Raw genomic sequence first — 130,895 nt, 5'->3', positions numbered from 1 at the left:
ACGCTGGTTGAATATCACCCTTAACTACCCCCACCTCCACCTGTTCCAAACTTCTCTCTCCCCATCCCTGAGGGTAGTTCTACATTTGCTTCCAGGTCTGGGGGAAAGTGAAGGGTGTGTGTGTGTGTGTGTGTTGTTGAGAGAACAGAGTGACACTAGGCAGACATTCTTTGTGCTGTGGACATCCCCAAATGCCATGGCTCTTTGCTTCCTCCAACCTGCATTTCCTAGGTACCTGCTCTGAACCACTCAGCTGGATGCAAAGAACAGAGATATTCTCCCTGCCTTCAGAATGGGGGCATGCACAGGAGTCACTCAGCTCCTCCTAGGGAAGAGGATCTTGGACATCTTTCCCAAAGAATAGCACAGCACATGTGAATTGTGAAGCAGTGCAATGGTACATGGTACCTTTGAAGAACTGCAAAATGTTCTATGAGGCCAGGGGAAAAGAAGGGCAAGGTGGGTGGCAAGAAATGAGTCTGCAGAGGTGGGCAGGGGCCAAATCACAAAAGATATTGGGTACCACTCTAGGGTATTAGAACTTTACTCTGAAAGCTATGGGTAGGAGGATAACCAGAAGTGTAGCCAGGACACTGGGGGTGGGGGGTGGGGCAGGTGGCAGGGAGGGGTCAGCGAAGTCAGGGAGAAGATAAGTGGCGTTTGGATTTGTCAGTGTGCCAGTCACTAGCCATTGATGGGCGGCACTGGAGGCCCACTAGAGGGGACGCATAAACCCATAGTGACCCCACAGGACATGGTTTTCTCTGGGCAGGCTCAGCTCTTGCATAGGAGGGGTGAATTCAGGATTGGGATTCTGTAGGGGGGCTGCAGGGGGAGGAGATGGGGACAAGAAATACCAAGTAAATAATGGTGAGTGAGTGAGTGAGTGATGAAGTGATGGACGTGGGTTTAGACTTGGCACCGGCTTAGATAGAGTTTGGTGGCCAAGAATGGGATAATCATTAAAAAATATACTTTTATGTCCACAGAGCCAGAAGAGCTGGCTATTTACAGCATGGCCAGAGATCTGTATTCTTTGCTCAGGGTTCCAAACTCGGATACTGGTGAAAAATCCCTTCTCACTGTGCCTATTTCCCAATCTGTAAAATGAGAGGATTAGATGATCCCTAAAATCCTTCCAGGCCTACCACGTAATGATTCCCTTATAAGGGAACCACTGTTGCCTTATTTTTATCCTCTTCACACCTACTTAAGTGTCATGGCTACCCATACACTCTCAATACATATTCGTGGAGTTCCTGATGATCTCTCTCACAGACACCTGGCAGTGTGCTGGCACATCATCACTGCCCAACCTGTTGGCTGAGTGATGGTGATTACATGGGGAAGTCTCTCCCTCTGCCTCCTCAGCAACCCTTCATGTCAGGTGTTTGGGGACCAGATGCAAATTCATTCACCACCTCCCTGACTTCAGTTTCTGCTTGCTCTGGTCCATCTTACCCTCTAAAGTGACCAGGAGAGAATACCTCTAAGTGGGTGAGAAGGCAGGTTCTGGAGTCAGACCCCTTGGGTTTGACTACAGTTCTTCCATTTCTTACCTGTGTGACCTTGGATGTATTACTTAACTTCTGCATTTTCTTCTAAAAGCTTTATGACTCATTTTACACATTTGCGAGTTTATTTTCATTGTATGGTGTGAGGTAGGGATCTAAATTTATTTTTTTCCATTTGTCTAGCCAATTGTTCCAACACCATTTACTGAAGGACCAATCCTTTCCCCACTCGGGTGCATGTCTCCTCTGGCTCTTACCATATTCCCACATATGCATAGGTCTGTTTCTTGGTCCCCTGTTCTATTCAATTTCCTAATTCACTTCTCTATCTAGCTATTCCCATTTATCACATTGCTTCAGTTACTTTATCTTTAAAGTCTTGATACTGATAGAACACAGGACTTCCCTATAGTCCTGTGTTTTTCCTTGTAGTTTTTCAAAACTGTCTTAGATATCCTTGGCACTCTACCTTGTGATTTTTAGAATTAGTTTCTCCAATTCTTTTAAAAAGTAGTTTGCTTCCCTAGGCTGCCATTTCCTTTACCATCACGAAGGTGATGACCAAAGGTCCTATGTGTCACAAGGATGGCAAAGATGAAATTGTAAAGCAGTGAACATACCACCTGGCATAAAGGCCTGGAACAACAACCCAGGAGCGCTCAGTAGAGAGTAGTATCATCTTCCCCAGATGCCCAACCCGATGTAGTCACTGCTGTTTTAAAACCTTTGTTGGCTTCCCAGTCATGCGGAGTAAAGTTCAAACAGCCAGCCAAGCCACCTGACCCCAGCTGACCTTTCCCGTGGCACCTCCTGGCTCTCCCTCTTCTCTCCCCATCACGGCTATCACGTTCCAGCCCCCACAAACTCGCTGTTACCCGAGCACAGCGCCCTTGCACATGCGGTCCCCTTGGTCGAGAATTCCTTCACCCTTCATGAATCCTCTCAGATGGTGGCTCCACTGGGATGGAGTTAGTCACTCTCTCTGCCTTCTTTTTATTGCATTTGTCACTCTGCATTGTGATTGTGTCTGTTGTGACTTATTTAGTGAACTCAGCACAGTCCTTGGCATTTCCCAAACAGGTGTTCACTCACAGCCACTATTTAATGATCACACACCAACTCTGGCATCACATACACTCCTTCACTTATTTAACGCTCACGACGACCCCACAAAGTAGACTTCTCCCCCAATGAATAGGAAGGAACACAGACGGTAACTTGCCCAAGATCACAGAGCTTGTCAATGGCTGAGTGGAGACCTGAACCCTGGTCTAATTCCAATGCTCACACCTTCTATTATAGCAGGCAGCCTGCCCTATCCTCCCTCCCTTTTCTGAATCCCTTACTCATTCCACCCTTCCATGGTCCCCCTGCCCAAGCTCTCTCCATTGGCCCCTCTCACCCCACCCCCAATGGCTTACCTACCCAGGCTGTCGTATCTTCCACTGCATGCCATCTGTCACCCAAGCAGGTGCCTCTGTGAGGACTGCATGTCCTGGGTTGAGCACATTGCTGGAATTCAGGTCATAGAACATGGAGCCTCATGGCTGCATCGCAGATGCTGAGATGTTAGCTGGGTGTCACAAGACCAAGGAGATAAAAGAAACCTTTCACACCTCAAATGTGTCTGAAACCACAAAGCAAACAAGTCCATGGTTTATAACAACAGGGTTTCTTCAGCACGGTTATCAGGTCTCCAGAGAGGATGGGAGCCAGCCTGACTGGGGTTTGGGCAGGAATTCTGCCAACTCAATCTGGCTTGAGTTGGTCAAAGCTGCCACCTCAGAATAACAAAGGGCGTAGGAAGTGCAATGCATGTCACAGCACTGTCCCCGGTGCTGGTTTCAGCAATGTCAGAGTGGCATTCGTGTTCTTTGGACTGATTTCCTCTGGTCACTCATGCTCAAAGTTTTGGGGCCTTTTGAGATTTCTCTCCCACTCGCCCTCCCTCCTGCCACAAGTTCTGCAGACTATTAGGAGACTGGGCTGCAGCAAGGTAATCCCAAAGTTTGCATTTACCCTGAGAATGAAGAACAATCAACATGTAGTGAATGTGATGGGGATGGGTCACCTTTAGAATGGCCCATAATGATCTGATGTGGGCGAGTGAAGAGTTTCCGGAACCCCAGATCCCAATTAGAGGTGGCCATTTGGTGGTTTCCTGCATGTATCATTTGCATCGGCGTTCATAAGCTCACAGCCTCATTACACACGCTAAATCTGGCAAAAGAATCCTTTCACAGAGGAAGGGACGGTGATCATCATGGGATAAAGGAGGCCTGCAGAATCAGAATTTTAGGAGCAAAGGGTGCTCTGACCAGTTGATTGGGAATTTGCCCTGGGGCTGAATGAAGTGGTGATGCCACCAGAGTCCCAGAGAGGCCAGGGGCCCTCAGTGGATGAACGTGTTTATCTGATTGTGATACACTCTTTATTCTTGCTTCTCCAGCCCTCTCTCCATCCCCAGGTCCACTCCTTGAGTCCGTTAAGGCCTGGCATCACAAGTTTCCAGGTGGCTCCTTTCCAACCTCTCCTGCCTCCTCTTCAAACATGGCTGATTCTACATGACTGCCCTGCTCAAGAGCACTTCACATGTATGCAGCCAAACTCCTTGGCCTGGCTTTTGGGGCTTTCCCTAAATTGGCCTCATCATGCTTTATTTTTCAGCCCATAATGCTTGTCATCTGTCTTCGGCCGGAGGGGCACAGCTCACTTGATGTTGCTCTCCCCCTGGAGATGCCCTGCCTGTTCTCTGCCTGCAAGTCCTACCAGCATGCATCTTCAAAACGCCGCTCCAGCCCTTCCTGACTCCACCATGCCCAACTTCTGCTTCCACACAGGAGAGCACCCCTTGTGCTCCCTTGTTGTCCTGGATGTGGCTCACCTCTGTCCCCTCACGCCCCTCTGGGCTCCTAGTGAAGCACTGGGTGTCTGCCGGGGGCTCCCTGGCACTGACTCTCACTACCTGCCTGGGCTTCACTTCATTCCTTACTTGAATTCCCTGAACAGCAAATCTTCCATGCGGCCACCTCTGACCTCTGGGGCAACTCTCAAGAGTCCAGCAGAGGGTGGTGGTAAAATCAAAAGAAGACTGATGAGAAGGACTCGAGGAAAACTTTTAGAAAGAAACCAGACACTAAGCAGGGATGTGTGTGAAATACTGGTTTTTATTGGTTGGCACAATATTACAACCTACAGTTCCAATGCCCTTCCCTCCCACACAGTTCAAGTGGAAAGAAACTGATTAACACATAGAAAGGAACAGCACACTCACAGGTTTAAGCATGTGTTTTTATAAAAAGGAGTCGGATATAGGGGTGCTGGGATTTTAGGGGTAGTACCAGAGCTCCAGCTAGACTATGGGGGAGGGCTTTGCTGTCCTCTGCTGCCGGCACACATGAGGGGATGCTTTAGTAAGGGGATGGTTATACACGGCTGGCTGGCTATTAAAGGGGGGAAAGGGGGACTTGCATCTGCTGTGCACCTGTCTCAGACCCAAACCTGGACTTTCTTTTCAGCCCTCCTCCACGACCCGCCTGCCCCCACAGGAAAGAGAGGTATGAAGGAAGCCTAAGAACAGCCTCCTAGAGAAAGGGATGCAGGAAAACTCAGTTTCCTTCCACCTCCTCTGGACCCATTCTGCTCCCCTCAGCTCCTAAGAGCACTGAGAGACTGGGGAAGAAGCCAGGCCTGGGCAGGCGGCTCCAAGTGGGCAGGGAGGAAAACTCGCTTTTCCATACAATACCAAGCAAGGTTGTTTTGCAAACGAAAAAATGGAAAACAAGACCATGCTCCCCTGGGTCAGGAGCTCCTACGTCCTGGAGCACATTTGGATAGGGGTAAGGGTGACGTTATTCCAAACCCCAGTTGTGAAAGGTCCCAAGAGGTTAAGGGACCATAACCAACCCCTCCTCCCACACGAGCGCCTTTCCTTGGATTCCCTGGGGTTTTGTTGAGCTCATCTGGGGTTATTCTGCTACCCTCTCCAAGGATGAGTACTCAGCCCATTGGCCACTCCACTTTCTAACCTTTCTACAAATATACAGCACACTGCCTAAACAGGTGATCCATTCTCACTCTGCAGAATGGTCACCAAGGAACCAGGTGACCTAGGGGTGGAAAGGCTAAGTTGTTTGCTTTTCTGGGTGGTCCTGATGGAAGGGGACAGCAGCGGAGTTCCGGTGGAATCAGAATAGTCTGGTTTGAGTCTGTGTGATCCCCAGGGGACTGGTCCCTGGGTACAGGGACCCCTGGCTCTCTGTCTCAGTTCTGGAGACTTGATCATTTAGGCCTCAGCTAAAACATGAGGGAAGAGGGACAAAGACTTTGTCCTTCAGAAAAAGTTAAACTCAATACATCTTGGCTACTTTACCTCCATCCAAAGGGTTCCCTGGAAACACCTGTTGAACTTGGCCAAAGGGAGACTGCACCTGCGTGATACACTTGCGAAGACAGGGTTCAGAAGCACCTCTAGTTCATCTGTTTCAGAACTGGAATGGTCCCAGGGAGTTTAACCCTTCTGGTGCTGATGGTAGATGAGTGGAGTGGAGGTGAGCAGAGTTAGGAAACCCCTCAAATACGCCTTATGCTGTTTGGAGATCATACCCCGTAGCTCAGCAAATAGAGCTGGGGCCTCACTGCTTCTTCCTTAAGAGCCCATCCCCTACCAACGTGATTGGGTAGGATGGGAAAAAGGTCCTTGAAATAAAGACTGGACTCTTTATACAAAATCAAGTATCAAGATGCTACTAATGGGCTTCCATGTCCTCCCTCTGAAACACTTGGGTAGGCCAGAGATACCTGCTTTACTTTTACAACATCCTCAAATGCTCCTACTTCCTTAAACACATGGTATACACTGGTAGTTATCTTTAAGATAGATGCACTAACTGACATTTTATTTATTTTAACCACCAACTTTTTCTTCAATTATAAATCAGTTTGAATGTTTTCAGACCATGAGACAATAAAAACAGACCTGACATTTATAAAACTGCACCCCCACACTGTGTCTCTTTTATAATAGAGTGGACCAACTGTTTTTCTAACTACAAAATGCAACACTATGCAACTGCTGGGCCCTGGACTCCCTTGTGAATCTGTGCCCTGAGCAGCACATCTACGTCCATGAATGGGTGAGTGAAAGGGTGACGTTCTCAGAGGCGAAACAAAACACCTGAAGCAAACTGGATTTTGGAGGAGAGAATCCCTTTGGATTCTGAGCAAAAAATGCTCTCAGTCACGTGGGAGGAGGCAAAAGGGCAGGTTTGTGTCTGCGGTGCGCAGGCTCATATCAGTATTACTTCCTGTAGGGAGTTGCAGTCAACCTCACTGGAGAAATGACTTCCTGAAGGTGAGCCACTCCACCCCACTCTACAGACAGGGGAGTCCAGTCTCAAGGCCTAGCATCGGGAATGGGTATCTTGCTTTCTTCCTGAGAAGTTCCAAAGACTTAAGATTTTGATCTTAACGCCTGACTGGGGCCTCAAGCCCAGAAGAGTGATTTTACTGTATTGTTGAAATGTTCCCTGAAAGGCGCATCCCATGGATAATGTCCACAGATGGTGAGCAATTTAGTAGGTAATTGTTCCAGAACCAGAATTTATGTTCCCCAACTCAAATATTAATACAATCTTCACATCTGGCCTGGCTGCAGTGGGGGTGGAAGGACAGGTAGCACATCAAAATGGTGATGAACCTGGAAAATGACAAGGCTGCTGCTTTTGTATCTTTTAAAGCCTATCTCCAGGGGGTTAAATGCCTTTTTTTTGCTGTTCTAGTGGCCCCTGTTTGGGGTTAAGAACTGGGAATGTAAACTGAAGGAAACCTATTTAATTAAACAACCTAATTGCTGGAGGAACAGAAGCAATGACTCGCCACCTTCTAGATATTAATCTTGCTTTTTCAGCCAAAAGCACTTCCTTCTTCCGCAGAGGCCCTCCTGCTGTGCTCAATTCTGAGTTAAGGAGGCTTTCCTTCGTGCTCCCCTTGCCAGGTGGACAGTCTCATTTTCTAGGACAAGCTCAGGCTCACAGATCATCACTATCAACAAAGATTTAGGGGTGAGACATGCCCTTTTCACTTCAAAAGCTTCATGTAGCAGACACACAAAATCAAATCACGTGACTGCCAGCCTCAGCTCAAGGAGTCTGTTAGAATCAACACCAAATGGGATTCTTTATTTCTCTTTTTATTTATTAATTTTTAAGGGGATTAGGAGAACAAACTATTGGATTACTCTGAAGGTGAGAGGTATCATTTTTTAAATGTCTTGATTAGGCTTTACCCATCCCTGAAAGGTTATCAAGCTAATGCAAAAACATTGTCGAAGTGTGAAGCTGCCTTTTCAGAGACAGGAGTGGAAGGCTCCTGGCTTCCAAAGGAGAGTCTGCCTAAAAGCAGGTTCCCAGGGCCTGTGATGACCTCAAGTCAACCTGATGTAGTATATTCTATAGATTGCAGTATTTAGCAATTCACAATTTACTTGAAAATCTCAAATGTCTTACTGCTTTAGGTGACATGTCAGGTGATGTGGAATACACAGCTCTTCTGGATGGTGTGGTCTCTGTTGCAAGCTCACCCCAGAGTGCAGAGGCTGACTCTGGGGTGCTTCCCCACCTACCCCAAGTGATGGGGGGGTGCCCTGATGGAGCAAGGCTGATGCCACTAAGGTCGACAGCTGCAGAGCCTTGGGGAAATGGGTTCCATCCCAGCAGTGCTCAGAAGAAATGACTGCCACCCCAACTGGGCAGTATAAACTGCACAGCCTCAGGTCTGACTTCTTTTAGAGTCTTCAAGAATAAGAACTCAAAGAGCCATCTGCATTATTTAATCACCATTAAACAATCTCCTCTCCCTAGAAATGCTTGAGTTGACTATCCTGCATGTCTCCTATTTTTTGTAAAGATGTGGATGTCAAATGCAGGTGGGACCAGGATGGAGCTATATTATCAAACTCTCATTTCTCTTTAAGCAAAAATTCATCCCACTGTGGAGATTTCTCCAGGTATTTCTTCTAATGCTAAATCCACTCTCAACTAGGATGGGCTTAGAGAACACTTCAGAAATATTAAAAACCATACAGTTGTGGCAAAAATCACACTGTGGTTATTAAATCCTTTTTGTAATGAAAAAAAATATATGGCTCAGGCTAAGCTGTTTAAAAAAAAAGATCACGTGGGGAGATCAACAAAGGTATTAACACAGCACTAGACGGAAATGACAAATATGTTAAGTACAAGGTGTGAAACGCACATCCATGTCCATCAGAAGACCGTTTACTCCCTTCTGCTGAAGAGGTTTAGAAGAAGCCCCCAATGAGCACTGTACGTGGAGAAGAGAAAGGGGAAGCAGAAGGAGGAAGCGTGGTTCTATGGGGAACTTCTTCCTCCTCGAATTCTAAAAACAAAAGGTGACTTTTTTTTTCTTCTAAGCAAGTCTAAGAGACTTTACATGGGCTGACTCCTAACACTGAAACAGAAACTATTTCTCTGCCATGAAGGAACTTGACTATGTAGCAAGAGTGTACAAAAAACTGCAAACACTCTCAGAGGGCAGTGACCCACTCTGCTCCCCAGAGGCTGCAGGAAGCAAGGCCTCCAGTGCCTCGCTTTCCACAGCACTGGCAACGCAATGCAGAGGGCGGAAATCCTGCGGCGAAGCCACCTTCTAGGCCTTGCTCAGCCTTAGCGGGGTGATACTCCCACACTCTCTGATCCCTCCAGATGGCCTCAGCTCAGACTCAGCAGTGAGGGAACCCTCTCCTCACAGGGCAGATGGGGCAGCAGACACTTGTAAAAATAAAACAGTCAATTCAGTAACTTTTCCATCCTGTTATGTTTACCATGAGAAAAAACAAGACTCCTCTTTCACGGGCTGCACTGTTCTGAGAGGCTACCAGAAAACCTAACGTGGCTGACTCCTGGTAGTCCTCTTTCTCTCTTACACACACACACACACACACACACACACACTCACTCACACACAGTCCTGGTCCAAAAAAATGGCATGATCTCACTGTTGTTTTCCCAAGGGCTGCAATTTATAAATCAAAAACAAATTTTAATTTAAAAAAAAGCCATTGCTATCTTTCTCCATCCTGAGTATGGAGGACTCTGATGGGCACTCTGGTAATAACCAGAATCTAAGACATGCCCGTTCACTGTGAGAAAGAGACTTTATATCTGCCCTGAACACAGGAACCTGTTTCTGCCAAGCCTGAATAAGGCAAGGACTTGCAGAATTAATGGCAAATCAGTGTTGTCGAAATATTCTGCAAGTAGGGTAAATTTTGAGCTTTCCTCTGTTTTTCCTTGCTTTCTTTGGGGGAGATAGAAAGGTTACTGCAACCATGCGTTTAAGTAATGTAGCACAAAAGGGCTGTGACTACACGTCAGGAGATAGCCATGGTGTTTATGGTGCCAGGGAGGGAAAAACACCAACCCCTGCTCACCAGAATCCTAGTGCAACAGATAACTGCACCAGTTTCAACAATTCTGGTGTTGGACAAAGCCTCCTTTTGTCAGTTAAGGAAGCATCAGCACAACCTCGCCAGTTAACTGCGTTAATGGGATCCATTCATGTCACTGACAAATACTTCTTGGCACAGTTCACTTTCCTGACCCAAAGACGCCAACAACAATCCAAACAGGACTTTGTAGGGTAGTGTATTATTATACCAGCCCAGTGGAAACATCTTCAGATCACTAAAAACTGCACAAATTACTATTAACAATGCAGTTCCTATTTCAAGAGTACTAATCGTTTTCCTGCAAAGCTCTTTCAATCTATATCATAAAGGTAGAATTTATTTCGAAGATTGTGTTTTGGGGACTCCATTTAGTGCTGAGCTGGACTTATTTTATTGTCCCCTTTATTTATTTGCACAGAACCTCAGAATGCTCTAAATCAGGTAATAAGCAGCAGTGTGTTCGTTTTTAAGTAGGACACATGAACAGTGAGTTGGCATTTAGACTCAAATCCCATGGTGCTTTCTATCCACTGGGACCCTTACTTAGGGACAGGATTCCTTTCCCAGAGGTAGAGCGGTATCCTAAGGAAACTGCTGGCACTGTTTTTTGGCTCTGTGTTTTAAGACTGGGAGATAATATGCAAACCGAGAATAGATAGCAAAAATTTAAGTTCATCAACTGATGTCCCCTAAAACACTGAACATTAAATGACACAGGCCTACCAGATACTACATTTCTTTTAGTGGGAGGGAAGAGCAAAAGCTTTTCAAAGTTTGAGTATTTATTAGAATTTTTAAATAAAGAGAACTACGATTTTAATTTCACATCTTGGCTATGTTTTGACAAAGGAGATGCCACTAAGAGTATAGCAACAAGCTCCTGTCCCAAGCCAGGGATTGATCAGTGCCCCCCACCCCCAGCCCCGGTCTCAAGACCCTTTTCTGCGCACTTCTCGACTAAACAACACAATCGGCAAATGAAGCCAGCATCAAACCTGTATCAAAAACCAACAAGACAGTTTGCAGGGAGCCAATGCATTATGTTGCTGTTCTAATAAATGATTAAGCATTCTCCCATACCACTTCTCAGCGGACGATGGACCTTTCACATCCCAGTGGGAGACATATTTAATATTTCTGAGCATGCTCCATGGTGCAATTACAAGTGCTATAACATTACAAAGACAAGCAAACATCTGAATTTTCCTCCTGTGTACTTTTCAGGAACGTAACATGGTTACCCAGAACGGGGACAGGACTGTACAGCTGCACTTGCCAAGTACAGTTGGATGCTTCAGAGCACAAGGACAATATCCAGTTCTGCACGGTGTAAGGCATGGATGCACAGGGAGAGAGGCCTTTGTCGGCGATAAGTAGCATTACGGAAAAAACTCCAAACCAGCAGGATAGAAACAGTGCTCGACGCTCCAGTTTTTTAGATAGTAATCCCAAGAATCCAGTTCAAATCCCTATTGTCAACATGTAGGGAGGAATTCAATTTCTAGCATTGTTTCTCCAGATCTGAGCTGAGGCCATTTGCTCCTGGCTTGGTAATAAAAAAGAAAATAGGTTTCTTCCTGTTTCTTTCTTGGCATGGAAACACAGCTTCGAGAAGAGAAGGCCATGAGTCCTGGGAGCACTATGAAGGTAGCTAAACTCTTCCCATACCCTACATAACTACAGTCGATGACTGGGGAAAAGAGAGTGGACAGGGAACTTTACCTAGCCACTGGCATCAGAAACAAAAAAGTAAATTAATTGTGAGGCTCTCCACTTCAGAAACACCCTGAATTTAAAAAACAAAACTTTGAAAAATTAAACAGTTAAATCCCTCTTCTAAAAGTCATTTATTTACATATTATATGGGAGATATATAATGTGTAGATAAATGTATCCTGCAGTGAAAGTGACCAACCTACCGGACTTAACAGCACATTACAGGACAAATTCTTGAGAGATTTCATCTCATATTGGTATCTTTTAATAAAAAAAAAAAAAATCTGGCCAGGGCTGGGATGAAACAAACAGGAACACTTCAGAATCCAAGGCAGAGGGAAGGCTGTTTGCCTCTTTAGAGAATTGTAGGGGTGTGAAAAGGGAGAGACAGATCATGCACAAAAGTACTGACAAATTACACACCCACCCCCCACCCCCTCAATAAAAAGAGAAGAAAAAGCCCCATCACTTAACACCAAACAGCAACATTATCAATAAACCCTTTCTCTGCTGCCCATCATGCCTTATTTGAAAGAGGAGGCCTGTGAGGAGAGGTGAAAGAGCAAGGGTGAGAGGGAAGACCTGCACTTCAGTCTAGTTTCCAATTTCCATTTCTCTTACAGGAAATCTTCAGTCATCTGATGCCTGGCATCGAGCTCTGAGCAGAAACTGAGTAAGTGGTGGCCACGAGCGGGGTGCCATTGTTGGCTGAGTAGCCTTGCCTCAACGTTTCAAAATACGATGCTTGCACCGGTTTGTGATACTGCAGCACTTTTATGGCATCTTCTATTTTAAACCATTCCCGCTTCCTTCCTGTCGAGGCAGAGAGAAAAAGAAATTAGTACAAAAGGAAAGCAGCAGGTTTCTGACCCTAAAACTTTTGAGAAAATGTAGAAAAAAACATGGAAGCAATGGTTATCAATGTTTCTCTTTTCTTTTTTAAATTTAAGTATAACTGACCTGCAACACTATGTTAGTTCCAGGCGTACAACATAGTGATTTGATATTTCTACACATTACAAAATGACCACGATGGTTATCAACATTTAAAAAATATGTAAATCTATTTTTCCTTATTTTCTTTTCTTACACGGGTGATGCAAGCACACTTTATATGCTTCAAATATTACACAAATGCCTAATGCAGAAAACAGGTAAGAAACCTGAAAACTGAAGAGCTGAAAGTAATTGTATGAAACCTGCCCTCTAAAGAGAACCACTGCTAGTGGTTTCCTCTTGAGCTCCTGGGCCTCTGAGCCTTCCTCGGCTTGTACATAAGTGCCTGAAGCCCGCCAGCATCCCCATCTCCTGAAAAATAGACATGAGTATCAGCTTCCAGAATTACCAGGATGGCTGACTTGTAATCAGTTATTTATTTTAAAATTTTTGTATAAGAGTGATGTATCTACAAAAAAGAAAATATTTTCTCAAAAAGAGGAAAATATAATCTCAACACAATCATTAACTTTTCAGTGTATTTAAATTTTTTTTTCAAATGCATGTTTTAAAATCCTCCATTATTTTTTCTCTTACAAAAATAACAAAAGATCATTGGTTAAAATTGGGAAAACAGAAGAAAGCATAAATAAGATAATTACCTGTAATCTTATAAACCAGAAGTAACTACTCTTAATACCTTAGTGCATTTGCTTTTCTTTCATCTTATTTGAAAAAGACACAGTTATTTGAGCAACTATAATTGGGATCATGCTTTAAGGTGCTCGGAATCCTCAGAGGCCCTGATGGAGTGCTGTTGTTAGGAACACGGACACTGAAGCTAATATGCTGGGCTCCAATCACATCAATGGCTCTAATGAGCTGCACAGCTTTGGGCAAGTTACTGAACCTCTCTGTGCCCCACTTTCCTCATCTATAAGATAGAGATAATAAATAGTGCCTATCTCTCAAGTCTGTTGTGAGAGCTAATATGTAAAGCATTTGAACAATACCTGGGACAGAGTACATGCTGTAAGAGTTTGCTTTACTATTACTGTTGTTGTTGTTGCTTCTTTTCCGCTTCACATTGTTTCTTAAGCATTCTTCTCTGTTGTAAAAGTATGACATTTAATGGTTGCATTACATCGTTAATATCTAGCATGGATGTAATGTCATTCACTTAACCATTTCCCTATCATTGGACATCAACAGTCTGCAATTTTAGTTATTATAAATAATGCTACACTTTAAAAAAAATCTGAACACTATAGGGCTTGTGATACTGTCAAACAGCTTTCCAGAAGGATGTACCGATCCCCAATCCTGCTTTTGTGTGTTGGAATGTCAGTCTTACCACACTCCTGCCAGCGCTGTTAACTTTTGTTTGTCATTGCCAATTCTTTAGGTGAAAACCAGTACCTCATCTTTGTTTTCACTTCAAATTCATATTTTAATGTAGTTCTAATTAGTGTATATACAATTCTATACCCTGTTTTCAGTCACCAACACGATCTCATAAGCACTTTCCCATGGTGTAGAGCTTTCATAAGTATGCGTTTAACAGCTGCCTAACGTTCCATCAGATGAATGGACCTTAGATCACTTAACATTTGCTGACCTGTACATTTTAAGACCCAATTTTTCATCTGAAAAAGGCTCATCTGAAGGAAGGCTCATAGGCTTATTCCCATATTTCAGACTGTTTCATCAGGGTCAATTCTCAGCAGTGGGAGTACAGGTGAAAGGCTTGTTTGGATATTAATAGAGCAATGGTACCTTAAAAATTAGTATCACAAGTGTGTGACTCCCACCCGACAGAGTACTCTGAGGACAGGGCCAGCCACACCACTCACCTCTGTCTCTTTTTCAGGCCCCAGCACTGGCTGTCAAGGAGTCTATTTTTAATATCCCCCCACTGAATTTATTTATACTTAAGTTTATTGCATTCTTACCAAACACAAAGCAATTAAAAGCTGAAGGGCTATGAAATGCCCAGATCAACAATGTGAGAGGCATGATGGCAAAGCATATACTAACAATAAAGGGAGAGGCTTTGGTAAATGAATTATATCTGTTTGCCAATTTACAACAGAAGTTAAATTAATATTACACTTTTCTAGAATATACTTTCCTTCAGAGCTAAAAGATTAAACCATGAGCCAACCATTAAAATCACCTCAATTTTTAGGTCAAAAGACATATATACAGACTTCCCTGGTGGCGCAGTGGTTAAGAATCCGCCTGCCAATGCGGGGGACATGGATGGGTTCGATCCCTGGTCCGGGAAGATCCCACATGCCGCAGAGTAACTAAGCCCATGCACCACAACTACTGAGCCCGCACACCTAGAGCCTGTGCTCTGCAACAAGAGAAGCCACAGCAATGAGAAGCCCACGCACTGCAACAAAGAGTAGCCTCCACTTGCCTCAGCTAGAGAAAGCCCATGTGCAGCAACAAAGACCCAACACAGCCAAAACAAAAAAAAAGGACATATACATGCAATAGTGATCTGAGATCAAAGAAAATGGCTCCTTAGGAGAAAGTCGTGTGCACCTGAAGGGTAACATGAATATAACTGGAAACTACTCCCATCACTCTACACCTACTATACAGCTCTGGAGGGAGGGGCTCACACAACCAAACCGACAGTTTTCTCTAACAGTATGAATAAGCACTGCAAGGAACAGCCATGGTCCTGCTCCCGCCTGAGGTTCGTGGCCAGCAGCGGGCCTAGCATTGTGGAGGCCTTGATCAATACCTGCTTGAGAGGATCCAATTCGGTTTTAGAATCAACAGGTCTTATTTTTATGGGCCACATTTCTAAATGCTGACTATGTACCCAACTCTGGCTTCCTCTTAAACATTTCAAAATAGTACCTTTCACAAGTTCAAAAATGGACATCCTTCTGTTATTTCTTTTCTTTATCAGGCTCTCATTTGTGGTTCTGGGTAATGACCTACGGCACGGCCAGGGCCGGTTGTGGGGAGCTCTTCGGAGGCCATCTGGGGATAACTTACCAATGTTAACTGAGTCTTCCCAGTCTTCCAGCACTTCTGTGACAATGAGCACATAGACATACGTTCTGTGCTTCCTCTCCTGGTTCTGAAGGGCAAAGAGGGACAAAGAAAGAGTTTTTCCTTAAAGAGCTGAGATTATGTAAATGTCCAGAGAGCTTAGACCCAAGGATTCCTTTCACTTTTTATCATCCTACAATCAGATATGGAATAGCACCAGCTGGCCTATTTAAAACATGCCACACTTGAATCTGAGGGTGAGCTCTTTGCCTGGGCTTCCAAAGCCAAGGCTTTACCCTCTTTTTTCCTTCTCTTTGCCCAAAGTGCAACTTCTCAAGAATACTGAGAAAAGGATTTGGGACCTCTTGAGAAAAAGGCACCAAGTAAATTTAACTAGCTAGAACACCAGAAAGAGAAGAGACTGTGGTGGGCAGGGGTCCCATCAAAGTGAGCAAGCTGATTATCTCACACATCTCCCCTCCTCCTACTAACCCTGCTCATCTTTATTCCCTGATTTCCTACTTTCTCCAAATCTCTACTCCAGCCTATGTCCTTGTTTGTCTCTTGTGCTATATAGCTACTTATCTTCCACTTCTCCTCTGTCTCCTCTACACTTATCTAGCCCTCCTCACATCTTGGGAGGAGAGGAAGAGAGGTAGACATGGGAAAAACAATTCTAACAAATAATTCTAGTTGTTCGGAGGAGATTATGGGATTTTAAAAAGAACGCACATTATTCTCTGCTGGTGCTGCACTGTTTTGAAAACTTGGTGAAACAAAGATGGCATCTTTCCTAAATTAAGACTGCAATGGACAATGTTTATGTCCTCCCCCGCCCCCCAATTCATATGTTGAAATCCTAACCACCAAGGTAATAGTATTAGGAGGTAGGGGACAGTGGGAGGTGATTGGGTTATGACAGAAGACCCTCATGAATCGAATTAGTGCTCTTATAAAAGAGACCCCAGAGATGTTCCCTCTTCTGCCATGTGAGAACACAGAGAGAAACCGCTGTCTATGAACCAGGAAGTGGGTCCTCACCAGACACTGAATCTGCTGGTATCTTGATCTTGGACTTCCTAGCTTCTAAAACTATGAGAAATCAATTTCTATTGTTTATAAGCCACCCAATTTCTGGCATTTTGTTACAGAAGCCTGAATGGCCCATGGTAAAGATATATGTGGTTATTAATATGATACCAATTGCACCAAAGATTTTAACAGACTTACCTCAAAAATTCCGACTAATCTTCCCAATGTCCCTTTTACTCCAGCCTGAAAAATAAAAAAGATTCATACATTGACATTGCTTACATTGCTGTCTCATTCTGAATCTTCTTTTTTTAAAAAATAAATTTATTTATTATTTTTGGCTGCGTTGGGTCTTCGTTGCTGCGCGCGGGCTTTCTCTAGTTGCAGTGAGCGGGGGCTACTCTTCCTTGTGGTGCGTGGGCTTCTCATTGCAGTGGCTTCTCTTGTTGAGGAGCGTGGGCTCTAGGTGCGCAGGCTTCAGTAGTTGTGGCTCGCAGGCTCAGTAGTTGTGGCTTGCGGGCTCTAGAGCGCAGGCTCAGTAGTTGTGGCACACAGGCTTAGCTGCTCCGTGGCATATGGGATCTTCCCGGACCAGGGCTTGAACCCGTGTCCCCTGCATTGGCAGGCGTATTCTTAACCACTGCACCACCAGGGAAGCCCTTCCATGATTTTTTTTTTTTTTTCATGATTTTTGTTGTTGTTGTTCTTTTAAAATAGAAGTTATTCCTTTATTTACGTTTTGAACATTCTGAAAATATTTAAGTTCTTTCTCAGGTCATGCTATAAAATTCATTTTACCTGAAGTAAATTCACGTTCCAACTGGTGAAGGGCTTACTTGTGACGCTGCTTTCACCAGGCTCTCCAGAGCCAGGTCTTAAAGTGAAAATTTAGGGTTCCTGCTTCAAGGTAATATAGGGAATACTGTAGATAGAGCCCCATCCTTTACTGTGCACTGCATCTGCATCCTCTCCCTACCTAGGCCCATATCTTTCTTTTTTTTATACAGCAGGTTCTTATTAGTTACCTATTTTATACATATTAGTGTATATATGTCAATCCCAATCTCCCAATTCATCCCACCACCACCACCCTCACCACCACTTTGCCCCCCTTGGTGTCCATACATTTGTTCTCTACATCTGCGTCTCTATTTCTGCCTTGCAAACCAGTTCATCTGTACCATTTTTCTAGATTCCACATATATGCATTATGATATTTGTTTTTCTCTCTCTTACTTCACTCTGTATGACAGTCTCTATGTCCATCCATGTCTCTGCAAGTGACCCAATTTCGTTCCATTTTATGGCTGAGTACTATTCCATTGTATTACGTACCATATCTTCTTTATCCATTTGTCGATGGGCATTTAGGTTGCTTCCATGTCCTGGCTATTGTAAACAGTGGTGCAGTGAACACTGGGGTGCATGTGTCTTTTTGAATTATGGTTTTCTCAGGGTATATGCCCAGTAGTGGGATTGCTGGGTGATATGGTAATTCTATTTTTAGTTTCTTAAGGAACCTCCATACTGTTCTCCATAGTGGCTGTATCAATTTATATTCCCACCAACAGTGCAAGAGGGTTCCCTTTTCTCCACACCCTCTCCAGCATTAGTGGTTTGTAGATTTTCTGAGTTTGTAGATTTTCTGATGACGCCCATTCTAACCGGTGTGAGGTGATTACCTCATTGTAGTTTTGATTTGTATTTCTCTAATAATTAGTGATGTTGAGCAGCTTTTCATGTGCCTCTTGCTGGCCCATATCTTTCTAAAAGTCTCAGCTCCTGGTGTCCTTTCCATTGGGTACTTGGCCTCCCCCTTACTCCAAGGGCTCCAGCCACCAGCCATGCAAGGCCACGCAGGCTGCAACTTTCCTCTGCTGTTCTGCAATTCTGCTCTGTTACTGATCTATGGAGGTATCCACTTTGCTTTTGAGTCAGGCTATGTCTTTTTAGCTTTTGCCTTTTATATCTGTCTCTGCTAGGAGTAGAGGGGGTGAGAGGTGAGGGAAAGATCTCCCTGGAAATGCCTGGGGGATGCAGTAACTTGTTTTCTATTACAACTGCCATGTTATTTTGTACAATACATTAAAAACTAAGGCAAATATACTTTCTAAAGACAGTAGGTGCTCAAAAAGTTTGTACAGAATGAACAAAAATTTAAAATAAGTACTCCAAAAGTTCTTTAGAGATATTCAATAATAGAAACAACAGAAGCCAATTTAAAGGCCTAGATTCCTAGGTGAGCTATATTTTGAAATTAATTTTTGCTAATTATCTGTCAAGGAATTACTTTCCTTTCTCTTGCCAACATGCCTATTTCTTTTCCTATTCTTTTCCCATCCATTCTTTTCCCCATGTGGCTTTTGGTCTACTTCAGTGGAAGTGTGTACCTTTTCTTATTTAAATTGCTTTTCTACGTTTTTAGAAATAATTGCACTCCACAGCCAGCTAAGACTAGCTAGACTGTACTTCATGAATTAACCAATGAAGCTGCCTGAACAAGTGGGACGAGCTGGCAGGCTGTCCTCATCTGGAAAGCCAATGCTGTACTCTGATCCTAGGCAGCCCAAACATGCTCAGATCAGCTCCTGAGATGTGTCACCTGTGCTCTTGCCACAGGCCTCCACTGACAGGGCCTGGGAGTAGAGCCATCAGGCTTCGGGGGAGGGAGGCCCGCGGTGGGTTGGCGGAGGGGAGGCGGCACAAGGAAAGATTCATAGAGGTTCACAGAAGACATCATTCACATTTCTCTTCTGCAAAGTGGAGAAAGTTCTCTTCAGCAGTTACTGTTCAATTATTTACTTTTCTTAAAAGAAAACAAAAATGCAGAAAAGGAAATAATCTCCAAATTTTAAAGGCATAAATCAACTTAATATTATGACAATACAATATAATTTATTTAAAATTTTTAATTATAGTAATTTCTGCATTCAACACCAACATGTATCTGTGATTTACTCTGTGTCAGAGGCAGTTGGGAAAAGTATAAAAATGTTTTTCTTAATGAAATAGATGCATTTTTATAGTCTAGAGTAAATCAAATAATGCTGTCATACTGAAATACACTGAAATACACTGGCATTTATTTTCACTTCTAATTAATCTAATTAATCACTTCTAATCAACACTAGTTTTGTTTCTTAAATGTTTCTTTCAAGTTTTATTCTTGGAAGATCTACTTGGGAGAATTCTATCTAAGGTGATTCTACCAATGATTATCTATGGTAAAAAGCAAAGAAATATTCCTATATTTACCAGTTTTTAAAACTGGGCTTTAGCAGTTTTCTTAGGAGGAGGCTCCTCTTTTGTAAGAAAATGGATTTCAGTTCTTTAAACCCATAGTGCCGATAAGAGGAAGATTCCTCATAGACAAAGGTTCTCCGAGACAGAGTTCACTGTAACCATTTTACTTTTTCACAATCTTCCACAGTCCAACTTTCATATCCTAGCTCTCTCTCAAATGCTGCCACAAGCAATTGGAGAGAGATATTTTTATCTCTCATATGATTCTTGCACGCAGGTTGGGGTAGGTGTCAGGGTCACATCTGACAGATATTTGGCTCAGACACTTGGGGATAAGATTTGATTCAGGGTATATGTAAGTTTGGTCCCGTCAGGTTACTGGTATAGACCTGTTTTTCTCAAAATCATATGAAAGCAGTTACAATTTCTGTCTGTATTGTCAAAAGCCCCTAATCCAGAGAAGTCTTTATTTAAAAGCCCATCTTAGCTAGTAGTAAGAATTCCAAATAAAATATCTACTGCCCTTCATTATTCAACCACATGCAGGTGAGTGCTTTCTTGAACTTCAAAGTATACAATACCAATTCTAATACTTGAAGTCTAGTTGACAAAAATTACCTGAGTAACTGGCTACTTTTTAAAAGGGAAAAAAAGCACAAATGTCTTTTTTCCTTTTGGGGTGTTTTACTGAGATTGGAAGTATTGGGTAGGCTAAAAAGTTCCTTCGGTTTTTAAGTAAAAATAAAAGACACATTTTTCATTCTCACCAAGAACTTTATTGAATAATGTACTCACCATGTTGTTCCACTACCTTCTGCCATTTTTCAGGCAACTTCGTAATTCCATCTTCCCAAAACGTGTTTTTTTTTAACATCTTTATTGGGGTTTCCCAAAACTTTTTATCTTTTTGAGCAAAGAACTGTTCTACGTGCCTTTTACAGTCTTCCAGGGAATTGAAATTTTTTCCATTAAGAGAATTATGTAAAGACCGAAATAAACAGAAATCTGAACGTGCAATGTCTGGTGAATATGGTGGATGAATCAGAACTTCCCAGCCAAGCTGTAACAGTTTTTGCCTGGTTGTCAAAGAAACATGCAGTCTTGTGTTATCCTGATGGAAGATTATGCGTTTTCTGTTGACTAATTCCGGATGCTTTTCATCGAGTGCCGCTTTCAGTTGGTCTAACTGGGAGCAGTACTTGTTGGAATTAATCGTTTGGTTTTCTGGAAGGAGCTTATAATAGAGGACTCCCTTCCAATCCCACCATATACACATCACCTTCTTTGGATGAAGACTGGCCTTTGGTGTGGTTGGTGGTGGTTCATTTCGCTTGCCCCAAGATCTCTTCCATTCCACATTACTGTACAGTATCCACTTTTCAACGCCCATCACAATTTGTTTTAAAAATGGAATGTTTTCGTTACGTTTAGGTAGAGAACCATGTGGAAATATGGTCAAGAAGGTTTTTTTCGGTTAACTTATGTGGAACCCAAACATCAAAGCAATTAACATAACCAAACTGGTGCAAATGATTTTCAACACTTGATTTGGACATTTTGAGTATGTCGGCTATCTCCCCCGTGGTATAATGTTGATTGTTCTCAGTTAATGTCTCGATTTGATCGCTATCAACTTCAACTGGTCTACCCGACTGTGGAGCACCGTCCAGCGAGAAATCTCCAGCGTAAAACTTCGCAAACCACTTTTGACATGTTCAATCAGTCACAGCACCTTCTCCATACACTGCACAAATCTTTTTTTGTTTCAGTTGTGTTTTTACCTTTCTTGAAATAATAATGCATAATGTGCCAGAAATGTTGCTTTTTTTCTTCCATCTTCAATATTAAAATGGCTACACAAAAATTCACCAACTTTGATAAGTTTTTTTTTTAATGCACGCTGATATGACAGCTGTCACAATACAATCTAACAAATTTTTTTTTTAAACGATTTATTTATTTTTGGCTGTGTCGGGTCTTAGTTGCGGCACATGGGATCTTTGTTGAAGCATGCAGGATCTTCATTGTGGTGCGCGGGCTTCTCTCTAGTTGTGGCGTGCGGGTTTTCTCTTCTCTAGTTGTGGCGTACAGGCTCCAGGGCGTGTGGGCTCTATAGTTGTGGCACACGGGTTCCAGAGCGCATAGGCTCTGTAGTTTGCGGCACGTGGGCTCTAGTTGAGGCACGTGAGCTCAGTAGTTGTGGCACGCGAGCTTAGTTGCCCCACGACATGTGGGATCTTAATTCCCTGACCAGGGATTGAACCTGCATCCCCTGCATTGCAAGGCAGATTCTTTACCACTGGACCACCAGGGAAGTCCCAACAAAATTGTTTTGAATGAAGTTAAAGATAACTAAGCGCTACTACAGCCATCTTACAGAAAAAACCAAACAAACTTTTTGGCCAACCCTATATTTATTTGTAAAGGGCTGGACTGACCAGGGACACTCCAGTACCCCCTCTTTCCCTCTAGCAGTCTCCCGGGGTGTGTAGTTGCGGCCTAGGCAGAGGCACTGATGTGATGGGCCTTTGAACCTGCCCCTAAAATCATCTCCTACCACAAAGATCCCTGGTTTTGTTGCTTAGTTTGGATGGGCATAAAGTGGACCATCACCTTCTGAAAACAATTTTTTCACTCTCAGGTGGATATGGTGGCAGACACAGATGGCTATCTAGCCCACAAGAATTCTCCCTTCCTCCTTGCTACCAGTAAGACCCAGATTCTGTTCAGGTGAGAGCTATGGCACACTTGGAACCGCATAGGGAGTTCTGCTGCCCTCTGCAGTGACAGGTTTAGGGGTGCTCTGTATGACCCAATTCTGGGTCAGTGGTTCCTGAGAGGATGTTTCTTGGAGGCTTCTAAAAAAGATTTCCCATCATGATAAAAAGAGTTGTACAAAAAGAAACCCTATACCTCCTTGCTTGTCAGGTGGGGACCTGAAACCTGGAACTGCAACAGTCATCTTGTGATCATAAGGGTAAGGCCTAGAAAATCAATAAGAAGTGAACCAAAGTCCTGACGGCCGAGCTGCTGAAGCAACAGGGTAATGGCCAACCCCTGGACCTCTTATGTGAGAAAAATAATTAGTGATGTTAAAGCTACTTTTAGTCAGGTATGCTGGCACCTGTATCTGAAAGCTTCCTGCTACTTCCCTTGATTTAAAAGGCAGCTCTCTGAGGAAGACTGCATATCCCAAAAGAAAAATTCTGTACATTCAGGGAGCTATAGTATACAATCTTCCTCTATTAAAGCAATAAGCCCAGGCCCAAAAGGAGCTCAGGGGAACAACTCTAATGCAAGTTGTCTATATGAGGAAACCTATGAACAAAAATATATAGTCTTCAATACACATAACTTTCTGGTATCCACCAAACTTGTCAGTTATGGAAGGAAAGAATCACAGTGAAGACAGATGGAAGTAGATGAGAAGACAGTTTAAGTCCACTGAAATCCCACCTCAAGGTTTTTTGTTTTGCTTTTTAAATAAAATATTTCAAATATCAAAAAAGTAAAGAAAATAATAAAATAAACATTCAGGTAGTCAGGTAGTCACTAACCAGCTTTGTCAAATGGTAATGTATCATTTTGTGTCATTTTTTTTTCTTAAGAAATAAAACTGCTAGTACAACAGAAGCCTCTTGTGTATTCCCCACCTCCTGCCAGAGGTAACTAACTACTACTCACCTAAATTTGGTTTTTATCATTCGATTGTATGTTTTTACACTTCTACTACTTAGGGATATATCCACTAGTAATGGTATATAGTATTTCCTGCATGTTTCTCTACCTGAGTAAAAAAAAGGATTATAAAGTCTGCAACTTTTTCCTCTTCAATATCATGTTTCTGACTTTTAGCTATATTGATACATGTGGTTTTAGTTAATTCATTCTAATTCTTGATCAATAATTTTAAGAATTTATCACAATTTATTAATCTGTTCACTTGTTGGTAGACATTTAGTCATGCTATTATAAAAAACATCGCCAAAAAAAGAACTTCTCTTACAGATATCCTTGTTACTTACCATGTGTGGGAGTTTCTCCAAGATCTATAACTAAATGTCAAATTTCTGAATCACAGGGTAAAAGTACCTCCAATTTTCCCACTTATTATCACGTTACTCTCTGCAGTAGATCAGCTGCAGAAATGGCTGCAATTCTCTACCTCCCCCTGTAACCATGTCCTTTTTTTTCTGGCCGTGCCGTGCAGCTTGTGGGATCTTAGTTTAGTTTCACTGCCCTCAGCAGTGAAAGTGCGGAGTCCTAACCACTGGACCACCAGGGAACTCCCTGTCACCATATCCTTTGAAGTGTAATTTTGCAGTTCTTCCTATCAAGAGATAGAATCTATTTACCCACCCCTGGCCTTGTGACTTGCTTTGGCCAACAAAATGCAGAAGGATGGTGTACCAGTTCCAAGCCTTGGCCTCAAGAGGCCTTACAGTTTCCACTTTTTCTCTTGGAACTCTGCCACTGCCATGTGAGCTAGTCTCCTAAAGGATGAAAGACCAGTCTCAGCTGAGGATATCACAAAGCAGCCTACAGCCAGCTAACCTCCAAAGTGATATAGTCTAGCCAAGATCAGCACAGCTGCCAACTCAACGCAGAGCTGGCTATAGATAACTGAGTAGTCCAGCTGACACGAGAAGCTGACCCATGGGCTTGTGAGCAATAATCAATACTTGCTTTTTTTAAAAAAAATTAATTTATTTTATTTATTTATTTTTGGCTGCATTGGGTCTTCGTTGCTGTGCGCAGGCTTTCTCTAGTTGCGGAGAGTGGGGGCTACTCTTCATTGCGGTGCACGGGCTTCTCACTGCGGTGGCTTCTCTTGTGGCGGAGCACGGGCTCTAGAGCGCAGGCTCAGTAGTTGTGGCACACGGGCTCAGTAGTTGTGGCTCACGGGCTCTAGAGCGCAGTCTCAGTAGTTGTGGCGCATGTTGCTCCGTGGCATGTGGGATCTTCCCGGACCAGGGCTCGAACCTGTGTCCCCTGCATTGGTAGGTGGATTCTTAACCACTGTGCCACCAGGGAAGCCAATACTTACTTTTTAAGCCAATGAATTTTGGGATAGTTTGTTTTACAGCAACAACTAACTGACATATTCTCCAAGTACAGAGGCAGTATACAAGTTCTTGTACCTTGTACCTCTTGTTCCTCTTTAACACTGGTGCTTGTTATCAGCTTTTTTAAAATTGTGGGTCAATATAGTGAGTGTAAAATTATAATGCATAATTTTAAAATTGAAATCGTGCACTTTTCCTGTGTTTAATGAACATTCAGATTTCTTCGTCTGGGAATTCATACTCTTTATCTATTTTTCTTATGTGTTCATTGACCATCTTAATGATCTTCTGAAATTATTTATATCTTATCTTCTGTGGTAAATATTTTCTCCCAATCTGGCATTTGTCTTTTATCTTTACTTTTGATGTCCTTTGCTAAACATGTTTTTACCAGACATTGCTGATTTTACTTCTCTTTTCCTTTGTGTGTGTGTTTAATGTCTTTTTAAGAAACATGTCCCCATCCCCATGGCATAAAGTTAGTCTCCCATACTTTTTCTATGATCCAGCAAAATAAATTTGGGAATTTATTCCCAAGTAGCCAGAAGAGTCCCATGGATATTACTTTGTTTTACTAATATAGTTGTTAATTTATGTACTAATATCACATGGTTTTAACTAATATACCTTTATCTTAATACCTGGAAAGGTAGTGTCTGCCTCTGTTCTTTTTCAAAAACTTCAAAGCCATTTTTGTACCTTTATTCTTCTACACGAATTTCAAAAATCAGTTTTTCAGATCTCTTGAAAAATCCTTCGGGGATGTTTACTTTTATTTTTGAATTTTGGGGTTAATTCGAGAAAAACTCACATCTTTACAATATTTAGTCTTTTCATTCAAGAATAGACTCTCTCCATTTATTCAGGTCTTTTTAAATTCCTTTAATGAAGTTTTATTATTTTTATTGTAAAGATCCTGCACTGTTAGTCTACAGCAAGGTATTTCAGTTTTAGTATAGTTTTTTTAAAAATAAATTTATTTATTTATTTATTTATTTTTGGCTGAGTTGGGTCTTTGTTGCTGCGTGTGGGCTTTCTCTAGTTGCGGCGAGCAGGGGCTACCCTTCGTTGCGGTGTGCAGCTTCTCATTGCAGTGGCTTCTCTTGTTGCGGAGCATGGGCTCTAGGCACGCGGGCTTCAGTAGCTGTGGCACGCGGGCTCAGTAGTTGTGGCTCACGGGCTCTGGAGCGCAGGCTCAGTAGTTGTAGTGCACGGGCTTAGTTGCTCCGCGGCATGTGGGATCTTCCCCGAACAGGGCTCGAACTTGTGTCCCCTGCATTGGTAGGCGGATTCTTAACCACTGCGCCACCAGGGAAGCCCTTTAGTATAGTTTTGTTGCTATTGTGAATAATGTATATTTTTAAAAGTTGCATATTTTCTAGTTGATTATCACTTGTTTAAAGAAACATTGCTGGCTTCTGCATACTGATCCTTTGTCTTGCAACCTTTTTAAATGCTTTTACTAGTTCTGCTAGTTTCTATTGTGTTTCTTTGGTTTTTTATAATTAATGGTCATGCCATCTGCAAATAATGACAATCTGCTTCTTCCTTTTGAATCTTTATTTTTGTCTTACTGCAGTGGCTAGGACCCCAGTTCAATAACAAATGGCAGCATGATAGCAATCATAACTGTCTTATTCCTGTCTGCCATAGGAATGCTTTGAAAATTTCAAAAATATAATGTTTGCTGTAGGTTTTACTACTCTATCAAGTTAAGGAATTTCCTTTTATTTTATGTTTGCTAACAGTTTTTAAGATGAAAGGGTACTGAAGTTTAATAAATAATTTTTCTTCATTTACTGAGATGTTAATTTTATCTGTTTTAAACACTTACCGAAGTAAATTACATAAACGTATTTTCCAAGACTGAACTATCCTTGTACTCTTGGGATAACCCAGTTGTGTGACATTCTGACAAAGCATTAGATTCTATTTGCTGTTATTTTACTTAGGATTTTCATATCCATGTTCATAGGCCAGAATTTGCTGTTCTTTCTACTTTTAAGTATCAAGATCAGGGGTCAGCAAACTATGGCCCACGGGCCAAATCTGCCCTGCCATCGGTTTTTGTAAATAAAGTTTTACTGGAACATAGCCATGGTAATTCATTTAAGTGTTGTCTATGAGGGTGTTTGCATTACAACAGCAGAGTTGAATATTTGTGACAGAGACCATATGGCTTCTGTATCTCAAGTATTTATTATCTGGCCCTTTATAGAAAAAGTATGCTGCTTGCTGAATCAAGATCATACTGGCCTTACAAGAGGTGTGTAGTTATCCTTCTCTGGAATAGTTCTTTAAGGTAAGAATATATATCTTTAGAAATTCTGGTAAAATTCACCTCGTCTGATCTTGGAATCTTTTTGCTGGGGAGAGTGGTGATTACCACTTAATTTCTATAAGGATTAATGATCTACATATAGGCTTTCTAATTTTTCTTAAGTAAATTTGGGTAGTTATTCCTAGAAAATTTTTATAGAAGTTTTCAAATTATTTTGTTTGTAGCTTTTCATAGCATTCTCTTAATTTAAAAATCTCTATTATATCTGTGGTTATTTCCTTTTTTATTGCTTATTTGTTGCCTTCTCTCTTGTTTCCTTTATGGATTCAGTGAGAGGTTTGTCTATTTTATTAAGACAAATAAAAATAACCCACTTTTGGTTTTGTTGATCATTTCTATTTTCCCCCATTAATTCATGCTCTTTTCCTTGTTATTTTCATCCTTTTACTTCCTTTGAGAGTATCCTGTTGTTTTTCTGCTAGTTTCTTGAATTGACTGCTTAGTTTATTTAATGTCTATTCTGCTTTCTAATAAAATCATCTAGGGCTCAAAGTGAATGAGCTGCATCCGTAAGTCATGATATGAAGTTTCATGATACGAACTTTCATAATTGTTCAGCTCTATTTGCTTACTAGTTTTTGTGCTTTAACTCAAGGATTATTTAGAACATTTTTTTCTGTTTCCAAGTATGTTCCTCTGTCAAGCTGGCTCTATTATTGATTTCTAATTTTACTGCACTGTATCACAGTATGTATAGTCTATATTATGGATGCTCTGGGATTTTTAATACCTCTTTTTAATACCTCTTTTATAGTCTATATTATGGATGCTCTGGGATTTTTAATATCTATTTTATGACTTAACACAGGGTTACTTTTTTATAATTCTTTCATGTGTGCTTAAAAATTTACGTATTTTTTCTTGGATGCAAGATTATTCCTCAATATAGCTATTTGATCAACCCTATTAATTGTGTTATTCAATCCTTTTTTTTGCTGCTTTTTCTATCAGTTTCTAAATGAGATGTTTTAAAGTCTTCAATATGGCTGGAGATTTGTCAGCTTTTCCCCATAACTCTGTCAGTTTTGCTTTATGCCGATGAAGAGCTTGCCAGGTGCACACAAGTTCATGACTGCTATCTTGTCTTGGCAGATTGTTCCTTTTATCAATATTAAATGTTCCTCTTGTCCCTTTAATGTTTTTCACCTAAACTCTATTTTGCCTGATATTATAATTACTATCTCAGTTTTCTTATGGTTAGTATTTGCCTGATATATCTTTTTCCAGCCCTTCATTCTTAGTCATTCAGTATTACTGTGTTTGAAAACAACCTATGGCAAGTTTTTTTTTCTTTTTAAATCTAAGTACGTGTCTATTAATTAGTCAGTGTAACTAAATATAATCAAGTTACATTTATTGTGATTTAACCTGGAAACTTAGCTTTAATATTGAGCCACATGGGGTCCCTTGGAGATAAGTTAGAATCAGAATCCTTAAATTTACTTCCTGTGTAGCAAGCTCTGCACTAGGCAGTTTGCGTTTGTAAGTTCACTGAATTAAGAGGAAGCTGTTAAGTGGCACTTTAGCCAGATAAGTTAGACCTGTCCAGGTCCAGTGGCTGTTGGTAGTTTAAAGACTGAGGAGTCTCTAGAGGCAAGGATTGCACTTAGTATTTGCTGAAGCCACTGTGAATTGTATTGGAGTCAATGGAATATACTTCCTAATGACTAAAAATCCTTTCCTGGAATGTGGAGCTGGATGGGAAAGCAAATACATCTGTTTTGGAAGAGTCATCTGGAATCAATTCATTTAGCAGAAGGCAACTGGCTCCTATCCCAGTAATTCAGTCTCTACTCAGGTTTCCAATAGAAACCAGCTCAAATACAGTACTATAGTCTCTAACTGGGCAGATTCTAATCTCCACATTAGACCACTGAATTAACTATTCATCAATGTGTAGCATTCAATTATGTGTGATAATGTAGACAGATAAATTGAGTACAAAGATATCTTTTTTTAATTCCAATGTTTAAAAACAACAGCTGAAAGATAATTTAGGAGTAGTTATTTGCAGTAAGAGAGCTAACCTTTAAATTCAGTTCTCCTAATAAGCTTAAAATAAATAATAAATAAAATATCAATTCCTTGATTTAAAAAGTGATTCTTTTAAAAAGCTGCTAGTGTTTAAGATAAATCATAAATAAAAGCGATTTAATTTATAAACACATGACCTACCTGCATTATTTTTGATGGGGGATATATCTATTGAAAGAAAGATACTCCTATTTAGTATCTTAGATGATTAGCTTAAACAAATAAAAATATTTATAGCATTACTTCAGAGTCAAAGGAAAAGAGGAGATATAATTCTAAAAATAATTTAAAAACTTGTTAACGTACAGGCACACCTTGTTTTATTGTGCTTTGCAGATGTGTTTTCCTTACAAACTGAAGGTTTGTTGGCAACCCTGCGTCAAGCAAGCCTATCAGTACCATTTTTCCAAGAGTATTTGCTCACTTTGTGTCTCTGTGTCACATTTTGGTAATTCTCAAAATATTACAAACGTTTTCATTATTATTATATTTGTTATGGTGATCTGTGATCTTTGATGTTACTTCTGCAACTCGCTGAAGGCTCAGATGGTTAGCATCTTTTAGCAATAAAATATTTAAGGCATGTACATTGTTTTTTTAGGCACAATGCCACTGTACACTTAACAGACTACAGTATAGTATAAATATAACTTTTACATGCACTGGGAAACCAAAAATTTGTGTGACTCGCTTTATTGTGCTATTTGCTTTACTGCATGGTCCAGAACCAAACCCACAACATCTCCGAGGTGTGCCTGTAGTGGTATACTGACTAAGCATAGTATCTCTTCTTTCTCCTAAGACCTCATTAAAATGGAAGTAGAGGAATACGACTGGAAAGGAGGTACTGGAAGAAAGGAGATTTCAAAAAAAATTCCAAGAAGGTGCAAAGTGATGAATGAGGGTTGAAAGATGAAGAAAAGCAAAAGAAGCCAGCTTAGCTTCCAGACTCTGGAGAGATTCAAGGATAGGATATGGCAGGAACACAGAGAATGAGAAGGGGTCTTGAAAGCCAAAGGTCTAAATACCAAACAACTATCCCCATACATGGAGAATGGTCTGGACCCAGGCATCTATCACCCAGACAACTCTGAGGGCTCTAATCGAAGCAGAAAAACAGAAAAACTGGAAAGAACTACTGTAGCTTATATGTCTATACACATCCCCAGAATAAAGCCCTCCTATTGTGGCACTCTTTTAGAAAGGTCCTGGCACAACTGCTCCACTTCCCTCCAGGTCACTCTATATACCCACCCATTTACACAGAGCTCCCACTCAGCGCTGCTACTGTCTCAACCCTAACTGTGATGAGACAACCATGGGTCACGAGACATACAAGGAAAGTTGCCAAAAGAAAGATCAAAATAAGTTAATGAAAATTGGCTCTGGTCAAAAGAAAAATTCAAGAAACAGAAGAAAACTTGGGGAAAATTAGTTATCCTTTAAAGAAATTAGAGAAGCTATGGCATGCTAAACAAGCACAAAATGTATGTAAAAGCAAACAAGAATAAAAATGGTATCTTAGACCTTAAAAGTATGACTGTTGAAATAAAACACTGATTAGAAGAGTTAGAAGATAAGTCAATGAAACTTCCCAAAACATATAAAAGAAAACAAGGAGATGAAAAATATGACCAAAAAAGAATAAGAGTAAAGGCTCAGTCTAGAGGGTCTAATATTTAATTAATAGAAATTACAGACAAATCAATGAGATACTTCAAAACCTCAGGGGTAAAGAGAGAGAAAAAATAGGTTATCTCCAGAGGAATAAGAACCAAACTGGTATCAGACTTATATCTATAATATTGATAATAATACTCTTAATTTTAAGCAACAGTGATTTTCAATAAAAAAATTCTATTCAGCAAAACCTACAGTGAGACAGTGAAAGTGTGAGGCAAGAAATAAGATATTACCTACTGGGTGTTTTTCCTTAGGGAATTACTTAAGGAATGTTTCTTTTCATTCAAAGTCTTCCAGTCCTATTTTATTTTTGAGCCATGTACCATGAACAAATATTATTTTGATACAATTTTAGAACTCAAGGGGGGAAAATATCTTTTAAGACATTCTATCAATAGATGGATAGGTGTATTTATTATGCTTGACTCCCTCAGTCTTAATTTCCCTCTGTAATAACCAACACATAAGGAAACACTGAATCTTAGCAAACTACTGGGCAGATAAGAGTGGAGTGAATGGAAAAGCATCAACAAGAAGTGAAACCTGTGAGGAAAGTAAAGGAATCTCTGCCCAGCCCCCTGACACACTCCCTGTAAACATCCCTGACACACACATACACAGTCCTACTAAACTCTGCATGCTTGAAGCAGAGGTTAAACAGTCAGCAGAACTCTAACCTTGTAGGGTATGGGGAACAGGGGTCCTGCAAGATGAATCAGTTTATAAGGAGCGAGCTTGTCAGGCTGGTGTAGTATGGGTCACTGCTGAGGCAGATGAGCTGGAGAAGCTATTGTCATGAAGAAAAGACCGTTTCTAAGGAGAGGATTCATAATCATCAGAAGCATTTATTTCAGTTATTAACTACCAAACAAACTCAGACTTCACTCTAAGAATGAGCACTCAGAGAAAAGTGAAACATATGGAAAGATACTAGTTCAAAAAAAGGGAACCAATCTGATGATTTAAGAAACAGGGTTATTCCAAGAAAAAACTAATTCTTATTCAGTAAGATTCAAGATGTTACAACTAGAAAAAAAAAAAAAGGCAAGCTGTCACAAATACAGAGCAATGTGAAAACAGAAAACAGTTCTTAAATAACATCACCATTATTATTAACAAACTAATAACCCTAAAAAGGGAATCAATGGTTAACTGGATACAGCAGAAAACTAGAGATATAGAAGGCCAAAATTTGAAGAATTCTCCCAGCACATAGAGTAAAAACGCAGAGATCAAAATTATCACAAAAGATAAGGGGGACTTCCCTGGTGGTGCAGTGGTTAAGAATCCGCCTGCCAGTGCAGAGGAGATGGGTTTGATCCTTAGTCTGGGAAGATCTGACATGCCACAGAGCAACTAAGCCGTGCGCCACAACTACTGAGCCCACATGCCACAACTACTGAAGCCCGCACACCCAGAGGCCATGCTCCACAACGAGAAGCCACTGCAATGAGAAGCCTGCACATTGCAAAGAAAAGTAGCCCCCGCTCGCCACAACTAGAGAAAGCTTGCACTCAGCAATGAAGACCCAATGCAGCCAAAAATAAATAAATAAAAATAAAAAATAAATTAAAAAAAAGATAAGGGAATACAATGTCATAGGAATTTCAGCAGAAAAAAATGAAACTGATGAAGATGGGGTAATAATTGAAGAAGAAAAGATATGAATCTCCATACCAAAAGGGCTTGCCAAATAGGAGGCATACTCCAGTGACATCTCTGTGCCAAGAATAAGAAGAAAAGTTTTCATGTGTTTACATAGGTGAAAATTTTTTTGATACCAGACTTTTCCTCTATAACACCCAATGCCTGAAGTCAAGAGTCCTGAGGAAAAAGATTATTCAAGGAGTCTAATAATTAGGCAAACCATTCATATGTGAAGAAAAAAATTTTTATCAAACATGCAATGACTCTCGTATTTTTCTCATAAATAATTACCAACTGGGCTTCCCTGGTGGCACAGTGGTTGAGAATCCACCTGCTAATGCAGGGGACACAGGTTTGAGCCCTGGTCTGGGAAGATCCCACATGCCGCGGAGCAAATAAGCCCGTGTGCCACAACTACTGAGCTTATGCTCTAGAGCCTGCGAGCCACAACCATTGAGCCCGCGTGCTGCAACTACTGAAGCCCGTGTGCATACAGCCCCTGTTCTGCAACAAGAGAAGCCACCGCAATGAGAAGCCCGCACACTGCAATGAAGAATAGCCCTTGCTATTAACTAGAGAAAGCCCGTGCGCAGCAACGAAGACCCAACACAGCCAAAAATAATAAAATAAATAAATTTATTAAAAAAAAGAATTACCAACTGGTTGACTATAGTCCTCATTATAACTCACCACCAAAGGTAAACAATTGAACTGAACCACCTGGTCGGTGTTATAGTAACAGATAATACTTTTATTATTTTTTTAAAATAAATTTATTTATTTATTTTTGGCTGCGTTGGGTCTTCGTTGCTGTGCGCGGGTTTTCTCTGGTTGTGTCGAGCAGGGGCTACTCTTTGTTGCGGTGCTCGGGCTTCTCATTGCGATGGCTTCTCTTGTTGCGGAGCACGGGCTCTAGGCATGCGGGCTTCAGTAATTGCAGCACACAGGCTCAGTAGTTGTGGCCCGCAGGCTCTCGAGCACAGGCTCAGTTGTGGCGCACGAGCTTAGTTGCTCTGTGGCATGTGGGATCTTCCCGGACCAGGGCTTGGACCCGTGTCCCCTGCATTGGCAGGCGGATTCTTAATCACTGCATCACCAGGGAAGTCCAATACTTTTATTTTTTGAAATTCCAAGTTTGCTCCCTTGATCTATTGCAAGGGCAAAAGCAGACAAGAAACTAGGTCTCAAAGCATGCTCTGGAGCATTATCATTGGCCAATAAGTCATTAGTCAACCAATAATGCATAAGAAAAAAAGCACACAAGAAAGAAGAATATATTGGAGGCAAGGAGGGAAAGCGAGAAAATAGCTGTGATTAATGAAAGCAATAAAAATTATTGGTCTTAAATTTAAATAATTATTGTTGATATGGTTGCTATCAATGTAACAAATAACTTTTTGTATTTTCAAGAATAATATCTTATTAATAATGATAATCTATACCTAAAGTTACAAACTGAAACAAATGAGAGCTGGGCAATAAAAGGATACTAGTTATGTATGTGTGTGAGTAGACTGTTTTATCTGGTTGGAAAAATAAATACCTGTTCAAATGTGTTATTTAAAAGTAAAGGAGACTTCTAGTTTCTGGTCCAGCATGTAAGGCGCTTAGAAGGTCCCACACTGTCACAATAACAAATAAAAAGCTGAACAAACTGAAAAAATAACAACTATTCTTAGATTTATCAGAAAAGTGAAGCCAAAGGGCAAACCACTGCCCTCAAATTGGAGAGACAGCCAAATCAGAGAATCTCAATTTACCAGAGCAGAAACCACCAAGGGAAGGGAGTGAGGGGTGGGGTGGAAGAAAACCTAAACTGTAACTGATCATTCACTGGAGGTTCAAGCACAAGCCTAAAATCTTCAAAGGGGGCCACCATGCTTTTCCTGTGTTTTACCTCCAGGAGCTCTAACCAGGTTTTCATAGTGAATACTGGACAAAAATCCCCTCCTGCTTCTGGAGAGGAGAAAAATAGCCATTTTTAAATACTCCATAACATTTTGCTCTTCTTAACAAAGACTGACTTCAAGAGAAACTAGTTTACCAGAGCCTAATCTATTGGGGTTTTATCAAGAGTCTAGCCAACCTGGGAGAAGGGAAATACCCAATTCCAGCCCCACCATCCATCCTGTCCCATCTTAAGTGGGGGTGGGAGGGCGAGAAGCTGGAACTACGAAGAAGCACTTTTTTGAAGTTCATAGCCCAAGGACACAGGCTCACTGAAAGACAGAGACCTAATCACAGGACTACAGAATGCACAACTTACCACTATACTACTAAAGGCCTATTACCACAGCTCCTTACATCCAGTCATCACGTTCAGCTTTCAACAAAAAATTACTCTTACTAAAAGGAAAAAACACATTTTGAAGACACAGAAAAGCATCAGAAGCAGACTTAGATATGGCAGGGATGCTAAAATTATCAGGCCATGAAAAAACAACCATGATTAATATGCTAAGGATTCTAATGGAAAAAGTAAGAAACAATGGCTAATACAAGCAGAGAGAGAGAAATTCTAAGAATGAATAAAAAAGTAATTCTACAGATCAAACACACACTGTCAACAGAAATGAAGAATATCGTTGATGGGCTCATTAGCAGACTAGACATGGCTGAGAAAAGAAACCTTGAACTTGAGGATACGTCAAGAGAAACTTTCAAAACTGAAATGCAAAGAGAAAAAATACTGGGGAATAAAAGCACACAGAACAGAATGTCCAAGCACTGTGGGACAACTATAAAAAGTATAACACTGTATAATGGCAATATCAGAAGAAGACAAAGGAACAGAAGCAATATCTGAAGCAATAACAACTGAGAATTTCCCCAAGTTAATGTCAGACACAAAACCACAGATCTAGAAAACTCAATCAGGATAAATACACAAAAAGCTATATCTAGCTGGACATACTATATTCAAATTGCAGAAAATCAAACATAAAGAAAAAAAATCTCAAAAGAAGCCAGAGGAGGGTGGGAAACAGCTTACCTATAGAGGAACAAAGTTTATAATTATATCCAACTTCTCCTCAGAAACCATCCAAATGAGAAGAGAATGGAGTGAAATATTTTAACATGTTGAAAAGAAAAAAACATCAACCTAGGTATTCTTTAAAGTGAAGACAAAATAAAGACTTTCTTAGACAAACCAAAGTCGAGAGAATTTGTTGCCAACAGACCTGTCTTGAAAGAAGTGTTAAAAGGAGTTCTTTAGCGAAAAGGAAAATGACAGAGATTACAGACTCAGATCTACACAAAGAAAGGAAAAGCATTAGAGATGGAATAAGAAAGTAAAATAAAATCTTTATTTTTCTTACTCTTAATTGTGCTAACAGACAATAGTTTGTTAAAAATAATAACAGCAGGACTTCTCTGGTGGTCCAGTGGTAAAGAATCCGTCTTGCAATTCAGGGGACGCCAGTTCGATCCCTGGTTGGGGAACTAAGATCCCACATGCCGCAGGGCAACTAAGCCTGCGCGTCACAACTAGAGAGCAAGCGTGCCACAACTAGAGAGCAAACGTGCCACAACTACAGAGCCCACGGGCGTCACAACTAGAGAGAAGCCCGCACACTGCAACGAAGAGCCGGCAATGCTGCAACGAAAGATCCCATGTGCTGCAACTAAGACTTGACACAGCCAAAAAATAAATAAATAAATATTTAAAAAAAAATAACAGCGACACTGTATTCAACTATGTATGCACAGACATATGCATAAGGATAAGTGAAATGAATGACAGCAACGACAGAAGGGAGGGGAGGGAGGCATTAGGACTATTTTGTATTATAAGGTACTTGCATAACCTGTAAAGTGGTATAGTGTTATTTGAAAGTGGACTTGGATCAGTTGTAAATGTATATTGCAAGCTCTAGGGCAATCACTAAAAAAGAAGCATAACTGTTATGTTAAGAAAGGAGAGAAAATGGAATAATTTATTATAAAGTACTCAACTTTATAATACACACAAAAGGCAGAAAAGGGTGGAAGACATAAACAGAAACAAAGAATAAGAGTAACAAATAGAAAACAGTATCAAACATGGTAGGTATTAATTCAAGTATATCAATAATCACTTTAAGCATCAATGACCTAAATATATCAATTAAAAGACAGATTGTCAGGGAGGACCAAAAAATAATATGTTGTCTCCAAGAAACCCACTTTAAATATAAAAACACATATAGATTAAAAGTAAAGGGATGGAGAAAGATATACCATGCTAACACAAATCTAAGGAAAACGTAAGTATCTATATTAATTTCAGAGAGAGCAGATTTCAGAGCAAGGAAAATTATCAAGGATAAAGAGTATTTACATAATGCTTCATAAGAGTGTTACGTAAGGGGTCAATTCTCCAGGAAGAGGGCACAATGATCCTTAAAAGTACATGCATCTAACAACAGAGCATCAAAATATGTGAGGCAAAAATTGATAGAACTGCAAGGAGAAGCAGATGAATCCACTATTACTGTTGGGTGACTTCAACACTCCTCTACCAGAAATGGACAGATCAGGCAGACAGGCAATCAGATATAATTGATATTTACTGACTACTTAATCCAGTAACAGCAGAATACACATTCTTCTCAATTTCACATGGCACAGTCACCAAGATAGACAACATTATGGGCCATAAATGACACCTTAACAAATTAAAAAGTATAGAAATCATACAATATATGTTTTCAGATCACAATGGGATCATGTGAGAAATCTTTAACAGGAAAGGTAGCTGGAAAATCCAAAATACTTGGAAATTAAACAACACAATTCTAAAAAACACATAGGTCGAAGAAGAAATCACAGGGAAATTTTAAAACACTCTGAATTAAATGAACATAAACACACAACTTACCAAAATTTGTGGGAGGCAACAAGTAACAGTGCTTAAAGGTAAATTTATAGCACTGAATGCATATATTAGGTAAAAAAAAAAAAAAAAAAATCTAAAACCAATAATCTAAGCTTCCACTTTAGAAAATGAAGAGCAAATTAAATCCAAAGAAAGCAAAAGAAAATAAGCAATAAAATTTGGTAGAAATCAATGAATTTCAAAACAGAAGATCAATAGAGAAAAAACAAAAAAACTAAAAGCTGATTCTTTGGAAAGATCAATACAACCAAGTTTCTAACAGGGCAAACCAAGGAAAAAAGAAGACACAAATTACTAATATCAGAAATTAAAGAGAGGACATCACTACAAATCCCATGGACATCAAAAGGATAATAAAGGAATAAAATAAATCAAGGAATACTATATCCACAATTCAATAACCTAGATGAAACAGACCAAGCCCTTGAAAGATACAATCTGCCAAAACTCACACAAAGGACAACCTAAATAGGCCTATGTCTATTAAAGAAATTGAATCAATAATTAATAATCTTCCAAAACAGAAAGCATCAGGCCCAGATGGGTACACTGATGAATTCTACCAAACATTTAAGGAAGAAATCATACCAATTCTCTATAATCTCTTCCAGAAGACAGAAGCAGAGAAAATACTTCCAAACTCATTCTATGAAGCCATCTTTACCCTAATACCAAAACCAGACAAAGACATTACAAGAAAAGAAAACTATAGGTAATATCTCTCATGAACACAGATGTAAAAATCCTCAACTAAATGTTAGCAAGTTGAATTCAACAATGTACTGACATTAAAAAAAGTATACACCACAAGCAAGTGGGATTTATCCCATGTATGCAAGGCTGGTTCCATATAAAAATCAATTAATGTAATCCATCACATCAACAGGCTAAGGAAGAAAAATCACATGATCATATGAATAGTTGCAGAAAAACCACATGAAAAAGTTCACCTATTTATGATAAAAAAAACCTCTCAGTAAACGAGGAATAGAACTTGATAAAACTTGGTAAAGAACATCTAAAAAAAAAAAATCTACAGTTAACATCAAAATGAATGGTGAGAAACTAAAAGCTTTCCCACTGAGATCAAGAACAAGGCAAGGATGTCCCCTCCCATCATTCCTCTTCAACATTTTATTGGAAGTACTAGGATAAAGTCTAGAATAATGAAAAATTAGAATCAAACTAAATGCTCAACAAAAAATGATCAAGCAAACTATGGTATATTTAAACACGGACTATTATATAGTCTTTCAAAATAATCACTCACATGTAAGCCTACTACCACAAAAGGATGTCCACAATACAATGAGCTAATGAAATGGCTAAATTCCCGTATTATTTTTAAAAAGAAATACACATATTTATAGATGCGTAAGCATGTATGAAATTACTAAAATGTTAACAAAGGTTATCTTTAGGTGATGGAAATATAAATGACTTTTTGTTGTTGTGTATTGGTTATTTCTTAAGGTTTCAATAACAGATATAAGTTAAGTGATAAAGCAAGTATAGTAAAGTGCTAATGGTAGATAGAATCTAGGTAGTGAGTTATATGGACGTTTACAATAAAATTTTTTCTGTGTGGCAATATGTCTGAAAATTTTTATAATAAAATACTGGAAAAATTTTCAGTCTTGAAAAATTTCAGGACAAAAAAATCATTTTAAAATCGAAAAATAAAGTATCCCCCTTTGCACTTCAATCTTTTTGACACGTCACAAAATATGCTACAGAAAACTCTAAAAGGTGGTGGTGGCGGCATTTTTTCCAATCATGTGAGCATTTTTAAAAAAGCAACAATAAAACAATTTAAATAAACACCATGCCAAAAATACAAATCAATTTTCTTTCCTAAATATATATTTAAAGCAACCTAAAATGCTCATATAGTTCAATAATCTCACTAGCACCCTCCTGATGAGGGTATCGGGAATGGGAGTGGGGGAGATGAGGGCTTTAATATGGTTGGTACGTGCACAGGCTTTGGAATCAAATACACCTGAGTGGTCAAGTCATGCTTTGCTGTGTCATTCAGGTTGAATCATTCATCTTTTCCAGTAATAATAACAACTAGTATTTGAGTTCTTACTAAATGTCTACCTATGAAGCAGGTATTATCATGGTTCCTATGTTCCAGAAAAGAAAACCGATGCTTAGAGATGATAAATAATTTGCCAATGCCACGCAGTTACGCAGCAGCACCAGGATTTAGACGTAGGGGTCTTTTGATTCCACAGTCCGTGCACCTACCAACCATACCAATGCCCTCCTCATCTCTGCTGCTAAGAGGATAAATTAGGACACCTTCTGGAGGGCAGGCAAGATTATATAAACGGAATCTTAAATCATTTTTTGAGTTCGCAATAACTGAGGGTGTATTACATAAATCTGCCCTCTAGACTACCTGAGAATCTGAAAAAATAGTATGAGAATCAACTTTAAAAAGGAAGGGGTTAAGAAAAGCTGGTCTAGCAATTTTAAGTGATTCTGGTGTTCTTTACCTGATAGGCCCCTCAATTTTCTTAACAATAATCTAGGTTTTATTTTAAAGGCAGAACTGGCAATTTCAGTTTGAAATGACAAAAAACTTCATGTTGCCAAGTATCACTGTAAAGGCGATCTTGCTCCTTCTGAAACATTTAAAACTGCATATATTTAATTCACTCAACAGGGATGAACAGTTTATTTGAAAGCAGCAAGAAACTACAATTGCATTTCTTACTCTCCATCTGCTGTTGAATGGCATGCATTTAAAAATTTTAGCCATTCTAATAGGTGTTAGTGGTTATTTCATTGCTGGATGGCATTAAAGGTTAACTCATTTAGATAATGTACAAGAGTTAGTATATTTCAAACATACATATTCACAAGAAAAAAATGAAGGCTTGAATGTTAGCTCTGCTTGACCAAAAGTGTAGATTTAAACCAGATAACCTCTTGATGTCCTTTTCAACAACGTGCTTCTATAACCCTATAAAAATAAATTCCACTTAACATCATAGTCCTTACATAGACAGGCACACCCGCTGTCTACAGATCTTCTCAGCAAGGTCCTCATTCAGTTTCGCACCCAGAACTCTGCTGGTCATACAGCCATAAATAGTTGATCGTCTTTCTTTCAGCTCTCATAAATCTCAGTGAAACCATGTCATGGAGGAGCTCTTGGTTGAAAATGATACTCTTCCCTTCTTTAACTGCCTCACTCTCCATTCTAAAAAACCACTTCAAAAGCTCAGCCCTTTTTAGTGTTTTTATGACTTACTTTGAAACCAAAACCATATCTGTTCTAGGGCCTGACATGGAGCCCTACCACATCTCTAAACTGATAAAACCGGCTGTTCAGGTGGCATCCTAGACAGCCCATTTGTGTCCTCAAGTCACTCCTTAACCCCAAAAGGGAGTAAAGAGAAAGAAAAATCAAGCCAAAGGAAATGAACAACTGCTGCCTCATCTAAAGGACAGGACTGTTTAGTATGGAAGAGCTCTAAATGAGCAAGAATGGCACGTAGACAGATGGAAAAGGTATTTCATTTGGCACAGATGTAAATGTGTAGACCTGCTGGGTATAGTACAAACACATTATATCTGCTTTTTGAAACTGTTAATTTCCCATCTTCAATACTATGGTATTTCTTCACCAATAAAAGGCAATTACTATATAAACCATTTGGAAAAACCAGCAGGATGGATGCTCTCTAGATTCAATGTCTAAGACTGTATATACCATGGTGATTAGGCAGAAGGAACAGCAAGTCTGTCGCTGGAGGAGCAGCAAGGGTGCTACCATGATGGGTGAAGCACGGTGATCAAGAGAGAGGAGTGAGAGATGAGGTGCCAGAGGAAGCCAGGTCACAGGCCACTCTAAGGCTTAGAAGGCCTTCGAGTGACATCATCTGACCAGGTTTTTAAAACAGGATCATTCTGCCTGCTGTGCTGAAAATAAACTTAAAGGGGTAAGAGTACAGGGGGGACCAGAGGAATTGAGGTGAGAGGTGATGGTGGCTTGGACCAAGGTGGTAAAGATAGAGATGGTGAGAAGTGGTTAGATTCTGCATATATGTATTTTGAAGGTAGACCCAACAGAATTGGCTGATGAACTAAATACTGGGTGTGAGAAAAGAAAGAAATCAAGGATGACTCTTAGTTTTTTGAGTTAAGCAACTGGAAGGATGGAGGTGACATTTACTGAGATGGAGAAGACTGCTGGAGGAGCAGCAGTCTTGGGAGAAGATAATGGGATCACAAGTTGAGTTTTATACATCTTAAGTTTCAGATGCCTACTGGACATCCCAATGGAAATACCAAATAGGCAGGTTAAGGAGAGCTGTGGTTGGGGATGGATGGGTCATCCATCCACCCATCCACCAACCTACCTACCCACTAACCCAACCACTCATCTACTATATTTAAATCCTTGAGATTGGATGAGACCACCAAGGAGTAGATGAGAGACAAGGAAAGAAAAGACAAAGAACTGAACTTCAGGACATTCAGCCTTCAGGGAGGAATCAGCAGACAACTCAGATGGAGGAGAAAAATCAGAAAAGTGTTGAGTCCTGTAAGCCTAGTAGAAAAAGTTATTCAAGCTTTTTTCTCAACAGTATTCTGTTCCCAGTCTTTGATTCTTCCCACTGAGGCGCCAGACATCATGGACAAGCCATCCCTGCTGCATGTTGTCTGAATTCATGTCTCACAGAAACTATGAGATAACATGATTATTCTTGTTTTAGGTTTTGTGAGGCAGCAATAAGTAACTAACAGTTTCTAAATACACAACTGTGTCAGCATCACCAATAAAAGAGTTCACATAAATCTATCCAACTGCAATACTCTTTAGTTCTCAGGTAGATTAGCACATTTGACGATTCTTCATGGATTACTTCTATTCATACTCCTTTAAGGATTAATCTAGTCATCTGGAAACAGTAAACTGTCTTGATGATCTCCATGTGAACCATCCCTTGCCCCAATAACATTATCTTCATCAATCATTCTAATTTAAATTAAAAAAAAAAATTCTTCAAAGAGCAAGATCAAGTCTCAAGGCTAAAAAAAAGCAAAAATAAAAACAAAAAATGTAACTGAAGCTTTGTCATCTGCCCCCAGAGATGGCTTTGCTTTCATTTCCTTGCACCCAAGAAGACAATACAGAACAAAATTTCAGCAATGCTAATTTTAATCTTTCTGAACCCAAATATATCCCCTTAGAATTCCTTGGGGGATTATGGCTATGCCATTAAGCACTTTAAATACTGACTTTTCCAACTGCTTGATCTCTTCACGTTTCTGCCCAGGCTCTGGGGTTGTAAAAAACTAAAAAAAATTTAGATAAAACAAAATTTCCCAGGGGCTTCCTTCCAGTCCAACTTCGTTCCCCCAAGGCTATTTATTTACTTATATGATCATTCTCTCTCCAGTGACTTTTTTTTTTAAAGCTTATTTATTTATTTATGTATTTATTTATTTATTTATTTATGGCTGTGTTGGGTCTTCGTTTCTGTGCGAAGGGCTTTCTCTAGCCGCGGCAAGTGGGGGCCACTCTTCATCGCGGTGCGCGGGCCTCTCACCATCGCGGCCTCTCTTGTTGCAGAGCACAGGCTCCAGACGCACAGGCTCAGCAATTGTGGCTCACGGGCCCAGTCGCTCCGCGGCATGTGGGATCTTTCCATACCAGGGCTTGAACCCGTGTCCCCTGCATTGGCAGGTAGATTCTCAACCACTGCGCCACCAGGGAAGCCCCCTGTGACTTTATTTATTTATATTTTTTTGGCCGTGCCACACAGCACATGGGATTTCAGTTCCCCGACCAGGGATTGAATGCGTGTCCCTGCAGTGGAAGTGTGGAGTCCTAACCAACCAATCCATTACTCCAGTGGGGTTATTTAAAATAAGGAAAAAGGGGGGTGGGGAGGGAGGAGGAAGAGAGCTTTCCTTTAAAGAAGAATTTCAGCTTAAAAAAAAAAAAAGAATTAGAAAATCACTGTCCTTCAGTCTCTGCTCTTATATCTGATTTGGTAAGGTTCAGCAGTAGATGCTAAAACTGTTAGTTGAAAGACTGCTGGGGGCTTCCCTGGTGGCACAGTGGTTAAGAATCCGCCTGCCAATGCAGGGGACACGGGTTCAAGCTCTGGTCCGGGAAGATCCCACATGCCGCGGAGCAACTAAGCCCGTGTGCCACAACTACTGAGCCCGCGAGCCACAACTACTGAAGCCCGCGTGCCTAGAGCCCGTGCTCCACAACAAGAGAAGCCTCTGCGATGAGAAGCCGGCGCACCGCCACGAAGAGTAGCCCCTGCTCTCTGCAACTAGAGAGAGCCCACGCATGTAGCAACAAAGACCCAACACAGCCAAAAATAAATAAGTTTAAAAAAAAAAAAGAAATGTTGGGTTGTTGGGAGAAAAGAGACTCATATAGCCTGGAAGAACTGTTCAACCGATTACTTACCAATTTTGCTGCATAAGGAGAAATGTACTTCTACAATGGAGAGACTGTCAGTTATTACCTGATCAAACGTTTTATCACGAACGGCAAAGCAACCTGACATTATGTGCCTCATGACATTAAGTATTAGGAAGTACATGACATCACCTATGCAGCAGCTTGTCAAAAATGCTTACCCTAAATCTAATCAAGCCTCTAGACATGTGCTATTCAATATGGTAGCCACTATCCACATGTAGCTACTGAACTTGAAATATGCCTAGTATGACTAAGGAACTGAATTTTAAATTTTATTTAATTTTCATTAATTTAAATAGGCATATATGGCTAGTGGCTACCACACTGAACACTGCAGATATAGAACACTTCCATCACTTCAGAATATTCCACTGGACAACACTGCTCTAGACTAAGTTGCTGGAAATACAGAGGATAAGGAAATAAGTTAAAAGACACCTGGAAGAAACAATCAAACAAAACCATAATATGAGACATTCTATCAGACAATGATCCTGGACTCTTTTAAAAAGTCAGCATCATGGTGAGCAGGGTGTGAAAAGGCTGAGATTATGGTTCTATTTATTGTATAAATATATCTACATCATATAGCCTGAAAAGACACACCTCCAATTGTAATGTGTGAGGAAACAAACAGATATAATAGACATTTCAGGATAGTTGGGGACATTTGAATACGGAGTAAATATTAGACGATGTTATGGAATTATTATGAATTTTCTTAGGTGCGACAATGGTATATAGTTATGTAGGGGACTGGCCTTATTCTAAAGAGATGCATGCTAAATAAAGAACAGAACTTAGAGGTAATGTGCCATGATAGCTACAACTTATTTTCAAATGGAATGGCCAAAAAAAGGGTATGAATATAAACACAGAGAGATAAAGCAAATATGCAACAAGTCAACAGATATTATACCTAGAAGAAGGTATACAGTGTTTGTTTCACTCTTTTAAAATATCACTTACATGTTTGTAAAATTTCTTAATTAAATAGTTGGAGAAAAAATAATCAGCCAAGGAACTATGGTAACATACCATCATCTTTGTACTGTCTGGCTTATCATTCTGCTAGGAGCATGTATTACTTTTATAATCATTAAAATGGTGAGCTGAAGTAGTCACCAGCTTAATTACTTAAGTAATCAAACTGGCTATACTAATAGCATCACTAAATGCTAGAGTGAGCACTTAAAAGCCCTCAGAATAAGAGTCCTGTTCAGATTATACTGTTTCTATTCTTAATATTAAAATTTTTACAAATAGCTCTAATGGAAATTCCTAGTCAAAAACACCTGTGTAGGACTTCCCTGGTGGTGCAGTGCCACCTGCCAATGCAGGGGACACGGGTTCAATCCCTGGTCCAGGAAGATCCCACATGCCGCAGAGCAACTAAGCCCATGCACCACAACTACTGAGCCCGCGCACCACAACTACTGAAGCCCACGCGCCTAGAGCCTGTGCTCCGCAACGAGAAGCCACTGCAATGAGAAGCCCACGCACTGCAACGAAGAGTAGCCCCCACTCGCCGCAACTAAAGAAACCCCATGCGCAGCAACGAAGACCCAACACAGCCAAAAATAAAATAAATAAATAATAAACTTAAAAAAAAAAAGCACCTGTGTATTTAAACAAGGTCAATAACATAAATATGCAATAACATTTTGAATAACACTTTTCATAAAGCCAAGAGTATCCATTAAGTATTTTTACAAAAGTCGAAATGACAGTCACTAAAAATTCTCAATCATTTTAAGGTTGACTCCAGAAGTCATCGTGGAAGTAACCTAGGAGTAGCCATTTACCATTTCGAGGCAGCCTAGGAGCAGAGAGGAGTCCTCCTCTGAAAGGAGAGAGAGGCCTCCCTTGCTCTGGGGCCAGAGTTGAATTACATTCTCGGTCATGTGAGCACAGAGCAAAAACTGAGCACAGGGATTATCACAGCTGCCTCAGCCAAGCCCTTCACTGGAGGCAGTGTCTATGCCAAGGTCTCCTTTCATCCCTGAACTGTAACTGAGAGGAAAGGCCCTTTCTAAGTTCTCAGCTGCCAGAAACAGGAGATTCAATACGGATTTACTTAAGGGCCTTTGCCAGAGATCCGCGGGATTCAATCTGCACTCTAACATAAAACGGCCTCACACCAACGGTCTTCCATCTAAGGCATGGTATGTTTTCTCTGATCATTTTATATATTCAAAATGACTTTTTCTAAGGAAAAGCTCTTAACTTCTTTTGCTATATTTTTGTGTATATGCTTTTCTAGGACCACAGAATAAACATGTTGCCACACACAAACATGTATCCCCATGTTAGGTGAACAAAGGCTTTCCTGAAATGTTTTACCACTGAGCCACATTTCCCATTAAATTCTTAAAAAAGAATAAATTACCAGAATAAGATAATTAAATATAATGCATTAAGAGACATGATTCTTACATTTTATAATGCTTTGACCAAAGAAGCTAAAAATATCTATCTTTTTACCAAGTAAAAATAAAGACATGGTAGTACTTATAAAAACACCATTTTTCTTGGGGAAAGTGGCATCCATCATTGTTGTACTTCGTGGTTTCCGCCTGAAGACTTTCAGCGTAGGTGGCAAATGATAAGTGTTTAAGCTTATTTTCTTCTGAACTTTTTATTTTGAAAAATTTTAACCATAGAAAAATCCTTTGCCTATTTTTGAAGCAATTTTTAAAAAATTTATTATTATTATTAATTTTTTGGCACATGGCTTGTGGGATCCTAGTTCCCTGGCTGGTATCGAACCTGGGCCCCCTGCAGTGGAAGCACAGAATCCAAATCACTGGACCACCAGGGAATTCCCTTAAATCAATTTTAAAGATAAATCTATAGGTGCATATAACATACATGTACATTATTATTAATAATTCGTATTCACGTGGCTTTTAAATTCCTTAAATATTAAATAATAGAAATTCAGAAAATGCTACCTAAATAAAGCCTGCTTTTCAACAAACAAATGGGGTTGGTTTGTGATCTCTCTTGATTTACAGTAATTTACATCTGGATATATTTTCTCATATTAACATTTCTATTAAACAATGCAATATTCCCAAGGTTAAAAACCTTTATTTGCCTTCATTTATCATTTAGGAGACTAAAAAATAAAACTATCTTCTTCCAAGAGCTTGGAGCTTCTCAGTTTACAGTTCAAAATAAAGTAAAAATCTGCAAAACAGATCATCCACCTAATTAAGAACACATCTTTTGGTTGTTTTCCATTATGAGCCTTTTAGTACTACTACCACTGTTGTTTTAATCTACTAGGCATATATTATTTGATTGACATTTTAAAAACGAATTTTAAAAATTAGTTGCTTATGTTGAAAGATCAGGAGATCTCACATAAGAATCCAGCTTTCGGGGCTTCCCTGGTGGCGCAGTGGTTAAGAATCCCCCTGCCAATGCAGGGGATACGGGTTCGAGCTCTGGTCCGGGAAGATCCCACATGCCGCGGAGCAACTAAGCCTGTGCGCCACAACTATTGAGCCTGCGCTCTAGAGCCCGCGAGCCACAGCTACTGAAGCCCGCGGGCCTAGACCCCGTGCTCCGCAACAAGAGAAGCCACCGCAGTGAGAAGCCCACTCACTGCAACAAAGAGTGGCCCCCGCTCGCCGCAACTAGAGAAAGCCCGTGCGTAGCAACGAAGACCCAACGCAGCCAAAAATAAAATAAATTTATAAAAATATATATATATTAAAAAAAAATCCAGCTTTCATGCTTCTCTTAAAACATCAGAGTCAAACTGCGTCTTAATTGCCACATGAAAACTACCGGCTGGGCCTGAAGAGGACCGTCTCTGGTCTAGGGTAGGCTCTCCCCACTTTACCAGAGCTACACCCACCGTCAACTGCCTGACTGCTTCCCTACAAGCTTATGAGCTGGAGACCCCTGGTCTACATTACTTCCCCCTGTTTTATTTATCATGTTGAAATGACTGAAATTATTCTTAATATATTATGATATATATTTTGTGGTTAAAGTTCTAAATTAAAAAAAAATTAACGTATTTCCCTAATAAATTCTGTGATACACTATCCCCACCTTCCATTCATAACTGTTTAGGCTGGGCCAAAAAGTAAAGATGAAAAATACAACACAGTCACACAGAGCCTTCACTTTTTTCTCCACTCCAAACAGAGTCAAACACTATGAGCTAAAAAAAAGGCTGACAAAACTGTATTTCAAATTATTCCCAAGTAGTCACAGGCTTTTCAAATGTTCTACTTGTATATAACAAGAGACATGAAACACTGTTTCCCTGTCAGAGACAGTTCTGAGATACCAACGGGAGCCTTCTGGTTGCTATGTTACATAAAAAAGAGAGTACAACCTTTTTTTTTTCTTTTGTTTCAGGGACAGGGAACACATAGTACAGGAATTGGGATAAGAAGATATAGATTTTAAAAATAAAGTTCACTATGGCATTTTCCATGTTCTTATCTGAAAATACAAATGAGATCAAGAAGGGTTACAATAAATTCTTGATAGGCTGACATAAATAAGATTAGTAAGGCTAGAGATAATCAGGAAGCAGCCTGGGCTCAAGGCAACCATGATCCTTGATACTATATTAAAGCATCTAGATGTTCAAAAAACTATCTTAAATGAAGGTGAATTCAGTCAAACATGCTGTGAAATGTTTACATAAGACAGTGTATCAAAAACTTGACGGAATTCCCCCCTGGTGGTCCAATGGTTAAGACACCACGCTTCCACTGCAGGCAGCGCAGGTTTGATCCCTGGTCAGGGAAATATAAGAAGCCACGAGCTGCGCGGCGAGGCCAAAACAAAAAAAAAAACCCAAAAACTTGAGGGAGGGCAGCAAGGTACAGGGAAGTTTAAAGTGACATCACTGACTTGAAAAAATTTCCATGATGGTGAATTTATGTGGCAAGGCAACAGGTGGTAAGAGACAAAGGAGCAGCAGAGAAGTGTGATATTAGGACACAGGTGAGGAAGTCAGAGAACAAGTTCCTTTTTTTTTTTTTTAAAGCTAGGCCTATGTCACAGGTTAATTATCAGGCTGCCTACAAAAACTTTATAATTTATATGCTAGAAATGGATATGGATATGGACCTTGTCCAGACATGAGGCAGCAGATAAAAGGAACTGGCATTTGGCCACACTCTCAGTTATCACTGGCTACATTTCTCTAAAGGCAGAAGGTACCCATCTTTGTCACCCTTGAAGAGAATCCAGTTGAAGTTTGCACATAATTTTTTCCTGTTTCTGTTTTCAGATGTACTGTATCTTTGTGATAACATTCTTGGTTTGGCTGAGGTGAGAATGGATGAAAGAAATGGAAACATAACAGTTGAACAGAAGACAGAACAGTTTCAGATCCAGCTTCTCTTTCTTCCCTGTCAGCCAGCAGTTTTACCTTTCCCATTGAATTAGCAAGAAAGAACAGCTCTGAAAACCACATAAAGAAGTGCTTTTCTTTTTTATTACTGAGAGAGCATCACATGGCTGGCTCATACTAGCCTTTGCTAGAGATGCACTGTTACCAAGGCCCATGGCCAGTCCTGGGAGAAAGCCTCATCCCTTTGAGGGGTCACTACAATAGGACTTTAACTAGAAGCAGCTAAAAAATGGAAGCTAGTTTCCAAAAGGGAATATTTCAGCCCTTTAAAGATTTTGGGTTTTTTTTTTATGTGGACCATTTTTAAAGTCTTTACTGAATTTGTTACAATATTGTTTCTGTTTTATGTTTTGGTTTTTTGGCCGAGAGGCACGTGGGATCTTAGCTCCCTGACTAGGGGTAGAACCCGCACCCCCTGCATTGGAAGGTGAAGTCTTAACCACTGGACTGCCACGGAAGTTCAGCCCTTTAAATGTGACTGGTAATGTTTCAAGTGCTACAGATTTATCTGTTTCTGAGATTCAGCCAATATGCTAAAAGTTTTAAGCTGGGTTGAACAAAGCTTCAGAACAGGTTGAGTTTTATAGTATCTGGGACTGACAATGCCATGATAAACTACTTAATAACCTCATTCCATCCACGTTTATACAGAAAATTTTTCTAGTAACAAATACATGTTCAATGTAGAAAACTTGATAATCTAAGAGCTAACCCAAAGATAACCACTGTGAACATCTGATGGGCATTCTTTCAAAGCATTAGGAGTGTGGGTGCTAAGACTAGATGTTCTGGATTCAAATCTTACCTTGAGCACTTGAGCACATTTAGCTGGGCACAATTTGTCCTGGCGTGCCAGGACAAATTACTTGATCTCATTGAATCTCAACCCATAAAATGTAGATAATAACAGTTCCTACCTCATTGGATCTGGTGAGGAAATGAGGCGACATATGCAAAACCCTTAAACACAGCTTGGCACATAGTAAGTGTACAAGTAGTGTTATCTGTTCTTTCTGTACAAATAGACACACATATTTCTTCCCCACTAAATGGTTTTCTATCATAAATACTGTTTCATAACCTGCTTTGATCACTTAGGAATGTGCTGCAAATATTTTCCTGTGTTATTAAATATCTTTTTACTACATACACAGCACCATTGGTACAGCTGCTGCAGGCAGTACTTAAGCACAGGCTGTCATGTTTTATAGCACATGACCTTGGCACTCTGAGCTCAGTTAGAGGAATAAGAAATCAGCAACTGATGCAAAGGTAAAGCAGACATCTTCAAAATGGCTAGAAACTGATGTGGCCTGGCAGCTCTGAAGGTTGTAAGTAGGCAAAACCAATCAAGTCCCCTCTTAGGAAGGCTGAATGTGAGATACACAGACAGAGTGAGTCAACAGACAGGTTACTGACGCACAAGGGAGGAAAAACACCAAACAAAAAGTGGTAAGCTGGGACTTCCCTGGTGGCGCAGTGGTTGAGAATCCGCCTGCCAATGCAGGGGACACAGGTTCGAGCCCTGGTCCGGGAAGATCCCACATGCCGCGGAGCAACTAAGCCCGCGAGCCACAACTACTGAGCCCACGTGCTACAACTACTAAGCCTGTGCTCTAGAGCCTATGTGCCACAACTACCGAGCTCTCGCACCTAGAGCCCGTGCTCCGCAACAAGAGAAGCCACCGCAATGAGAAGCCCGTGCACCACAATGAAGAGTAGCCCCCGCTCGCTGCAACTAGAGAAAGCCCGCGTGCAGCAATGAAGACCCAATGCAGCCAAAAATAAATAAATAATATAAATTAAAAAAAAAAAAAGTGGTAAGCAGAAGCCGGGAGGCTAAGAAGACATTACAAAGGCAGCGCTCCACAGTGGAAAAGAGGGGCTGGGCCTCTGGTATGGTGACCAGGCTCTTGAGCTACAGTGCGTTCCCACCATCCATCTACCCACTGCGACCAACGCCTGCCTGTGCTCTGTGACCTAAGTTTCCAGTTCTGCACAGCCTGGCTGGGCAGCTGCTGTGATACTGCCATATTCTTCTCCCTCAATTAACTGAGGGACCTGTAGATGTTATGTCTACTCCTGACAACCCAAAAGGGCCTACCTCAACTGCATTTATGTGGCTGCTCTAGCGGTCACGCCAAAAACTGCAACACTTATTTTGTTCAGCACTTGTTATGTGTTAAGCACTGGGGATTCAACAGTGAGCAAGAAAGAATGGTACCTGGCTACACAGAGTGTAAAGTCTAGCACAGAAGACAACTAGACAAGCGATATGAATAAGACATGATAAATACGATGCTAGAAGTACAGACTGCAATGGAAACACATACGGAGAACAAGTCTGCAGGGAGGAATCATGAAGACTACATGGAGGAAGAGACCTTCAGGGTGAAGCACAAAGTTAGCCTAGTGTGCCAGATACTACAGATGGCTTACTCAGTACCCATCACCACCCACGTGGATTCCATGACCGCTAGTCAGCCTTGTGAAGTTACAGTCTTGACCGAGCTGCAGTAAACTGGATCGGCCTTTCCTAACAGGCCACCCCTGAGTCCTGGCCTCATTTAACAGGAAAGGTGAAGGAGACCAGACATATTTTATGATTTTGTAATGTTTAAAAGAATTTGGCCTATTAGATGGTAACCTCGACTTTGAAAGTATGACTGAATAACTTATTTCTGACTTGTGATTTTAAGTTGAAAATCTTAGTAAGTTTATATACATTATGGGAATATTTAATATTCATCTTATTTATAAGTTTAATACATGACATTCACAGGACTTTTTGCTGAAGAGCCTCATAAGATTTTCATTTTTTAAAAGTCAGACAACTGACATTCTTTAAAAAGCAATAAAATTAATTAAATTTATAAATGTAATTTGAAACATCTAAAAGTCTTCAATGAACTGGCCTAGGCATTATCCAAAGGTCCCTTAAAAATGACATTATCCAAAGGCCCCTTAAAAATCTCCTATGCTTATAAATATAGCAATCAGATCTGCAAGCATCAGGAAAGAACAAAGTTTTTGAATGTGTGCTTTTAAAAAGTCATAACATTTTGAAAACTAAATAAACCCCTGAATAGTGGTTTCTGCTTCCAAAAGCTATCCTTCAAGGACAATAAAAAACATCTACCTACATCCTCTCTGATTCAAGTCTTATTCTCTGTTGATAGACGTGGAATTAGAAAAGCCACCCCCTCCATTTTATTTTGATGTAAGCCACGGAAATGTTTGTCTTTATAATGACACATTTCTCTAATTTATACTGTTTGTACGAATATTTGGTTTATTTGGTACCTTATTCTTTATCCTCTCAATAATGCTGGAATAAAGAACAGGGTATGGTATGACTCTTGACTGGAGAGTAAAAAATTTGCTCAAAGTCAGGCAGGATTCTTCAGGGCTGAGAATGGCAGGCAGGGTTTAATTTCAAGCTTGGGATTCCCTTTAAGACAGGAGGTAGGTAAGATATTGACCATATGAAAAGTATACTTTAATTATCTGTGCTGCACTGTTCACCTTCTCATGTCCCAACTCCACTTTATTCTCCACTCTATTCCCCCTTTTACCTACTGAAGGATGGTTGTAATTTCCAGGAAACAAAAGGGTAACCCTATATCCTTTTCAACTCCCTCACCGTACTTCCTATTGCAATCATCTAGTTTTCTACATCTTAGTTGCACTTATATAAGCCAAGGACAATTCGACTGTAGCACTCAATGAAACGATAGTAACAACAACGGGTATAAGTTTTCCTGAGACAGATGCCAAATCCAAATGTGCCCTACAGAGGTAAAGCTGTCACACTTCCCCCAAAACTTCTAAACCAGGTAGCAAGTTTTGCCCAAGGTCTCTGAATTTTTTCCTTCCTCTCTATTCTAGAACCATCAGTCTATTTCAGGTCTTCCAACAACCTGTCTGAATCCACAGAGCTGCAATAACTCTGTCAAACATCACTTTTGCCTTAGGTGCCTCCGAACTCACAGAAGCCAACTGGATTGAAATGAAAATTATGTAGCTTAGGTCCACCAATTGGCCCTACCACACTTATTTGAATAGTCAAACCTTTGAGATCCTCCAGAAAGAACTCTGATAATTTCCAATTGGGGTATTTCTTCAGGACTTTTATGTTCCATCTGTCATAGAAGCATGTGTTAATTACTTTCTATTCACCCAGCTGTGTACTAGGCACAAGAAGGGAGGATTTAAAATAGGAAATATAATCTTTGTCCTCAGAGGTTACAATCTAGTTATAGATATCCAGATATATGATAAAATGAGAGTGGCACGAGTCATCATAAGTTTGCAGGACTTCAGAGCAAGGAAAGAATTCCTTGGGTATTCCTAAGTAAAATTAGTCTAAGAAGACTTCAGCAAGGGCTTGACCCAAAAGAAATGCAGAATTTAGACTTTTTCTAAGCTCTACTTTATGTCCTTAGAATCAGTCTTAAGTCCCTTCTGGAACAAGGAAATGGATCTAAAAAGCACTATGTAGCCAAGGCAAGTAAATGGGGGTGGTAAAACTTACACCACTGAGTTAGGACTCCTAAACGAGATTAGCATAAGCAGAGCAGAGTATGGTATTGCCACAAGAGGCTATGGAGAAACATTAGTTCCTTCCTCCTGGTTTTGAATTGCAACTTGTTTCTCAGTTTCCCCAACAAAATTGTAAGCCCTTGAAGTAAGGGAACCAAGATTTGACTTCTGACTGTTTATTCTAGAGTATCTAGTAAGATATACTGGGAATGGCCCAAGAACTCAATACATATATGTTGAATATCATGTGACCAAATAAAAAAGAAGATACTATTGTCTCTCAAGGTGCACCATTAACAACTTCTGGCTAACAGAACTATTGCTTTAGCCACTGCTCTATTGCCAGGACCCAGGGAGCATAGGAGAACAAGGGCTGCCTCCTCCTCACCCAAAGGTTAATGAGAATAAGCCATTAATACCAATACTGCTTACTCCTCTTATTTCTTAGGGCTGATGAACTATTTGATTCCTGATCTTCTGCCACAGGTAACAGAGGCAGTGTGGGAAGAGATCCATAGGAAATCACAAGGGACTGTCTGGTATAATCACATACGGTCACTACTATGAGCCCTCCCCTTGCACAGAGTGCCTGATAAACATCACCATGTCACAACCTGATTGCCCCTTGAATCAAGGAGGCATGTGGTAACTGCTAAGTGCTTTCTTTCTGTGATCATGAGTCTGTTCATTCAGTGAGTGGTGATAAATTAAAGAACTACACAGACATGACAGGTTCATGATGACAAGGTACAGTCGTGCCCTTTGTTCACAGTGCATACCTCCTCACAGACTTCACGGACTGCTGCCACACTTGGCTCCTCCTCGGGCTCCATGCCTCCTCCAGGGACAATCCATCGGTCTGGATGGCGACTACTGCTCACGAGTAGCACCTGAAAGTCACAGAGGTCACATGGGTAGTTAAAAACTCAAAAAGACACATTCATACAAATTCAGAGTTTAAACACCACAAAAAAATACCTAAGATCCATTCTTTGTTGATACCTCTCCAAATCACTTCTTGAAAAGTAGCTTTCATTTCTGTATGAAAAAGCAGACAATCTGCCTAGTAAAAGCAGAAGGGCATCTGAACCAGTGGCCATTATGTGTTCCCCCCTCAGACTTTCACTCAGTTGTCCAATCTATCCTCTCCTTTGTTCATTTCTCTAAAGCCCTTTGAACACACAGCTGACAAAGACACTCAAAAAAACACAAAAAACAAAGATTGTCACTGATGAGCCTGTGAGTGCTATGAAGAGCTGGCCTTGGCCCTAGTTGGCACCACAGTCCCAACTTTCCCTCCAAGGTTCTCACTCCTGTGTGCCCCAGTTCCTGCTCCATCAGATGGCCATAGGCCGATACTACACATCACCCTAAGCTCTAAGTATGCGCTGAGAACCTAGCTCTCCCACCAACATGAGGACTAGAAAGATTTCTTTTTGTCATCCTTTCAGCTGAGATAAAACTGGAATTCTTTTACTAGGAAACTTTATCAAGAAATGACATTTAATGGCCATCATTAAAATGTCTACAAATAATAAATGCTGGAGAGGATGTGGAGAAAAGGGAACCCTCTTAAACTGTTGGTGGGAATGTAAATTGGTGCAGCCACTATGGAAAACAGTATGGAGGTTCCTCAAAAAACTAAAAATAGTGTTGCCATATGATCCAGCAATCCCACTCCTGGACATATACCCAGACAAAACTAAAAAGATACATGCACCCCTATGTTCACCGCAGCACTATTTGCAATAGCCAAAACAAGGAAACAATCTAAATGTCCATCAACAGATGAATGGATAAAGAAGAAGTGGTACATATATATACAATGGAATACTACTCAGCCGTAAAAAAGAATGAAATAATGCTATTTGCAGCAACATGGATGGACCTAGAGATTATCATACTTAGCGAAGTAAGTCAGAAAGAAAGACAAATACCATATGATATCACCTACATGTGGAATCTAAAATACGACACAAATGAACATATCTATGAAACAGAAACAGACTCACAGACAGAGAGAACAGACTTGTGGTTGCCAAGGGCGGGGTGGGGGGGAGCAGTGGCAGAGGGAAGGATTGGGAGTTTGGGACTAGCAGATGCAAACTAGTATATATAGGATGGATAAACAACAAGGTCGTACTGTATAGCACAGGGAACTATATTCAATATCACGTGATAAACCATAATGAAAAAGAATATGAAAAAGAATATATATATAACTGAGTCACTTTGCTGTACAGCAGAAATTAACACAACACTGTAAAGCAACTACACTGCAATAAAATTAATTTTAAAAAAAGAAATGAAAAGAAACCAAACAAACACAAAATATTGATACAGAATATAGGTTACTAATTCAAACTTAACCAGTATTGGAGTCATGGTTGAAATAAAATCTAGAATTTGCCTAGTTTCCTTTCCTTAACCCTCTCTAGGTCAGATGCTAAATAAAGTTAGCTTTACTCCTCGTTTGGAGGTAGCATTGGGTTGGCATTATTTCCAAAACTAAAGGAATCCTCAATTGCTCCCTAAACAATCACTTTCTGATGATGTCTTTTGGGCCTCAGGCCCTACTCCAAACCGTATTCCCCACCCACCCCTCCACTCCCCAGCACTTAACTTCTACTCTGCAGTCATCTTTGTTGCCTGAAAGAAATCACTCCTTGCTCTCTGGCGCTCACAGATCCCACCCACTAACTTCCAGTTACCTACCTTCCAGTATTCTCTCTCCCACTTAAGGTCTCTGCAACTATGAGCCCTTGGAAATTCTACCTTTTTCTTCATCTTTAATCCCTTTTCTTCTTGCCATGATAGATTCTCCTGATGCTCTTCTACAAAATCTATGATCTGCAGACTTAGGGGGACCACAAGATATAAGAAGGAAATCCATGAATCCATATACAGTCACCAATATATAGCCCATGGACTGAGAAAATAATGTCTTAAACTTACAAGCACTATTTAAAATATATATATATAAACTCTGCTTTGATTAATACAACATGGAATAGCTTAAAATAATATAAAATCCACAGTAGTTTTAGGTTGGTGTGTATATATATTTAATCAAGGGATATTAAAAGTAGTATGTGAGGGAATTCCCTGGCGGTCCAGTGGTTAGGACTCGGCACTTTCACTGCAGTGGCCTGGGTTCAATCCCTGGCTGAGGAACTAAGAGCCCGCAAGCCAAGAGGTGCGGCCAAATAATTAATTTTTTATGTGGAGGTTTCATGAAATTATGCTTTTAAATAAGAGTCTTTGTTGGACTCCTACTTCATGCCATATACAAAAATTAACTCATAGTGGACCAACAACCTAAACGTAAGAGCTAAAACTATAAACAGGGGTAAATCTTAATGACCCTGGATTTGGTAACATAGGCCAAATTCTCAGACATGACAACAAAAGCCTGAGAAACAAAACCAAAAAATTTTTGATAAATTAGACTTCATCAAAATTAAAAACTCCTGTGCATCGAAGGACATTATCAAGGATGTGAAAAGACAACCTACAGAATGGAAGAAAATATTTGCAAATCATCTGATAAGGGTCCAGTATCCAAAATATATAAAGAACTCGTACAACTCAAGGACAAAATGACAAACAGCATTTCTCCAAAGAAGATATACAAATAGCCAACAGGCACATGAAAAGATGATCAACACCATTAGTCACTAGAGAAGTACAAAGTAAAACCACCACGAGATACCACTTAACATCCACTAGAATGGTTACAATTTTTTAAATAATAAGTACTGACAAGGATGTAGAGAAACAGGAACCTTCATACACTGCTGGTAGGAATGTAAAATAGTTTAGGCACTGTGGAAGTTAGGCTGTTCCTCAAAAAGTTAAACATAAAATTACCATATGATCTAGCAAGTCCACTCCCAGGTATACGCCATACCCCAAAGAATTGAAAACGGGTACCCTAACACTTGGACACAAATGCTCCTAGCAGCATTATTCACAATAACCAAAAAGCACAAATAATTCAAATGTCCAACAACAGATGAATGGATAAACAAAACATGGCACATACATACAAGGATTAGTTTTCAGCCATAAAAAGGAACATAAATGTTACACTTGAGAACATTATGGTAAGTGAAAGCCAGACTCAAAAAGACACATATTGTATAATTCCACTTATATAAAATATGCAGAATAGGTAAATCCATAGAGACAGAAAGGAGATTGGTGGTTGCCAGGGACTGGAGGAAGGGAAGAATAGGGAGTAACTGCTTAATGGATACAGGTTTTATTTTGGAATGATGAAAATGTTTTGAAACTAGACATAAGTGGTGGTTGCTAAATGCCACGGACTTACTTTAAAATGGTTAATGTTATGTGAACTTCAGCTCAATAAAATAAAACTAGTTTTAAGATCACAGTAATTTTTTAAAAGCTAAAGTAGTCAGTGCCATCACTATCTTCTTCAGAGCCTACACTCCAGAGGAGTGGCCTCTCAGGTTACCCTTAGTTTTACTATATTAAATCATTTCCATAAAAGAAAAAGGGGATCACTGCCATACCCATTCTCCTCGATAACTGTGGCCTATCTTACATTTTCAAAAATTCCTTATCAACAGAAAAATAAACCCAAATATAATCATCTTTGTTAATTCAAGCCAAAAAGTTTTTAAAAAGTCCTCCAAAGACTCTCTAGACAATGGCATTTAAGTCATATCTATCTAATCTGTAAGGGAGATTCAAGAAAAAAAAGTAGAAAAATGGGTTAATCCTTCACTGATTTGTTATATAAGTAACAACATGTAGTCTTTCTTCCTAGAGATTTCCCACTTCTTGGCAAAGTGTTTACCAGCCATTCTAAACCTAAGCATTTGCTTCAAAGGCTGACTAGGGCCATCCAATTAGGTTATAGTCCAAATGAAAGACCTTTAAAGGGACGTCTCAAAGCTAAAGCAGAGAAAAGAAAACTTGTACCACGGAGTATAATTTAATTTCTAAATATCAGTAAATGTGAAATATTAATGAGTAAATCTAGCCAGTGTTATTGCTTTGTATATTCAAAGCATGACTATATGAGGTAAGACTACATATAACACTGCAGCTGGAGGAAGCGAGCTGCATTACTTTGTAGTCATACTTCAAAGCAAACACTATTACCAGCAAATAGTTCTTATCCTCAGTAAGTTTCCTTGACAATCCATTGAAAATTTACTGCAAAAACCAAATCAAAATATTCTTTATTTTAGCCAGAGGGTTTACTCCCTCCTACCTTATAAAACAGTAAGTGGTGTTCTGGTCAGTAAATTCTTATTCTGAAGCTTGATTTTTAAATACAAATTATCTAAAAAGAAATAAATGGCAAAGCTCCTAAGAGATTCTGAAAATGACACATTAAGAAAAAAAAAATTTGTCATTTATTCAACAAATATTCATTAGGCATTACAATGAGCCAGGAACAGGAGATGCAGAGGTTAGAACTTCTGCAATTTTGAGGCAGATCAAACTGGGGACTAGCCAACCAAGTGTATCAGACCTTTTGTGAAGCTCTTTTCATCAAGATAGGTGATATCCCTGCAGAGATGGATAAACGAACCCACAGAACACACCCATCCATATATGAACTCTTGGATTCATGACACAGGTGGTCCTCCTGGGACAACTTAGTATCCTCATGGACACAGAAAAATCATTATATTCATTAGGGACAAGGGTGTAGTGAAAAAATAAAGAAATGTAGGGAGAATTACATAAAGGGGTTCAGCTAAAACAGTAATGTTTTATTTCTTTTTTCTTTTTCTTTTTTTTGCCCGCAGCACACAGCTTGCGGGATCTTAGTTCCCCGACCAGGGACTGAACCCAGGCCACTGCAGTGAAAGCACCGAGTCATAACTACTGGACCGCCAGGGAATTCTCAGTAATTTTTTAATTAATTAATTAATTAATCAGGCTTTGTTGGGTCTTTGTTGCTGTGCACGGGCTTCTCTCTAGTTGTGGCGAGCAGGGGCTACTCTTCGTTGCAGTGCGTGGGTTTCTCGTTGCGGTGGCTTCTCTTGTTGCAGAGCACAGGCTCTAGGCTCACAGGCTTCAGTAGTTGTGGCTTGCGGGCTTAGTTGCTCTGCGGCATGTGGGATCTTCCCAGACCAGGGCTCGAACCAGCGTCCCCTGCATCGGCAGGTGGATTCTTAACCACTACACCACTAGGGAAGCCCAATGTTTTATTTTTTAGGTTTTAAAAAATTGCTTTAAAATTGTTTAATACAAATTTTCAAAAGAATATAAAAGAAAGCCATAGTCCCTGACCTAGAGAAACTGATTAACTAGTGGACAGAGGAGAAAAAAAAAAAAAAAGAGTACTAAAACAGGGTGAGGAGTGCTATGGTTGAAGTATGCACAGGATACCACAGTGACATTGGAAAGAGACACCTAACCCAGGTTGGCAGGGAGGTGGTAGAGGGATGGTAAGGGAAGGTTTCTTAAAGGAAGAGACTTGAGTTGAATCCAAGTTCAAGGACACTCATTCAACAAAAAATCATCAGAAGCCTACTGTATGGCCCTGTGCTTAGGATACAAAGCAAGGCAGATACAGCCTCAGCTCTCGAGAAATTTAAAGTTCAATGGATGAGGGACTTCCCTGGTGGCGCAGTGGTTAAGAATCCGCCTGCCAATGCAGGGGACATGGGTTCGATCTCTGGTCCAGGAAGATCCCACATGCCGTGGAGCAACTAAGCCCGTGTGCCACAACTACTGAGGCTGCGCTCTAGAGCCCGTGAGCCACAACTACTGAGCCCGCATGCTGCAACTACGGAAGCCCGCGCGCCTAGAGCCCGTGCTCCCCAACAAGAGAAGCCACTGCAATGAGAAGTCCGCGCACCACAACAAAGAATAGCCCCTGCTCACCACAACTAGAGAGAGCCTGCGCGCAGCAACGAAGACCCAACGCAGCCAATAAATAAATAAAGTTCAATGGATGAGACCGAGAAGAAGTCAGGTGACCGATTATATTTCAGTGACTGTGCTACAGACCATAATGCTCACTAGATATTTCATGTTCTTGCCTACGGTACCCAGCCTCCCCTTGCTGTTAGGTGGGACCATTTGACTAGTTTTGCGTAATGAAATATGAGCAGAAGGGACACGTGTCACTTTTGGGCTGAGACAGGGAGAAGCCCATCCAGTCTCCTTCCTCCTCTGTCACAGTGCCCAAGAACACTGTGAGTTCCAGCTGGTGTAGCTACAAGCCTGAACCCCTTGAATGGAAGAGAGTTCCTGTGTGGAGCCGAGCCTCTGAAAACCCATGACTGATAAGCATCATTACAAGTAATAAAACTCTGTTGTGTTAAAACAAACAGTGAGATTTCAGGATAAATGTTACGGCACTATAACCTAGTTGATCCTGATTAAGAGTGTGAAAGATCAGTGAAAGGTCTAAGGACTGGTTCCGTTGATTGCCTCATACTTAAGCATAGTGCCTGACCCATATAGGTGGCCAATAAATGTTTGATGAGCAAATGAAAGAATGGACCATTGACTGAGGGAACAAACTGCTTTAAAAAAGGAATGCAGAGAGCATACAGACAAGGTTAATGAGGGAGGCTGAACAAAAAGGCAGGGGTCCAATTATAAAGAGTTTGGATCGAAACCTGAAGGCAATGGGTAAGTCACTGAGGTTGTCAGAAGAAATGACATAACCCAATTTGGGTTTTAGAAAGGTCACTCTGACTTGGGCTGGATATGGGCAGACCTGCAGAAATACATTTCTGCAGTTGATTCAGAGAAAGAACGAGGACAAAAGTGGGAGTTGGAAGGAAGGGACAGATTTCCAGATATACAGAAGGGAAGAGTCCACAGGACCAGGTGACTGACAGGATGTAGGCCAGGCCAATTGTGGAGCTGCCCTCCAAGGAGAATGTGGAAGGGTGGGGGGAGGAAGGAACCACAGGGAAGCTGTCCTCTGAACATATGAATTTGAGAGTTCAGTAAGATGTCTAACGGATATTTCTAGTAGATAATCATATAAATGTTGGACAGGCACTAAAAAGAGGGGAAGAGACAAACACAAGGGAGAAAATGTGCATTTGCAAAGCTCTAGCTGGAGGAGCTATCCCCATTCCCCCTACTTACCTTCCACTCCCCGTGGTGTCCAGCAAGTTTCCAATCTCACTGCCAACAGTATAGTAGGGGTAGATATATTCTAGGTATTCCAAATTAAAGTTCTTGAAATATTTTTCTTAAAAAATCAATTATCTATGGTGATAATCTACAACATGGAAAATCCTGATTAGCAAGCTATATATCTTAGGCACATTACTAATTTCCAGAAAATTGCAGGCAGTAATGCACCTAACATAATCTCATTTCCAACAACGCAATGCCCCCGGCATTCGACAGCCCCTTAACAATGCCATTACTGCCAGACAGCTCTGCTGGTAGCCCAGATGGCACAAGGGCTGCACCCTATCAGATCTGTGACATGCCCTACAAACTGCTTTTACAGTTAAGCCCATTCTAACCGTTTATGTGTCCCTTCTTAAAAATAAGAAGACTTCCCTGGTGGCGCAGTGGTTAAGAATCCGTCTGCCAATGCAGGGGACACGGGTTCGAGCCCTGGTCCGGGAAGAGCCTACATGTTGCGGAGCAACTAAGCCCGTGCACCACAGCTACTGAGCCCGCGTGCCTAGAGCCCATGCTCCACAACAAGAGAAGCCCGTGCACCGCAACGAAGAGTAGCCCCCGCTTGCCGCAACTAGAGAAAGCCCACGCTCAGCAATGAAGACCCAACGCAGCCAAAAAATAAATTAATTACTTAAAAAAAAAAAGATCCATAATAGTGAATAATTATCTGCACTTGTTCGGATTCCAGATAAATTTACCTTTTTTTTTGGCTGCATTCTCTGGCTCGCGGGATCTTAGCTCTCCGACCAGGGATCGAACCCGTGTCCCTTGCAGTGGAAGCGTGGAGTCCTAACCACTGGACTGCCAGGGAATTCCCCAAATTTACCATTTTTTTTTTACAGAATGTTTTAAAGAACAGCTGCCACAAGTTCTTGGACACAAGGACCCTATAAAATGCTTAAAAGATGAATAATGCTGAGTATGAGGTGAAAAAACTTATTCAAATTAAATCAATTAAATCAATAAATTATCACAGGGCCAACCAATAGCAGTTTCAGTTCTTAGAGTTTTAAAGCCATTTTACCCTTTAGCTATTTTTTTTCCCTACACAGGAGCTCAGAATACTGCTAAAAAGGAGGAACAAGTAGACATAAACAGTCAGTTTACAAAATCCCTTCATTTTATCTAGCTAATCAGGTTGTTTATCTAACAAAAGAGGAAATTCTCTGCCTAGTACAAAGACTGTGATATGACCAGATATTCTGCACAGTTTTTACTTTGGGAGGAACAAGGTATTTTAAGAACAGATATCCCAGGGTATGGAGTATACTGCTAGAGTTCTATGTGATTGAGTGTACTGCCCTGTCTTTCCAAATGCATGTCCAAATGTTAAGATAACCACACATAGCACTTTATATTACCTGGTATTCAATGACTTTTTTAATTTCTAAAAAGACGACTAAAGAAACCCAGTAAAGGGACTTCCCTGGCGGTCCAGTGGTTAAGACTTCACCTTCCAGTGCAGGGGGTGAGGGTTCAATCCCTGGTCGGGGAGCTAAGATCCCACATGCCTCACGGCCAAAAAACCAAAACATGAAACAGAAGCAATATTATAATAAATTCAATAAAGACTAAAAATGGTCCATATCAAAAACAAATCTTGAAAAAGAAAAGAAACCCAGTAAACTTGGCTGTATTTGCAAGTTATATAAAAATAAAAACAAAGACTTAAAGTTGCTGGATCACACTGTCTGAACATAACTTACTGGAATGATTGAGTTGTTCCTGTAAACCTTAACTCCCTCCCACAATTCTTGTAAATAATGAAAAAAAAGACAAAAAAAAAAAAAGACAACCAAAAAAAACCGACTAATACTGGGGGAAACAAAAAACAACAGCAGGTAGTATTTATTCAGTGCCCACTTTGTGCTAGGTGCTGCTATTTTACATGTTCTACTTTTAATATACTATCCCTAATTTTCAAACAATCATACAAGCCAGGCATTATGTAATTCTTGCCATTATACTGATGAGGAAACCAAGCCTTAGATGATTTGGTGATGTGGTGAAGGACATAGAAAGGATAGCACTGAGCCAGGATTCAAACCACAGGCTATAGGCCTGACTGACAGCCAGACGACTGAGAGCCTGTTACATCCATGATGTAGCTAGCAGCATATGAAAAACCCTCTGAAAACTTAGCCACCACTGGATAAAAGCCATGACATGATTTTCTCCAGGCCAGGTACAAGGAAAGGATGGAGAAGGTATTTTAACCTAATCTCTGATTCAAATTAAGAATTTAGAGCACTTTCCACTATTCTCGTCTGTGAACAGAGACTATTTGCTTACTTATTATATCTTTCCTGGCCAGAGCTGTCTTCTACATAGAGAGGCACTACGAGCTCCTCTATATTATGCAACTTTTTAACACTTTCTTTTCTGAAAATGTTTATTAATAAATATAAAAAATGACTAGTAATTCTCAATGTGAAGTTCCATTAGTCTTCACATTTGTTTAGAAACTACATAAAAAAAGAATATATATATGTGTATAACTGAGTAACTTTGCTGCACAGCAGAGACTGGCACAACACTGTAAATCAACTATACTTCAAGTTAAAAAAAATTGGAAAAAAAAAAAGAAACTACATATTTCAAGTGATTCTTTACTTAAGCATTTATTCCACAAAAAAATGCTATTCAGTCATTACTTGCTTAGAAATGAATTGAGGCATGGGGGGTGGGGGTGGGGGTGATGTACAAAAATATACAAAGCCTACCCTTGAACAGCCCACCCTCTAATGCCCGGACTGGCAAACTATGGCCCCTGGGTCAAATCTAGCCTACCACCTGTTTCTGTATGGCCCATGACTTAAGAATGGTTTTTACATTTTCAAAAGGTTGAAAAAAATCATAAGAAGAATATTGTGACATGTGAGCTGATATGAAATTCAAATTTCAGTGTCCATAGATAAAGTTTATTAAAACACAGCCATGCTCATTCATTTACCTACAGTCTACGGCTACTTTCAAGCTTCAATGGCAAAGTTGAGTAGTCCTCACAGAGATCAAAAATATTTACTATCTAGTCCTTTATGGAAAACGTTTGCCAACCCTTGATCTAATGAAGGGCCCAAGCAGCCACAACATCATGTTGGTAAGGACTATTATGAAGGAAAGAAGATTCTGAGAGGGTCCCAGAATACTTCTCAAGAGGGAACATGTGAGTTGGGCCTAGAGGAGAAATTTACTGAGCCCAGAAAGGAGAGGTGTTCCAGGCAAGGGGCACTGTAATCACAAAGCCACAGATGCAGAAAACAGTATATTATATCCAGAGAATGCTGAGAAATTAAAGTAGTTTGATATGGTGAAGGGTACATGATGGGAAGGAGGAAGAGGGCAACAGAGGAGGCTGATAAATTAACTGAGACCAGTATAAAAAGTTCATATAACAAGTACATCAAAGAGTTATGGCAACTGAAGGCAACTGGGAATCCTCCTTGGTTTTTGAGGAGGAAGAAGGCAATCTCACTTGTGTTTCAGAAGCTTGAATCTGGAGGCTGAATGAGTGATGGGTGGGAGGTGGGACAGAGTTCAGTTAGAGAGGATAAGGGAGCTGGATGTAATCCGCGTCCCTGGAGAAGGGGAGCAGCAAGTGGATTCAAGTCATATTTAGGAGACAGCAATGATAGGAAGTGGTTAATTAACCAGAAATTAGGGTGCCGTGAAAGGGATGCAGAGGCTATGGCTTCTAACTGGGGTCAATAGGTGGATAGAGATATCCATTTCTCAAGAGAGAGAAATACAGGAGAGAAGCAGGTGGGAAAGGAAAAAACAGCTTGAGATACTACAGGAAAAGTTAAGCTTCCTATACTCTCCGTATATTATGGGAACTTCTAAAATCTCAATTTAAACGTCCATTTGAAAGCATTCACCCAAGAAACAGTGGTTGCCTCTGTACAGTATAATTGGTGGCACTGAGGAGGAGGCGGCATTTCACTTTAAAACCTTGTGTATAGCTTGAATATTTTAGAACAAGCATTTCGGACTATTATAATTGAGCAAGAAGAATGCCAAGCATTATTCCCTAGGAAATTTCTGAAAGCCAAACAGAGTGAATGAAATATTTAGAAGGCTCAAGTTTCTTCAGGTCATTAAAACAAAGCCACAGGAACAGCATTCCTGACATCCATAAACTACATTATTTTCCCACACACAGTCCTAGGACTATAGGAATACACTGTAAAAAGGCAGGTATTGTGTCCCCAAAGTATCATCAAACATATTAATCACATTTCAACCTAATATAAGATGTCAAAGTTTAAACCACAGTTGTACGCTGTCTACTTTTTAGAGGAGGACAGTCAGGCGACATGGGTTACGGGTGTGCCTCTTACACCAACAGCCACACAACTGTAAAAAAAAAAAAAGCTAGACTTCAGCTTTCTCAGCTTTCAAATGAAGTAGTCCAAATAATTTCTAAAACCCTTCCAGCATTAACATTCTATTATTCTAAATTCACACAGGTGTATGTGTCTAGAATTATAGTTCCCAGTTCCACTCTTTTTTTTAGAATCTATTATTTCAATAGTACACACTGCACATGTTAAAAAAAAGTACAAAAGAACACACAGTTGAAAAGCGAGCCTTCTCTCCTACGTCCGTCTCCAGAGTCACTCCTTATGAAAATTTCTTGAATATTTTCTTTCTTCTTTATTAACCCAGATAGTAACTCATCACACACAGTTCCACCTTACTTTTTCACATAAATTGTGGAATCATTTCATCATTACATACCAAAGAGCCTCCTCTTTTTTTTTAATGACCACATGGTATTTTTAAAAAGTTCTTTATTTTAGAAAATTCCAAACATACACAAAAGTAGAGAAAAATATAATGAATCTCCAAGTATTCATTACTCAGCTTAAATAATTATTAACGTTTTGCCTATTGTGTTTTATTTACCTCTTCCCCATTCTCAGAATATTTTAAAGCAAATCCCAGATATCAATAAATTTCACCACTAAATACTTCAGTTATGTATCACTAACAGATAAGGGCTTTTAAAAAATATACCACAATGTCACTATTATACCTAGCAAAATTAACAATTTATTATAATCATCTAATGAACAGGCCATATTCAAATTTCTCCGATTGTTTCAAAAATGTTATTTTACACCTGGTTTATTTAAATGAAGACCCAAACTAGGTCCATACATTGCGTTTGGTTGATATGACTCAAGCCTCAGTCTAAAACAGTTCCCTCTCCTGGCCCTTTGTTTTCAAGCCATTTATTTGTTGAAGAAAACAGACCATTTAACCTGCAGTATTTCCCACATTCCAACATTTGCTAATGCCATCCCTTGTGGTAATATTCAACCTGCTCCTCCAGCCCCCATATTTCCTGTACCCAGGTCATTAGAACTTGAAACCTGGTCAGTTTCGGATTTGGTGTTTTGGCAAGAAAACTTCACTGAACATGCTACATACTTCCTGTAGTGCTGTCCAGTGAGTTACATAAGATCTGACATCACTTTTGGTGATGAGAAGATGCAACTGTGGTTTTAAAAGTGTTGCCACATGATCTGTCCATTACAGAGCAAACCACCTGTCTTTCATTTAATGGTTTTATCATCTATTAATGACAGTAGTCTATCATCTATGATCTCATTAGGGAATGCAAGCGGCGATTTTCTAATTCTATTGTCCCTTCTGTATTTATTGATTAGCTTGAATTCTATAAATAAGACACTTCCTTTACTGACGGATTACAGGTAAACATAGGAAAGGCAAGGTAAATGCTTGATTTTTTTTCCTCCTTATTTACTAATTTTCAGAATAACGAGACAGTGCCCAAACAACCCCCAAACACTGTTACTGTTGCATCATTAACTAGATTTTTATATTTCATGTGTTTTAACCAACTGCAGTCATTAATCTCTTGATGCTCTCATCTTTAACTAGCAAGAGCTGCTTCAGGGTGGTTCCTGTCCTCTTTTTTCTCTAGTACTTCATTACAAAAATTTTCAAACATACAGCTAAGTTCAAAGAATTGTACAGTAACAACCCATGTGCCTACCACCTAGATTCTACCAGTAACACTTTACAAATCTTGTCTATCGCATATCTTTTTGACATAAATCTTTAATCTTAGATACTTTTCTTGCTTTTTGTCACTGTAAGATATCTCAGGGTCATCTTAAGTATTTCTTGCTCCAGATTTGAATTCAGCTGTTTCTCTAAGGAGTCTTGGTTCCTTTTAGTGGGAAATGATACTTAGAGACCTCAATTTAGGTACTGGTTGCCACCGTGTTGTCATTGTTTCTTAGGCTTTTCAATGACAGACAGGAAACATGTATTATTAGAAAGAAAATAATAAAAGCGAATAATAATTGAAAAGAAAGATAAATTACAGGTCATACAGATATTTCCATTTCGTATTTAAAGTTACTAAGCTTTTTTTTTTTTTTAAATAAATTTATTTATTTTATTTATTTTTGGCTGTGTTGGGTCTTCGTTGCTGCGCGCGGGCTTTCTCTAGTTGTGGTGAGCGTGGGCTACTCGTCGTTACAGTGCGCGGGCTACTCGTCGTTGCAGTGCGCAGGCTTCTCATTGCGGTGGCTTCTCTTGTTGCGGAGCACAGGCTCTAGGCGCACGGGCTTCAGTAGTTCTGGCTCGTGGGCTCTAGAGCGCAGGCTCGGTAATTGTGGCACACGGGTTTAGTTACTCTGTGGCATGTGGGATCTTCCCGGACCAGGGCTTGAACCCGTGTCCCCTGCACTGGGAGGCGGACTCTCAACCACTGTGCCACCAGGGAAGCCCAAAAGTTACTAAGCTTTTTAACTTCTTGCATTTTATGTTTTTATTTTTTATGCTGAAAATAATATAATTATCTGTTTGAGTTGTCCTATAATTTAATAGTTTCAAATTAACAGTGCTATTAACCGTAAAACTACTAAGACCAGTTTAAGATTTCTTGGTAGTTCTTCTTAGCCTAAGGATAGATCCCACTAGAGACGGTCAATCAAAATACTGTTTTAAAATCACATGAAAGATTTATTTTCTGTATGATGATGCTACTAGGTTGATATACAGTCATTCGTTTATTTCTGTTGTTTTTTATTTTTTATTTTTTAAAATTTATTTATTTATTTATTTATGGCTGTGTTGGGTCTTCGTTTCTGCGCGAGGGCTTTCTCTAGTTGTGGCAAGTGGGGGCCACTCTTCATCGTGGTGCGCGGGCCTCTCACTATCGCGGCCTCTCTTGTTGCAGAGCACAGGCTCCAGACGCGCAGGCTCAGTAATTGTGGCTCACGGGCCCAGTTGCTCCGCGGCATGTGGGATCTTCCCAGACCAGGGCTCGAACCCGTGTCCCCTGCATTGGCAGGCAGATTCTCAACCACTGCGCCACCAGGGAAGCCCTGTTGTTTTTTATTTTTAGCAACTGTGTTTTGTTGTAACAAGTATAATTCATGCACACTGGAATGTATAGATCATCAGGGTACAGTATGATGACTCTGACTTATACATGAGCTTGAACCCACACTCCTACAAAGATACACGTTTCAAAAAAAAAAAAAAAAAAAGATACACGTTTCCATCTCCCCAGAAAGTTCCCTGTGCCTCTATCCTGTCAATGTCCCTGACCCAGAGGCAATCGTTATTATGAATTATACTACCACAGATTAGTTTTGCCTGTTCCGGATCTTCATATAAATGAAATCATATAGTAACTGCTGGAGATTTTTATTATACAGATGTACCATAATCTATTTAACCAGCCCTCTTGATGGACGTTTTGGGCATTTCCAGTTTCCGCTATTAAAACAATGCTACAATAAATAGCCCTATACATGAACCATTTCCCACATGTGAATATATTGGTAGCATTCATACATTCATTCACTCATTCATTCGATGAATATTCACTTAATACCTATGCAGTGCCAATCAGTGTTCTATGCACTGTGGATAGAGCAACAAGCAAAACAATGACCCTGCTCTTGTGGAACATACAATCTAATGGGAGAAGACAGACAATAAACAAAAATAATGTCAAGTGGTATGTACTAAACAAGATAAATAAGGTCAAATAAGGAAGAAGAAATTAACAGAGTACTCTTTTACATAGGGAGGTCAGGGAAGGTCTCTTATAACTTATAAGAGGTAATATTTGAGCACAGACCTGATCAAAGGGAGGAAACAAGCCTTGGCTCTCTAGGGAAAGGCATCTCAGCAAAGGTACCCTCAGGAACAAAGGTCCTGCCCTCAGGCAATGAGGAACTTGGACTCAAAGTAAGAAAGCTATAGTGGCTAAAGCAGAATTAGCAAAGGAGAGAGTGGGAGGAAGGAGAGAGGTCATAGAGGGCTGCACAGAACGGGTTAAGGAGGTAAGGACTTGGGATCCCATCCCAAGTGAAGAAGAATGCCCCTCCTGAGGGGTTCTAAGCAAGTATTTTAACACTCACTGGGGTGCAGTGTAGAGAACAGAATGCAAGGTGGAACAAAGATGGGATAAGGAGACTAGTTAGGAGGATTTGTAATTGTCCCAGGAGAGAAGTGATGATGGTTTACAGAGGTAGCATTGGGGGCGGTGAGAAGTGATAACATTCTGTCGCTACTTTCAAAGGGACAGCCAAGAGAATTCCTGATGTGGGCTATGAGACAAAGAAGGAAGTCAAAGATGACTCCAGTTCCTTGGCCTGAGCAAACGGACAAAATGGGAAAACAATGGGAAGAGCAGATTTAGAGGGTAATACCAAGAGTTCAGTTTTGCATGTGTTAAGTCTGTGGTGCCTATCCAACTCACAAATGGAGTTGCTGAGAAGGCAGTTGGATTATGAAGTTCAGCAAAGAGGTCAGAGGTGGAGATTAATATGTGGCAGTACATGGAATTTGGGTGACATCACTTGGAGAAGTCTGGAGCACTCCTGGCCTGAGCCCTGGGGCTATTTATTTTTTGAAGGATTGAACAAAGGAGAGAAGAAACAACAAGGGAGAAAGAAAACTAAGCGTGGGGTGTGCAAGAAGCCAAGCAAAGCGTTTGAAAGAGGACGGAAGGATCAATTGGGTTAAATGCTACTAAGAGGTCAAGATGAGGACTGAGAACTGACCACTGGATTTGGCAACACAGAGGTCATCTGCATCGTGGTAAAGGTAGTTTCTTCATAAAACCTAAGACAGGAACTACCGTGTCAAAGATAGACACATTTGTAATTTTAATAAATATTGGCACTTTGCCGTCCACAGAAGTTGTACCAGTTTATATGCCTGCCGGTAGCATATGAGACTGACTATTCCCACATATCCCTGCCAAAACATGCTATTATCCAATTTTTAAAAAAATTTTTATTGGCGTATAGTTGATTTACAATGTTGTGTTAGTTTCAGGTGTACAGCAAACTGAATCAGCTATACATATACATATATCCACTCTTTTTGTTTTTTTTAGATTCTTTTCCTGTATAGGCCATTACAGAGTATTGAATAGAGTTCCCTGTGCTATACAGCAGGTTCTTATTAGTTATCTATTTTATACACCAATTTTTTATATTAAGCAATCTGGTAAGTGAAGTATAGCGTCTCCTTTTAGTTTCAATTTCTCTTATTACAAGAGAGGTACAGCATCTTTCATATATTTAAGTCATTCATGTTTCCTTTTCATATTCTTTGCCCACTTTTCTGTTGGGTTATTGGTCTTTTTACTACTGATTGGGAGAAGCTCTTTATATATTAAATAAATTAGCCTAGCGATCACTGATTTGACTTCATAGTGATTTTGCCACATAAAAGCTTTCTGGGGACTTCCCTGGTGGCACAGCGGTTAAGAATCCGCCTGCCAATGCAGGAAACACGGGTTCGATCCCTGGTCCGGGAAGATCTCATATGCCGCAGAGCAACTAAGCCCGTGTGCCACAGCTACTCAGCCCGAGCTCTAGAGCCCGTGAGCCACAACTACTGAGCCCGCATACCACAACTACTGAAGCCCGTGCGCCTACAGCCCATGCTTCGCAACAAGAGAAGCCACTGCAATGAGAAGCCCGTGCACCACAACGAAGAGTAGCTCCCGCTCGCCGCAACTAGAGAAAGCCCGCGCGCAGCAACGAAGACCCAATGCAGCCAAAAATTAAAAAGAAAAGAAAAAAAAAAAGCTTTCTGTTTTTATGTGATCAATTGTATAATCCTTTCTTTTTTGCCAATCTGATGAGTGTTCCCCCTCTCCAGCTTTAATGAGGTAATGTTTCACATTTATTTATTTATTTACTGACAAATAAAACTGTATACATTTAAAGTGTACAACATGATGATCTGATATACAGTCATCCTTTGGTACCTGAGGGGGACTGGTTCCAGGACCAACTGCTTCCAACTGTAGTAGTTTGTGTCTTTCAAAAAATTCGCCCATTTCATTTAAAGTATCGATTTGATTACCTTAAAATGGTTGATAATATTCCCTATTACCCTTTTAATATTCATAGAATCTGTACTGATTCTTTCTATGGAATGCTGTACTTTCATTCCTGATATGGCTGATTTTATGACTGAGTTAGGAAATGTACAAGATAAGTCTGAAACACCTTGTTATACCAGATACTGAACAAGCTATCAAAAATCTCTAGGGTTATATCAAAAGGACTCAGGAGTCAACTTGAAGAGGCTCCTACAGTTAGGTCAATAAGAATAACTGCAACAGATTAAAACACTAAGTATGAAACACCAAATAAATGGTATTTCTCCTCAATTTACCATTATTCTCCAAATTAATGAGTTGGTTCACTGGTATCCTTCAGTTGCCAGTTTTGTTTTGTTTTAAATCATCAATGTGAACTCATGGATTGAAACATACTTGACATACACTAACTCATTAATTTGAGGAATAATGGTAAAGTGAGGGGAAATTATCAGTCATTTTTCTTTTCTATATGAACTTTTTAAGGTATAATTATGATACTGTGGGTTTGTTTTTTTTTAACATCTTTATTGGAATATAATTGCTTTACAATGGTGTGTTAGTTTCTACTTTATAACAAAGTGAATCAGTTATACATATACATATGTTCCCATATCTCTTCCCTCTTGCATCTCCCTCCCTCCCACCCTCCCTATCCCACCCCTCTAGGTGGTCACAAAGCACCAAGCTAATCTCCCTGTGCTATGCTGTTGCTTCCCACTAGCTATCTATTTTACGGTTGGTAGTGTATATATGTCCATGCCACTCTCTCACTTTGTCACAGCTTACCCTTCCCCCTCCCCATATCCTCAAGTCCATTCACCAGTACGTCTGTGTCTTTATTCCCATCTTGCCACTAGGTTCTTCATGACCTTTTTTTTTTTTTTTCCCTTAGATTCCATATGTATGTGTTAGCATACTATATTTGTTTTTCTCTTTCTGACTTACTTCACTCTGGATGACAGACTCTAGGTCCATCCACCTCACTACAAATAACTCCATTTCGTTTCTTTTTATGGCTGAGTAATGTTCCATTGTATATATGTGCCACATCTTCTTTATCCATTCATCCGATGATGGACACTTAGGTTGCTTCCATGTCCTGGCTGTTGTAAATAGAGCTGCAATGAACATTTTGGTACATGACTCTTTTTGAATTATGGTTTTCTCAGGGTATATGCCCAGTAGTGGGATTGCTGGGTCATATGGTAATTTTATTTTTAGTTTTTTAAGGAACCTCCATACTGTTCTCCATAGTGGCTGTATCAATTTACATTCCCACCAACAGTGCAAGAGTGTTCCTTTTTCTCCACACCCTCTCCAGCATTTAATGTTTCTAGATTTTTTGATGATGGCCATTCTGACCAGTGTGAGATAATATCTCAGTGTTGTTTTGATTTGCATTTCTCTAATGATTAATGACGTTGAGCATTCTTTCATGTGTTTGTTGGCAATCTGTATCTCTTCTTTGGAGAAATGTCTATTTAGGTCTTCTGCCCATTTTTGGATTGGGTTGTTTGTTTTTTTGTTGTTGAGCTGCATGAGCTGCTTGTAAATTTTGGAGATTAATCCTTTGTCAGTTGCTTCAATTGCAAATATTTTCTCCCATTCTGAGGGTTGTCTTTTGGTCTTGTTTATGGTTTCCTTTGCTGTGCAAAAGCTTTTAAGTTTCATTAGGTCCCATTTGTTTATTTTTGTTTTTATTTCCATTTCTCTAGGAGCTGGGTCAAAAAGGATCTTGCTGTGATTTATGTCATAGAGTGTTCTGCCTATGTTTTCCTCTAGGAGTTCGATAGTGTCTGGCCTTACATTTAGGTCTTTAATCCATTTTGAGTTTATTTTTGTGTATGGTGTTAGGGAGTGTTCTAATTTCATACTTTTACATGTACCTGTCCAGTTTTCCCAGCACCACTTATTGAAGAAGCTGTCTTTTCTCCACTGTATATGCTTGCCTCCTTTATCAAAGATGAGGTGGCCATATGTGCGTGGGTTTATCTCTGGGCTTTCTATCCTGTTCCATTGATCTATATTTCTGTTTTTGTGCCAGTACCATACTGTCTTGATTACTGTGGCTTTGTAGTAGTCTGAAGTCAAGGAGCCTGATTCCTCCAGCTCCATTTTTCGTTCTCAAGATTGCTTTGGCTATTCGGGGTCTTTTGTGTTTCCATACAAATTGTGAAATTTTTTGTTCTAGTTCTGTGAAAAATGCCAGTGGTAGTTTGATAGGGATTGCATTGAATCTGTAGATTGCTTTGGGTAGTAGAGTCATTTTCACAATGTTGATTCTTCCAATCCAAGAACATGGTATATCTCTCCATCTATTTGTATCATCTTTGATTTCTTTCATCAGTGTCTTATAATTCTCTGCATACAGGTCTTTTGTCTCCTTAGGTAGGTTTATTCCTAGATATTTTATTCTTTTTGTTGCAATGGTAAATGGGAGTGTTTTCTTAATTTCACTTTCCGATTTTTCATCATTAGTGTATAGGAATGCAAGAGATTTCTGTGCATTAATTTTGTATCCTGCTACTTTACCAAATTCATTGATTAGCTCTAGTAGTTTGCTGGTAGCATCTTTAGGATTCTCTATGTATAGTATCATGTCATGTGCAAACAGTGACAGCTTTACTTCTTCTTTTCCGATTTGGATTCCTTTTATTTCTTTTTCTTTTCTGATTGCTGTGGCTAAAACTTCCAAAACTATGTTGAATAATAGTGGTGAGAGTGGGCAACCTTGTCTTGTTCCTGATCTTAGTGGAAATGGTTTCAGTTTTTCACCATTGAGGATGATGTTGGCTGTGGGTTTGTCATATATGGCCTTTATTATGTTGAGGAAAGTTCCCTCTATGCCTACTTTCTGCAGGGCTTTTATCATAAATGGGTGTTGAATTTTGTCAAAGCTTTCTCTGCATCTATTGAGATGATCATGTGGTTTTTCTCCTTCAATTTGTTAATATGGTGTATCACGTTGATTGATTTGCGTATATTGAAGAATCCTTGCATTCCTGGCATAAACCCCACTTGATCATGGTGTATGATCCTTTTAATGTGCTGTTGGATTCTGTTTGCTAGTATTTTGTTGAGGATTTTTGCATCTATGTTCATCAGTGATATTGGCCTGTAGTTTTCTTTCTTTGTGACATCTTTGTCTGGTTTTGGTATCAGGCTGATTGATGGTGGCCTCGTAGAATGAGTTGGGGAGTGTTCCTCCCTCTGCAATATTTTGGAAGAGTTTGAGAAGGATAGGTGTTAGCTCTTCTCTAAATGTTTGATAGAATTCGCCTGTGAAGCCATCTGGTCCTGGGCTTTTGTTTGTTGGAAGATTTTTTTTTTTAATAGAGAGAAAGTCTTTTTTTTTTTAAATTTATTTATTTTTGGCTGTGTTGGGTCTTCATTTCTGTGCGAGGTCCTTCTCTAGTTGTGGCAAGTGGGGGCCACTCTTCATCGCGGTGCGCAGGCCTCGCACTATCGCAGCCTCTCTTGTTTCGGAGCACAAGCTCCAGACGCACAGGCTCAGCAATTGTGGCTCACAGGCCTAGTTGCTCTGCGGCATGTGGGATCTTCCCAGACCAGGGCTCGAACCCGTGTCCCCTGCATTGGCAGGCAGATTCTCAACCACTGCGCCACCAGGGAAGCCCCTGTTGGAAGATTTTTAATCACAGTTTCAATTTCAGTGCTTATGACTGGTCTGTTCATATTTTCTATTTCTTCCTGGTTCAGTCTTGGCAGGTTGTGCTTTTCTAAGAATTTGTCCATTTCTTCCAGGTTGTCCATTTTATTGGCATAGAGTTGCTTGTAGTAATCTCTCATGATCCTTTGTATTTCTGCAGTGTCAGTTGTTACTTCTCCTTTTTCATTTCTAATTCTATTGATTTGAGTCTTCTCCCTTTTTTTCTTGATGAGTCTGGCTAATGGTTTATCAATTTTGTTTATCTTCTCAAAGAACCAGCTTTTAGTTTTATTGATCTTTGCTATCGTTTCCTTCATTTCTTTTTCATTTATTCTGATCTGATCTTTATGATTTCTTTCCTTCTGCTAACTTTGGGGTTCTTTTGTTCTTCTTTCTCTAACTGCTTTAGGTGTAAGGTTAGGTTGTTTATTTGAGATGTTTCCTGTTTCTTAAGGTAGGATTGTATTGCTATAAACTTCCCTCTTAGAACTGCTTTTGCTGCATCCCATAGGTTTTGGGTCGTCGTGTCTCCATTGTCATTTGTTTCTAGGTATTTTTTGATTTCCCCTTTGATTTCTTCAGTGATCACTTCGTTATTAAGCAGTGTATTGTTTAGCCTCCATGTGTTTGTATTTTTTACAGATCTTTTCCTGTAATTGATATCTAGTCTCATAGCGTTGTGGTCGGAAAAGATACTTGATACAATTTCAATTTTCTTAAATTTACCAAGGCTTGATTTGTGACCCAAGATATGATCTATCCTGGAGAATGCTCCATGAGCACTTGAGAAAAATGTGTATTCTGTTGTCGTTGGGTGGAATGCCCTATAAATATCAATTAAGTCCATCTTGTTTAATGTATCATTTAAAGCTTGTGTTTCCTTATTTATTTTCATTTTGGATGATCTGTCCATTGGTGAAAGTGGGGTGTTAAAGTGCCCTACTATGATTGTGTTATTGTCGATTTCCCCTTTTATGGCTGTTAGTATTTGCCTTATGTATTGAGGTGCTCCTATGTTGGGTGCATAAATATTTACAGTTGTTATATCTTCTTCTTGGATTGATCCCTTGATCATTATGTAGTGTCCTTCTTTGTCTCTTGTAATAGTCTTTATTTTAAAGTCTATTTTGTCTGATATTAGACTTGCTACTCCAGCTTTCTTTTGATTTCCATTTGCATGGAATATCTTTTTTCCATCCCCTCACTTTCAGTCTGTATGTGTCCCTAGGTCTGAAGTGGGTCTCCTGTAAACAGCATATATACAGGTCTTGTTTTTGTATCCATTCAGCCAGTCTGTGTCTTTTGGTGGGAGCATTTAATCCATTTACATTTAAGGTAGTTATCGATATGTATGTTCCTATTCCCATTTTCTTAATTGTTTTGGGTTTGTTATTGTATGTGTTTTCCTTCTCTTGTGTTTCTTGCCTAGAGAAGTTCCTTTAGCATTTGTTGTAAAGCTGGCTTGGTGGTGCTGAACTCTCTCAGCTTTTGCTTGTCTGTAAAGGTTTTAATTTCTCAATCAAATCTGAATGAGATCCTTGCTGGGTAGAGTAATCTTGGTTGTAGGTTTTTCTCCTTCATCACTTTAAATATGTCCTGCCACTCCCTTCTGGCTTGCAGAGTTTCTGCTGAAAGATCAGCTGTTAACCTTATGGGGATTCCCTTGTGTGTTATTTGTTGTTTTTCCCTTGCTGCTTTTAATATGTTTTCTTTATATTTAATTTTTGATAGTTTGATTAATATGTGTCTTGGTGTGTTTCTCCTTGGATTTATCCTGTATGGGACTCTCTGTGCTTCCAGGACTTGATTAACTATTTCCTTTCCCATATTAGGCAAGTTTTCAACTATAATCTCTTCAAATATTTTCTCAGTCCCTTTCTTTTTCTCTTCTTCTTCTGGGACCCCTATAATTCGAATGTTGGTGCATTTAATGTTGTCCCAGAGGTCTCTGAGACTGTCCTCAGTTCTTTTCATTCTTTTTTCTTTATTTTGCTCTGCAGTAGTTATTTCCACTATTTTATCTTCCAGGTCACTTATCCGTTCTTCTGCCTCAGTTATTCTGCTATTGATCCCTTCTAGAGTATTTTAAATTTCATTTATTGTGTTATTCATCGTTGCTTGTTTCCTCTTTAGTTCTTCTAGGTCCTTGTTAAATGTTTCTTGCATTTTGTCTATTCTATTTCCAAGATTTTGGATCATCTTTACTATCATTATTCTGAATTCTTTCTCAGGTAGACTGCCTATTTCCTCTTCATTTGTTAGGTCTGCTGTGTTTTTACCTTGCTCCTTCATCTGCTGTGTGTTTTTCTGTCTTCTCATTTTGCTTATCTTACTGTGTTTGGGGTCTCCTTTTCACAGGCTGTAGATTCGTAGTTCCTGTTGTTTTTGGTGTCTGTCCCCAGTGGCTAAGGTTGGTTCAGTGGGTTGTGTAGGCTTCCTGGTGGAGGGGACTAGTGCCTGTGTTCTGGTGGATGAGGCTGGATCTTGTCTTTCTGGTGGGCACGTCCACGTCTGGTGGTGTGTTTTGGGGTGTCTGTGGCCTTATTATGATTTTAGGCAGCCTCTCTGCTAATGGATGGGGATGTGTTCCTGTCTTGCTAGTTGGTTGGCATAGGGTGTCCAGCACTGTAGCTTGCTGGTCGTTGAATGAAGCTGGGTCTTGGTGTTGAGATGGAGACCTCTGGGAGATTTTCATCGTTTGGTATTACGTGGAGCTGGGAGGTCTCTTGTGGACCAGTGTCCTGAAGTTGGCTCTCCAACCTCAGAGGCACAGCCCTGATGCCTGGCTGGAGCACCAAGAGTCTTTCATCCACATGGCTCAGAATAAAAGGGAGACAAAATAGAAAGAAAGAAAGAAAGAGGATAAAATAAAATAAAATAAAATAAAGTAAGATAAAATAAAGTTATTAGGAAAAGAATTTTTTAAAAGTAAAAAAAAAACGGACGGACAGAACCCTAGGACAAATGGTGAAAGTAAAGCTATACAGACAAAATCTCACACAGAAGCATACACATACACACTCACAAAAAGAGGAAAAGGGGAAAAAATAATGTATCTTGCTCCCAAAGTCCACCTCCTCAATTTGGGATGATTCTTTGTCTATTCAGGAATTCCACAGATGCAGGTACATCAAGTTGATTGTGGAGCTTTAATCCACTGCTCCTGAGGCTGCTGGGAGAGATTTCCCTTTCTCTTCTTTGTTTGCACAGCTCCCGGGGTTCAGCTTTGGATTTGGCCCCGCCTCTGCGTGTAGGTCGCCTGAGGGCGTCCGTTCTTCGCTCAGACAGGACAGGGTTAAAGGAGCAGCTGCTTCGGGGGCTCTGGCTTACTCAGGTCGGGGAGAGGGAGGGGTACGGATGAGGAGCGAGCCTGAGGTGGCAGAGGCCAGCATGACGTTGCACCAGCCTGATGCGCGCCCTGCATTCTCCCGGGGAAGTTGTCCCTGGATCACGGGACCCTGGCAGTGGCGGGCGGCACAGGCTCCCGGAAGGGGCAGTGTGGATAGTGACCTGTGCTTGCACACAGGCTTCTTGGTGCGGTAGCAGCAGCCTTAGCGTCTCATGCCCGTCTCTAGGGTCCGCGCTGATAGCCGCGGCTCGCGCCCGTCTGTGGAGCTCCTTAAAGCGGCGCTCTGAATCCCCTCTCCTTGTGCACCAGGAAACAGAGAGGCAAGAAAAAGTCTCTTGCCTCTTTGGCAGGTCCAGACCTTTTCCCGGACTCCCTCCCGGCTAGCTGTGGTGCACTAACCCCTTCAGGCTGTGTTCACGCCGCCAACCCCAGTCCTCTCCCTGGGATCCGACCTCCAAAGCCGGAGCCTCAGCTCCCAGCCCCCGCCCGCCCCGGCGGGTGAGCAGACAAGCCTCTCGGGCTGGTGAGTGCTGGTCGGCACCGATCCTCCGTGCGGGAATCTCTCCGCTTTGCCCTCCGCACCCCTGTTGCTGCGCTCTCCTCCGTGGCTCCGAAGCTTCCCCGCCTCTGCCACCCGCAGTCTCCGCCCGCGAAGGGCCTTCCTAGTGTGTGGAAACCTTTCCTCCTTCACAGCTCCCTCCCACTGGTGCAGGTCCCGTCCCTATTCTTTTGTCTCTGTTATTTCTTTTTTCTTTTGCCCTACCCAGGTACGTGGGGAGTTTCTTGCCTTTTGGGAGGTCTGAGGTCTTCTGCCAGCGTTCAGTAGGTGTTCTATAGGAGCAGTTCCACGTGTAGATGTATTTCTGATGTATCTGTGGGGAGCAAGGTGATCTCCACGTCTTACTCTTCCGCCATCTTCTCCAGCCACCCCTGGGGTTTTTTTTTAAAGAGTGTTCCCTTTTAAAAAAAAGTACTTGCTGAAAATTTATGAATAAAATTATATAATACCTAAGATTTAATCCAAGATAATACAGGAGGGGGAGGAGTGGCTAGTGATAATATATGAAACAAAATTAACAATGAGGTGATAACAGTTGAAGCTGAGTGAGGAGTACATGGGGGCTCATTATACTATATGGTCTACTTTTGTACAGATTTGAAATTTTCCATAATGAAAAGGCTTTAAAAAAAATGTCTTGGTTACTCTTAGCCCTTTGTACTTCCATATATATTTTGGAATGAGTACATATTTTTTTAAATGCTGGGATTCTGATTAGTAATACAAAAACTAATAGATTAATATGGGGAGAACTGTAATGTCTTCTATTCCATGAACAAGGTGTAGCTTTCCACTTACATAGGTCTTTCAAATCTTTCCTTTTATGACTTGAACTAGATAGCATAATTAGAAGGTCCTACCCGAGTCCAAGATTGTAATGAAATTATCTCATGCTTTCTTCTAGCAATTTATGGTTTTGTTTTTTAAATGTGTATACTTCCTATCTACAATGGAAATTATCCTGATATGAACAATAGTGAAGAATCCAACTTTATTTTTTTCTAGATGATGTGCCAGTTGTTCCTACATGCATTCTGTTCCACTGATTCATCTGTCTATTCATGATGCAATTCACTAGCATTCTATTTTAACATCATAACTTTGCAGGACTTCCCTGGTGGCACAATGGTTAAGAATCCGCCTGCCAGCCGCACAGCACAGGGAGATCAGCTTGGTGCTTCATGACCATCTAGAGGGTGGGATAGGGAGGGTGGGAGGGAGATGCAAGAGGGGGGAGACATGGGGATATATGTATATGTATAGCTGATTCACTTTGTTATAAAGCACAAACTAACACACCATTGTAAAGCAATTAAACTCCAATAAAGATGTTAAAAAAGAAAAGAATCCGCCTGCCAATGCAGGGGACATGGGTTCAACCCCTGCTCCAGGAAGATCTCACATGCCGCGGAGCAACTAAGCCCATGTGCCACAACTACTGAGCCTGCGCTCTAGAGCCCGCAAGCCACAACTACTGAGCCTGTGTGCCACAACTACTGAAGCCCGTGCACTGGAGAGTCCGCATGCCGCAACTACTGAGCCCACACGTCACAACTACTGAAGCCTGCGCGCCTAGAGCCCATGCTCTGCAACAAGAGAAGCCACTGCAATGAGAAGCCTGGGCACCACAATGAAGAGTAGCCCCTGCTCACCGCAACTAGAGAAAGCCCGTGTGCAGCAATGAAAACCCAATGCAGCCAAAAAAATAAATAAAAAATAAAAATAAAAAATCCCTTTAAAAAAAATAAATAACTTTGCTATACGGTTTAAATGAATTAGACGTCACCACTCCCAACCTTCACTCTTCTTTTTCAGAATTTTACTGGCTATTCCTCTATGTTTGCTTATCCATTTGAACTTTAGAAATTGCTGTAATGGTTTAAAGAAAATACTTGTAATTTCTACAAAGATCAAGTTAATGTAGAGATTAACTTAGCAAGAATTTACATCTTATGATGTTGAACCTTCCTACTTAAGAATATGGTATTTTTTCCATTTGTTCAAGTCCTCTCAATAACATTTTTAAAGTTTCCTTTGCACAGATCTTGCCCATTTCTTAAGTTTACTGTTTTTTGTTACTGATATAACTCTATCTTATTGCTTATTATTTAAAAGAAGTCATAACAAATTTTTACAGGTTACTATTAAAATAATCTTAATTCCATACATAAGCACAATCACAGGACTAAGAGAAATTATTTTTAAAAGCAAAAAAGAAATTTTTACTTTACACCAATGTAGTCTAAACCATGACGGTTTATTTCATGGCTATAGGTTGCCCAGCTAAACTATACTGACCAGATATAGACAGACATGACCAGATGTACAGGAAAGGCAGGCCTTATGGTGGGGCCAGAAGAGCAATAAGCAGGGGCAGGCAGGTCATAAACAACTGTTCTTTTGCAATTCTGACCACATGTGTGTGAACTCCAGCTTATCGTTCTTACAAAAAATAAGAACAAAAAGGCCAGATATGCATGGTGCACCAGGAACAAAACAAACATTTAACTATACAAGAGTTAAGATAGAAAGATAATTTTTAAAAGGAAAACAGTTTTATGTAATTTCAAGTACTTTCAAGTAATTTCACAAATTTTTATGTTCCTAACTGAACTAAATTTAACTGTCAAACTTTCATTTTACTACAAATTACACTTTATTTACTCTATTTAGGAAGATGGGGGAGGCTCAAAAGGGAGGGGATATGGGGATATATGTATGCATATGGCCGATTCACTTTGTTGTACAACAGAAACTAACACAGTATTGTGAAGCAATTATACTCCAATAAAGATCTATAAAAAAAATAAGTAAATAAAATAAAAACAACAACATAAAAAGGAAGATGGGGGAGTATCACTAGAAATCACAGAAAACTAGGTAGCAACTGCATTAAGATTGAGAATTCTTGGCTAAGAGTTCTTTACTTGAAGACAATCCAATGCTCTAAGACTCAGAATAAACAGAAGTAAATGTAGAAAGAGGGGGTTTATTATAGACCCAAGATGTTTTAATTACTCCAAATCCATAGAAAATGAGTATAAATAAATCTTATATAATTAAACAACTACTGTAAGAGTCACAAGAAACTGATAACACAGGTTGTCTTATGGGGAAAGAAACTGGGTAACTGGGGGAATAAGCATGGAAGGGAGAATTTTCACTGTATCCCACTTGTGCCTTTTAAATTTTGAACCATGTAAATGTACTGCCTATTCAAAAGTAAATTTAACTTAAGAGCTCATTAAACATTTTAAATGACCAAATGAAGAACAATTCTGGATCTTCTACAAACCACATTTTTTTTTCACATCTTTATTGGAGCATAAATGCTTTACAATGTTGTGTTAGTTTCTGCTGTATAACAAAGTGAATCAGCTATATGTATACATATATCCCCATATCCCCTCCCTCCCACCCTCCCTATCCCATCCCTCTAGGTTGTCACAAAACACTGAACTGATCTCCCTGTGCTATGCAGCAGCTTCCCACTAGCCATCCATTTTACATTTGGTAGTGTATATATGTCAGTGCTCTCTCTCACTTCGTCCCAGCTTCCTCTCCATCCCGCCCCCCACCCCCGTGCCCTCAAGTCCATTCTCTACATCTGCGTCTTTATTCCTGCCCTGCTACTAGGTTCGTCAGTACCGCTTTTTATAATTCCATATATATGTGTTAGCATATGGTATTTGTTTTTCTCTTCCTGACTTACTTCACTCTGTATGACAGACTCTGGGTCCAACCACCTCACTACAAATAACTCAATTTCATTCCATTTTATGGCCGAGTAATATTCCATTGTATATAGGTACCACATCTTCTTTATCCATTCATCTGTTGATAGACATTTGGGTTGCTTCCATGTCCTGGCTATTGTAAATAGTGCTGCAATGAACATTGTGGTACATGATTCTTTTTGAATTACGGTTTTCTCAGGGTATATGCCCAGTAGTGGGATTGCTGGGTCATATGGTAATTTTATTTTTAGTTTTTTAAGGAACCTCCATACTGTTCTCCATAGTGGCTGTATCAATTTACATTCCCACCAACAGTGCAGGAGGGTTCCCTTTCCTCCACACCCTCTCCAGCATTTATTGTTTGTAGATTTTTTGATGATGGCCATTCTGACTGGTGTGAGGTGATACCTCATTGTGGTACAAACCACATTTAAAGGCATTGTCATTATATGTTCAAATTCCCTACATATGATAATTTGCTCTATAAATGCATCTTAAAATGTAATGTCAGGAAAAGTCCATTTCTATATTAACTTATATGTGTTCTTTCATCAGACATTAAAAAGCCATTACTCCTATCATCTTTTCCTCTTTCTTTTTAGCTAACCCATGGGAGAGCTAGATTTAGCGGACAACTGCCCATTCTTGGAACATCTCTTCCACAGATCTTTCTTAATTTTTAGCTGATTTGCTTCATATATTTTTTTATTTATTATTTTTTTATTTTTTGGCCACACCACATCGCATGAGGGATCTTAGTTCCCCAACCAGGGATCAAACCCATGCCCTCTGCAGTGAAAGCGTGGAGTCTTAACCGCTGGACTGCCAGGGAAGTACCTGTTTCAAATATTTTTAATGCAAGCTCTCTCAAATCTTTTTCTTAAAGTAAAGAAAATCAAAATTATAAATTAACCTTGACATTCTTTTTTTCAACCATCAAAAGGCCAAGTCAATAATTACTCTACCCTACTCTGGAAAAGCATCATTCCTGAACAATTAATTTGGCCATATTTTTGCAGTGCCTCTAAAACTTTAACAATTTGATGCTAAATTCGTCTCTCAATTATACTTCAAAGCATTTGGAGAATGAAATGGCCTCACAACACCCACCCAATGAAGTATGCAGAAAACAAAGCCTTTTTACCCATGAAATTATAATGAATTATAAGTTGCTATTTAAAACAGACCACTCTAAAAGGAAAATTTTTAAGAGAATACTTTTAAAAAGTTACTACAGTTTTAAAAAAACCTGCTTTTAAAAAAATAGCTTTTAAAAAAAATTGAGGTGAAGTACACATAACAAAATTAACCATTTAAAGTGAACAATTAGGTGGAATTTAGTATATTTACAATGTTGTGAAACCACCACCTCTAGCTGCAAAACACTCTTGTCACCCCAAAATAAAACCTCATAACCATTAAACAGTTACTCCTCATTCCAGACCCCAGACCTCCAGCCTCTGGTAACCATCAATCTGTTTTCTGCACCTATGGATTTGCCTATTTTGCATATTTCATATAAATGGAATCATACAACATGTGATCAAAAGGTCTGGCTTCATTTACTCAGCATGTTTCTGAGGTTCATCCACAATGTAGCATGTATCAGTACTTCATTCCTTTTTATGACTAATAACAGTCCATTTTATGCATATATTACAATTGTTTTATCTATTCATTTATTGATGGACATTTGGTTGTTTCTACCTTTAGCTATCATGAATAGTGTTGAACATTGTGTACAAATATTTGAATACCTGTTTTCAATTGTTTTCCATATATATCCAGGAGTGGAATTGCAGGATCAAACATAATTCTGTTTAACTTTCAAGACCACCAAACTGTTTCCACAGCGACTGAACCATTTTACATTCCCATCACCAACATACAGGTATCCAATTTCTCCACATCCTAAGACATGTTATTTTCCATTTTTTTAAAGTGGGTGTGAGGTGGTAAAATTAGTTTTAAGAATGTCCTAATAATTACTTAACTTCTGAAGGAAGGCAGAATGCCTGACCAGTAAGAATGGGAAATAGTAAACTCTTATTCCACCCCCCCTCACCCCAAGAAAAACCTCAACTAACTAGACTCTTTCTCCCAGAAAGTAAAAATGTACCGGATATCAAGAGAATGAGAAGACAAGGCACAGACTGGGAGATAACATTTGCAAAAGACATATCCAATAAAGAACTTATCCAAAATATACAAAGAACTCCTAAAACTCACAATAAGAAAATGACCAACCTAATTAAAAAATAGGTAAAAGACCTGAACAGTCACCTCACCAAAGAAGATATACAGATGACAAATAAGCATATGAAAAGACGCTCAACCTCATTTGGCATTAGGGAATTGCAAATTAAAAAAAAAAAAAAAAAGGAGATACCACTACACACCTATTAGAATGGCCAAAATCCAGAACACGAAAACACCAAAGGCTGGTAAGAATGCAGAGCAACAGGAATTCTCATTCACTGCTGGTGGGAATGCAAATTGTACAGCCACTTTGGAAGACAGTTTGGTGGTTTCTTACAAAACTAAACATACTCTTATCAAAGGATTCAGCAATCATGCTCTTTTGTGTTTACCCAAAGGGGTTGAAAACTTGTGTCCACACAAAAACCTGTACACAAACATTTATAGCAGCTTTATTCATGATTACCAAAACTTGGAAGCAACCAGGTGTCCTTCAGCAGGTTAATCGATAAATAAGCTGTGGTATATCCAGAAAATGGAATATTATTCAGTGCTAAAAAGAAATGAGCTAATAAGCCATGAAAAGACATGGAGGAACCTTAAATGCATACTACTAAAGGAAAGAAGCCAATCTGAAAAAGCTACATACTGTATGATTCCAACTATGACATTTTGGAAAAGGCAAAACTATGGAGACGGTAAAAAAAATCAGTGGCTGCCAGGGACTGTGGGAAGGGACAGATGAATAGGCAGAGCACAGAGGATTTTTAGGGCAGTGAAACTATTCTGTATGATACTCTAATGACGGATACATGTCATTACACATTTGTCAAAATCCACAGAATGTACATACAACACCAAAAGTGAATCCTAACGTAAACTATGAACTTTGGGTGATAATGATATATCAATATGGAATCACTGATCGTAACACAGGCATCACTCTGGTGGGTGATGTTGATAGTGGGGAAGGTTATAAGTGCGTGGGGGCAGAGGACATATGTGAGTACTCTGTACTTTCCACTCAGTTTTGCTGTGAACCTAAAACTGCTCTAAAAAATAAAGTCTATTAAAAAAAAAAGTATTAGGGACTTCCCTGGCGGTCCAGTGGTTAAGACTCTGTGCTTCCACTGCAGGGGGCACGGGTGTGATCCCTGGTCGGGGAACCAAGATCCCGCATGCTACGCGGTGTGGCCATAAAAAAAAAAAAGTATTAAAATATTTTTTAAAGGTATTGAATATATTTTAAAAAGCTATTGCTGGATTCCTTTAAAGGACCAGTAAAGGCTCAATCTGAACTCATAGGATTATTAGTAACAGTTGTAACTAATATTTTTATAGCAATTTAGAATGTCCCAAGTGCTATGCATGTAAATATAATCTAACTTAATTCTCACAATGACCCTAGGAATGAGATGATGTTAGTGGACATATTTCTATTTTACACTTGAAGAAACTGGTTTCAAGAGGGTAACTCAGACCTGAAGTACAGACTCTACAGACTCTACAGTAATCAAGACAGTATGGTACTGGCACAAAAACAGAAATACAGATCAATGGAACAGGATAGAAAGCCCAGAGATAAACCCACGAACATATGGTCACCTTATCCTTGACAAAGGAGGCAAGAATATACAATGGAGAAAAGGAAGCCTCTTCAATAAGTGGTGCTGGGAAAACTGGACAGCTACATGTAAAAGAATGAAATCAGAACACTACCTAACACCATACACAAAAATAAACTCCAGATGGATTAAAGACCTAAATGTAAGACCAGATACTATAAAACTCTTAGAGGAAAACATAGGAAAAACACTCTTTGACACAAACTACAGCAAGACCTTTTTTGACCCACCTCCTAGAGTAATGAAAATAAAACCAAAAATAAACAAATGGGACCTAATGAAACTTAAAAGCTTTTGCACAGCAAAGAAAACCATAAACAGGACGAAAAGACAACCCTCAGAATGGGAGAAAATATTTGCAAATGAAACAACTGACAAAGGATTAATCTCCAAAATATACAAACAGTTCATGGAGCTCAACATCAAAAAAACAAACAACTCAATTAAAAAATGGGCGGAAGAACTAAATAGACATTTCACCAAAGAAGATATACAGATGGCCAAGAGGCACATGAAAAGATGCTCAACATCACTAATTATTAGAGAAATGCAAATCAAAACTACAATGAGGTATCACCTCACACAGGTCAGAATGGCCATCATCAAAAAATCTACAAACAATAAATGCTGGAGAGGGTGTGGAGAGAAGGAAACCCTCCTGCACTGTTGGTGGGAATGTAAATTGATACAGCCACTACGGAGAACAGTATGGAGGTTCCTTAATAAACTAAAAATAGAACTACCATATGACCATAGTATATGCCACTACTGGGCATATACCCTGAGAAAACCATAATTCAAAAGGATACATGTACCCCAGTGTTCATTGCAGCACTATTTACAATAGTCAGGACATGGAAACAACTTAAATGTCCAACGACAGATGAATGGATAAAGAAGATGTGGTACATATATACAATGGAAAATTATTCAGCCATAAGAAGGAACGAAATTGGGTCATTTGTAGAGATGTGGATGGACCTAGAGTCTGTCATACAGAATGAAGTAAGCCGGAAAGAGAAAAACAAATATCGTATATTAACTCATATATGTGGAATCTAGAAAAATGGTACAGATGAACCTATTTGTAGGGCAGGAATAGAAACGCGGACGTAGAGAACGGACATGTGGACACAGCGGGGGAAGGGGAGGCTGGGCCGAATTGGGAGATTAGGTTTGACATAAATACACTGCCATGTGTAAAACAGATAGCTAGTGGGAACCTGCTGTATAGCACAGGGAGCTCAGCTCAGTGCTATGTGATGACCTAGATGGCGGCGGGGGTGGGGGGGTGGGGGGAGGTCCAAGAGGGAGGGGATATAGGTATACATATAGCAGATTCACTTAACTGTACAGCAGAAACTAACACAACACTGTAAAGCAATTTTACTCCAATGAAAAAAAATTAAAAATTAAAAAAACAAACAAAATCATGTTCTTTCCTCCACACCCGACTCCATTTGACGGCTGTAGCACTATCCATTAGCTAACACTCGTGAGAGCCCTGGGAGTCTGCAGCTGAATAAAGGGCAAATAACACTTGTTGCAGCTTCAGTTCTACAGCAAGTGGTTTAAATTTGCAAAACATGCTCAGCATATACAGTAACAATCACAACACTCAAAGCTAGCAAGAATATCATCTTCCTCTCCACTTTTCTGGGTAACCAAAACCCAACAGATGTTTATAACTGGTTGATGATCTGTGAGGCTGTATTATACACTAGCAGGCGTGCCAAGGTTCATTCGGTTCCAAGCCAGCAGAGCCTGGGAGTCCTCCAGATCCACACACTCACCTCAAGAAGGATAAGGGGTTACTTGGGTCCCTTTGCAAGTTAACAAGTACTGGCATTTAGTCACTTCCACTAGAGGAAGGTAGCTATGCAAAATATATTAGCAAAAGTGACAAATAAGCAAAGGGAAATAAAAACACAAAGGGCAGACTTAACTCCTCATTCACCCGCAGCATTGATAAATAACTGAATTTTTATCCTAGCCCATTAAAAGGAGGGAGGGAAGCAGTCTTGTCATTTAAGGGTAGGTAGCAAACTCAACAGTTGTGGGAGATTAGGGAGTCTTGGCAGTGGGAAGTGGGCCCAAAATAGACATATTAAACACGACTAGGTGAGAGTTCTGATCAGCACATATTTTTAGTAATTGCACATTTATAACTTTCACATGTCCAGTTCAAAATTAGTCTAGCTATCAGTCTCTTGAAATGCCAGAAAAATGATTCCTACTCCACAGTCATCCTCACAAAGGAAAAAATCATGTAGTCAAAGCCCAGCACTGATTCTGCCGCTGCGCTGGATGGAACCTTGTAACCCACCTTGACAGTTACAACTGTCACTCCCACCATTCACCTTTACTCACCCTGCACCCCTGCCTCCAGTCAAAAGGAACTTCCTCTACACTCCATGCTTGATTTGTGGGTGAGGGTGATGGTGTGGCAGCCTAGGAAAAGCAGGAAGAAGAGAAATGTGGCAGAGACTCCTGGTTGTCTCCCAATATCTGTTCCTAGCTTCATCCTTGGGAAGCTACACAAGGAATCCATTTGCTAACTAACCAGATTGAGTTAAGTTCTCAAGTAAGACTAAACTTGACCACACTTTGTTTCAGGTCACAAATTTCTCTGCTGGTATTTTCTACTGCTGTCAAATCACTATATTACAAAGACTTTTTATCTACCTCTGTTGGACATCAAGAAACATGTTTAGATGATTGTAAAAAGTCAGAAAACAAGAATGGCATAGGAAATTGTAATAGCTCTTAAGTTGTCCTTATTGTCAGTCACTGCAAGTATAACTAAATTTAAATGAACTAAGGTTTTGCTCTCACATAGAAGCTCAAGCCTTTTGTTCTCTAGCACTGAAAAGACTCCTGCATCATTTTCAATATTTCCAACAAGAGTTTAACTTGTTGTTTCCCTTCTGTAGAAGCTTTTTAAAAAACTTACATTTTTAAATATGTATTTTTACTAACAACAATTTTGAAATTGATGACAGCGTCTAAATCTAAACAACAAAAAAATCAATATGCAAATCCTACCCATCCTTTGAGATCCTATCAACACAAATGATTATTATATCACAACCTATAATAGATCATTGAATCTATTATAGTTGAATACAGGATAGAGAAGGAACACTAGTATAAAAATGTAAGTTTACAAGGAACATAAATATATTTATGCAAATTTCTTTCAAAATTATTTCTACCAGATCTGTAAGTTGCATTCAACGGATCAAAATCTATATGTGACATGAATATGTCCCCATACTTCAAAAGCTAATAGCAAAAGAAAAAATATAATGATGAGTAATATCTCCATCTTGACTTTTTACTAGTGGGAATTAAAGGTTACTCACACCTTCAATGTTATATACTGAAAGATATTGTACTTGCAAAAAGCATCCTGAAATCTCTCGTTTTTCATCAGTTAGAAATAAAATTATTCTAAAATAATGAAATAAACTAGTAGTTTAATTTAATGGTAAAAATTCCAAACATCATGTTAGCAACTTTTGTCTATTTTGTAAACCATAATGCAAAGCTACATCTCACTGTGCGTTTTAATATGCATTAAGTACCAAACAATTTACTTGTTGACAAATCACTTCTCTTATGTGATTATTTTAAACTATGTGAATGAGAAAGGTAGAAATATATATTGACATTCACTGATTCATTCAAAAACTATCTCTTGGGAATGTGTTTGTGTCTTGTCTAGGCACTGGGCTACACTGGTAAGCAAGACAGAGGAGACTGCTGCTCTCGTGGACTCAGTGTTAAGGGAGGGAGTCATGTAAAGGAGAAATATGGTAATATTAGACAGTGATAGGTGCTAGGAAGATGATGAAAGAGCATGATGTGACAGTGTGTGACTTGGAGAGCTATGTTAAAGAGAGCCAGGGAAGACCTGTCTGAGAAAAACCAATAAATTGATCTAAAGTGATTCATCTTTTACTTAAAATCATTTGTTTATCACATGCCACCCCAGGATGGTGAAGAGATTTTTAAAAAATTTCTACAGACGATTACAGCTAGCCATGAGCTGGGCAGGGGCCAAAAGGGTCTTCTCAGGAACCGTAAGCAGCACAAGCAGCTAGCTGGTAGAGACTCCAGAGACAGGAGACTAATCCTGACTTCTCCCTAAAAGGACTAACACAAGCGCCTCCGCTAAGACACGTAATACTCATAATCTTGCAGACAAAGCCAAGATTTCCTACAGGCAGTTTATTATAAGTTTATTACCTGAAAGATTAAAAAGAAAGGAAATGGTTGAATAAGACCCTGAAACAATATTTAGAAAGTGTTACATTTTTTTCTGGTTTATTTTAAAGAATTGGTGATTCCTCAAAGAACATGGCAAGTGTTACTCAAAGTCCAAAGAAAATGTTTCTGACTACTTGCACCTGTCCATTAGGACAGACTTTGCTTTGCTGCCTTCCTGGCCCCATTCTACAAGACATCTTTGGGATGTTCTTTGAACCCAAACATGACCATATCCTTTGCTCTGAAGAGGGTTAAGAGAGCCCAGTTCCAATTCAGCTTAGTTCTTTGGCCTCAGTGTGAGAAACCATGCTGTCATGTAACCTGGAGAAAGGCACAGAATTTGAAGTTTAAGGAGTTGGTAAGATAGTGAAACTGGCTGCCTTCCTTCCTCCTGTGCTTGGTCTTCACACTGTGATATCACCAACCATCCTTCAAGTTCAGGATCCTTCAGCCATCCTAGATCCAAGTCAGAAACCTAGAAGTCACCAGAGCCAACTTCTCCCTTTCCTTCACCTCTCATATCCGACCTGTTACCAAGTCTGGGATCTTCTTCCTCTCTACATCTCTGAAATCTGTCCACTTCTCTCAGCTCCGCTGCCACTAACCTGATTCAAGGCATTTACCTGGACAGAACTACTATAGTGACTGCCTAACTCGTCTCCCAATATATGTACTCTCCCCGCTCCAGTCTACTCACTCTCTGCAGTCCAAATTATCTTTCAAAACAAAAATCAAGTCAAGTTTCCCACCTACCCCTGCTCTTATTAAAACCCTTCAAATGCCTTCCATTACTTTTAAAATCACAACTATAATCAGACGGGTGAAAATAGAGATGAAACAAGACTGACCAAGTACTGATGAAAGCTAGACGATAAGTACGCTGAGTGTCTCTCTTCTGTGTATGTCTGAAATTTTCCACAATAAAAAGTTTAAAAATAATGAACAACCAAAAAAACAAAGACAGACCATGGCTGACAAGGATTCCATGGTCTGGCCCCACCCACCTCACTTCATGCTTGTACTCTGCACCTCTGCAGCACTGGCCTAATTTCATTCTTCAACTGCTCTACGCTCCTTCTTACTACAGAGTGTTTGCACATGCTGTTCCCTCTATCTGGAACGCCTTCATTAACTCCTACTCAGAGATCAGGGCAGCCTCCCTGAGACACCCCTGCCCACTATGTCCATATCAAGGTCTTCTGTCACAGGGTGCTCATTAACTGATGTTCCTTTTTCCTAGACAATGTCACCTCAGTTTGTGAGCAAATATTTCTGAATGTGGTTAACTGTAAAGTTCATAAGAGCGGAGTCCGTATTTTTGCTTATCAGTGAATACTAAGCATTTAGCACAGGACCTGGCAGAGAGCCAGCACTTTAAAAGTGGTTGTTGAATGATTACTATCTAAGACTACCAAGGGAATCGCTTTCAAATTTTTATAACAAAACACATTCTAAATTTATAAAAAATTATTTGTTATTTTGGTCTCAGTTTCCCTCAAGTTGCTACAGAGAAATCGTTCTTATCTATTCCCTTTGGAGAGTCTTTCCTTTGAGATACTGGATTACTCAACATTCCTGTTATGGAAGTATCACGATTACCAACCAAAAATAACCACACAAATCCACACCCTGGTCTTGTCTCACTCTTCTTCATAGTTGCTTCTCTTCCTCCCTCACCCAAATCAACATCAAAGGACTAGAAGACACTTGGGGATAAATTCCCTGACAGACCCCAGGAACTTCCTTTCAGTTCCTGCTCCAGATGTCTGGCAAGCAGATATCCATTAGGGATGCTTCAGCAGAGGCCCCAGGACTTCACTCCATTCTGCTTCCCTTGTGATTATAACTAACACTCCTTCTGCAATATATTCCAGGCATCATCACAGGGCCATTTACTTTGTATCATGTGGTAAATTGACATTAAAAGGGCTTATCTTTTCATTTTATCAAAACTTCTAGGAGACAGGCATAAAACAGAAGCTAGAAACTAAATCTGATTTAAATGGTTTTATTTTATCATGTTAACATTCAGTGTAACAATTCATGTAACTAGAGAGTGACATCCTGAACATTAATTCAATATTTCTTAGAACTACAGGGCCATTAAGACCCTAAGAAATAAATGGCCAGCAAGGAGACTAAATTTATCAAAATATCTTCTAGACAAAAAAGCACATGAAGCATCTGGCACAGGCTTCATGAATTAATTCAGACATCATTAATCCAAATTTATAATTGAGGAGCCAAGTAAAAATTTAACTTTTATTCTATCTATGACCTGTTAAGTAAATCAACAGTAGAGTCAAAAAAAAAAATATGTGAACACCCTCAAGTACTTGTTCATATGAAAATAATCCGTGGTAACTACAAATTACTCTTGTCAGGTAAGGCTAAACGGGGAGGACCCCGCCCCCCGCCCCCCCACCCGCTGCCAGGGAACACTCTAATGCTATGTAAATATGTATCTGTGAATCAAGAAAGCTCCACAAGGGCTTCCCTGGTGGCGCAGTGGTTGAGAATCTGCCTGCCAGTGCAGGAGACACGGGTTTGAGCCCTGGTCTGGGAAGATCCCACATGCCGCGGAGCAACTAGGCCCGTGAGCCACAACTACTGAGCCTGCGCGTCTGGAGCCTGTGCTCCGCAACAAGAGAGGCCGCAATAGTAAGAGGCCCGCACACGGCGATGAAGAGTAGCCCCTGCTCGCAGCAACTAGAGAAAGCCCTCGCACAGAAACGAAGACCCAACACAGCCATAAATAAATAAATAAATAAAATTTAAAAAAAAAAAAAAAAAAAGAAAGCTCCACAATATGTTGTTCAAACTGCTAACTCACATTATTACTGGTAGATAAGTCTGAATTAAGAAGGTTCTTTAAAAAAGAAAAAAGAGGTCCCATTATACTTTTAAATCATATTTTTGAACACAAAATTGTCCTCTAACACCAGAGCAGGAAAGTAAGCAAATTTTAGAATTCCTCTTAAGGAATTTCTTTGGGGCAACCATTCTTCATAAGTTAAGTAACTACTAGGACATCCCTGGCGGTCCAGTGGTTAAGACTCCACGCTTCCACTACAGGGGGCATGGGCTCAATCCCTGGTCGGGGAACTAAGATCCTGCATGCTGCACGGCACCGCTAAATAAATAATTACTAAAATTATAAGAATAAGACTACCTCCTCAAAAGCTGAATAAGGGTACTGAAAGACCTTCATGCATTTTTAAAAACTTTTTTGCCAAGTTCAGTAAATAAAAAAGGTTCAACAGAAATTATCTTTTTATCTAGAAAGGAGAGTTCTTAAGACTGCCTTATCATTTGCTAATTATAAAACCAGGGCTAGAGGGGAGACCTTCTGAAAACTAGATCATTCTCTACCTGCAGGAAAGGCTGCATTTCAATACTAGACAGATGGAGCCCATCTTTAAGGAAAGACTTAATAGCCTATTACAGTGTTTATTTGCTGATTGTCACTGGTGTCAGATGTTTGCCCTTGTATTTAACTAACTCCCCCTGCTATAATTAGTCCCATTCTGGTGTTTACTGGATGTTGAGCAACCTGCTTACATATACCAGACCATTTATTAAGTAATCCCTCTTCTGTGGCTCTTTCTCTGGTAGTTACTAGAAGACTTAGGTATCCTGTACTGCCAATTAATTGTATGCATGGTGGCACTGACCAAATGTTTAAGTAAGCCATTCAGTGTGTCTACACCAGCCTCAAGTATCAGAGCCCTTGAGAAGGTTGTTCATGTCTATCACTCCACAGAGCTAACTTTTCTTTGGTAGAGAACTTGGTGTCAAATTCATTGTATCAATACAATTTGCCTGCCAATATCTTAAAATGTGTATAGACTTTTTTTTTTTTTAATCAGTCTTCTACTTTTTCGTCTGTCAGCATAATGCCTATGGGTGGAATTAGACGACAGCTTCCAGTTCTGAACTCCCAGGGAACCAGGGGAAAGCTTTGCCTGTACACATGATTCTTCTGGTAAAGTCTGAGCTTTTTTTTTTTTAATTTTTATTGGAGTATAGTTGCTTTACAATATTGTGTTAGTTTATACTGTACAGCAAAGTGAATCAGCTATACGTATACATATATCCCCTCTTGTTTTTTTAAACTAATTTATTTTATTTATTTTTGGCTGCGTTGGGTCTTTGTTGTTGCATGCGGGCTTTCTCTAGTTGCGGTGAGCAGGGGCTACTCTTTGTTGCGGTGAGCGGGCTTCTCATTGCGGTGGCTTCTCTTGTTGCAGAGCATGGGCTCTAGGCACGCGGGCTTCAGTAGTTGTGGCTCAGGGGCTTAGTTGCTCCACAGCATGTGGGATCTTCCTGGACCAGGGCTCGAACCCATGACCCCTGCATTGGCAGGTGGATTCTTAACCACTGCACCACCAAGGAAGTCCCTATATCCCCTCTTTTTTGGATTTCCCTCTCATTTAGGTCACTACAGAGCACTGAGTAGACTTCCCTGTGCTATACAGTAGTTCTCATTAATTATCTATTTTATACCTAGTATCAATAGTGTATATATGTCAATCCCAATCTCCCAATTCATCCCACCCTCCCCTTACCCCCTTTGTATCCATATGTTTGTTCTCTACATCTGTGTCTCTATTTCTGCTTTGTAAATAAGATCATCTATACCAATTTTTTCCGATTCCACATATATGCATTAATATACAATATCTGTTTTTCTTTCTGTAAAGTCTGAGCTTTAACTCCAGCCAGCTTCAGAATTATTCAGTCCAAAATACAGTGCCAATTCTGCAGAAAGGGCTGTGATCTTCCTGAGCACAACCAAGACAATTATCATTATCAAGAAGCTCCTAGATCATCAATCCAGAATGCAAAAGAAACAGGTTAAGGACACTAGAACTCAACCTACAACAATGTAACAGCTGGGGCAGGCAGGGGAACAACTGCAACAGTAAGCTGATCAGCCTGATCACTTCAGCAGGGATAGGCAGCTCTTTCCTAGCATGGTCACTGTGCTACCTTTAAGAGGTGACACCAACCAAGACAAGATCCATAAATCCTGGTCTCAGCCAGACAGTAAAATTCTCTCCAAATAAGAGAAAAGGGGTAATCACCTATGTATTGTCTTTTCAAACTTACATATGAAATAACGCCAGTCTACAACATCATTTGTAAACACAAAAAAACCGTGATGATATATGTATGACATGCTAAGGATCAAGAGCAAAGAAAGAACTGCAAAAGCATGGAAGAGGCAGCACTGGTTTTTGTTTGTTTTATTTTGCTGCTTCTCCTAAAGTTAACTGTTTAAAGGCTTTGACTTTGATTATACACTATAATAATGAAGATAAATTTGGATTTCATTCAAAAGAGTAAATATTAAGCAACATACTTTCAAATGCATAAAAAAATCATTGATTAGGCGAAGTCCTTAAACAGTTCTAGGAATGGATGACTTGACAAAAATGTGAGTTATGAATCTATTTGCATTTCTTCCTTCATTAGGAATCATTTGGGGGAGTTCCCGGTGGTCTAGTGGTTAGTATTCGGCGCTTTCACTGCCGTGTCCCGGCTTCGATCCCTGGTCAGGAACTGAGATCCCGCAAGCTGCGGGGCATGGCCAAAAAAAAAAAAAGAAATCATTTGGCCACTGGTTTTACAGATCTGCGTTTTATATCAAAGTTAATAAACACATTTAGGGACTTCCCTGGTGGTCCAGTGATTAAGACTCCGCGCACTGGGAGCCCGGGTTCGATCCCTGGTCAGGGAACTAGATCCCGCATCCTGCAACTAAAGATCCCGCGTGCCGCCAACGAAGATCTCACACGCAGCAACGAAGATCCCGCATGCCGCAACTAAGACCCAGAGCAGCCAAATAAATAAATAAATATTTAAATATTTTTTAAAAAGTTAATAAACACATTTTATGTAACTGATGGTTGCTGTTTTCATTAGTGTTATTAGCATATAAAACAGACCTGATGTAATCAACTGTCTTTACCCTTTTGATTTCCTGTTAATAAATTTTTCTAACACTTTTTATACATTACCTATAAAAAAACTGTAAGTTATAATATGACCATTAAAACAAGGATAATTCTAGGGTAAAACCTGACTGTGAAAGCTAATCATTGGAGCACATATAAAACATCACACCCTAATCAGGCAGTACACTTAAAAATATTCCTTGACATGGAGGATAAGATGTTATAAATTTAAATAAATTTAAAGAAATTTAAGGGCTTCCCAGGTGGCACAGTGGTTAAGAATCCACCTGCCAATGCAGGGGACATGGGTTCAAGCCCTGGTCCGGGAAGATCCCACATGCTGTGGAGCAACTAAGTCCCGTGCACCACAACTACTGAGTCTGCACTCTAGAGCCCGCGAGCCACAACTACTGAGCCTGCACTCTAGAGCCCGCGAGCCACAACTACTGAGTCCACGAGCCACAACTACTGAAGCCTGTGCGCCTAGAGCCTGTGCTCTGCAACAAGAGAAGCCACTGCAATGAGAAGCCTGCGCACCACAACGAAGACCCAACGCAGCCAAAAATAAAATAAATTAAATAAATTAAAAAAAAAAAAAAAGAAATTTAAGTATACCTCATTTAGTGAGAATCTTGAACCAAAATGGGAAGCTCTGTAATGGTTAATCCTAGAATTCACTTGAGATAACCAGATGTGAAACTCACAAGTAGGCTAATTTGTTGCTATATTACATTACCTCAGACTGTCCTTTTGCAGCTTCTTTGCCATTTTCACGGCTGTATTTTACATTGCGTATTACCCTTAATTGCCCCACCCTCAATCTCTTGGTTTTTGTTTTGCTGAGAATATAGAACACCCACATGTTTCCATCTCTACATTCACCTACCTACCTGCATCCATGCCCACATACCCTGCCTCTCCTTCTGGTACTACAGAGGCACTATCTGTGCTCCAGGTGAAAACTAACCCCTCCATCTGTGCATTAGATCTTCTCTCTGCCCTACTTAAGGACATTGCTCCAACAATTCTCCCCCCTCTCTTCTGCATCATAACATTTTACCTCTCTCCCAGATCAAATCATTTCCATCATCATAAAACATGCTTTAATTTCTCCCTTAAGAAAAAATAAAACAAAACCCTCTCGACTCTACATCCCCCGTCTATCTACTGCTCCTCTTTATAGCAAAATTATTCAATAAAACTGTCTATAATAACCGATGTATATTCTCCTTTACCCACTCTCTCCTGAACCCACCACAAACAGAATTTCATTCCCTTATCAAGGTCACCAATTAATGACCTCCAATGGTCAACTCTCAATCTTCATCCCACTTGACGCATCAGTAGCCTTGTCATGGTGACATTCACTCTGTGTTGAATCAATCTTTCCTTGGCTTCCAGGACACATACTCTTCTGGTTTTGTTGCTCCCTTGCGTGCTACTCTTTCCTTAACTCCTTGCCTCTAAATCATGCAGTGCTGAGGGACTTGGTCCTCAAGCTGTCTTCTCTTCTATACCTACACTCTCTTTGTGATCTTGTCCAGGCTTGTGACTTAAAATACCACTGATAGGCTGACAACTTCCAAATTTATATCTCTAACCCATACTTCTCCCCTGAACACCAATTTCTATGTATAGCTGACCTTCTCCCCATCCCAAACCTGCTCCTTCAGTAGTCTTCTCCATCTCAGGAAATGGCAGCTCCACCCTTCCAGTTACTCTGGTCAAAAACCTTAGGGCCATCCTTGACCCAACTCACATGTCACACTCAACCAATTAACAAAATCTCACCTTCAAATATAATCCAATTGTGACCTCATACCACCTCCTCTGCCAGCATCCTGATCTAAGCAATCCTTAGCTCTTACTTTGAATAAAGTAGCAGCTCCCTAACTGGTGTCCCTGCTCCCATCATTGCCCCTTTGCCGACATAGGCTATTCTCAACACAGAAAGAAGGGAAACCCCTTTTAAACTCAGATCATACCCTTCTTCTGCTCAAAACCCTCCAATGACTCATCTCACTCCAGATCCACATCCTCATATCTCACTGCCAAAGTCCTCACAAAGACTTTGATTAAATGAGATTATATCTTGTAAAGCTCCTAACACAGTACCGGGCAAAAAAGCACTTGACTAATAACAATGCCCTTCCTCCCATCAGAGTTTCACATCCGGCTGCAGTTACAGTCACTTAGTGCAGCAGTTCTCAAAGACTCCTGAAGGGCCACAGGCCTCTGAGGGGCCAATACTATTTTCATATTAATACTAAGATGTTATCTGCCTTTTCCACTCTTATTCTCTCAGGTGTATACAGTGGAGTTTTCCAGAGGCTACATGATAGGCAATGATGCCATCACTCTGACAACTAATGGAACGTGTGCTTGTATAGTCTTGTGTTATCTGGAATTTTCTAAGATAACAGGTTTAGGGTACAAATACGTTTTTCAGAGATTAACTCAGTTTCATCTCAGTTCTGCACTCTTACCAGCTATCATCACTTACACATGCTATTCCTATAAACTGAATATTGTCTAACATACATATCGTTAACTTCAAATTCTGAAGCTTTGCTTATGCCTACACAAAAACACAAGCAGTACATTTTGTTGTTTTATTTTGCAATAATGTTTTTAAATTTTTTAAACTTTTCTAAATTTTAAAATTTTATCTAAAACTGCTATTTTAACATTTTATGCCTGTAACAACATTTTATTCCCAAATAAAAGAAAACGTGTCTATAATAACTTTTTTAGATTTAAAAATGAATTGTTTCCCTAAAAAAGGAAGGTTAGAAGACACGATTTCTCAAACCACAGCTGTACCATCCACGTCTAAAGATGATGAAAAAGATGAAACTGACCATAGCAGGGAGCTGTCTGATTCATGAAAGAGGAGTCTATGCCAAGAAAACTGGATGAAACTGAAATAAGAAACAAAAATATGATGGCTTGATGATGTTAATTATTTACCTTATTGTGTCTTATGCAATGACATTTTCTAATATTATTATTGAGGTACCATTCTGAGACTAATCATTTCAAAGTTTTTTTTGTTTTGGTTGTTTGTTTGTTTATGGCTGTGTTGGGTCTTTGTTGCTGCGCGCAGGGTTTCTCTAGCTGCGGCGAGTGGGGGTTACTCTTCACTGTGGTGCGAGGGCTTCTCATTGCTGTGGCTTCTCTTGTTGCGAGCATGGGCTCTAGGCGCACAGGCTTCAGCAGTCGTGGCTCGCGGGCTCTAGAGCTCAGGCTCTGTAGTTGTGGCACACGGGCTTAGTTGCTCCGCAGCATGTGGGATCTTCCCAGACCAGGGCTCGAACCCGTGTCCCCTGCGTTGGCAGGTGGTTTCTTAACCACTGTGCAACCAGGGAAAACCCATTCAAAGTTTGTTTTGTTTTTTTTTTAAAGAGCAATTACTGCTATCTATTTATTTTAGATTTTTTGATGTGGACCATTTTAAAAGTCTTTACTGAATTTGTTACAATATTGCTACTGTTTTATGTTTTTTGTTTTTTTGGCCCCGAGGCATGTGGGATCTTAGCTCCCTGACCAGGGATCGAACCTGCACCCCCTACACTGGAAGGCAGAGTCTCAACCACTGGACTGCCAGGAAAGTCCCTCAAAGTTTTTAAAAAAATAATATTTTATATACAGTGATTAAGCAGGATTTATTCCAAGGATGCAAGGATAGCTTAACGTCTGCATATCAATGAATGTGATGCACCACATTAACAAAATGAAGGATAAAAATTTATATAATCATCTCAATAGATGCAGAAAAAGCTTCTGACAAAATTCAACATCATTTATGATAAAAATGCTCAACGAAGTGGGTATAGACGGAACATACCTCAACATAATAAAGGCCATATATGACAAACTCACAGATAACATCATACTGAAGGCCAAAATACTGAAAGCTTTTCTTTTAAGATCAGAAACAAGACAAGGATGCCTACTCTCACCACTTATTTTCAACATAGTACTGGAAATCCTAGCCAGAGCAATTAGGCAAGAAAAAGAAATAAAAAGCATCCAAGTCGGAAAGGAAGAAGAAAAACTGTCACTATTTGCAGATGACATGACCTTCCTTACAGAACACTCCATCCACCAACGTTAAACAAATTTAGTAAAGTTGTAGGGTACAAAATCAATAAATAAAAATCAGTTGCATTTCTATACACTAACAATGAACTAGCAGAAAGAGAAATTAAGAAAAAATATCCCATTTATGATTGCATCAAAAAGAATACCTAGGAATAATTTAACTAAGGAGATGAAAACTGTAAGAAACTGAAGAAGGGCTTCTCTGGTGGCACAGTGGTTAAGAATCCACCTGCCGATGCAGGGAATATGGGTTCGAGCCCTAGTCCGGGAAGATCTCACATGCCACGGAGCAACTAAGCCCATGCACAACTACTGAGCCTGCGCTCTAGAGCCCGTGAGCCACAACTACTGAGTCTGTGTGCCAAAACTACTGAAGCCCACACGCCTAGAACCCGTGCTCCGCAACAAGAGAAGCCACTGCAATGAGAAGCCTGTGCACCGCAACAAAGACTAGCCCCCACTCACCACAACTAGAGAAAGCCTGAGTGCAGCAACGAAGAACCAACACAGCCAAAAAAAAAAAAAAAAAGAAAGAAACTGAAGAAGACCCAAATACATGGACAGTTATTCCATGCTCAAGGATTAGAAGAATACTGTTAAAATGTCCATATTCCCCAAAGCAATCTACAGATTCAATGCAATGCCTATTAAAATTCCAATGGCACTTTTCACAGCAATAGAAAACAACAATCCTAAAATGTGTATGAAACCACAAAAGACTCCAAATAGCCAAAGCAATCTTGAGAAAGAAGAACAAAGCTGGAGGCATCATGCTTCCAATTTCAAACTATATTACAAAGCTATAGTAATCAAAAGAATATGGTGCTAGCATCAAAACAGACACAGATCAACAGGAAAGAATACAAAGTACAGAAATAAACCCCTGCATTTATGGCCAATTAATGACAAAGGAGCCAAGAATATACAATGGGGAAAGGATAGTCTCTTCAATAAACGGTGTTGAGAAAACTGGACAGCCACATGCAAAAGAATAAAACTGGGCTACCATCTTACCCCATACACAAAAATCAACTCAAAATGGATTAAAGATTTGAACATAAGATCTGGAACCATAAAACTCCTAGAAGAAAACATAGGGGGTAGCTCCTTGGCATCGATCTTAGTGATGATTTTTTAGATTCGATACCAAAAGCAAAGGCAACAAATGCAAAAATAAACAAATGGGACTATATCAAACTAAAAAGCTTCTGCACAGCAAAAGAAATCATCAACAAAATGAAAAGGTGATCTATTCAATGGGAGAAAATACTTGTAAATCATATACCTGGGGACTTCCCTGGTGGTCCAGTGGTTAAGACTCCATGCTCCCAATGCAGGGGGCCCAGGTTCAATCCCTGGTCAGGGAACTAGGTCCTGCATGCAACAACTAAGACCCAGTGCAGCCAAATAAATAAATAAATATTTTTTAAAAATCATATATCTGATAAGGGGCAATATTCAAAATATATAAAGAAGTCACACAACTCAATAGCAATAAAAGATCTGATTTTAAAAACAGGAAGAGGAACTAAATAAACATTTTTTTCAAGATGACATCCAAATGGCCAACAGGTACGTGAAAAGGTGCTAATCATCAAGAAAACATCACTAATCACTAATTATCAGGGAAATGCAAGTCAAAACCACAATGAGATATCAGTTCAGACCTGTCAGAATGGCTGTCATTAAAAAGACAAGAGATAACAAGTACTGGATGTGGAGAAAAGGGAACTTTGTGTACTGCTGGTGGGAATGTAAATTGGTTTAGCCACTATGGAAAACAGTATGGAGGTTCCTCAAAAAATTAAAAATAGAACTACCATATGATCCAACAATCCCATTTCTGGGTATATATCCTAAGCAAACAAAATCACTATCTTGAGAGATACCTGCACACCCATGTTCAATGCAGCATTATTTACAATGGCCAAGACATAGAAACAAACTAAGAGTCCATGAATGGATGAACAAGAAAAAAAAATGTGATACACCCACCCACACACACACACACAATGGAATATTATTCAGCCATTAAAATGAAACCCTGCTCTTTCTAACACTGATGGAACCTCAGGGAATTATGCTTTGTGAAATAAGTCAGACAGAGAGAGACAAATACTGTATGATCTCGCTTATAGGTGAAATCTAAAAAAACTGAACTCGTAAAAACAGATAACAGATTGGTGGCTGACAAAGGTGGGGGTGGGGTGGTGTGCCCATGGTCAAAAGGTACAATCTTTCAGATTTTGGGGGTTTTTTGGCCACGCCGCATGGCTTGCGGGATCTCGGTTCACCGACCAGGGATTGAACCCAGACCACAGCAGTGAAAGCTACCAGGGAACTAGGTGGCTAACCACTAGGCCACCAGGGAACTCCCCAAACTTTCAGTTTTAAGAGAAATATCAATAAGTTCTAGGGATGTAATGTACAGAATGGTGACTATAGTTAACAATATTGTATTATATATTTGAAAGTTTCTAAGAGAGTAAATCTTAAAAGTTCTCATCACAAGAAAAAACATGTTACAGTGCAGAAACCAGAAAGACCTCACCTTAACCAAGCAATCAAGGTTAATATCACCAGTAATGAGACACACTGACATCATGTACCCTTTTTTTTTATGGTGGTTTTTTTTTATTGATTTATTTTTATTGATTTATTTATTTTTGGCTGTGTTGGGTCTTCATTGCTGCACACGGACTTTCTCTAGTTGCGGCAAGCGGGGTCTACTCTTCATTGCAGTGCACGGGCTTTTCCTTGCAGTGGCCTCTCTTGTTGCAGAGCACGGGCTCTAGGTGCGCGGGCTTCAGTAGTTGTGGCCTGTGGGCTCAGTAGTTGTGGCGCACTGGCTTAGTTGCTCCGCAGCATGTGGGATCTTCCCAGACCAGGGATCGAACCCATGTCCCCTGCATTGGCAGGCGGATTCTTAACCACTGCGCCACCAGGGAAGTCCCCATCATGTACCCTTTGATATGATGCAATGACAAGGGCACATCACTTCTGTGATATTATTGCCAAAAATGCATGACCTCAATCTAATCATGAGAAACCACCATTAGACACAAGTTAAGGAACATTCTGCAAAATAACTCACTACATACTCTGCGTGAGACTCAATTTTCTTCAGATACTTATATTGAAAGATTCTGAATGCAGTAATGAAAACCCAGCTATCTTCAATTAATTCAGACATTAAAGAGATTCGTAAAACCTGTAAAATACCACCATTCTTTTCACTAGTCTCACATTTGCTTCTTATTAATGAGCACTAGGGGAAGAGGGTGGTAAACGGAGGGTGGTAATTCTTTAAGATGTTTGGTTGCCATATTCCAAAAAATGTGTACTTCATGAGACTGGAGAAAGATAAGCCAATAATTACTACGGTTGCCAAATATTATCTTCTTTTGTGATTTAACAATGTCATTTACAACAAGAGTGGAACATTTAAGTAAATTTTTCATCCACTCAATGGGTACATAAACATTAAAATGTGTATGCAGAGTTCAGATTATAAAAAATGTTTATTATACAGGAAAAAACAGATTATAAAATTGTATTTAAATAAATCACAATGTTATAAAAACTAAAAACCATAATGATTAAAGAAAAGAATTTACTCCTTATGTTTTAGAAGAAATTATTTGGAGGTTGAATGGTATTTATCGGCACAACAATTGTGGGCCTACTATGTGAAGAGCACCATGTAGGTACCATGGAGGATAAACTATGAGAGATACATTAGAACTCTGGTAATTTATAATCTACTGGGCTCAAAAGAGGGGGTGTTTTTTCCACATTTGCTACAGTGAGTGTGAAATATCTTTATAATGGAAGAAAACTAATAAAACTGCCTTCAAAAATATTTGGCTTTGGTATTCAAAATTTGCCCCCAAAAATCCATGTTTCTGATAAATTCAACTTCTTCCCACAATACACATGTGCTACCTCCGGGATGCATGATCAGCTGCAGCTAAGGGTGACAATGAGCAACAGATGCTGCTGAAGTTGGTACAGATTATGCTCCTATAATCGTATCACAGCCTCTCATTCCACCTGCTTTGTTGTGTTTTGTTTTGAATGCTGGTGTGGGGAGTCAGTTTTAGAAACATATTTTTATTCAAATTTCTCCATTCCACTCATTTAACTCCTTTTGTGGATCTGTCAAAAGAAATTTGTATTCTTTCTACCTCTGTACATTATTTTACCAGAAATATCACAGTAGACGGGTATGAACACCCTTCTGGTTTCAGGTCCCTTAACTCCCTGAAGTGGCTAGATAGACCATGTCTTAGGTTACTTCTATGTTTACAAATTTAAAGATTCTATAAACTTAGGTCCTACCTCCTTCCATATAAAGCCCTTTCAAAGTAAACCCACACAGCTCCATTTATGCATTAAGTCCTTTCTTTCCCAGTTCCTATATTTTTGGATCACAGTCCACACTGAAGTCTATCTTTGTGCAGCTGTGTTAGGCTGTTATGATCAGGATCTGACTTTTTTTATGCCTGCACAATTTGCATTAATGTAATGACAGCAAACTTCTACTCACCCTTCAATACCCAGATTTACTTCTTTCCCACTGTTTCCAACTTCCCAATTCAGCACTAGTCACTCCTCTGTAGCCTAAAGCCTTCTGGAAAGGGTTTTCTTACAATACTTATATCATAACTATCTGTTGACCATTGTGATTCCTTCAGTGATTCCGGCCTTAGTAACAATGGCTAACAATTCCTGAGTGCTCAAGATGGACCGGGAGGCACTTTATCCATCTTTCTTCCCTCAGGTTTCATAGCAACTATAGGAATTAGGCACGATTTATTCCCATTTCACAGATGAAAAAACTGACTATCAGCGTCCCACTCTTCTGATCTTACACGATACTCCCAGATCAGTCCCAGACCTTGGAACATCTCCACTGTTCCCCTTCCCCTCTCCAGCTCCTATGTGAAAAGGGATAAGGAAATATACAAAACTTAAACACCATAAATTCTATCCTCTTTTGAGCCCAATAGATTATAAGTTACCAGAGTTCTACAAGTGTCTCTCCTGCTCATAGTTTATCCACCATGGTGCTCTATACACAGTAGGCCCACAACTGTTTGTGAGGATACATACCATTCAACCCCCAACCTTAGAAACTATCATTTCAATCCCAACCAAACCACAGCAACTCTGCCAGACTTCTTCTTGCCTCTCAAATTCCTATCACCAGACCACTTCTAGTAAATATACTTCACTTCTCTTTCACAGAAGGATGGGGTCATCTGGAAGGAGTTTTCTCAAATTCACATCAGTATAATTCAGGCTCTAGGTTTTTTTCCTTTTCTTTTCTTTTTCTTTTTCTTTATTTATTTGGCCGCACTGGGTCTTTTTAGTTGAGGCACATGGGATCTTCATTGCTGAGTGGAGGATCTTTAGTTGGGGCATGTGGGATCTTTAGTTGCAGCATGCGAACTCTTAATTGCAGCATGCAGGATCTAGTTCCCTGACCAGGGATCAAACCCAGGCCCCCTGCATTGGGAGTCCAGAGTCTTAGCCACTGGACCACCAGGGAGGTCCCTAGGTTTTTTTCTTTTATCCACCCTCCAGTCTCAGTAGAAAGTGCATTTCTTTCCTAAAACCTGTCCTAATCAACCCAAATCTATGAGTCCATCTTACCATTTTACTGGAACAGCTTTCGATAGCCATCGTTCATTCCATTGCTCCATCTCACGTTCACACTATTTGACTGCTCTAGGTCTGACAGTATCGCCCACCATTCCCTTCTGAAATGTTCTCCTCCCTCTCTGGCTGCTATGGGGCCCCAAGCTCAGGCCCTGCCCTCAGCTTTTCTCTTTGTGCATTTTCTCTTATGCTGACTCTCCATTCTCCCCATCTAAGTCCCTGACACTCAACTCTCTACCCATAGTCTTGACTTCTCACTCCTCTAATCCCACAACATCAGTTCACTGCATTACTTCCAATCTGACATGACAAAAACCAAAGTCTCATCTTCTCTCCAAAACCAACCTCTCTTCTAAATTTCCATTTTTCCTGTCACCCAGGATCAAAATTTTAAAGTCATCTTTAACCAAAACCCCCTTCAGGGACTTCCCTGGTGGTCCAGTGGTTGAGAATCTGCCTTCCAATGCAGGGGACACAGGTTCGATCCCTGGTCGGGGAACTAGGATCCCACATGCCACGGGGCAACTAAGCCCACTTGCCTCAACTACTAAGACTGTGCGCCACAACCAGAGAGCCCGCACGCTCTGGAGCCCACACACCACAGCGAAGGATCCCACGTGCCGCAGTTAGGGCCCAACACAGCCAATAATAAATAAATATTAAAAACAAAAACAAAACCCCCTTCATCTATAACATACCATCCTTCACTAAATCTGTCCATTCCTTTGATTGCAACTCCTCTTACTTCAGTCCTTCACTTCATTCCCCTGCTGCCATGGCTCTCAATTCTAGCACAGAGTAGCATTCTCCCAACGGTTCCTTCTGGTGAAAAGCCCAGCGTTTATCCTACATTCCAATCTCAAGCCTTTCCACAACAACCCTTTGAAGGACAATTATGGTTCCCCACTGTGGGATCAAACCAAATTCCTCATCCTCTGAAATCAAGGTTCTACACCATAAACCTCCCCCTTCACCCTGCCACACCACTAGCCCCACCCCAGTCTCAGGCGCTCAGTCTCGAGCGCGCAACAAGCTCATTCCCAACCCCAATCATAGTGAGCCCCCTTCTCCTAACATACCCTTTCCCTTCCTTCCTATCTATCTAAATTCCATCCATTTCTTAAAGCCCAAGATTGACTCTTTCAGTATTTTGCCTCCAACCTGATGTACCTCCAAAACACAGCTCTTTTTTTTTTGGAGGCACCTCGCAGCTTGTGGGATCTTAGTTCCCCAACCAGGGATTGAACCTGGGTCCCAGCAGTGAAAGCACCAAGTCCTAACCACTGGACCACCAGGGAATTCCCTACATTTTTTTCTATTTGCTCCAAGTACTGTTAAGTCTTGCCTTTTCAATTTTTCTATCTGACCCCACACAAGACCAACAGTAGCCACGTGTTCAACTGTACTGAAATGGCTAAAGGAAATTTAATTCATCAGTTTAGAAAAGCATCTTCCTGGAGACTAGGGAACATGTCCACAGTTTTAAAAATCATCACTGCACCTAGAATAGTGCTTTGTATAAAGTAAGGACTCAATAAATTCTTGTTAACCAAGATAGAACTTGGTTACGATGTGCATTTTAAGAAGCATCCTACAGGGCTTCCCTGGTGGCGCAGTGGTTAAGAATCCATCTGCCAATGCAGGGGACACGGGTTCCAGCCCTGGTCCGGGAAGATCCCACATGCTGCAGAGCAACTGAGCCCGTGCTCCACAACTACTGAGCCTGCACTCTAGAGCCCACGACCCACAACTACTGAGCCCACGTGCCACAACTACTGAAGCCCACGCGCCCTAGAGCCCGTGTTCCACAACAAGAGAAGCCACAGCAATGAGAAGCCCGCACACCGCAACAAAGAGTAGCCCCAGCTCACTGCAGCTAGAGAAAGCCCGAGCGCAGCAACGAAGACGGAACGCAGCCATAAATAAATAAATAAATAAATGTATTAAAAAATCAAAAAGCAGCATCCTACAGTTTACATAAGCTGCATTTTTAAAATTCATTTTTTATCTGGACTTTGACACCCATAAGGTTTAAAATATTAAAAATTCACACATTCTCAAATATTCTATAGGTCAACTCTAAAAAGAGAAACCATAAGCATCAAGAGTAGGAGGGGCCTCCGTTAGCCGCACCCCGGCGGTTGCCAAGGCCGGCGCGGTGGAGTTGCAAAAGCTGCAGGTGCGGAGGAGCTGTGGAGCCAATCACGCAAGCCAGGAGCATGAGGACCTGGTGTCTGTGTCAGATTTGTACCTGCGGGTCGGATTCTCGTCCTTATGAAATAGTCAAACAGCCTCGCCATGCACCAGAAGAATATAAACCAAAGCAGGGGGAGATTGATCTTGGTACTACCTACAAACGGCATCTTAATTCTTGTAAAGTGCAGCGTGTGGCAACAGCTCGGCCTTTGGAGAGACAAGTTAAAAAAGGGAAGTTGGATACTGTCCCAACCTATAAAGAGTCATTGTGGATGGAATGGGGGAAATACAGATACAGAAACCTACAAAGAAAGAACAAGGAATATATGGATGTTCTGTCGCTAATCATCTCAGTTTGGATGTGGAAAGTTCTTCTGTGCTGTATGCAGAGGCACCTGTTATCTTGTCTACTGGAAGAAATATCACCAGACCGGAGCACAGCCATCTCTCCGTCGTGACTGGAGGCATCGTGGAAGCACCCCAGCGAGCAAACGTGACCATCCAATGTCCTGTAAAAGGTGTCCCTCAACCTAATGTAACTTGGTTGAAGAAAGGAGGATCTCTGAGTGACAATATTTCCTTGCTTTTCAATGGATCCCTTTTGTTGCAGAATGTTTCCCTTGAAAGTGAAGGAACCTACGTCTGTACAGCCACCAATGCTCTTGGAAAGGCGATGGCAACATCTATCCTCCACTTGCTGGAGACTTTCTGGGAGCTTGGTAGCTGGACACTTTGTTCTGCCACTTGCAGCCACTTGGGAGCCCGAGTTCAGAGACCCCAGTGTGTAATGGCCAATGGGCAGGAAGTGAGTGAGGCCTTCTGTGAGCACCTCCAGAAGCCGCTGGCTGGGTTCCAGCCCTGTAACATCTGGGACTGCCCCTCGAGGTGGTTCACGGGCACGTGGTCAGAGTGCTCTGTGTCTAGCGGCGAGGATTCCGCAGTCGGCAAGTGACCTGTAAGTGCACGAGAGCCAATGGAACTGTGCAGATGATGCCTCCGAGAGCATGTGCCCCCAGAGAGAGGACTCTGGGAAGAAGACCCTGCTCCAGTCACCCGAGTGTTCAAGGGCTTACTGAACCAGGGAACCAGTTGTTCTGATTAACTCCAAGCACTACATGGCTACACACTTGTCTAACTGGAAAATGCACAGCCCCAATTCTGTGCAGGGACGATGCAAAGCAGAGTGTGATACATCTTTCTGGAGCATCAAGTTTATTAACTAGAATTGGAAGAACCAAGGAGTTCTTGGAACAAGAACTATCCCCCTCCCCCACCAACACGGAAGACAGAAGAGTAGGGGAGGGGAGACGTGCCCCAGGAATGACAGTCCAGTCTCTGAAGTTTCACCCAGGTGGGGGTTGAGGGGCAGACCTGCAGCCACAGTGGCCTCGCTTTCGGTCGTCCGGGCTGCTCCGGACCATCCTCTGAGCTGGCCAGGGTCTTGGATACGATGCTTCCGAAGGCCGTGCAGAGAACACACTCATCTTCCACTGGACCGGGCCCCAGGGAGCGCGGCGGCCTGACCTTCCTGCCTCGGTCTTCCATGGGGTTCACGTGGGCTCACTTTATTATGACGCCTCTTCTGGGCAGCTTGCAACAAAGATGTTTTAAAATAAAGTTCCAGATTCTCCCAGCCACCCCTTGCTTTTTCTGGCTGTGGCCAGAGAGAGTGGATGAGGACACACTCTCAGGCTGCCCAGTGTGGGAGGACCTTCCAGTGTTGGACACACCCAGGGGGTAGCTGGTTCCCTCTGGGGCTCCAATCCTGCTGCTGCTGGAGGTGGATGTCCCAGTGCCACACTGTGGGGCTGGGCTGGGGGTGGCAGTCCTCGACTCCAGGCTGGGTGGGGGACAGGCAGACTCACTGGTCTTCTGCCCTGCCTGCTGGTCTTCCTGCAGCTGCACATTTTCTCCCTGGTAGAGCCACCTGGTTTGCAGGGAGGACACCACAGGGCTTGGAGAAGGCTCAAGTTCACTGCCACTGAGGTCCCCGGAAGAGAAGGGCTTCACAGTTATGATGGAGACCCCCACCTTGGGTTTCTTGGAGCTCACACTGCCTGTTCCAGTGTCCTGGATCTGGTCGCAAGTCAAGCCCGGAGTCCTCACCATTGTCACCTCCAGGTCCTCTTCACAGGGTGGCTGGAGTGGCTCCTTCTGGCCCATGTTCACCCATGGATGCCTCATGAGGTCAGGTAAGGTGCCTCTGTCACTGGGGTTGAGGGCAATCATTTTTTGTAATAGATCCCTTATCTCCAAAGACAGATAAGGTGGGATGAGGTATTGGCTTTGTAGGATTTGCTTCCGCAGCTCCTGGAAGTCTTTTCCCACAAAGGGCCGGGACCCAGTTACCATGGTGTAGAGCACTACTCCCAGGCTCCACACGTCCACCGCAGGGCCGCTGTAGCTCTGCCCCAGGAAGAGTTCCGGGGCAGCATAAGGGGGTGTGCCGCAGATCGTGTCCAGTTGGCCAGTGTCATCACACTTCTTGCTGAGGCCAAAGTCTGTAAGTCTGATATTCATGTTGGAATCAAAGAGGAGGTTCAGTGGCTTCAGGTCCCGGTGCACGATGCCCCTCTGGTGGCAGTGCTGCAGGGCGGAGACCAGCTGCTGGAACGGGCCTCGGGCCTCCGCCTCTGTCATACGGCCATGGATCTTCAAATAGCGGTACATGTCCCCCCCACTGAGGTACTCCATCACCAGGAAAACTGTCTCCTCCGTGTCAATCACCCCCAGCAGTTTTACAATATTGGGGTGATTCAGAGCCCTCATACTGCACACTTCCCGGAAAAGTGCCTGGACACTTGAGAAGTTCTGACGCCTTTTCTTAATGACCTTGACAGCCACCTGTGTCCCGGTCAGAATGTGCCGGGCCAACTTCACTTTACCGAAGGTGCCTTCACCAATGGTGCGGAGGATCTCGAAGTCATCAATATGAACCTCCTTGTCAGCAGAGTTGGCTGTGAGGCCCTGCATCATGGTGATCTGCTAACTACACTGACTGACAGCACTACCTAGCAATGCTAACTATGCTAACAATGCTAACTGTACTAACAGTGCTAAGTATGCTATTTCTACTAACAATGCTAACTATGCTAACTGTACCAACAGTGCTAACTAGTACTAACTACACTAACTATGCTAATAAAGTATTAACTATACCAACTATGCTAACTATACCAACAATACTGACTATGCTAACTGTAGAAAGAAAAATGAGAAAAATAAAAAAGAGTAGAGAAAAGGGAAAAAAAATCAACAAAATGGCAGAAACAAGGAAAAAACAAGCTAACTGTAGGTCCAAGGCCGTCAGGTCACCAAAAGCAGCTTCCTGGGCTCTAAGGACCAAAAACCTGGGCCCAGCTGTCTCTTTTATAGGGCTTTGTGAAGTACATCACAGTGGTACACTCTGGGGTCAGAGCAAGAAATGGACCCATCACAGCTGGGGATAAGCCACAGTGGTTTTCTCACTTTTTGAGTTCAAGGCCCCTTTACACTTAGGAAAAAGGATCCCAACGAAATTTTTCTTTACGTGTGTTATTAGATATTGGTATTCACTTTGTTATAAATTAAAATCTGTAGGATACTTCAGTGGCCTTTTTATTTCTAGTTTGAAAATGTGTAATAATTTTAAAGACCTCATAATGTCTACAATTGAAATATTCAATTCCTTTTCCTTAAATTCTGGTCTCAAAATAATGTTACAACTTAACTGACTTCATGATACTATACAAAATGTTCTGTTGCATAAGACACGATAAGGTACATTATGAAAGTGTATGAAACTGAGAGAAGATATCCCAGGAAGGTCATGAGCAGATTTCTCATCAGGAGCCTCAGAGGCCAGATGGCATGGCTCAATGTACTTGAAGTGTTGAAGGAAAGAAACCGTCAACCAAGAATCCTATATCTAGCAAAACTTTCCTTCGAAAATGAGGGAGAAATCAAGACATTCCCAGTTAATCAAGAGTTGAGAGAGTTCTTAACCACCAGACCTGCCTGCCACAGGGAGTTCTTCAGGTTGGAGTCAAGGACCCTGGACAGTAACTCAAAGCCTTATGAAGAAATAAAGACCTCTCGTATAAGTAGGTAGACGGGCGATGAGAAAAGCTAGTACTATTGTAACTTTGGTTTGTAGCTCCACTTTTTGTTTTCTGTTTGATTTAAGAGACTAATATATAATAAAACACACAAACATACAAATCATAAAAAAAAAAAGGGTAGGAGGGTATGATGCTGGTAAGCGTTTCATAAAAATATCAGTTCAGGTCAGTGTTAGTTACATTTACTCTAATTTGACTGGATTATTTTTTGGCCACTTAAAATAAAATAAATTTTACAAACTTTAGCATGAAAAACTTTTTACCACAAAAAAGGGAGGGGCAATGTTAAAGTCTGCTCCATAAATATAACGGAAAAGCTCTCCCAGAAAAATAAATAAATGAAAATTCTGACTCAAGACACAGACATCTGTCTGGTACACTGGATTAGTAAGGCGGTTACCTTACAAAACGACCCAGGGGGTATATTAGACAGGGTTCTTGGGTTGCTAGAACAGAAACCAAGTCTGGCTGTCTGTAGCCAAAAAGAATGTAGTGGAAGAAACATCAAAGGCTCAGAAAATTGGAGTGGCAGGGACTATAGGGCCAGGCTTGGAAGATGGGCCCATACCACGGGCACGCCAGGGCTGGCAGCAAGAGGCACGGCCTGGGTCTACAACACAGACATCTGGTCACCATACAGCCATTGCCCTCCACTCGCCCTCCAGCAGCCTCCTCAGAACCCAGCCTCCAAGCACTGAGCAACCAACTAGTGGAGCCTGAATCCTGTACCCACACAGGCCCATCAGAGAAGGGAGCTAGCACACCGGCCCATTTGGTTTCTGGGGTGGTAAGTGGGCTCTTCTTCCTCTCCAAGAGGGGCTTTCTCCAAAAAGCAGAGAATGCTCTGAGGAAGGAAGAGTGGGCCAGAGACCCTAGAAATAATAAACACTTACCCATCTCTCCAGAGACACACCCACTTCCAAAGTTATTCACAGAACGACTCCAGAAACATTATTCTATGCTCTCTGATTTTCTGCCAGAAAAATCAATCATTCAGTACACTCCAAAGCCCTGCACCATAGCCCCAAACTCTTCTCCAGAGGCTCTCCAGTGTATGCCATTGCCTCAACTGCCCTTGGCCTCTTCTGCTCAGTCTGACCACAGCATACTCTCCCCCAAGTCTCCTGATCAAGTCCTCTGCCAAGTCCTTCCAAGCCACACACCGTCTCAAACCCAAGAAGAATTCATCTCCCTTCTTCTTTCTCCCACAGCACTATATTTCTACTTAAAAAAAAAAACAAAGTTTAATTATAAAGGCAAAGCAATCCACAGGGATTATTTTAAATAAATATAAGTTGTCACGCTGGTTTTCTTTCATGCATTTAAAATTATTTCTTAGACATGCAATAAAGTACTAATTTTTAATGGTACATCGTATTAATATCATGAAATAAAAAAGTTAAATTTTGAAGGATTTTCCTGGTTCCAGCGGCGGCTCCAAAGTTCAAAATTGGTAGGGTTCTCTGTTGAGCTTTTTGTTTTCAAGTCTGTGGGGATGAGGAGGAAAAGTATCTTTTTCCCCGCCCCAGACATTGGTTGGGTTGGTCCCTCTTAACTTCTCTTTCTCCCAGCACAGACTGGGGGCAGAGCAGGGAGGCAGGCAGAGGATAAGAGCTTTCTTTATCCAGAGAAAGGCTTCTCTTTCCCTTTTTTCTGCCTAATCAATGGTAGCTGCTCCATGAACGATGATCGAAGGGAAGAAGGAAAGATGGTGGACCACTTACAGTGCCATGCTCCTATGAACAGGGCTCACCATCACCAAGTACTCTGTCTGCCCTGTCTGGTACCTTTTCTAACACTAAAATTGCCACAAAAGATGAAACCAGAGGATCACTGAACTACTGTAAGATCTACTCCAAATATCGCACTATATTGCAATTGCTGGCTTATCTATCTCCACTGCCAGACTGTAAACAACGTGAAGGTCGGGGCCTTGTTCACTGAACACAGAACAGTGCCTACAGCTCAAGAAGCACTAGCTAAATTAACAAACAAATACAAACAACTGAGGTTCAGAAATTCCCCAAACCATCTTCTTAACACAATTTACTACAACCCCAAGTTAGAAGTAGAAATTGCCTTTTTCTTGGTTTTATATTTACATAGCTGACACTGAATATTAACTTGTGCCAGCCCCTGGACTAAGTGTTCTATATAATAAATAATTTCACTTCATCTTCCCACACTACAATGAAATAGGAAGGTACTATTATTACACAGGAGAAAATGACGTGTAGAGATGTAAAGTAATTTGTTCAAGATCACAGACTAGTGAATGTAAAAGCCAGGGCTCCCTCCCTGACTGACTCCAGGGCCCAAGCTCTTCACCACCACAGACACCAAAACTCAAATGCCACCGTATGGGGCCTGGGCAGGGTATGAGTGTGTGAAGTCCATCAGATTATTCTGACAGAGACACATCATGTTTCCAAAGCAAAGAGGTAAGAATATTTTCATCTCCACAAAGAAATCAGCACTCTCCCATTTTTCTTGAAACATGTAGCCTTTTTTAAATCTTTCATCTTCCCACTTTTGAGAGAAATTTACAAGGGTACGAGAAATATTTGACCTTCCTCTTAACTCTACTTTCAGAAGGCAAGAACATCTCAGCCACCACAATAAATGGCAGCTGACCCTGGGCCCTGGTATCACAGAGACCACAGGGAATGGGATAAGGGCTGTTGGCCAACTGAAGGGGGCGGAGAGTCCAAAGAGCAGCCACCACTCAGCTCTGCCCATAGTCTTCACATAGGAATGCTAGCCCAGTGCTGCCGGATCTTCTGATTTTTCAAGAAAAACCTAAAGACCAGATTTCTTATTTGAAAATCTTCAATATTAGTATGTTGGCTACTAATTTTTAAAAATTCTTTAATCATCTTGCAGCCCAAACACAGCCACGAGCCAACAATCTGTGGTCCTCACACTTTAGGACAAACAGGCTTTCAAGGGCTATATATCCAGGCCTCTGACTTTCCATGGCCTACCTGGCCCAATGTCTCCCACCTGGAATATTCTTTGTCAGCTACTCAAATCCAACCAAGATATTTAGGTGTGGTGCCACACACCCCATAAAATTGTCCCTAATATTCCACCTCATCTTCACAGACTCCTTCAAATTGCTCTCCATCACTTTTCTATTTTACATTTTATACTCTAAACTGCATCTTGCAAAAGTTTAAAGCTCCTCAAGAGCTTGGATTCTGTATTCTACACACCTTAGACCCCTCAGTTTGAAGTATTCTTTATAGATACAATTACTTTTGTACTAAAAAAAAAATTCTTTTTTGAAAGAAAAAGTCACTCAGAGTGCCCGGCTGGAGGATGATACCAAGCTAGCTCCTTATTTTTTTTTTTTTAAATTATTGATTTTCTTTTATCTCTTTTAAATTTTATTTATTTATTTATGGCTGTGTTGGGTCTTCGTTTCTGTGCTAGGGCTTTCTCCAGTTGTGGCAAGTGGGGGCCACTCTTCATCGCAGTGCGCGGGCCTCTCACTATCGCGGCCTCTCTCGTTGCGGAGCACAGGCTCCAGACGCGCAGGCTCAGTAATTGTGGCTCACGGGCCCAGCCGCTCCGCGGCATGTGGGATCTTCCGGGACCAGGGCTCGAACCCGTGTCCCCTGCATTGGCAGGCGGATTCTTAACCACTGCGCCACCAGGGAAGCCCGCTAGCTCCTTATTAAACAGTGTCAAACCCATGAAAATACCACAGAAATATAGTTATTACATACAGAGACTTCCTAACTCATTTTACCAATGAAATCTAAAGGTTTCGTCTTATTATTTTATTTAATTATTTATTTAATTATTTATTTTTGGCTGCACCGGCTCTTAATTACAGCACTTGGGATCTTCGTTGCGGCATTCGGGATCTAATTCCCTGACCAGGGATCGAACCCGGGCCCCCTGCATTGGCAGCGTGGAGTCTTAGCCACTGGACCACCAGGGAAGTCCCTTGTCTTATAATTATTAAAGGCAGTCTACCCAAACTACAAAACCTACTGGGAAGAAATAAGCATTGCAGTGATAGGTGTAAAAACCCTGAGTCAGGGCTCAGCACACTCAGTAAATGATGACTGAATTTAAGTCTAGTAAACGAGTCATTTCTGCAAAGAAGAAAATGAAAAATTAAATAACCAAAAGTTCCCATTACTTAAAATATATTAGCTCATGTTACTCACTATAAAAAGTGTTTTATAAAAGCATATAACTTTTCTTATAGCATATTTTACTAGGATTCTTAAATATTCAAAGAAAAATCATCATCCTTCCTCCTTCTTATAGAAGTAGAAGCACTGTATGTCTAAGTTCATATCCATTTCTGTTCATCACTGCTAAGCTGCTCTCATAAAGCAAATGAGAAAAGTGTTAAATAACAGACTCAAAGAAAAGATTTTCCAGGCAGTTCTTTAAAAGGACTTTACTCTTTCATGAACAAAGAGATCAACTAACTGTATACAAAGAAAGACTACCTAAGGGATCATTTCTTTTTTGTTTATATTACTCTTCTTCTCTTTATAACATTCTGTTTCTACTTGCTTTAAATTTTTATTCTTTTTGTAATAATTTTTTAATATGGAGTAGAAATTCACTGTCTTTATCTCCTTTTGGAAGTGCTCACAAAATACTTACCACAACATACGATAATGCTTTTTTTTTTAACATCTTTATTAGAGTATAATTGCTTTACAATGGTGTGTCAGTTTCTGCTTTATAACAAAGTGAATCAGTTATACATATACATATGTCCTCACATCTCCTCCCTCCTGCATCTCCCTCCCTCCCACCCTCCCCATAAGATAATGCTTTATGACAATTGAGTTACTAATTTTCCATTCTAAAAGGAGTTAAAAAGCATCCTACACTGCTTACCAATTTTTTAAAGTATATCTGGACAAAGCACACAAAAACCACGCTCTTACCCTGCCTCAGATACGTAACCAAAAGTGGACTGTTTCTGCAATCTGGTTACACTAAGAAAGCAGCAGCAGAACACAATTTAAAAAATAAGATGTCAGGGCTTCCTTGGTGGCGCAGTGGTTAAGAATCCACCTGCCAATGCAGGGGACACGGGTTTGAGCCCTGGTCCGGGAAGATCCCACATGCCGCGGAGCAACTAAGCCCATGCGCCACAACTACTGAGCCTGCGCTCTAGAGCCAGTGAGCCACAACTACTGAAGCCTGCACGCCTACAGCCCGTGCTCCGCAACAAAGAGTAGCCCCCGCTCTCTGCAACTAGAGAAAGCCCGCGTGCAACAACGAAGACCCAACACAGCCAAAAAATAATAATAATTAAAAAATATATAAATTAAAAAATAAAATAAAATAAATAAATGATAAGATGTCAAAAAAAAAAGGAAAAAACCCACTCATGTTTGCTTTGCAATACTTTCGGTGCTTACATTTGAATATGGGTGTATCATTCAGTAATTTGTTTTTATTTCAAATTAAATCAGGAGGTTACACTGTGATGACCTTTTTCTGTCAAGTCCTCCCATACCCAGCTCTGGGTTGGCACTTTGTGGGGAGTGTTAGGAAGAGAGAGAAAAGAAGTTTAAGGCATGGTCTGTGAGAAGGAAAAAAATCCAGTTTTCTTCCTTCTTGAGTAGGGAAAGACCTAGTTCTTCCCTGCTGTGTGTTTCTTCCCTGGGAGTCTCCTTTACTACTCGCACAGAATGCTTGACTCCTGGGACTTCCTTGGTGGCACAGAGGTTAAGAATCCGCCTGCCAATGCAGGGGACACGGGTTCGAGCCCTGGCCCGGGAAGAACCCACATGCTGCGGAGCAACCAAGCCCATGCGCCACAACTACTGAGCCTGTGCTCTAGAGCCCACGAGCCAGAACTACTGAGCCCGCTCGCCTAGAGCCCGTGCTCCGCAACAAGAGAAGCCACCGCAATGAGAAGCCCGTGCACCACAGTGAAGAGTAGCCCCCGCGCGCAGCAACTAAAGAAAGCCCGCGCGCAGCAACAAAGACCCAACACAGCCAAAAAAAAAAAAAAAAGAATGCTTGACTTCTAAGACTTCTGATTACCAAATGTGTGTGGGGTTTTCCACACCAAGCAAGTCTCTGCAACATCAGCTGGGTGTCCTACAATTTAACTCAATTTTGTCACTATCTACCCAGAGAAAGTGTCTACCTGAAGATCCCACAGATTAAGGGCTCAGTCCTACAGGACTGTCCCTCTTCCCCTTCAGATGCCAGTCACAAGCCCAGGTGCTTCTGACCAACCACCTATAGATCGGCAGTTCCAATCACCCCCCTCCTTGGGTTCCATTAATTTGCCAGAGCGGCTCACAGAACTCAGGGAAACACTTGCTTACATTTACCAGTTTATTAAAGGATACAGATGAACAGCCAGATGAAGAGATACATACTGTGAGGTCAGGAAGGATCTGGAAGTGCAGGAGCTTCTGTTCCCATGGAGTTTGGGTACACCACCCTCCCAGTGTGGATGTGTTTGCCCACTGGAAGTTCACCGAACCCCACAGAGGCTTCATTACATAGGCATGATCAATCATTAACTCCATTTTCAGCTTATCTCCCTTCTCAAGAGAATGGGGGGCAGGGCTGAAAATTCCAAGCTTCTAATCATGGCTTGGTCTTTCCAGTGACCAGTCCTCATCCAGGAGCCATCCAGGTGCCCACCCAGAGTTGCCTCGTCAGAACAAATGGCACTCCTATCACCCAGGAAATTACAAGAGTTTCAGGAGCCCTGTGTCAGGAACAGAGGTCAAAGACCAATACTAGAATAAGGGACACTCCTAGTGTTCTTGTCACTTAGGAAATTACAAGGGTTTTAGGAGCTCTATGCCAGGAACCGGGGACAGAGATCAATATATATTTTCCATTATCTCACAGCCTGTCTCAAGAGGAGCTGAAAAGCCACAATTCCACTCAGTATTCTACCTGCTCCCCATTCCACAGCTGGGGACAAAGGCACATGGCTAAAGTGAACAGCATCGTATCATATTTAGGCTCATACATTACCTTGAGAAGGAAGGTACTATGCCTTAATCAACTCTGAGTAGTCTAAACAATGAGAGTTCAGAAATCAGCAAACCCAGTCTGACTCGGACGACTGCTGAGCTGCTTTTCAGGAGCTTGAAGGCAAGTAGCTTCCCCGTAACACACACAGCCCACTGCCAACACATCCCCAGCCTTGCAAGAACTGAACCTACACACACACACACACACACACACACACACACACACACAACCACTCCACTCCCAGCAGTTCCCCACTCTAGAAGAATCCCTGGCACTTAAGGTAACCAAACCCTCAATAAAACTAGGTAAGTGTTGAAAAGTCATACATAATCGAGTGGCCTGGGTTCAAATACATTTCTAGGAAAAACTGGCAAGTCTTTGTTCTATTAAACAAAAAATGTCCTCCAACCTTTTATTAGCAATGCACTGCAGTACTAACTTTTATAAGCTAACTACCTGACTTGTGTGCAACAGCCTGCTACATACACACACACACACACACACACACACACACAACCTCTGAAAGAAGAATTGAGGGTGAGAAACGGGGTGGCTAGAGAAGACGGGTGGGAAGATTTAACTTTCACTCCATATCCTTTGTACCTTTTGAATTTTGTAGTGTGTGCATATATATTACCTATTCAAGATAGTCTTTCTGAGTAAACTACCCTAAAAAGAGTGTAAAGAAACTTTAGGGTCTCTACTTCGGGTCCTTTCAGACTTATCTCTTGAAAAGATTACAGTACTTTATCTCCACCTGGACATTACTTAAATACAGCTTTTTCTCATAAACTCCTTTACCATCCTATTCACTTTACACCTCATATTCAAAGGAAAGAAGGTGGTTTCACGGGATGTTACTGGTTTGTTTGCTGGCTGGCTTTGCAGGACGGGTAAAGGAGAGCCAGGAAAACTGGAAAGGTGACAAGGCCCCACAGGATCTGGTTCCCTCCCACCTCTCTAACATCTCCAGCTATACTGGCTGGCTTCCAGTTTTTCCTCCTTCCCAAGCTCATTCTCCACTTGGGGCCTCTGTAATTGCTCTTCCCTCTACCTTGCCTTTCAGGGACCACCCAATCAAAATCTGCCAATTCCCCCCCACCCCAATCTCAGTCACATCCTACACTTACTTTCTGCTCAGCACCCACCACTGCCTAAAATCATCAAGTTCACTGATATTTTTGCTCATTTACTGTCTCCTGGCATTTATATCAGATGCTTCACAAAAGCAATGACTTCCATTCCGCCTTGTTCATCACTGTGTCCCCAGAACAGTGTCCAACCTGGAAGTAGGCACTCAATAAAAGTCTGTAGAACAAATGAGTAAATGAATGCATGAATATAAGAATAAACACTTTTCTCTATTCAAAGGGTGAGGAACCAAAGGCTTCAAGAAGGCTGGGAAAAACATTGTGAACACTCGAGCACCCATGTTACTTTAAGGCAGAAATTCTCAAACTGGATTCAAGAAGTTTTCTTGGGTGTTGAGAGGATTTTACTCAGAAACTCAGGTGCATATGTTTTATTACTAAATTTTAAGTTTGAACTTTATTTCCAAATTCAATTCTTTATTCTTCTTTTAACCACATAACATCTTATTATCTTTTTTGCCTATGATGGTTTCTTTGTTCTGTTTCACGTTAACCACCATCAATCAAATGCTTTAGACTCAGCACCCATAAACTTTACATTGTGTTTCTTTTACTCTGACCTACATAAAGAACAAAGCAATAATGACAGGAAAATTTTATGAGCATCCCTAGCAACCTTCATCTTCAAATTAATTACTTTAATATTTACTAAACTTTAGAATCCAGATTTGACATACACTGTTGACTCTGAACCACTACCAACAAGTCATTAAAACAGCATCTACTACTTGATTGTAGTCTGTCGGTGCATTTATTTACTTATTAATAAAAGGTTCCAGGCTATGAGCAAAATGAAAATCCTTTTCCCTCAGGTACTGCACCACTAGGGTTGGGGATCAGTACATTATATCAATTAGCCAACACAAATCCTGTGAGATGGCACAGACTCTCAAGTTCAGCATCTGAAAGAAATCCTAAATGTCCTATGATGGGATGATCCAATAAGATTCTGAAAGTATTTACAACCAAATACCCACATACTTTCGATGGGCTGATACTCAAGATTATCAGACACCCTGTCACTAAGAATGGAAATAAGAAAAGAACTGGGAGACTTCTCTGAAACCTATATACCAACACATTATTGGTAGACACTAGCATTCAGTATATTTTGGTTATTTTCAGTTCCTCCACTAGACTGCAAGCTTCCTGAAAGTAGGGGCTATGTGTTCATTCATTCATTCACACAGTCAACAAATAATATTGAGCATCTACTACTGTTCTAAGCACTGAGGACACAGAAGTGAATAAAACAGACAAAAGAGACAAAAATTCCTATCCTCAGGGACTAGCTTGCATTCACTTGAGAGGAAACAGACAATATATAGATGAATACATAGTATGTCTTGATGGTGACATGTGCTGCCAAGAAAAAAAGCATAAGAGATGCACAATGGACTGGTGTTATCTTATACACGGTGATCATTAAAGACCTGTCTGATAAGGTGAAAATTAAACAAAGACCTCAAGTGAAGGAGCGAGCCATGCAGATAATATGGGGGAGAAACAGCACAGAAGCCAGTGGGCTGGAAGAGAGGGATGAGTAAGAGGGAGAGTGGTGAGAGATGAGGTCAGAGCTATGGCAGGGGACCAGATCATCCAGAGTGCTGAAGATCATGGTTAAGACTTTGGATTTACTGAAACAGAACACCACTGGAGCAGAGGAGTGACATGACCTGACTTCTGTGTCAGAAGAATCACTCCACCAGCTGTAGTAGTGAAGACTAGAGGGGTAAGGGCAGAAGCAGGGAGACAAGTTAGGAAGATAAAGCAATAATCCAGGCAAGAGGCAATAATGGGTTAGGCTAAAATAGTACAGTGGAGGGACTTCCCTGGCAGTTCAGTGGTTAGGACGCCACGCTTCCACTGCAGGTGGCACGGGTTCCATCCCTGGTTGGGGAACTAAGACCCCGGAAGACGTGCAGCCAAAAAAGAAAAAAGTGTGCTGAAGGAATGAATAAACAAATGCATTCTTGAACAAGAGCCCTTCCTTTTTGTACTATTTTATGAAAAAGAATATAGACTGCTTCACACCCAGTATATACATAACACTCTGTTTATTGAGAAATGAGAATCACCCAAAAGCAAAAGATTAGAGCAAGGAGTGGAAAAGAAGAATGAAGATTGCAGTACAATTTCAGACCAGAATTCACATCTTGGGAAGTAGGTAGAAAAGGAGGTAATGGGAAAAACATCTGACTAACCCGTATTTATTAGGCAGACACAAGGGAAAGGGGGTGTGTGTGTGTGTGTGCGCACGTGCGCACGCACGCACACAAAGCCTCAGAAAAGGTTAAAGAAATGAGGATCAGAAATGTCCAGTCAGATGACTGGATCCATGCACACATGGTGATCCTAGAGCAATGTAATACTGTACACGACCAAGATATGCTGAAAAATGACTCCCCAACCAGCCTGGGATCCACTAGAAGCCCTTCGTCATGGTTTTCGCCCCTGGGATTGCCACCTGAGCCTTACTCCCCACTCTAGAGCCCGGGGGAAGGTATAGTCGGCAGGGACGCCCTTCCACCTGCTCCTCTGGGGCATTTTTACTGACACTCAGACCACCAGAGACTCCACTCACTGAGGATCTTCAATGTCAATCATCTTCTCATCCAACCTAGTGAGCTCAAGGAGCTGAGAAAATGAGAACCAGGAGCCCCATGAGATGAAGGGTTCCTGATGGAAAAGCTCAACAAGCAAAACTAAGACCTTTAAGGACAGTTTTGTCCTTTCCTTTTAAAAACAGTTTTAATGCACAAGGAAATCTAACTGAGATGATCCTATCAGTACTCACTTTTCTCCCTCAGTAAACACAGACGCCTTAGGAGCAACTTCAACTTTCCCAGGCACTGTGATGCCATCCAATGTATAGTCAGTATCACCAGCCTTTCTAAGAGTACTGCACATTGCTAGATACTCCAACTGTCTAAAATGCCTGTGTTACACTCCCCTACTCCCAGTCCAGGGAGGGCACACAGAGTACAAGCAATCCTACCCCTAGTATCTCTCACTTTCTGTAAGCACGGAGGCTCCAAAGAAGGAAAGGAATGGGGGAAAATTTCACTGGAAGTGCTTTAGGAAGGCCCAAGGTGAATAACATGACAAAGATGAATATCATATCACCCAACTTAGTTTCTACAAAGAAAAAAAAAACCTGGTACTTCCCTTGTGGCACAGTGGTTAAGACTCCGCACTCCCAATGCAGGGGGCCCGGGTTCGATCCCTGGTCCAGGAACTAGATCCCACATGCATGCCATGACTAAGAATTCACATGCCACAACTACGGAGCCCACCTGCTGCAACTAAGACCCGACGCAACCAAATAAATAAATAAATATTAAAAAAAAAAGAAAAACCTGAAAACATTCATGAAGTTATCTATGTGCAGAGTCCTTCTAGACTTTTAAGACTCCCTCCCTCTCCATCTTTTTCAGTATACTAATCCATATTAATTGAGCAGCAATTTTTTTTAGTGACTTGAAATTATTCCAAAACATTTGAAATACTTTTCACAAAACCATTCCAAAGCATTTGAAATACTTCTCACAAAACCATTCTTTTTGAACTCAAATTTCACCAGCTGACGTCATATTTAATTACACTGCATAACTACAATAACAAGTACAATGAACATAAACAGATATAGGGATAAATATAACTGACTCTTTGTAAGCACATGATTGGCTGGGAGGCCACATGCTCCGGGGCCTGTCAGGCCCAGCAGCTCACAGAGTAAAAGCAAGTGTTCAGGGCACAAAGTGGTTAAAACAGAGGTTGGGCAAGAGATTTTCCACAGTACATCAGGTTCAAAGCACTGTAAGAAATGTTAGTTATCAGGATTGCCCCAACCTAAAGATATTAATTTATCAAAATGTGTCACCATAATTAGTAAAATGTCTAAGGAGGGGGATTTTCCTGCTGTTGATGCTTGCTTATCAACAGTAAAAGCAGCCAGAGGTTTGAAGGAAAGGGAACTCATTTTCATCATGTTGTTTAGTCTGTCCCACTAGCCTCTAAGCTCCCTCACTGTCTGTCTCCTTTTAACTGTATCACAGAACCTGACACTTGGTGAGTGCTCAATAAACTTGCTTGGTAAACTTGCTGGATATGTTCACACACCCTAACTTGGATCAGTATTTCAGCTGCTATCACTGCTGGCCTATAAATAAAATTTTCTGGGGCTGGAAAAATGGAATGTTAGAAGGTTTGACTCATGGTCTGTTATCTGCTAATACTTTCCATCTCTTTTTCTTTACATTGTAAGTAGGTTTCCTGACATTGGTTAACTAAATTTATAAATCAAGGTCCTATTCATACTTACATTATTGTTGTATTAATGCTAATAGTATTCTGTAACCTATTCTATCTTGATTAAAGCCATTAGTGCTCATTAAAAAATAAAATTGGGTTGAATGTCCTATTGAGTTTGAATTTCACATTCCCACAAGTGTGGCAGCTAATACTTCCAGTTTCTAGCACTACTATTGAGAACATAAAAGTTCTCCGGGAACTAACAAATTACTTCCCTTCCAACACAGTTATATAATCTGAGAGTTGAATGGCACCCTAGAGATTATTTTGTGGTCCAAAATCCCTCCCAATTAAGAGTTCCAATCGATAACTACTCAACTTTTGGGGGCAGGGAGGGATGCAAATCTTTAAATCCCACATTACAGAATGCTGCACCTATACAGCATTCTGTATAGGAACACACAAAACAGCCTATACAATAGGCTCTTAATACATATTTGCTTAACTGAACAAATCTAAAATAGGTCCATTTCCATTATTTTCTTATTCTTCCTAGGCTTTAGCTGTAACATCTACTGAATCTGAATGAAAGATCTGCATCAATCTTCTGCTCATTAACCAATGTTCAAAAAGAAATTCAGTAAACTCCATGATCAGTCAAATGTTTTAACACTGATGCTGCTTGTACCAGTACATAATAAAACTTTAACAGAAAATGGAAAATCAAGTCTTCATTACTTTGCTTATGATCTATAAAGGGTTTCCAACTTATCCAAAATACTCACGTGTTCTCAATTTCTAGTATGATTTTTTTTAACAAAGTCTTGCATCATTCATACAAGTAAATTATACACCCTTCTACTTATAATTGGGGTGCTCACAGATTTAACCATAGTGTTATAGTAAGACATGTTATTATACTAATTAGTTTTCCCTCCAGTTAACAGCCTGTCATCTCATCTGACTTCCCATAATATGATATGACAATGAAGAGAACAAAGCCTCTGGAGCAGTAAACATCGCCAATAATTTTACTTTACTCAAGCATATATTCCAAAACAAGTACATAATTTACAGCAAGGCCCTGCTTACCGGGCTATTACAATGCATCTGTTTTGAGGACTTTTACAATATATTCTAGGACACAAGTATACATTTCCAAATGCAGTTTCCTACTGTTTTGCTGAAAGGGAACACAAAATCTCTCAACAGCACAATTACAGTGCTTCTTTTTTTTTTTTCAGGCAATAAATTCCCACTTCCTCCTAAATATCTTTGGACAGCAACTTCTGGCAACCCATCTGTGTCTTTCATCACAACTTTTTTTCATAACTAACGGGTCAAGTTCTTTTCTCCCCATTTCAACACGATGTACTGTACTTGCAGCCCTGCCACGATATCCCACTGCTGAATGCCGGAATACAGCATATTGAATTTCACTGTCCTTTATTGTTTCCAGTTTAACTGCCATTTTACCACCATACACACGAGAGAAACGCGTTCCCACAGGCATCTTATGAATTTCCAAAGCAGCTATTCTGTGAGGATTTACAAAACATTTGCCTTCTCTGAATTCCCTTTATCACCACAGAAACGGCTTTGAGGAGCTGAGATTTTTTTAAGCACCCTATGCAAAAAGAAACGGATTCTAAGCATTTCTATTTTGCAAGCAAATTTAATCCTAAAGGCCTTCCTATAGGGCAGTGGAGGAATGTCAGGGCAAAGATCTTAAATACCGCTTTTGGCCTTCCCAATTAAAATGAAAAATTTTCAACACACAAAGATTATCTAATCAAATGTCCTTTCTTCTCAGGCTACACCCTAAGGGCTACCCAGAGCAATGTAAAATAAACAACTGGCTTTGGCTTTTGCACAACGCCCTAAATCTTCCTAAGACTCCCCCACTCCGGCTCACAGACGCACATAATCCCTCGGCAAACCCCCAACCTGCCAATGAAGTGGACTCTTTCTCTGCCACAAAGGGCCGGCCCGCGCCTCGTGCACGGAGGCCTCTACACACATGTGCTGGGCTGACAAGTGCGGAGCTGCCCTTTCTGGATCCAAAGCTTCAGGCCTGGACCGAAAGCCATACGCTCTTCCCACCCACTGCCTTCTACCCGCCGCCACTCTCCCCAGTGACAGGCGGCCCGCTCCGAAGTGCCCCAGCCGCCCGCCCGGCCCATGCCGTATGGCCACGCTCAGACCCACTTCCCCTCCGCCCACCGTCCTCTTTCCTTCCTCCTCTTCCTCGCCTCAGGAAATTCCGTCGGAATTTCATTGGGGCCGAGCGGAGCGGCCCAACCCGGGGCCCGGGCAAATCCTCTCCAGCGGCCGCGCCCCCCGCGCCTCGGCCCGAGGCGGCCACCGACCCCGGGGACCCCAGGCCCGCCCGGCCCGGCGCCTCACCTCCTCCTCACTCTCGCTACGGAAACATAGGCACGCGGCCCGCTTCTTGTAGCCGTCGCCGTCATAGGTGCGGGTCTGGTTCGACTTGAGCTTCATCATCCTCCGGGCCCGGGTCGGGGTGAGGTGCGGGTCGCGGGAGTCGAGGGTAGAGAGTCCGCTCCGGACGGCCGCGCGCGCACGCGCGCCCCCGGCTCGGCCAAGGGAAGCAGGGAAGGGGTGCCACTTCTCCGCTACAGGGCTCCGCCGCTGGCCCGCCGCGGCCACCTCATTCCCCTCGGCCCAGGCCCCGCGCCGTCGCCGCCGTCACGGCTGCCGTAGCCGCTGCCGCCGCGGCCGCCGCCCCCCTGCCGCCGCCACCCCGGACGACGACTGCGTCGCCATCTTGGGCGCGCTGCGTCAGCGGCGTAAAGCCGCGCCGGCCTGCCGGACGGCCGCGCGCTCGCAGCGCAGGCCGCGTTCGGGAATCGCGCCCTCCCATTCCGCGCGGCGTAAACGAGCGTCTGGAATGAGAGGGCCGCGCGACTGGAGGTGGCCGCCACGCCAATAGCGTAGGGGTGGGGACGGTGAGGCGCGCTGGGAGACAGCCGGGGGAAAAGGGATGCGGGCGCAGGACCGCCCAGCTCCGCTGAGAAGGGGGAAGCGAGGATTTGCCCAGGGTCACGGCGCCCGGGCCTTGGCTTTGCCCATCCATCTGGGAGCGGGTGAGGGGGAAGGTCTAGAGGTAAAGGTGGGATGCAGTTAAACGCAACGGAGAGTGCAACCTGAGATGCCTGGATTAAGCACTGCAGGGAAACAGGGCAGGGGATGGTGCACTGACATCCAGAAGCTCTGGACGTCTTATGGGCTGGGGCATGTAGTACATTGAAAGAACAGATGTTTATCCTACATTCCTTTATTTGTGCAAAAAAGCAAATGCTTCCTCTTTAGGTATACAGGAGGGCCAGAAAAGAGAGAGAGAGAGAGAGTGTGTGTGTGTGTACATGTGTGTATGTGTACACACAATGCAAATCATAAGGCATCATCATTTTGGGCAGTAAAGGAGGAGGATATATTGTGGTGTCAAACAGATTCTCCAGGGAAGGATATACAGCCAGATGCCCTCCAGCAAGGAAAAGGGAGTATGACTTGCGAAAGTTCTCAGCAGCCCAGACCAAACCTAGTACCATGCCGATGCCCTGGACGTGCTGAAAATCATGTGCAGGATTTGTCTGTGAATTGCTTATTACCCTTTTTTGAATTTGCTTATATTTAGCATAGTCAAAAAAGATCAGGATTTGAAACCAAACAAACCTAGGTTGGAATCTCATTTACATAATTTATTTACCCCTGTAAAATAGAGATAATAAACTCATTTGGCACCTGGCACATAGTACTCACTCGATACATTGTAACTACAGGCATACCTCAATTTATTGTGCTTTGCTTTGTTTTTTACAAATTGAAGGTCTGTGGCAACCCTGCACTGAGCAACTTTTATCCAACTGCAATTTTTCCAACAGTATTTGCTCACTTCTTGCCTCTGTGTCACATTTTGGAAATTCTTGAAATATTTCAAACTTTTTCATTATCCTATGAGCAGTGATCTTTGAAGTTACTACCACAACTTGCTGAAAGCTCAGAAGATAGTTAGCATTTTCTAGTAATGAAGTATTTTAAAATTAAGATATATACATTTTTTTTAGACATAATGCTATCGCACACTTAATAGATTACAGTATAGTATAAACATATGCCATAGGAAACCAAAAATTCCTGTGACCTGCTTTATTGCAATATTTGCTTTATTGCATGGTCTGGAACTGAACCAGCAATATCTTCAAGGTATGCCTGTAATGTTATTGACATTTCACTAAGCCCTTGACACATAAGATATGGAATTTCAGTTAGTTTTAGTCAATCTTCATGTGACAGAATTCCCAAAATCTTGGTCATTTTGCTTGTCTTTCTAGCCTTCTCCTCTGCCATATGTCTCTAATTTAAAAAAAAGAAAGATAAAGCCAAAAGTTCTGATTGTAGAAATACTGTAACATGCCCACTGTCAAAAATTTGAAAAAAACATAGTATTTTTATTTTATTTTATTTATTTTTGGCTGCATTGGGTTTCTGTTACTGCACGCGGGCTTTCTCTGGTTGCGCGTGGGCTTT

General features: G+C 40.8%; 1 protein-coding gene and 1 non-coding gene across 2 annotated transcripts; one reads left to right on the top strand and one right to left on the bottom strand.

Moving 5' to 3' along the window:
• Window positions 1-9,447: 9,447 nt before the first annotated feature.
• On the bottom strand, window positions 9,448-129,128 carry NUDT3 (nudix hydrolase 3). The gene is made up of 5 exons (XM_061196367.1): window positions 128,751-129,128; window positions 54,750-54,860; window positions 16,882-16,926; window positions 15,655-15,739; window positions 9,448-12,513 (listed from the first exon to the last, which is right to left on the bottom strand). Exons 1-5 carry the CDS (start codon window positions 128,847-128,849, stop codon window positions 12,335-12,337), a joined length of 519 nt encoding a protein of 172 aa, XP_061052350.1. The 5' UTR covers window positions 128,850-129,128; the 3' UTR covers window positions 9,448-12,334.
• Window positions 103,284-103,356, top strand: TRNAW-CCA (transfer RNA tryptophan (anticodon CCA)). The gene has a single exon. It is a non-coding gene; the product is annotated as a tRNA-Trp (tRNA).
• Window positions 129,129-130,895: the final 1,767 nt, after the last annotated feature.

This window comes from Eubalaena glacialis, chromosome 7 (assembly GCF_028564815.1).
Source record: "Eubalaena glacialis isolate mEubGla1 chromosome 7, mEubGla1.1.hap2.+ XY, whole genome shotgun sequence".
NCBI classification, from domain to species: domain Eukaryota; kingdom Metazoa; phylum Chordata; class Mammalia; order Artiodactyla; family Balaenidae; genus Eubalaena; species Eubalaena glacialis.
This window is presented reverse-complemented; position numbering and strand designations above follow the sequence as displayed.

Excerpts from the sequence above, each read along its gene's own strand:
- NUDT3 (XM_061196367.1), bottom strand. The coding sequence starts at position 128,849 with ATGATGAAGCTCAAGTCGAACCAGACCCGCACCTATGACGGCGACGGC. Across the intron at positions 16,927-54,749 it reads TCCGTGAAGTCTGTGAGGAG|GCTGGAGTAAAAGGGACATT; the intron begins GTATGCACTGTG and ends TTTATTTTTCAG. Across the intron at positions 15,740-16,881 it reads GATTAGTCGGAATTTTTGAG|AACCAGGAGAGGAAGCACAG; the intron begins GTAAGTCTGTTA and ends TTTGCCCTTCAG.